Consider the following 132704-nt stretch of genomic DNA (forward strand, 5'->3'; position numbering starts at 1 on the left):
TTCTGTGAGCGGTTTGTTCACAGGAAAAAAAATAAATAAATAAAAGCAGCGAGCTGCCCTTTCTTCAGGCGGAATTGCTGGCTGATTCAGCCACGGTGTCCGCCTTGCAACAGCACCCTCCGGACTAGCCCCATTCATTAAGGCCTACTCCAGAGCGGGAAGCTGCGACTGGCGCATTTTGTTCCTATTCTGACACAGCTTCCCGAGTCAAAAATCAGGCAGTCCATAGCCCCATGTGAACTAGCCCTAAGGGTCCATTCACACAGAGGAATATGGCTCTATTTGGTGCTGAATTCTCAGAGCTGAAAAAAAAAAAGTCTCTCATAGATTTTATTAGGTTCTGCTAGCTTTCTTTTTCAACTAGTGGAAAAAAAATGCATGTATTTTTCACTCAAGAAAAAGGACTCGCTGCTGTTAATGGGGGGGGGGGGGGAACGGGACGAACAAAACAAAAAAAACCACAACTCTATTTGCAGAAAGCGTGTACATTTCATTAGGCACAAACACACAGTAACTGTACTAAGTGACACCACATGAAACTGAGGTTCTAACATTTCATGGCCCTGACAATCGGCTGTGGGATAGCCAATTTTAAAACCATGAATGTCTATGTCTATTTACATGTGGGTTTTTTTTGTTGACTGTTCATCATGGCTGTAAAAAAAAAAAACACTGACATTTGTCCAATTTGATAGACCTAAATGTAGCTATGTGAATAGAGCCATAGAAATCCCTAGGGTTTGTAAAACAATAGTGCGATAGCTGTTCAAAAACAGACATCACACGGATGTTATTCACAGTCATGTGAATAATCTCCTCCAATGGACCAACACGGTAATTTTTCACAGATGTTATGTCTGTGAAAACCTGGACAGTCATGTGTATAAGGCTGAGCTATGAGGTTTCAGCCTGTAGAACTATAACCACTAGAAATATCTGACCAGTGTCACGAGATCTTAGAGTTCAGGAAAGTAAAAGGACGTTCTTCAGCTGAAGGGTCATGAGAGTAAAATCTCCATTATTTTTATTGATGGAAAACATATTAAAAAAACAATAACTTAAAACTATATTCCTGAATACATTTAAGAAGCATATCTATAAAGTATATTTCTATTTCGATATATTTATATAGAGAGTAAATCCTTGTGCTTTTACACATACAAGTAGTAACTGTTTCAAGTACATTCCTTGTTCAAGGAAGGATGGAAAAATCATGCTCTCAAAATTTCCTGCTGATACTCGCAAAAACATGGCTGACTCATCGACTACAAAATCGCCAAACCACAATCCAACCAGCAAAACACATTAAAGAAGCTGAAGCATAGAAAGATATGAACTAAATTCACACAAGGGAAGTTATTTTCCCCTTAATTGTCACAGCTACCACTTATCATATATCCATACAATCTCAAAAGATGCTTTAAAAAAACAAAAAAAACAAAAAAAAACCACATTGTAAAGTCAGAGAATCCTATTATAATATTATAAATGTGAAAGTTTGTGAGTTTGTGGGTTTGTGTGTTTGGATGTTTGCATGTTCGGATGTTTGTTCCTCAATCACGGAAAAACTGCTCCACCGATTTGGCTGAAATTTTCCACAAACATAGTTAATACACCCGATTAAACAATAGGCTACTTTTCGTCACAATAGCGCACATATGTTTGTGCCAGGACCCCCACAAAACCCAAACTCACACCACCATCTCTGCAATCTCACACACTTTGGACCATAGCAAGCCACAAAATTCATGTTGCCCTCTACAGCCTAACCCCTAACCCCACACAATCACATATACATATACTTTACCACTTTGCCCCTCACCTTAACGATACTCCAGGAGGCTCTCTTTAACGCTCCGGAGCAGCCATGTTTGCCGACCCCCACCGCTCTGACAATCCACGACACCGCCCACCCATGTCAATACCCCTAGGCGGTCTAATAAATGCAAAAACTAGAACACATATAAAACACATATAAAAGTAGTTAAAAACTGTGAAACACATACATGTTAGGTATCCCCGCGTCCAAAATCGCCCGCTCTACAAAGCTATACAAAATATGTCTCATGTTCGGTAAACGCCGTAGCGGGAAAAATGGTCAAAAGTGCCAAACCGCCATTTTTTCACTGTTTTGATTCTGATAAAAATTTGAATAAAAAGTGATCAAAGCAATAACATTTTCCGAAAATGGTAGAACTACAAAGTACACCCGGTCCCGCAAAAAAAGACGCCCTATACATCCCTGTACACACACGTATAAAAAAAAAGTTACGGCTGTCGGAATATGGCGACTTTTCAAAAAATAATTTTTTAACACAGTTTTGGATTTTTTTTAAAGGGGTCAAAATGTAAATAAAACCATATAAATTTGGTATCCCCGGAATCGTAACGAAACACAGAATACAGGGGACATGTCATTTTGGTTGCACAGTGAAAGCCGTAAAACCAAAGCCCGTAAGAAAGTCGCAGAAATAAATTTTTTCGTCAAATCCACCCCATTCTGAATTTTTTCCCTGCTTCCCAGTACATTATATAGAATAAATAATGGTGGCATCATGAAGAAAAATTTGTCCCAGGAAAAATTAAGACCTCATATGACTCGGAGAAATAAAAAAGTTATGGGGTTTAGAAGGAGGGGAGTCAAAAACGAAAATCAAAAAATGCCATCGGCGGGAAAGGGTTAACTTCAAATACTTCTGTCCCAAAGTCACTATGTACAGTTTATACCAACACCGTATAGCAGCTCAAATACAAATTACCTTCAACACAAAAGTCTCACGTATTCTCTGAATTACAGCAAAAACAAGATACAAACTTACATTTCATATCCCATACCTTATACACACTACGAAAACCTTACCCACGCCTGTATATACCCACTTCTACAATCACCGCAGACGAAGTCGCGGGTAACAGCTAGTTTATCATAAAATTAAATTTTATAATGACCTTTGTGTGTTTTTATTTTTAATATTCACTGGGAGTGGTACCTCAACTGTGGAAAACATCTTGCATGGTACCAGTCCCAAAGAAACCCAACCCGATGGGCTACAATGACTACCAACCTGTAGCACTGACATCCCACCTGATGAAGGCCCTAGAGAGACTGGTCCTGACACACCTACACCCCCTAGTGTGTTCCGCTCTGGACCCCCTCCAGTTTGCCTATCGGCCGGGCATTGGGGTAGATGACGCCATCATTCACCTTCTTCATAGAGCTCTCACTCACTTAGAGAAACCCGGGAACACAGTGAGAATAATGTTCTTTGACTTCTCCAGTGCTTTCAACACCATTCAGCCAGGGCTACTGAGGGAGAAGCTGAACCTTGGTGGAGTGGACCAGCACCTGTCCAACTGGATACTAGATTACCTGACAAACCGCCCTCAGTATGTGAGATCCCAGGACGGTGTGTCTGACACTGTGATCTGTACTACGAGGGCACCACAAGGTACAGTACTTGCCCCATTTCTCTTCACACTGTACACTGCTGACTTTAGACACAACTCCTCCAGCTGTTACTTACAGAAGTACTCCGATGACTCTGCTATAGTAGGCCTTATCACTGATGGCGACGATAGGGAATACAGAGACTTAAACCAGCTCAGGATTAATGCTGGGAAGACCAAGGAGATGGTGGTGGACTTTAGAAAACGGAGAAGTGCCCCAACCCCGGTGGAGATCCAAGGAACATGTATTGAGATAGTCAGGACCTATAAGTATCTGGGCGTGCTCCTCAACAATAAACTAGACTGGGCTGATCACCTGGAGGCGCTGCACAGAAAGGGCCACAGCAGACTCTACCTGCTCAGGAGGCTGAGGGCCTTCGGAGTCCAGGGGCCACTTCTTAGGGCCTTCTTCAACTCTGTGGTTGCTGCAGCCATCTTTTTTGGTGTGGCCTGCTGGGGGAGCAGTATATCAACCAGGGACAGAAATAGACTTGACAGGCTGATCAGGAGGGCCAGCTCTGCCCTGCGGAGCCCCCTGGACCCAGTACAGGTGGTGACCTCCATGCGGGAGAACAAATCCCACTCCATGTATGGGACCCTGATGGGACTTGGCAGCACTGTAAGTGACCGTCTGCTTCACCCCAAGTGTAAGAAGGAGTGCTATCGCAAGTCCTTCCTTCCAACCGCGACCAGGCTGTATAATCTACATCAGACCAAGCGAAGATCACTCCGCACAGAGAACTAATGATTATGACTATGAAGTCTTCATTCTTTCTCTTCCGTTCCTTAGCTGCTATGGACTCCTAGTATATCTTCTCTTCTCAGCATATGTGTCTACGTCTGTAATATATTACTGTGTATTATCCTGTATCTGTATTACTATGCTGCTGTAACATGCTGAAATTTCCCCACTGTGGGACCATTAAAGGATTATCTTATCTTACCTTACACCAACCGTTAGGGCAGACAGTATAGACTGATGAATTGTCATCTCTGCTGTGTAGACAGACCGAGCAATAAAGCAATGTCACTCATTACATTATGATTGGAGGGTGGGAGAGCAGTGCGTGGAGTCTATTGGGTTTGGGGCTTTCACTAACAAATCTCTTCTGCTATAGACATTACACACAAATTAAATACTCCAAAGCAAAACTTACCCATGGAAAATAATTTGAATTGCAATGTGCCAATATTTCAATTCTTGCGTTACTCTTATTGACATCAATGTGTAAAGGTATACAGTATACCCCTCCAGTGAGGCCTGTAGGCTAAGCAGGGAATTTAGAGTTCAGTATAAGAAAACAGCACTCCAGGATAAAGAGGTATTAAAAAGGTAACCAGCACAGAATTTTGTACAACTCCAACCACAGACCATGAACCTCTTATATGTGTTTGTGGCATCAGAGTGGTTACTTACACTTACAGTGCTCTTCCTCACTAGATAGAGGAATCAGTATGGTAGCCAGGAGCCTTCTGAAGGCTCACAGGCCTGCCGCTGCTAGTTGTATATTAAACCCTACCTCAAGTAGAATTTAATACAAGGCTAGCAACTTTGCTAATATTATGAGAAGGTAACAGGCAAAATGATGGAGTCCAGATATATCAGCCCCAGGTTTCTACCGTATGCGTGGTCCAGGGCAGCTCTGGAGTAGGCATCAGGCCTGGTATAGATCCTGGGCTCATTACTGACCCATAAATGGTTGCAGAGCCTGCAGTTCATGGCAGTTCCATGAGGTGAAAGGTGGTGTATAGTCCTGTCCTATAACCCTGAGTCCGGTGAGACTATATTGCTCCTGTTTTGTTTGTGTGGCTGGAAGTAAGTCACACGTATAGTTATATAATCCGTAAAGTTCAGCTATTGGATCAGAAGAGCAGGTTTTTATTTTGTTTTTGCAGAAGTTAAGGCTGTATTTTTTTTACCCTTTTGCTGCCAGGCACGTACACTGTACGTGCTCCCAAGGTGGCACTTCAGTAGCGGAGGACGTACTTAGTACGTCCTCCCTACTAATGCCGATATCTCTGCACTGCTTAAACATATCTTGATGCTTTAAAATGCATTTTAAAGAAGAGACATCTTTAAAATGATATCAAGAACTCGATGATTGGATGTACAGTCTTGGAGCAATTCACTGTTGAAAACACTATTTGGCATTGAGATCCAACTGCAGATCTCAATTCCCGACAGCGTTTCAACAGTGAATTGCTCCAAAACTGTACATCCAATCATCAAGTTCTTGATATCATTTTCAAGATGAGATTCTCCTCTTTAAAATGCAATTGAAAGCATCAAGATATATTGATGCAGTCCAAAGACATAGAGCTCCAAAGTGTCGTCGTCCCCCCTCCTGTCTAAGCAAGCAATTTGCGCTCTAACAAGAAAGGAAGAGGGACACAGAGCAGTGCAGCAGAGAGAGAGAGAGACAGAGAGAAACCATCTCACTCTCTGCATAACTTGTATGTGACAGCAGGAGGGGGTTGGCAGGGACTCTATTGTCCCTATTAACCCTTCTCCTGCCAATCAGAGCATATACTATACATTTGTCTCTGATTGTCACATACAGTTATAATGTAATTCCCCCCTGAGCTTTTCTAGTGGGGTATTCTTATGTAAAACCCCCTGAACATAACCAGGAAGTTTGTTGGCACTGTGACCCAGACGTTTACCATTGTCCAGGTCAAAAAAAAAAAAAAAAATCGCACCAAACACTTACACAACATATACATAAAGTCGCAAATAAAGTTTACATTTCACCCAATCCCTGTCCTGTCTATACCTGAGCTTTCTACAGTAAAATACGTCTCTAGTGTTATCCGTTACACACTAAAATAATAGTAATAACGATTATCACTAGAGATGAACATATAGTTTGCTAAAATTATTATAGGGGGATGGAAAATAAAATTTTTATGTAAAGTCCTATTTAATTTGCATGCACAAAATGGGATGGCGCATTTCTGCGATTTTGGCGATTCTTTAACACCCGCTCTGTAAATATATACATGTGTGGTATGTATGAACTCCTCACATATTGCAGTTTTATGGACAGTACATTATGTTTGCAGAAAGGGATTTCTTGAGCCGCACTTTAGTGGCAAATTTGAATTTTTGCGCAATTTTTGCTAGCAATCTCTGTTTGCGGCAAAGTTGAATGAAGGTGGTTGTATATATAAACTATTAAATTGTGGTTTTATATACGGTATGCTGTGTACTCTGGAAAAAAAGTTAGATTTTGGTATCACAGTCACAGTTTGGTAGGTGCAGTATAGCTTTTTAACATATTAGTGAACAACAGCAAAATCCTGCTTGTCTTCTGTATTCGTGTTTTTGGGAGTCCGAGCTCTTGTTGTAGTTGATGTTTGCGGTACATATAGTATATATACACATTGTATACACCATAAGCTATTATTTTAAAAGTATTTTGTATATGAATGTGAGATTGAACATGAGTTTTAGGTGCAAATATGTGTTTTAGCGTATTTTTTCAAAAAATTATTTGTGTTGGTCGCGCAAAGTTAGTTGCATGAAGGTGGATGTGGCTATCGATGACCCATTAAGACATTTGTAATCTTCAGGTTGTCTACTTTCAAAAAATATATAGGGTTTAGGGGGTTCACTTACTTTTCATGGTGTGTAATCCCTACATTTTATAGGATGATACTTTTTTTTTTTTTTTTTTTAACATTTCCAGCTTCAAAGCAGATTTTTGTTCCTTCCAGTTCTAGCGATTTTCTGAAGACACGTGCATGCGGGTTCAGGCCATAGTGATATGTATGAACTCTGCACATGTTGAACTCTTATTTTTAGAAGGTTTGGTGCATTTAATTTTTTGTTTGGTTTCCGCTTTTAACAACTAATACACATTTATTTGCATTTTTTCATAAAACATTCACTTTAAATCAAAATTGCATGAAGGTGCCTGTTCGTATACAGTACCAAGTGGCATTCTGACAATGCTGCAGGTGTCTACTTTAAGAAAATATATAGGTATGGGGGGGTTGGATGCTTTTTTAATGTTGCAATTTAGGTTTGATTTGTCCATCTCAAAACTGTGAAAATTGCTCTGGCTACTGGAGGTGCAAAATTTCCAGAGACCCTTGGCAGCGAAAAGGTTAATACGTGCCTGAAATCAAGGTTTGTTTTTTTTCCCTTTTTTCTAAATAAGCCAGTTTGCTACATAGTGTGTTTCCCAGTCTTGACTTTTAGTTCCAAAAAGGTTTTAAACTGGGACTCAACTCTTTTGGACGTACGGTTCCCGAGATACAATATTCCCAAAATGACCTGCATTAGCTAATACAAACGTGCAAGTCTTTCATATTCACATATTCCAGCTGCCAAACACTCCACATGCACCCAGCATTATTCCCGGTGTAGCCAACATGGATATCCAACCGTCAGAGGATTAGATACACAGCTCAGCACAGCACACACTATCAGACATCAGAGCTTTACTCCAGGTTTCCATAGCAATCCATTTTCTTCACTGCTGTAGGTCAGCTTTAAAGGGGCTCTATCACTGGATTTTCACTACTTTAGATAAACATATCAAGTCCTGCTAATCGTTTGTTAAAAGACCCCCCCCCCCCCCTCCATTTTAATGAATTACCTTTTAAATTTATATGTAAATGAGCCATCCGTACACCATGGGCGTTCCCGTGCACCCCTCACACCCTCCTTCATTTGTTCTTCTATGCAAGTCCCTCCTCCTGCTTTCGATGCACCAGCTCCAACTGTCTCTTTCCTGCTTCTGGAAAAGGACTTGTGATGACATCACTACTGCTCTGTGATTGGCTTGTCCCTGTGATGACGTCACTACAAGACTTTTGTTTTTCCTTCTTCTACAGACCAAGGGCATTCTGTAAAGTGTATGGGTCCATGAAAATCAGACAGAACACACAGATAAGTGTTGCCCATTTTTTCACATATCTAAACTATTTTAACAGAAAATGGTTGATTTCTACTAACTGTGGGCAAAACATTTCCATAATGTGTAAAGGACTGTGCACTATCCAAGGATGCAGCGCACACCCGTGAACACCCCCAACACCCATCAAAAAACAAACATGTAAATAAGGCCTAAGTATCACAGGGGCTTTCATAATGATGGCCTACTGTATCCTTATGATGTGGTTATGGAGGTCCAATAGCTGAGACCCCCATTAGTCTAGGTCAGGGCACTCACAAGCAATGCAACCTCTTCCTGTGTACTGATGACATCACATTCGGTACATGGTACAGCAGCGACTCCGTCACATTAAAGTGAATTGGCCTGAGCTTCTGCACTCAAGAACAGCCTCTGCAAAAAGTCTGGTACTCGGCTTAGTATTGAATTACTTACCGAAACACTACAGCCTCTTCAATTTGTAGACCTATAGTAAAGGATGGGTTATCAATACGTAACTACTTTAAAGCAAAAAAAATTTTAAAAAATCCCATTTTATTTGGCATTTCATACCTGCAGTGGATGAAGCATGAGTCTCTTTGGTTACAGCCTATGGTGACTAACATGGATGCTAAGATTTTTTTTTTCTATCAGTATTGTCTAAATATTTATTTTATTGTAATTCTCAGGTGCCTATACACTTTATACTAGAAAAAACATTTGCCATGACAGATACTGTTGTCCAACATTTGGACAAGAGGCATTTTGCATGTGTATGAGCACTCAAAAGAATGTTCCCAGAAAGAGACAAGCTCTTTCCTATAATGTACACGGCAGCCTTATGTATCTGAATCCCTTTACAGCAAAAGGATACAGGAGTCCATGTGGACTTTAGCTAAAGACAGAGTCATCTGATATGTTCATCTCAAACTGTACTCTTACTCCAAGTTCACACCCGTGCTCAGGTTTCCATTCTTCAGGTCCACTTGAGGACCCCCCCCCCCCCCCAAAAAAAAAAAATCCGCTTAAAAAGTGGTTACCCACAGGTTTCCACCCGCCAAAAAAAGTGCAGAAAAGTCCCATTTCACTTTGTAAAAAGATAGAACATGGAACAACTGTCTAAACAATGTGACGAGACACGAGAAGCGCTGAGAAAACAAAACACTCAAGTACAACAGAAAAAGTTAAATTAAACATTTATTCCCTTCCCACCCAATGAGATTCACAAAGTTGTCACAAAAGTATATCAACTCCAAAAGAAATAAAATAATTAAACTGAGTGATATACACAGATGAAATATACAATAAAGCATTTGAGGGGGGGGGGGGAAAAAAAAAAAAAATACAAAAAGTTTATATTTCCATTTTCTTTATAGGCATTATGAAATATACACACTTACATTTTCTCTATGGTTTATATGTAATTTTTTTTTTTTTTTATTTAAATCAGTTTACCCTCAAGGCGATTTTACATCCTACAGGAAAAACAATGGAGATCTTTTCCTGCTGCGTTTATGAAAACCATAAAATGGGGCAAACTGGAGATCCCAAAGGAATCAATATAACCTTCCCGCAAACACCACTGATTAGTAAACTTGCTAGAAAATAACATGGCTGCGTTTTTGTTTTTTTTTATAGTATTTGCTTTTGAGTGTTCTAGAAAAGAAAGCAATACAGTCTGGCTTGGTGCAGTTTCATCCGTATAGAAACCAGGGTCCTGTGAAATACTGACTGCAAAAGAAAATTGATTGTTGGCTATACCAGTACACAAAACCCAATGGCTTTAATAGGAAGCTGAAACATAAGGCTATATTCAGACATGGCAGATTGGCAAATTGTGTGATATCTACTGCAAATCTGCATATAAAGTGAGCCATACACTGACAGTAAAGACTCCCCAGGCAGTAGCTCATCTCCAATGGGACACAAATCTAACATCTGTCCTGGAGGAAGAGGCAAGAGACCGCCATATACTGTAGGTAGTGGTCTGATCCCTCCAAACTCTGTGGTCTCAAACGAGTTATAGGTGTACGGCCAGGGCAGTATTAAACATGGCTGTGCAAATCTGTGATTTCTGAGTAGCCATGTTTTTTCTTATCCTGTCCATCTATCTGAATGTGGCAGAACAGTAACATGTATGTCTTTAGCTCCAGTATATAGTTAGGTAACATTATGGCATATAGTGTGTGCAGGTGAGAGCAACTTCTATCATGAAGCATTCCTATACTGGGTGAAGTGTCAAAAATAAAATCCATGTTTTATATTTGATATGAATTACTTTAGGAATCTATATTTAGGTTCTTAAGACATTTTCTACAGTCCCACTTATAGTCTTAGAATCTGGAGGACATTGTCAAGCTGACCTATATGATCCTGCAATAGAGAACTAAATTAGAGGATTTTTTTATTTTTTATTTTTTTTGGGGGGGGGGGGCCTAAACAGAGCCCCTGCAGCAGACCACACTTACCCATATATTACACATATATTACGCAAACGGCTATGCATTTGAATAGACAGAATTTCAGGCAAGTTCTACTGTGCTGTGGCAGTGTTTGGTCAGACATTGCTAATCCTAGCAAGAACACTGTTAGGGTTTAGATCAGGGGTTGGCAACCTTCGGCACTCCAGCTGTGGTAAAACTACAACTCCCAGCATGCATACTTGCTCTGCTGTTCTTGGAACTCCCATGAAAGTGAATGGAGCATGTTGGGAGTTGCAGTTTCACAGCAGCTGGAGTGCCAAAGGTTACTGACCCCCGATTTTAGATAAACCAGACCTGCAGTGATCATCTGTTTAACCATTTACCTTTCAAAAAGGCCAATAACATCCTAGACATAGTACTTCAAAACAAATGGCCATGATAACACCGTAATGGCTGCGCAGGGGTGTCAGTGCGCTACTCAGACTATGTATAGTGTATAGCAAAATGTATTCTAACTACAGCAAGCTCAAGTTTTTGTTGCAATCTCCCTTCTGGAAATAGCCTAAAAATTTACATAGAAAGTGTACAGAAGTATTTCCTTTCCACTTTCTATTATCTAGCCAATAGTACAAACGGTGAGTGGCTCTCCTAAGGCATTTGGACTGTAGCCACCCTGTTGCAAGATAGCATCGCTGAAGACTTCATGTAAATGGCTGAGCCAATATACAAAGTACACATGTAAGCATAAAGGAGGGAGAAGCCATATGGTGCCATGTGTCTGACATTATATTGCAGATAGGTTCTAAAACACCACCTCCCTCCTCTCAAAATTTTGTATAGAAACACTCATATGACAAGAGGGATACATTTTTTTCCCCATCATATAAAGGAAATCTAAAAGTACCTTTTAGTACTGCCCAAAACATACATGTCTTATGTCCAATATTGTAAACCTGGTCACATTTACTGACTCCAACTAAACAAATGCAAATGCAAGAAATGTACAAATAAAAGTTAACAAATACAATTTTCTACTAGAAGAATATGATGGTGAATAAAACTAAATAAACCCATTAGAAGCCATGATCCAGTATTGTATATGTAGCAAATCTAGCTCTCCAGGTTTCATGCATACAAGTACTGTAAGTGTATAAAAGATACAATAGAAAAATAAAGTAGTAGTATATGGGCACCCACTATACAGACTACACATACTGAAATGTCAGCAGGGTTTTCCCTAGATCAGCACCATTCACCAATTCAATGCAGCCCTCAAACATATCCACAAATACTACCCGTGTGGTAGAAGCCAATACATACCAAGGGCAATATTACATGTCATGTACCAAGTAGGAGGTCCTTTACAGTTGCTTTGCCTGTAACAAGATTCCCAGGTTAACAGTTCTCCACAATGGTTCAGTGTACCCGGCTCCTGAAGTAAGAGACATGGGAATGCCTGAAATGCTTTTAGACTAGAATAACAGTCAGTATCCATAGTTATGGCTCACGAGTCCTACAACTAAGAAGGACATGATGCATATTTTAACAAAGTTACAAGATTTGGAAGAGAACAATGTCTAGGACTATTAAGCCTTTACTAAACCATTTATTCATTGTAGTAAAAAAAATTTCTACACAAAATCTAATTAAAATGACTTAAAGGTAGTCAGAAAATGAAAGGTGTGTGTACATGTGTCTAGAATCACCCCAAATCCCAGTATATACTAGAAAAACCATGGCAGAACATCTGTACATACACTGCTGTGCTTCGGAATTCAAGCCCTAGGGTCCGAAGGGTCATCCAAAGTTATTGGGGGCTTTGCTTTCAGGCTTACCCCTTATTAGCCAGAGTAGTAGTCGGCACAAAGAGGGGCTCAACTGGCCCTTCAATACGAGTTTATTGTCTATAGACCCTTTTATTAAAACGTTTGGTCAATTTAAAGATTAAAATATGGATGTATGTAATGCAAACCGGACCAAAGATCTGTATACACATAAATGGACATTTAATATAGACTAGATAAAAGGAAATTTTGATGCAAAGTTTTGCATTGAGTGGTTTGGCTTTTTTTTTTTTTTTTAATAAGCAATGAAATGTGAACTTTCATCTATTATTGCATTGGCGTTAACTAAACTTATTGAAGATGGATATTCTAGAAACTTGGGTCCAATTCCTAAAGGCTCTCCCCCATCCACATGGAGCAACTTGAATTTTGGCAAGTCTGATTAGTCTGCGTGGGGGTAAACTGGTTCTAAAAAGCAACCAATAAACACTTCCCCTTTTTCTTTATGTAGTAAGATGTGTGTATGTATATATTAAGCCATTGCATAGGTCTCCTCTTTAGGAATTAGTGATCTCCTAATGGTGCTTGTATAGTGAATTATCTTTAGTAATTCTACATTTGCAACACAAAATAACATTGCATTATACAAACAGTTGTAGCAGAGTTGGGCTTCATTCACATTGGAGTCTCTGACCCCATTACGGTCTAAATGGTAACTACTGTTGTAGCATGCAGGCCCTTCATCGTTTGGGTCCCGCAGCGGATAAAAGAGTGGAGAGCACAGCACAAGTTATCCGGAATTTCTGCAATTTGTTAAACTGCTTTAGCGTTATGACAAAATATAAATAAAATATATATAATAGTCATTGAAACATATCACAGCAGAATTTCAGGTTAACTGTATATTGTGCTCAGTGTCAAATTTTTCAAACACTATGTATAGTAAATGGTAAGCAGACTGGATGTGGTGTAAGGGCACGAGCATTTGCAGAACTGCACGACAATGTGTGAACACACCCTGACAAGTACACGACCGGGACAGGCCTTTCCCATTGGATCGTAAGTGATAATTCAGGATTAGCAGAGAGTGTGAAATAGTAATGAATAAAATATACTATGATATTGCATAACATTTAACTATGGACAGTCTAATGCTATATTCAGCATCTGAGATACCTCAGAAATTCTAGGGACTATATTACAGTTAATGGGGTCCCCTGGGCTCTGTCTATCAAAGAAACAGCAAACCAGAAAACAAACACCGAAGCAGGTAGGAACCTAGCATGGGATGTATGAAGCCTTGCTCACACACGCCTCATATTTCTTTATCTTCTCCACACACTGTAGAGACATCTTACATCGCTTCCCTATACACAAGAACTCTCTGGTTGGTCGAGAAGACTGAATGAGAAGGTGGTAAGGAAGCTGACAGCGCCTTTCTCCCCCTCAAGAACAAAAGGATTGGGCCAGCTTTACTTGTGTGTATAGAAGTTAAGAGTTTTCAGGGCTGGCTGCAGGTTACTTTTTCCTTAAATCAATTGTATTTGTCAGTTTTGCATCACTAAATGCCATAGGAAGCATAAAAAAAAAAAGTTATATAAAAGCAAAGATGATCAGGAGGTTTACCATATACAGGAAGACCACCACTAAGGGTCTATTCACACCAATTAAAGAGGACCTTTCACTGATTGGAGCACAAGCAGTTCTATATACTGCTGGAAAGCTGACAGTGCACTGAATTCAGTGCACTGTCAGCTTTTCCGATCTGTGCCCCGGGTAAAGCGCTATCGGTCCCGGTACCGTAGCGCTTTACAGTCAGAAGGGCGTTTCTGACAGTTAGCCAGGGACGCCCTTCTGCCCAGCAGCGCCTATCGTGATGTACAGCTTTCCAGCAGTATATAGAACTGCCTGTGCCCAATCTGATGAAAGATCCTCTTTAAATACGTGAGAAATCTCAATCACCTGCCACAGTCTAGTTATCTGCATGTGGACCCATGGCAGTGTAAACTCCAGTGAAGACATGCAGGAATTTCATTTCCTAACATTTGTGTGGCTTCCTATTGCAAACTTTCTTCACACACAGATTCCAAAGTGGAAACACAAAAAGGGGGGGGAGAGACACCCCCCAAAAAAAACTGCTCATAGCAACCGATCACAGCATAGCTTTCATCTCTGCATTCTAATATTGAAAAAATAAAGCTACATTGCAATTGCTTACTATGGCCAACTAAAACGACTTCATTTGGGTGGAGCTTAGTTGTCGTGCCCTTGAGCCAGAATCTGTGAATGGCCATCTTAAAAAGGAACATGAAAAACCCCGTCATTTCTGTTCTATGCTTAAAAGCATTGAGTCTAGTGGGCGGTCCTTACAGTAACTGACAGCTATTTGTTTGCGTAGTGGTAGAGAGGCTATTCACTCTAAGGACCGCCCACTGAATTCAGATGCAGAGTCCGGTGGGCAGTCCTTACCATGAACAGCCTCTACTCTACAACATGCAAACAGGTATCTGGCAGTATAAAGACCACTCACTACACAGTCCTATTAAGCTTAGAAAGAAGAGAAAAATGATTGTACAAATTTTTTTCCCATACACCAATCTGCTGAGCTCCTGCAGGATTTTCATGGCGACAGGCTCCCTCGCAGTAGTGCTCATGATATGACAGAACCTGCTTAATGTTTTCTTAAACTTTGTTCTAAGCTTAAAACTTTTTGATTTGTTAGAGGTCTTCTAAAGAGGACATTAAAAGGTGGCATTTTATATATCGGTCATTTTGGCCCTCTGATGCATATGAACATTATAATCCACCACATTTATAAAGAAATATTTAAAAATCACATATGTTATACATACCCAGGGTACAGAAATCCTTCTATACGTACAACGCAAACCAAGTATAAAGAACCACATTAATACATGCCAGTCAACGATTCAACTCTACAAACACCCCAAGGCTAGATTCATAGGACAGAGATCCACCCACAGCCTGATGCCGGGAGAGTCACTCCTAGCATTATAGTCATCTCTGAAGGCAGGAGTCTGTCTGCAAGTGATCTCCTGTCCCATACAGGTATTAGACAGTATGTTGCCAGGAGGTAGAGACTCCGGGCTTCAGATAATTATACTGCTAGGAGCGCCTCTCCCGGCTTGATGTTCAGGCCGGTAAATCTGGCACATACTGAGTGCTCAGTGCTGTAAGTCTAGCCCAAAAGCTTAAAGTAGCACGGCCTCTCCTTCTCCAATAGCTTCCTGTTAAGGGAAAGCTGTATATATTAAATAGACAATTACATAAACATTCCCTCAATTTTTTTTTGTGAACACACTGCTTTTACAAGTGGGAGGGTTGCAATAAGTGAAATAGGCAATTTTAGTTCTCTAGAAGCCAGAGCATGAACCGTGTATGCCATAACTACATTGGGGACAAGTTGCTTATTGCTTTGTCTTCAGCTCACAGATTTTTAAAATTCTTTACAAATAGGAGAGAAAGATTCTAATATTGCAAACAAAAAAAACTCCAAAACACAACATTTAAAAAAATTCCACTTTATAATCTAGCCATAGCCCCATACATGACTCTATACTTTATGCAAACATAACCAATATGTATTTGATGCTCAACATGGTGTGTCAACTAAAAATGATAGGTTATGTAATCCCCTACTAGATTTTGGGTTCTGATCGATGGTACCCACAGAATCCTAAATTTAGCTGCATAAAACTTCATTCTGCTGGAAACTGAGTTGCCTAGATTAAACCGAAATGGGGACAAAGGTGGGTAGATCCTTACTTACCTATGTATGGGTGTCGACCACTGAGCAGCTGCACACAGACCTACCAGTAGAGTAGTTCTTTTATTTTACAGCAGTTCCCACCATTGCTGAGTTTTTGGTTCAACCCAAGACAATCCCTTTAAGGCTAATTTCATATTAGTTTAGTCCGTTCTTGTGATGTGTCGTAGACTCAGAAGTAGTAACAAAATGACGGCTGCAGAGAGCGCAGTCAATGTCCATGATCACTGACTAATGTTAAGACCAAGCTTTCTTCCATCTTTATTTTTTTAATGGATTAGACGTCTTGCACAAATGGCTTTCAGCAGTTTGAAAAGTAACCAGACAAGATTGAGGAAAGCTTCTGTCTTGGAACATTAAAATCAAAGATGACGGCTGCGGAGAGAACTGTCTGCACCAGTCATTTTATTACTATTTCAGTCCGTTCTGATCAAATGATGAATCAGAACAATGGACAAATTAGAACCGAATTTAGGCAAATTTTCATTTCCGTTATTTAAAATGAAATAACCTTTTAGTTCCTAGTTATGTATATCTTAATCTGAAATAGTCTGATCTAGTGCTGGCCATAGATAAGATGAAAGTCAGTACAATCCGCTTTTCAGAAGCATCAGCTTATTATTAGGGTTTTGTGTTGACACCCTTGAGAGACCATGACGCTGGTGACAGATCCAGCAATGTTTTGTGGTCTCCATTACAAACAGAAACCAGAACAGAGCCCTGATAGTATTTTTTTTTTGTGGGGGAGGGAGTGGGGTTCATGGGAGTGTTTTTTTTTTAAATTTTTTTTAAATAAAATTTTCTGTGACAGTACCAGAACATACTACCTTAAAATATTTCTTTACTCCATACAGGACCATTGCATACCTGCCAACAGACCTGTTTTTCACAGGAATGCCCAGGGAATCAGACTGCAAAAAGAGAAGGAGCATATGGATCTTTATTTTTGAAGGCTGGTTTGGGTCACTCTTGGAAGGGGCTTAAATGTGCCGCAGTTTAGGATTCAAGTGTTGGTGGGTATGCATCAGCAAAGAGTTGCTACCTGCATAAAAGCCACAGAACAAATGTCAATATACACTTCTCATTTCCCTCTTCCTCAATGGTAACACAAAGGCTGATGCATCAAAGAAAGTAAAATGAATGACAAAAGCATTTATGACTGTCAAAATGACATCTTATTAAAAAAAATGTGCTACATTTTCTCCATGGTCAGGCCATTTGCCTTCTAATAATTTGTCATTATTTAAATATATAATATATAAAAAATAAATAAATGACAATGGGCAACAGTGAGTAGAAATGATCCTTTCCGGGTGACCAAAATCAACTTAATCTCAAAGCAGATGAACAATTTTTTTTTTTTTTTTGTCCCCTAAACTAGTCCAATTTTTTGTAAAGATTTATGTAAAAAGCATTTGCACCAGTACAAAAGTGCAACTTTATAACTTTATATACTGTGGTATGCACAATAAAATGGTAGAATAATCAAAATGATAAAAAAAAAACAAACCATCATGCAGAAATAAAGTTCCCAAATAACAAGGGGTTTCTGCAAATTGCACCCCTCGCCAAAATTTAGGTTTGTATTGTTCTTTTATTTCTATCTTTAAGTCCTATAAACCAGCACACTGGTGCCGATAAAGAAGTGCAAATAATTGTTTAGCTCCTTATGTTTTATCAAATGAGCAGCCATTTTATATATAGATTTTTTTTTTTTTTTTGGTTTTTTTTTTTCCTTTTTTGTTTCAAATGTTCATGATCCATTTCTGTGGTCAGCTGGAAAAAAAAAAAAAAAACACTAAGTAAAAAGAAACTGACTCAATAGTCTGTAAGCTTCCCGTACAGTCATGAAGCCGTTTGATACAGGTGAACTGTGTTGCGGCACAACGTGGAAGGTCACAAAAGTCCAGCTATAATAGCTATCTACACAGGTCTGTTTCCCGCTTGTGCTTGCGTTTTTTGCTATTGTAGTGCTGGTGCTGTGCTTTGCCACTCTGAAGATGTCGACTTGGCACTGATGTGCCTTGGCTTGTGTTGGGTTGGGTTTGGAAACTTTTGCTGGAGGGCACTGAACGGAAAAGTCTGGTTGTGCCATGCTGGGAAAAAAAAAAAAAAAAAAAGTGGCAAAAAATTATTAGTCCAAGTAAGTAGTCACACAGGTTATGCAATAAATATACATTTCAGAGAAAGTTTTCTATTCAGTGAACACGGACTGGACAGGTTTTCCATTAGATTTTACCCTCTTTCTTCTGGTTTTCCTCCTCACAAATATAGTGCTCATAGTGTCATATGTTAGTCAAAGAATTACACAAATAAAAAGCTATACTAAGACAGTGTCACATGAGGCATAAAGGTCTTAAGACTGGTATCAAACCATCTCAGATACCATCATCATGCTCCTATTGTAGTCACCAAGTTACCATTATTATTGATTCATGTATTTACTTTAAGTTTTTTATTATTTTTAGAGGCCACACGGGACAAACATGCTGCAGAACTTCCAACAGAGAAGGCCTGCAGCATATCGGTGCAAAAGCCGCTGTCACAAAAACAACCCGAAACCAGATTATTTTGCTGCAACTCATCTGAAGCACTCAGATGTTATACTGGAAAGGTTAAAGGATGTGCAACAATAAATGAGAATGAATGCAGGTTGGCGACACCCTGTACCTGGGATGTGGCTGTCCTCTGCCATAGCTCACTGTTGTATAAGATAAGATTCACACGACAGTTTCATCTGTGAAAAATGTCTGAGCACGTGCCAGATTTACCGGCCTGAACCACGTTATCTATGCTGCCAAGATTGCCTGCCTCCCAGCAACATAAAACATACCCCCTCCCCAATTAATACTGGTAGCCAGGGACAGGATGTGGCTGCAACAATGCAAGATACGCCCTGTGTCACCACCCATAAGCTCAGTATATAGAGGAAGTTTGTTTAAATCTCATCCTCTGTGCTACTACTATAGATGGAAACAGGCCGGCCACCAGGAAGCTTGCAAGCATTTTTTCCTCATCACCAAAATGATATGTGGAGTGTATGTTTATGAATATGCACCTAAGCAAGTTTTCTATATGGCTGTCATTCTACCTCCCTTCAAACTTTTTTTCCCCCCATAGAACGCAGAATGGATTTACGAAGACCTGCTTTGCACCTATAATTTTGCAAGCCATTTACGGGGGGTAGAAGTGATATATTTTACAATACGGTACTTTGCAACACAGGTTTAAATCATCCCCCTTTCACTAAACCAGATATATAAAAGTAAAACATTGGGTATGCCTGTGTCCAAGAATGCCCAATACACAAACTCCTAAAAATAAATATGCCCAATAATCTTAAGAGGCGGAGGGGACTAGCTTTGTTGTCTGTGTAGTGGGTGCGCAGTTACTGGTCACTTGCATAGGAACTAAGCTGTAGTAACTCAGCACAGCCATTGTGTAGAGAACATCTACCTCTTCTCTGTGTAGCGGCTATTGAGACCAGGGGATTGGTAAGGGTCTTGGGTATCAGACTCCACAGATCTAATACTGATGATCTAACACAGGTGGGCAATTAATTTTCCCATGGGGCCACATGAGAAATTGAAACGGTCCTAGACAGCTATGCACACTGCCGTAAATTTAGCTCCTCCCACTTCTATGTTGACTCCGCCCATTCTTATCCATTTTTCCATGTGCCCTCCACAAAGTATAATGCCACACAGTCACCCTAACATTATATGCCCCCCATTATAATGTTCCCCTAAAAATGTCTCACAGTATTAAGTCCCTCCCCATGTGCCCCAGTTTAAGCTGGCAGAATCTAGAGGGGGACATTAAACTGGAGTAGCTGGAGTGGGACATTAAAGGGGTTGGCCTCTTTCAGACCAATATTGACAAAAATGTACAATAAAAATATATACAATTTTCCAATATACTTTCTGTATCAATTCCTCACAGTTTTCTAGATCTCTGCTTGCTGTCATTCATTCTGTTACTTCTAGAGGATAAAACTGACCATGGTCATGTGATTTACGGTCCATGGTCATGTGATGAGGACACAGGTGCACAGCTGATTACCAGGCAGATGTTTGATTATTGTGCTGTCACTGTAACGAGCAGCACCTGTGTGTACTCATCACATGACCATGGACCGTAAATCACATGACCATGGTCAGTTTTATCCTCTAGAAGTAACAGAATGAATCACAGCAAGCTGAAATCTAGAAAACCGTGAGGAATTGATGCAGAAAGTATATTGGAAAATTGTATATCTTTTTATTGTACATTTGATAATATTGGTCTGAAAGTGGCCAACCCCTTTAAAATGGGGGCAACAGTTTAATGTCACCCTCCATCTGCGCTCTCCTCCAGTTTAGCCCCCCCACACCCCCCCCCCCCCCCATCTTCTACAGCTTAACTGCCCCCAATTGAATCCTCTTGCTTTCACATACTGTCTCCGCTCTCATTTTCCATCAGTCTTCATTCGCGGCAGCTTGTTCTTTGTGTGCAATACCGCACTGTCCTGTACAATCAAAAATAGCTCCACCCACTAAAGAGTGATTAAATCCTAGTGAGCTAAAGGTCCTTTGATGACATCATCAAAGGTCCTTTAGCAGACTTTCCATTTAGCATCTACCTTTATCCTACACGAGCCGGTCAGAGACCGTTAGAAGGCCGTACAATGCCCAGGTCTGAACTAACCTAAAGCTGCAGTCAAACGACAGATACAAAATGACCATGAAAATTTGAAGTTTTTCACAGCTGTGTATTAATGGGCACCTCATATAGTTGACTAATTAGGGATTTGTAAAAACAGGATATTTTTTTGATTGTTCTAAAAAAAAACCTATAAATTACATGAATAGCCCTGGTATAGTGAATTTAATGAGTGTAGTGAATGAGGCTTAAAAATAGATCATCAATATCATTTGGCCACAAAACTCCTGTAGGCCAGGGCTCCACATGGTGTAAACACTGCAGAAAAAAGAAAAAAAAAAGTGGCATTTTACAGTCACAGCAAAGTGAATAGGATTCTAGTTCATCCCATTCTATGGAAAAACACGTGCAGTGGACACACTGCGATTTCAAGACTTCTGATGGTAAGAATTAAACCATTTTACTTGGACACAGATTTACAGATTTCTCTGATGCATCCCATATAATTTCCATATAAAATACACAGCTGTCAACTTCAGTGTTAGCATGTAAACCTATTTCCCCATTATTCAGCATTCTGTCTCTTAGCTCAGAAACTTCCTGCTGGAGTGTAGGTAGGGCAGGAAAGTAGCGCAATATATAAAATACAGATGGTGTAAAACACAACAATCTTCATACCTGAGCCTTATTGTTGCTGTTTGAGGAGCTGACACTCTGGCTAGCTTGCGGTTTGCTGCTGGGTTGTGAAGAGCTGGTGCAGGATTCCTGAGGACCCGTTCGACTATCGCTTGTCTGCCGGCAACTCGGCTGCTTTGACGTCTTGAAAGGAGTTCCGTCTGAGTCCTGAATGCACAGACGTTTAATGACTTTCTTCTACGGGAGACACGTGATGTGTCATGCAATGAGAGTTGACACCACTGGCTAAACAGTGGATCTCAGTACAAAACCCACATACAACAGTTTGCATAATATCAAACTTTAGTGAAGGACTGGGGGAGGGGGGCTGAATACAGGCCCCTTGGACACAGGGCTGAAATAGCCAGAACCTAAGGTCCTAACATGAGAGTTTAATTATTTCATCCCACAAGGATATAACCTTCTGACCAGTCACAACATTAGAAAACATAGGCCGAACAGTCGAGTCAACAAAATTGCACAAAAAAACCCAAAAACCGCAGGTTTAGCCTGCTTAATTTGTAAGTTTATATGTATAGCAGAACATACTCATGGGAGATCCATGGGTTCCTGCCAAGTCTGCCTCACACCTTACATTCCCCCTCAAACCACTGGACCAAACATATAGTACTGTGCAAAGGTTTTAGGCAAGTGTGAAAAAATGCTGCAATAGGAAGAATGCTTTGATAGATAGAAGTGTAACTGCATTTTGTTAACTGACAAAATAAGCTAAAGTGAAAAATCAAAAGCAAAAAATAAAAAGTGCATCAATATTTGGTGCAACTGCTAGAGATGAGCAAGTACTATTCGAAACCCCCGTTTCGAATAGCATGCACCCATAGGAATGGAGGAACACAGCCAGCACGCAGGGGGTTAAGCGGCCAGCCGCTTCCATTCATTCCTATGGGTGCGTGCTATTTGAAATGGCCATTTCGAATAGTACTCGCTCATCTCTAGCAACTGCTTTTGCCTTCAAAAATGGCATCAATTCTTCTAAGTATACCTGCACACAGCTGAAAGTGCTTGCTCACATGCTTCGATCTCTTACTGTGATCCCAGACAGACTGGATGATGCGAGATCAGGCTGTGCGAGGGCCATACAGTCACTTCCAGGATTCCTTGTTCTTTACACCGAACAAAGCTCAGTTAGCCAAAGCAAAGCAAAGGCACTTCTATGATTGAAAGCATTCTTTGTAGCCTTTTTTTTCCCCCCACCATAGCTTCTAAAACTGCACAGTACTGTACAATGTATCTGTAGAATTGTTTGCTTAGATTGATTTTCTTTCATCTTTAGGATTGGAAGTATGGCTTTGGCAGATACCGAAAAATTTGGCCTTGATTGATCTTCTTAAATGACAGCAAAGCCACCAAACGGGTTAAATTTAGATAAAGAATTAGTCTGAACTCACCACATCACTGGAACTGGAGAGGGTGGAAGAGGAGGAAGACAGAGGACCAGAGGAGTTGGACGAGTGTTTGCCAAGAGTTTCAGAGACCTTATTCTTTGCTTGTCCCAAGGCAGCATTTTGTCCAGACACGTTATTATTACACTGATCCAAATGGTGAACATCCACTATCAGGGTCACATCATTCCCTAGAAGGGTAATAAAAACAAGACCATGCAATAAATGCAGTATAGATGTATCAGAAAAAGAATCAATACTTTGTAGATTTATAAAATATATGTGAACTACTCTCACAAACTATACATCATTTTAGAAGTCTGTCATACCGTGAATGCTCAAACTACAGTATAATCTCCCATTAATCTCACCACAACAGTTACATAAAGACTTTCTATATAAATGTGCTTACCATTGTAAAGCGGGTCAGCTCTATTCTGCTGCCCCCACTTCGCAGATATCCATTCTCTGTAGGCAACTACTTCTTCTGTGACTCGAATAATACGTCCCAAAATGCTGAAAAACATGCACAGGCTTGGTTCCAACTTGAATGTGGTCATAAGAATAGCACATCCTACACTGCACTTTGTATGTCTCTGGTGGTTACAGAAATGTATTGGCCACAGTCATTGTCCCAAGACTTTCTACAGAGCGACTAGCTGCTGCAAGTCCATGGTGACCGTCCATCACAGAATACACTCAGGAGAAGCAGGAGACATCCTCAAATTATTTAATTCTAACATGTGTTTCGCATTCATTTTTTATTGAAAGCCAATTGCAAGTTTGCATTTTTTTTTTTTAACATATGAACGAAGACTGGATTATATCATTTACAGAACCTGCAACCCTATGCAAAGCACTAATACAACATGTCACATATTTGCATTTCACATATTGTACTACATCGCTGTGAGACTATATCCACCTCCTACATCACACATACGATGTGAAAGGTCATCCTGCTAGGCCCTAGGACCCTATGGTGTTCCATTGCAGCATCACCATTGGGCATTGCCACTGGTCAGTGAACAGGAGACAGTCAGCAGCACTCTCACATTGCCAGCCATGGGACCCTTTCCCTGTGCTGCTAACCTGGCATGTCAGCATCTGGCCATGCAGCACTCTTACCAGGAGATGGAGACTTACCTCTCACTTTCATTGTTTGGATAGTACTTTGCTATTGGTGACACTGCATGGCTTAAGACGACATATGCATAATCAAAGGCTTGTTTCACCTGCATTGCTCCATATGAACTCCTTCCAACATCGTTGCCTTGGAAAGAAATAGGGGGGAAAAAAAATAAATAAATTACTTTTAGCACAAACGAAACGAAGTATTAAAAATAAGCCATTTCATACTTACCAGGCTGCAAAGGATCTTCAATATACAGCATTGATGGCCTGTATCCATCCAACATGCTTTTTTGTACCTCATCCTTGGCAACATATGAGCCACCATCTTTTATTCTGATTCCAGTTTTTAAATAGTTAAAATGCCTTCCATAAAGTTCAAAGAACTCTATCAGCAATACCCCATAGTTGGCATTTGGACTGCAGGCGTCTTCTCGTGGGTGCAGCTGAATTTATAACGGGGCGAAAAAAAGAAAAGTAAGTGAGCAACATAAAAGGTTATGGACATACCGTAGTTAAAGGGGTTATACAGCATCTTAAAAAGTAGGCCTATAAATAAATGAGTCACTGTAATGTAAAGCAATTACTAAAAGGAGCGCTGTCGCTAAGATGTGCTACTTCCTGATATTTGGTCACATGATCTGCCCTTGCTGTATTTTTCCAAGTCAACAATTTTCATATTCTGTCAAGTGCTCATTTCCCAGTGCCACTCCCTCTACAGCGCCGCTCAAGCAAACGACACGTGCCCGCCCCCCCTCAAAGAATCAAAGGTTTATGGAATGGAGTATATACTGAGAAACAGGCATGGGAAGCTCTTGATTTTAGCGTTCGATCCGCCCACCAAGAAAACAAGTTAACACAGGCACCAACGTAAAACTGGATGATCTGCATTAGCCAATACAAGCCAGCAAGGACACAAACAGCTTTACTCCAGATTTCGATAACAACTGATCACAGGTTTTTCATGGCTATCCAAACAGATACACATGACGCTTATGGACCAATGGAAACTCGCAGGTTCTTCAGTATTCACATACACACAGCTTTACACCAGGATTCCATAGCAACCAACCTACTGTTATGAGGCCACTGCTCAAACAAAAAATTAAATATACACATGCGAAAGCGGGTCCTTCTACTAGCACTGTATATTGTTTAGGTGGAATGTATTCAGTAGTCTACGGTGATTCTGCACCACAAATCTGCATTTTTAAAAAGGGACCCCATCACCAGCTTGGGATTGGGGTGAGGTAGTGGTTCAACAAAATAGTGATTTCTGAATTCATAGGTAAACACCTGCAGACTCACCTGCAGAAAGCTGACTGCCATCAGAAAGAGACTGTACGAGCCTATGCCACCAGTAAACACTTCATTAAGGTCTCTCTGTAACAAGAACTGCTTTAAAACCAGCACTAGATATGGAAGAACTGGGTATTTCTGTAACAGGAAAAAAATAAAAAAATATATTAGAAGTGTAAAAACTGGCACGTCAATTCGCACAAAAGCAATTTATAATAATCTGAATAACTTAACAGAATCTAAGTGCACCGAAATCTAAATATATGTAAAAGTTAGGTTAGGTATACATCTGTGCGGAATTCTATGGTACATATCTGACAAATTGGTAAACGAAAAAGTGCTGCAAGATGACTTTCGTCCGCTGATTCCAGCATGAGAGCTATTAACCCCAATTTATATATTTCTTTGAATGCAAGTCCTTTAAAGAGATTCTACCATTAAAACCTCTTTTTTTTGTGGATAAGACGTCGGAATAGCCTTTAGAGAAGCTGTTCGTCTCTTACCTTTAGATGTGATCGACGCCGCGCCGTTCCTTAGAAATACCGTTCTTACCAGCATGCAAATTAGTTCTCTGGCAGCGATGGGGGCGGGCCCCAGCGCTGAAAATGCGATGGGGGCATCCCCACTGCTGCTCGAGAACACTATCCTGCGACGCCTCCATCTTCCGCTGGATCCTCCCCTTCTCTGTCTTCCTCCTGCGTCACCTCCGACGCCTGCGCAGTTGGCTCTGCCAGTGAGACACCAGCAGAGCCGAGTGCGCATGCCGGCCGGTGCCCATTTTTGGGAGGCTGCTCCTGCATTGAACTTCAAGAGCAAGAGAAGCCTCCCAAAAATGGCCACCGGCCGGCATGCGCACTCGGCTCTGCTGGTGTCTCACTGGCAGAGCCAACTGCGCAGGCGTCGGAGGTGACACAGGAGGAAGACGACAGAGAAGGGGGGGGATCCAGCCGAAGATAGAGGCTTCACAAGATCGTGTTCTCGAGCAGCAGTGGGGACGCCCCCATCGCATTTTTAGCGCTGGGGCCTGTCCTCATCACTACAAGAGAACTAATTTGCATACCGGCAAAAACCGGTATTTCTAAGGAACGGCACGGCAGAGATCACATCTAAAGGTAAGAGACGAACAGCCTTTCTAAAGGCTATTCCGATGTCTTGTCCACAACAAAAAAAAAAAATAAAAGTTTTAGTGGTAGAATCCCTTTAAGCTTCCCCATTTGGGGAATAGTCCTGTGTTCTTCATGGTTTTATGAACATACAGAATATTTCTCAGACAAACGGCAGAGTAGATTTCATTCCTACCCACATTTATAGTTTATTTTACAGATTAGTGGTCCTTTAAAGAAAGGAAGTCACTTTAGTTACTTCCCAGCAGACACCCATAGATACCTACACTGTCAAACACTTTTTGGATGGGTCAAAAAATTCTCTTGGGGCTGCCCAACTTTCCAAGTAAAATGTCTAACAGAAAAAATGGGCAACTGATGCATATCCAACAAGAGGTATAGCCCTATAGAGGTATAGCCCTGGAGTGCTTGTCTGCCCATACTAACTATAGTATAACAAAAATCAAACATATATTTGAATGACTGGCTAAACATTAAATATCCTCATCTGTCTGGCTTCGGATGTTTTTCTGGGAATCTCAGGAGCCACATTCACATTGTGACAACTTCCATGGTAAGCAAACATATGCACATAAAGAGGTTTCCAACCTTGATAAAATCCCTGATGAGTGTGGCTGCTTTCACCCCATTCTGCACATTAAAACTTATGTCAACTTTGACTTCAGTATACGAATCTGTTAGTTTAATGATAGGTACCTACAAAGACAACAAAAACAGATTAATATTCTGAAAAACAGCAAAAACAAAAAGCTTACTAATCATATAAAGAGAAATAATGGGAAGTACGGTCTATGCATATCCAAGACAGGTTATTTGTACCCCAACTAGAGCTTTGCAATTTTAATCTAAACCAAAAACCACAATTAATCTGATATTTTCGTACCTCGATTATGGTTAATGGAGATTTAGGGTTAGTTCACATGTTGGCCGTCCGCGCGGGTTTTGACACAGAGAGAGAAGCGGCGATGGTCGCGGCTTTCCCCTCCTATGTCGGCTCAAATGAATGAGCCGACACAGGAGGGTGCTGCCGCTAGGCGGAAGCCGCGGCCCAGCGCGCCGCGGTTTCCGCCTGAAGCTAGGACATGTCGCTTCTTTTCTCCGCTAGCAGCAGCCCGCCGCTAGCGGAAAAAAGAAGACCGCGGTCTGCATAGACCACCATTGTAAAGGGGAGGATTTTGAAGCGAAATCCGCTGTCAAAATCCGCCCCTTTCCCCACGTGTGAACGAGCCCTCAGGTTATGCCGATTTTAAAGTATAAGCATATGCCTCATGAGGTTCACATGGGCAGTTTCATTCGGACCAAACTGCTATTATACTCTTTAGACCCCAGACTACAAGGGCTGGCCCAGGGAGGTGCTCAAACACACACTCCCCACCTGGGCTCTGGCGTGACTCTCTGGTCAGTGATGTCAGGCCAAAAGCCTGAAGAGAACAGTGAGAATTGTGACACTGCCTCTGCAATTGCATGGCATCAGAACGCACAGACACAAGGCCTCTGCAGTCATTGACATCAGTCAGAAGATCCACAGAGGTAACTGCGCCAGAGCTCCTGATAGGATAGCCACATTTATTTGCTGTTTTGTTTTTTAAACATATAATTTCCCCAGCTTCCCAGGTCCAGCCTTCACGTCAGTTAACAGGGTTGATAAGGGTGTGGTTAATATGGTGTATACAGAGCCTTGCCAGTGTGTACAACAGCAATACACCTGCTTCCAAATAATGAAGTTACTTTGCTGGCTGTTCCCCAATCTACACAACAAAGTTGAACAATAATCTGAAAAAAAAAAAAAAAAAAAAAAAAAAAAAAGCTGATTGTCAGCCTACTGTGCCCCCTCCAGTGGATACTGTGAAGACTGCAACAATTCAGGATTCCCTCTCAATCTCACACTTTTTTTATTTATTTATTTATTTATTTATTTTTTTTTTTTTTTAAAAACCTGACCCACAGAATGCATAATTTTGAAGAAACCTACCCTTCCACACGAAGAAAAAAAGCAAACTAACTCACTGTGGCTTTGTCCAGTACTTTGACGGAGTTTTCATCGGCCACCTTGTGTTTTCGTAATGCCTCCTCAAGAGTCCAAAGTGGTAAGTTTTCCCATTTCCCAAAAACCACAAGATCAATGTCGCTATAAGAAAGACAGATAACGGTTTCATTAAATCAGAACAGACAACACATTTTTAGAATTTTAAACTGTGTCAAGGAAATATTCATATGTTATATTCAATAGGTGCAAAAGGACACATCTGAAGTTAGAGAGCAACACAAAAAAAAAAGTTTCACTTTCTGGTTCTGTGCAATGCGATGGTGGGAAGAAACTAAGTCACATACTAGGATGAACCAAGATTATAGGCAATAATCATGTGACCCTTCTATAACCAACAACCCTAGAGGGCAGAGTACAGGACCTTTCCCTCATGTTATCAGCCACCTTACCAATCAGGAAGGGAAGGAGGGTGTAAGGTGGTGAGTGGTTGCATATGTAGTCACCCCCTGCATTGAATCAGGACACTTGATAACATCTCTGGTTCTGTTTGGGTCAGGCCTTTAGTCATGAAAACATCCCCCCTCCCCATTTGTGTATGGGTATCACCATTATACACATGATAAATTCCATAACCAGCACTGATTCCAACTAAAAAGAAAAAAAAATTATAGGTTTTAAATTGTAGAAAAATTGCATGGGCAGTGAAAAGGTTAACAATACAAGAAACTACTCCAATGACCTGGTTTGTTCAGAACCTTGAATCTGGGTACATTGGCCACACCTATGAAAGTGATAAGCAGAAGGAGATATCTGAGACCAAAGATTTTCTCATTGTCACACGGAAATATATAAAATCGGTCAAGTGTTTTTCCACCTGAACCTGGTTCCGATGTATGCACTTAGCGTCATACAGCTATGCAGTCATTGCACTGTGTCCCGCCCTTAGTGACACTTGCATATGCCAATCTGAGGATTTAACCCCTTTCTGACATCTGCCTTAACAGTACACGGATGCTGGGTCTTTAAATATGACGGCCACTCTGAAGCAGACTACATCATAAGAAACATTAAATGGTACGTCTCGTCTTGCAAAATTTAATGCCACATACAGCTCTGAACAGAAAAATAAAATTCCTTACCTGGTAGGCAAATAAAGTCCCGTCTTGAAACTCCCAAATATCTGAACCTAACAAATAGAGAAAAAAAAATAAAAATATTAAGCTGGATTTCCAGTATGAATGTTCAATACACTCGTCTGTCTGGTTCATTGCTGGCATAGAAGGGAAATTAAGTTAGTTGACTGAAAACTATCACATTAGCAGAAAGACGGCATGCACTTACAACCGGGTGCACATTATTTTACTGGACTCTCTGGATGGGTCAAGGACAGATATGAATGGCCCACGTCACAAATAGGTTTAAAGAGGACAGGAGGGCGTAAGTCCTGGCCTTCTCTTATCCTGACTTGTGTGTGGGAAAATCAACAACTGTGACGGTTATCTGAAGCACATTGACTAATATTGTTGAACTATAAAAAGGTCATCTGTGACCTTGAAGAACCAAAAGCAGGAGCATATAAAGCTCAAAATATCTTAATGAAAACCAGTTATGAATCAGAATCACTATCCCACAGGTCTTACTATGCTGAGGAGGTAATAAAGAGGACCTGTCACAAAGTCCAAAATGCTAGATGCTATACATCACTTCATTCTTGCTATCCAATCATTCAAAAGTTATAGCCCTTGGCAGGTTATATGTGAACGGGAATCTTTTCTAGTTCTCTGAGAAACTCTAAAGGTTCCTGCTTACATGGAGAATCGGCGCTAGTATCTTTTGAATGATTGCACAATTTTTATTTTTTATTTTAAAAAAACAAAAACACACCATATTGTTCAGGGCACAACGAGAACTGAGTGATGTACAGCATCTAGCATTTTGTACTTCGTGACAGGTTCTCTTTAAAAATACCATTTTAGATGTAAATAAAATAAATAAAAGGTGTGTGTGTGTGTGTGTGTGTGTGTATATATATATATATATATATATATATATATATATATATATATATATATATATATATACACACACACACACATACACCGTATTTTTCAGACTATAAGACGCACTGGACTATAAGACGCACCTAGGTTTTAGAGGAGGAAAATAGGGAAAAAAAAATTTTGAAGCAAAAACTGGTAAAATATTTAATATATGGGAGTTGTAGTTTTGCAACAGCTGCAAGGCCACATTGACAGGTGACCCTGCAGCTGTATGGGGATGCATAGAGCTTTTTTTTGCGGGGCCAGCTGTACTTTTTAGTTATACCATTTTGGGGGATATCTATTGCTTAGATCACCTTGTATTGAAAAAAAAACAGGAGGTGATTTCGAACTTTTATTTATTTCATATTTTTAAAGCTTTTTTTTTTTTACTATTTTATTCCCCCCCGGGGGCTTGAACCTGCGGTCACTTGATCGCAAGTCCCATAGACGGCAATACAAGTGTATTGCCGTCTATGGGACATTCTGTATATTAGTATTACGGCGGCTGGTCATAGACCCAGCCGCAATACTAAATATATAGCAGTGACAGACCGGGGAGCCTCATTAGGCTCCCGGCTGTCACCCGAACAGGTCGGCTCCTGCGATATCGCCGCGCAGGAGCCGGCCTGCAACTTTACAGGAACGGGGCCGGTGGGGACCGGCCCCGGGGGAGAAGGGGCCACGGATACTGACCCGGCATCCGCTGTACTAGAGAGGCGGATGCCGGGGAGGGATAGACGCCGGGGCCTGAGACATCGCTACGATCCTCTGCCCTGCATGAAGCCAGCGGCGGGGACACGGAGGAGCGGAATAGCATCACTCCTCCCGCTGCTGGCTTCATGCAGGGCAGAGGAGCGCAGCTATGTCTCAGGCCCCGGCGTCTATCACTTGCCGGCTTCCGCCTCTCTATTACAGCGGATGCCAGGCGCCACATTCAGACTATAAGATGCACCCTTCTTTTCCCCCCAAATTTTGGGGAAAAAAAAAGTGCGTCTTATAGTCCGAAAAATACGGTATATATATATTATACTTTACCGCCACCAGCTGTAATATTACAAGACCCCTAGTGACAAATTTGACATTTTCTAAATTATTTAAAAAAAACAAACCCACAGCTATCTTAGACCTAACAGACTTCATTTTGTCATGAACAGGAGTTATCTGCCACCATCACTGCCATTAACTTTCCCACTCAATGACACTAAATGGCAACACCACATTACAAGTGATTTCTCCAATGATTAATATCAGCTTAATTTACTTCTGTATTGCTGAACAAAACCCTAGGATGATGCAAATTCAGTTTAGTCAAAGCATGATTGTTTATGTGGTTTAGGTGCCTTGGCCTCGACCATTACTCACATCTGCACTAGGCCACAGCTCTTTAATCACATTTTCTATTCGATTAACAACCTCCATTCTCATCTTTTCTTCTTCTGGCCGTGGGGACATATACTTGTAGAAGTCGAGAATCTCTTCATGAAGTCTATAAAAAAACAAAAAAAAACAAATACAACCTGTTAGTTTTTCCTGCTCTCTATCATTCACAACACCACACAGTATTGGAAGTATTATATGCTTTCCCACAGCTATAACCGGATACAAAGACATTAGAAAGTTTCCACATTTCTGGTGTACATTTAACAGTGAAATGCAAAAGTCCACAAAAATGTGTAGACAAACAGAAAAAGATGAAATCTATGTAGGAGAGTAGTACCTCTGTAAGGAGATAAATTCAGATCTAGCCCTTAGGCCTATGCACAGTCGTTTAGCTAAGGTTAAGATTGTTGCATCTCAAACATGGCAACTGTAAATGATTTTTCTTCTTTTATAAATTTGGACATCTAATGAAGCCCCTCCACTTAGAGAAAGGGTTTGTGAAAATATTATGTGTGTGTTCCTTTGGCCTAAAGTACACCTCCAAGTAAGCAACAATGAGCGTCAGCGATGGATAATATAAAAACACTTCATAAACTGAGTAGTGCATCTTAAAGAGGACTTCATCACTTGAGGCACAGGTGGTTTTATATACCACTAGAAAGCAGACAGCTTTCCCGATCTGCACCCCAGGTGAAGAGCTATCGGTGCCGGTATCGTAGCTCTTCACCATTAGACGGGCGTTCCTGGCTGACTGTCAGAGCGGGGAGGAGTGCTGTACTGTGAGAGCGGAGAGGAAAACCCCCACCCCAATACTAGTCAATGGACGAGTACTGTGAGGAGAGGGAGGAGGCGTTCCTCCCCACTCTGACTGTCAGGAACACCCTTCTGACGGTGATGAGCTACAGTACCGGCACCGATAGCTCTTCACCCGGGGCACAGATCATGAAAGCTGACAGTGCACTGAATTCAGCACACTGTCTGCTTTCTAGCGGTTTGTAAAACGGCACAGGTGCATGCGCAGGAGCATGCTGCTTCTACTACAGCTACTGCGCCCACGCTATTTTTTATCAATGTCAGTTGGAGAGTTAGACGGGACCAGAGGACATCGCTGGAAGAGGAGGTGTGGCTGAAGAAGACGGCGGACCCTGAATGCCCACCCACCGTGCATGATGGGCAAGTTGATCATATTCTGTTTTAGGGTTTTATTTTAAAACAGGGGGGTTAGTTTAATAACTTAGCGGTGCCTGAATAGCCTTTTTAAAGGCTATTCACGCATATGTGGGGCTCATTAGCATGATTTTAATGCTAGAGCCCCTTTAATTTCCAGAATCCTTCTCCCCCCTCCATAGAGATCTGTGTGAACTGGATCCGGGCCGGTAAATAAACAGAGGAGGTGAACAGCCTAATAAGTGACAAAAATTTTTTTCTTTAATAAGATCTATCACAATTTCTCATATACATGTGTACTATTCAATTCTGAAAAGTTGTTTTTTTAATTATAATAGGGAGGTATACTTTCGGCATGTGTCCGATCCACAGACCCATTCACTTAATCTAGTGACCCCAGTACACAGTGACAGGATTGGTCCTGAATTTTGCCCCTCACTCACTGCTGCATACACAGACCTGTGATAATAACCAGGTATATAAGGGGGGAAAAAAAAAAAAAGCTAACACACTGACAAAGCAGACATTTGTGTGCAGAGCGCCTTGGGGCTGAATTACACAGCTGGATCCTACAAGAACAAACAGCAATTGGAGGGGGGGGGGGGTTTGCAGAACTGACCTCTGCCTCTTGCACCTGAATTTATACTGGGGACTGTAGAGCAGAGCTGAAATTCTCTGGAACGGCCACTACACAGTGGATGGAGGATCCTGTGTCTGTCCCTTGTACAGCTTCTGGCCAGCGAAGGTGATCAGAGTTAAGTCTCCTTGGCTCTGGCACAGCTCCCTTGTGTTCAGCGCTTCGGAATAACGTCATAGACTGTAACAGGCCCTAGCGGTTATATGGGTTACACAACATTGCGTCTGACTTATGATGCCACTTGTCCAGCTGAGCCCAAGCACAGGAGAGATGAGAAACACTTTGTATTATATACCACCGCCCATGGACCTCCGCTTATCATACTCTATGGTATCACTCAGTATAATAGTTACAACTGGGACGTGTTCGGTAGAACCTTGCAAATATTGCAATAACGGACATCAACACAATCATGCCGTTATCCTGGTTGACGTTCAGTTTTGATAGTGTCCAGCCCTATCAGATTTTTTTTTTTTTTCCCTTTAACACTATTGACAAACCCACAGGCATCCTATAACAAGGTAGGAATGCTGGAAAGAGCCACAGTGAAATATCCTATTGACTTGTAAAGTCTACCACTACCAAAAGGGCTGGCTGGTGACAGTGACCATACCTTCTTTATGTCAAGGTGTCATTTTATTGCTGAGAAATTAAACTTTCACTAGTTTACAAATGAGCTGTTCAGAGTACCTGGGGCACCGTCACACCTGCCAGAACAGGTTTTTGCAGGTGGTTGCCACCCAGTGCCAGCTCCAAAGACTGACAGGTCCCAATGTGCAGCGCCATCAAGCATCCATGGGTGCTCCTGCAGACTACCTGGCTGGATACTACAAGCTGCTCATCTGCATCTGAATAAAGAAGTGTTTACTGTGTCACCAACAGCCCCTACAAAAGCAGAGAAGTGGTTTAAAATAAAGGCTTTAGTGGTGGCAAATCTGGAATTTATGTATTGCCGCAGCCAAGAGAATTTACTACAGACAATGGGGAACATTATACAGTGTGAGTGAAGAATAATGTACAAGAATCACTCCGTACAATTCGCAGCTGCTGGATCTGGCAGGGGTAATGTAGTACTAACAGATTACTACAATCTGTGTGCATGGGCTCCACGTAAGAGTGTAGATAGAACTTGTCAAAACATTAGTAATGTAAACTGGCTGCTCACAGAAATACCAGCAGCCTGACTCACTCATCCAGATATAGGAAGCGCAGCAGTTTCCTTTTTGCAGAAATCGAGAAAGCATTTCCAGACTGAGCTCAGAGCTGTAAGGTGATGTTCTCACATGACTCAAATTTGAGAAGAATTGAATAGCAGGGAAATAGATGTCATTTTACTGCAGAGTCCCCACATGGCAGAAATGCCGCTTTTTTGTTGCAGATCGTGCTGCAGTTTTTTTTGAGCCAAGAGAGGCTGCAAAAGGAATGGAAAAGAATATAAAATATATAAATCCAGTCCTGGTTTTGGCTCGAAAATAAAACACCCCGCATTCACAGCAAAGGCAGCAACAAAAAGTTGCATTTCAGCAACAGTGGACTTTGGCCTAAGGCCACGGCCCCACGTAGTGTAAATACTGCGGCAAAAACTGAAGTACCTGCAAAGTGTATGGAATACTGGCTACATTGCTGAAATGCTGCAAATTTAAAAACACAAGTGCTTTTTTTTTTTTTTGCAAATCTCAACATGTCAATTACACCTACACAAACACCAGTGTTTTAAATACAAGTATAATAAGAACAGAGAGTACATAGAGTGAAAACGCTGCGGACTTTGTGAAAAGCCTGAGGAGAAAAGCGCTTCCTGCCCGAGGCCTTAGCCTAAAGGAGTTTCCCAGGACTTCCATACTGATGACGCATCCCTAGGATAGGCCATTGATATTATTCAGCTAGGTGAAGAGACCACAAGGTGTTTTCCAGGCCCTTGTACATTCACCAGAATGGCGTGCGCCACTATTAATACCTCTGTGAGCACTGAGAAGCATGCTTAGTCCTGAATGAAATCCCACTGGTGGGTTTTTATGGCTGCTAATACTGATATCAAAGCCAAGGCTGTCAGTCATTGTGGAACACCTGAGCTTTCCAGGGTCCCCGTGACATTCCTAACTAGCCCGCTGTACCACCAGGTTGCCATCAGGTTTAACTTTTTATTTTGTAAAATGGCATGACAAACAAAAGCATTCTTGGCATAATCTAGCATCTTCCTGCTTCACAATAGTACGTAATCACAAGTAGCTAATTGGAAGCCACACCATAATAGTATGGTGCTGAAAGCAGAGGGCCCTGCCGTCCCAAAAAGCTCCATAACACTAGCCAATTGCCAGAGTTTTGCCTCTCGCTGTTATTTGTCAGTAGCTATCAGTGACAAGAACTTTTGCAATAAAATGAGTTCGGTTTAGTGGTCAGAAATCCTCACTGTAGGTTTAGTGTAGAGAAGTCTTAAAGAGAATGGGGAAGAAGAAAAAAAAAAAAACAAAAAAACACCCCCTAAGACACTGCTTGGGCACTCAGAAGAGGTGAATGTACAATGTTGTGTGTCAAGTACAAGACATGTCTTTGTACTAACAATACACAACCACCCCAGAACCCATGTACCACTAGCACAGAGACCCCCAAACCAGACTGAATCCTGGACAATAATAGGCACATGGGGGAGGGGTAGACTTGTCAGGTCATGTCTTAAAGCCATACGGAGTCACGCACAAAGACTGTGAGGTATAAGAAACTGGCAGTCCACCTCATACAGACAACACTGTACAATGTGTACATGTTGCCTTTGTGGAGGCCAGACGGTAAATTTCCTGGAGTTTCAAGAGGTGGTTATCAAGAATTTACTTTTTAGAAACCACGAAGTAAGGAGAACCCAGGACTTTGGGAAGAAAGGCCGCACACACTGTTATAGGACAACAGATTCCAGGAGAAGTTCCCCAAACTGGCAAAAGAGGTGCAAAGTCTGATCAAAGAGGGATATAAGGTAAGGCACTATAAATCAATGCAACACGTTATGACAACCCAGGGCTCTGTATGAGAGACTTTTCATATGTGTCAGTCTAATATTCACATTTACCCTTATGAACAGCAACATGAATATTACCATACCCAGAAGAACCTACATTAAAATATATGCCAGTCTCCAGCGGCACATGCTGGGCACTAAAATGGTATATAGGATTAGGAAATTATAATTCTCACTCTGCTCCACGTTCCCTTTAGAAAACACCAGTGGGGTGAAAACGCTCACTATTTAGTCCATTAGACAAAAACCTTAAAGGGGTGTCCCATGAACAAACATTTTTAAATTTGAAGATCATGAAAAGAAACATTTCTGCAAATACAAGTAATTAAACGTTTATTAGATTTCACTGATTTTCCCTAACCATTTGAATGGTGAAAGTTTTTTCTTTAAATCGGTTGCCAATGGAAACCACTATGAATAGAGGAACATTCTACGGTCTGAAATCCAGCCACGATTTCCTTACTGTAGCTAAATTACCGTATTTTTCGGACTATAAGACGCACCTAGGTTTTAGAGGAGGAAAATAGGGAAAAAAAAAAATTTTGAAGCAAAAAATGGTAAAATATTTAATATATGGGAGTTGTAGTTTTGCAACAGCTGCAGGGCCACATTGACAGGTGACCCTGCAGCTGTACGGGGACGAATAGAGTGTTTTTTCTACTGTTATATATATTCTAGGGAAAGGAGTGATTTAGAACTTTTATTTCATATTTTTATTATATATTTTTAAAGCTGTATTGCCGTCTATGGGACATTCTGTCTATTAGTATTACGGCTGGTCATAGACCCAGCCGCAATACTAATATAGCAATGACAGGCCTGGGAGCCTCATTAGGCTCCCGGCTCTCACTCGAACAGGTCGGCTCCTGCGATATCGCCGCGCAGGAGCCGGCCTGCAACTTCACAGGTATGGGGCCGGTGGGGACCGGCCCCGGGGGAGAAGGCGCCGCCAATCCAGACTACAGACCCAGCATCCGCTGTACTAGAGAGGCGGATGCCGGCGAGGGATAGACGCCATCACAGGTGCCGGAGGAGCGGAATAGCATTGCCCCTGCTGGCTTCATGCAGGGCAGAGGAGCGCAGCGATGTCTCAGGCCCCGACACCTGCATCTATCCCTTGCCGGCATCCGCCTCTCTATTACAGCAGGTGCCGCGCCACATTCGGACTATAAGACGCACCCTTCTTTTCCCCCCAAATTTGGGGGGGGGGGGGGGGGGGGAGTGCGTCTTATAGTCCGAAAAATACGGTATCTCTTGTGCATCTAGTGTCTCTCCTTGATAACCTGGCTACAATAAGGGCATCATGGCTGGGTCTGGTAGGTACTAGACCATAGAAAGTTCCTGCATTCGTGGTTGTATTCATTGGCAACCAAGACAACAGATGTCAACAAATTAGAGAATCTTTGAAACTCTGCAAAGTGTTTAATTTATTATACTTACAAAAATACTTAACTTTTCATGGTCTATACATTTACATCTAGTCATGTTCATGGAAATACCCAAATGGTCACTTTTGTGAGTGTCCACCGGTACCTCTGGGGCTCTACCAATGCAGAGTACCCGAAAACTATTCCAGTAAAATTGAAGTTGCAAAAGACAAATATCCTAAACTGCTGCACTCAGGATTGTGTAAAGTTGTGTAAAGAGATTGGGTACTTTATTCTCTGGAAAAAGGGAAGACATTGATCAAAAAGTAAAAACTAGAGGGAAAAATAAAAAATAGTAATTTTCAAATTCACAGCCAAATTCAAAAAAGCTCAGTGAAAAATCATGTGATCAAATCACCCACATAGGAATTATTTAACCCCTCTGACAGGCAGGGGGTTAAGAAACCTAGTTTCTTTAAAAAAAAAAATTTAAAAGTATATTTTTTTTTGCTGGGTTTTACATTGTTTAATCTCAGGGGCTCTGCAAACGCAACAACATGGTGTCTAAGAACTATCCTAATAAAATCACAGTGCCAAAATCCATAACGTGCTCTTTCATTTCTGAGGACTGAGTAGAGTTGTGCAAGAGGGCCACATATGTGATATTTCTACAAACTGCAGATCAGGACAATAAATAGTGTGGTTTGTTTTGCTGTTATTCCAGTCCTTGTTATAGGAAACTGGTTTGAAATGGAAAATGTGGGGGAAGCTGGATTACATTGTTAAAATTTCACCTCCATTTTACATTAAAGGGGTTGTCCCATCTTAAGGATCTATCTATACTGGTAGCTTATGTAAATTGAAGAATTTTCCTAAATATATTGCTTTAGAAATTCTGCTTTGTTTTCCTGCTATGGGAAATTATATCTCCCATTGTTTACACAGCGGTGCTATAACCAAGTGCCAGCAGGACAATCGTTCAGCTAACTGCAGTTTGCTGATAGAAAGAACAGACTCTGCTTTATGTAAACACACAGATAACACTGAGCCCATTTTGTACAAGCATCTGCATATTATCTGATCTGCATGAGTGTTGGGTGTGCTGTTCAGCTACAGGGAGGAGTGGGGAGAAATGCAGGAAGTCAGAAGAACAGACTGCAGGCAAACGGCTGAAACATTAAGATGGGGAAACCCCTCTAATTCCTGAGGAACACAAAGGGTTAAAGTTCTTATACGCAGTTTTGAATAATTTGAGCGGTACAGTTTCTAAAATGGGGTCATTTTTTTATAATATGTACACCCGTCAAAGTCAATTCACAACTAAATAGGGCTCTAGAAAACTCAATTCTCTTTAAAAAATTGCCACTAAATTTATCAGCCTAACACCCTAGAAAAGTAAAAAGACATTGAAAAAAAAAAAAAAAAAAAAAAAATGATGCCACTATAAAGTTGACATGTGGTAAATGTTAGTTATTAACTGTGTGAGCTGGCGTTTTTTACCACAACTCAAACTTTCCAAATAGATAATTTTATGAAGTTTTATAAAGCTTTCCTTTTTTAAACAAAAAGACCCAAGATTTACCGACATAGTACTGTTCGAACATGAACTACAGGTCAGGTTTGAAAAATGAGGTCTGAGCATTAGAGCCGAAACTACTCTGCACCCTTAAGGAGTTAAGTCCAAGTGTCATGGTGACAAGCAGCATGGCCTAAAATGTAATGATGCGAACCCTTTAACAATGCATCCTTGAACATACAACGAATTCTAGACAAAAGCGTCATTGCCAAGTTTGTTATAGGAAAAGTTGGGGTGTCTCAGAGCCAGGACTGCGCTCTCAGGCTATAACACTAACTGACAGATTCTGTAATGTGCCGAGCAAACAGAACAATGCCTGGATAAACTGAGAACAGGGGCCTCAGAGGTGATCTCATAGCAAACATAGGGCTAGTTCACATGGAGCAAAATGGCGCGGATTTTGACGCGGAATCTGCATCAAAAGTGTGTATACCGCTAGCGTTTTTTTTTTTTTCTGCTAGTGGAAAAAAAGCAGCGACTTAACCTTTGAGGCAGATTCCATCTGGAAAAAACAACATGAAGCAATGCGAGGTGGAAAAACCACAGCGCGTTTTTTTTTTTGTTTTTTTTTTACCCAAGGTCCATTCCTCCATGTGCTGGAGGGGGAAAAAAACAAAACTAAATTCGCCTCAAAAACGCTCCCTAATTTCAGAAAGATTTTTTCCTGACCAGATTTCTCGACCACCTAACAATGTGTGAACTAGCCCATACGGTCCAGGATCATAGCGCACAGACAAGTTCACCAGTGTTGAAAGAATCTACCAGGAGTCAGTGTATGGCTATAGTAAAATCTGTTTTCTCCATGTTTCTCTATGAAGAGGGGATGGGGGAATTATGAGTGACCTGAATAAAATAGCAACATGTTTAAGAAAACACTTGCGGTGCCTGAATAGCCTATTCACGCATATGTGGGGCTCATACAGCATCATTTTGCTGATAGAGGCCCTTGAAGGTGTCATCAATATTATATTCAGATATCACTGCCTGCGACTTCTTCTGCGTGGCTGACCGCCGGGTTTCTGTCCCCTGTCTAGTTTCTCCGGGGCTGAAGACGGAAACCCGGTGGAATACAGACACCGGACACCGAGCGCTACTGTGAACGAACCCTCAACTTCCAGGGACTTAATTTGTTTCTTGAGGGACCACCGAATTAGACATTTATTCTCCATCTGCAGCCTATGGATAAGTGTTAGCAGAAAAAAAAAAAAATCTTATCAGAAGATCTGGGATCTTTGTTCTGTCCATTAAGGAAGTGGCTATCAAGTTCAGGCAATGAAGTGGACCCACTTTCCTTCAATAATGTAAGAGAAGCACGTAAGGTTATGTTCGCACCTACATCAGAGGCTCAGCACTCAGTCTAAACGAAACAGACATGCTCAGTATGCGTCTGCTATTTTAGCGCTCTGCTTGAATGTAGATGTAAACATAGCCTGAGCTTTCTTGAGAGAAAAAAAAAAAAAAAAAAGTTTTAGGTTATTATGGTCAGGGGCTGCAGGGTCAATAGGCCAAACCACCGACTGATTCCTCTATTTTTCCACAACCAGACTGCTGCTCTGACTCCTTCATAACTGGCTGACAGCCATGGTCAGGAGCAAGAAACATCCTCTAATTTATTCAACTGAATTCCCATCAAAGTAAATAAGTAATAAACTTAATCGATCATTTTAATTATCATTAGAATTAAATATTTTATTTAGAATCTGGAGTCCTCAGCCTTGATCAAGAAATAGATTTTAATTAAAGGCGCTCTATCCGCAAAATCATGCTGATAGAGCCCCACATATGCGTGAATAACCTTTAAAAAGGCCCAGTTTTAAAATAAAATCCTAAAAAAGAATGTGATCTACTTACGCATCGTGCACGATGGGCGGGCATTCAGGGTGTGCCATCTTCATCCACGCCTCCTCTTCCTCCGATGTCCTCGGGTCCTGTCCTCCTCCGGCGCTCGCGAACTGACATTACTTAAAAAAAATGGCCTGGGCGCATGCGCAGTAGCATGCTGTTTCTACTACGGCTACTGCGCATGCGCCCAAGCCATTTTTTTTTTTTTAAATCAATGTTAGTTTGCGAGCGCTGGAGGAAGACGGGACCCAAGGACATCACAGAAAGAGGAGGCGTGCATGAAGAAGACGGTGGACCCTGAATGCCCGCCCATCGTGCACGATCCGTAAGTAGATCACATTCTTTTTTAGGGTATTATTTTAAAACTGGGGGGTAGTTTAATATAACATTTATGGTGCCTGAATAGCCTTTTTAAAGGCTATTCACGCATATGTGGGGCTCTATCAGCATGATTTTCCTGATAGAGCCCCTTTAAGTAGTTGGGTAAGCAATCAGGGTCAGCTGATCTTATAAAACAGATGCAGGATGGAGTAATAAACAATGAGTTGTTACCCTATGGAGGAAATACCCTAACATATAAAGAACTTGCACCCAATATGGAATACTTACCTGTGACGTTATACCCCGTACATGAGAAAAAGCAATTTTCACAAGTACAAAACTACCATCTCAGATTAATCACAGATGACCAAGACGACACCAGTCAGATCTCCCAAGGAATCCATTTCTATCAAAGTAACCCTGTAAAAGCTGAAACATTAACAGTATCTTTTCACTTACAGTCCTATGAAAAAGTTTGGGCACCCCTATTAATCTTAATCATTTTTAGTTCTAAATATTTTGGTATTTGCAACAGCCATTTCAGTTTGATATATCTAATAACTGATGGACACAGTAATATTTCAGGATTGAAATGAGGTTTATTGTACTAACAGAAAATGCGCAATATGCATTAAACCAAAATTTGACCAGTGCAAAAGTATGGGCACCTCAACAGAAAAGTGACATTAATATTTAGTACATCCTCCTTTTGCAAAGATAACAGCCTCTAGTCGCTTCCTGTAGCTTTTAATCAGTTCCTGGATAAAGGTATTTTGGACAAACAATTCAAGTTCAGTTAAGTTAGATGGTTGCCGAGCATGGACAGCCCGCTTCAAATCATCCCACAGATGTTCAATGATATTCAGGTCTGGGGACTGGGATGGCCATTCCAGAACATTGTAATTGATCCTCTGCATGAATGCCTGAGGATTTGGAGCGGTGTTTTGGATCATTGTCTTGGAAATATCCATCCCCGGCGTAACTTCAACTTCGTCACTGATTCTTGAACATTATTCTCAAGAATCTGCTGATACTGAGTGGAATCCATGCGACTCAACTTTAACAAGATTCCTGATGCCGGCATTGGCCACACAGCCCCAAAGCATGATGGAACCTCCACCAAATTTTACAGTGGGTAGCATGTGTTTTTCTTGGAATGCTGTTTCTTTTTGGACGCCATGCATAACGCCTTTTTTTATAACCAAACAACTCAATTTTTGTTTCCAAAATGAAGCTGCCTTGTCCAAATGTGCTTTTTCATACCTCAGGCAACTCTATTTGTGGCGTACGTGCAGAAACGGCTTCTTTCTCATCACTCTCCCATACAGCTTCTATTTGTGCAAAGTGCGCTGTATAGTTGACCGATGCACAGTGACACCATCTGCAGCAAGATGATGCTGCAGCTCTTTGGAGGTGGTCTGTGGATTGTCCTTGACTGTTTTCACCATTCTTCTTCTCTGCCTTTCTGATAATTTTCTTGGCCTGCCACTTCTGGGCTTAACAAGAACTGTCCCTGTGGTCTTCCATTTCCTTACTATGTTCCTCACAGTGGAAACTGACAGGTTAAATCTCTGAGACAGCTTTTTGTATCCTTCCGCTGAACAACTATGTTGAACAATCTTTGTTTTCAGATCATTTGAGAGTTGTTTTGAGTAGCCCATGATGCCACTCTTCAGAGGAGATTCAAATAGTAGAACAACTTGCAATTGGCCACCTTAAATACCTTTTCTCATGATTGGATACATCTGGCTATGAAGTTCAAAGCTCACTGAGGTTACAAAACCAATTTTGTGCTTCAGTAAGTCAGTAAAAAGTAGTTAGGAGTATTCAAATCAATAAAATGATAAGGGTGCCCATACTTTTGCACCGGTCAAATTTTGGTTTAATGCATATTGCGCATTTTCTGTTAGTACAATAAACCTCATTTCAATTCTGAAATATTACTGTGCCCATCAGTTATTAGATATATCAAACTGAAATGGCTGTTGCAAACACCAAAATATTTAGAACTAAAAATGATTAAGATTAATAGGGGTGCCCAAACTTTTTCATAGGACTGTATATTCTCTGGCTTGGATCACACCAGCAATCAAAGTCCCCAAATCTGCTTGAAAAATGCAGAGAGAATAGTCCAGCAAGCAGGAGTTCTCACTTCATTTCTCGGTCAGAACTTATTATAGTCTATGCCCAAGCAGACCCGAGGAACGGAAAACCGAATGCTAGTGTGAACCTAGCATTACTGAGCTGTCTTAGGCCTGGTTCACACCTGTGTTGGTAATCTGCTCTCACTGCCCACCGCTTGCCAATGTGTTTGAGAGTCAGTCCAGGAGGGTCCCCACGTGGACTCCCCCGAACGGATTACCAACGCAGATATGAACCAGCCCTTAGGCTTGGTAAAGTTTATTACCTAGTGGATTAATGAAAACAACCCCTGCCCTAGGAACCCCCTCCCCCCCTCTACAAGCTAGAGTGGGACTTGCCCTTCTGACATATTGTACAGATGCCCATTCATTTCAATAGCCACCACGTAATATGTCTTTTTTCCCCTACAGCATAAGCTGTGAAGAAAATGCTTTATTGGGAGCCAAATGTACAGTGATCAACCTGAAAGGGTTTGTCTCTGCAGGGGAGAAAAAAAAAAACCCCATTAATGAAGCCATGTATGCAGGGGCAGCACGCACAACCTGCAGGCAACCATACGTTATTACCCCTACAACACAATGACAATTTATACATTGTCCACTCCAGAGGTTCAAAACCTGTCGTTCATTGGATGAGCGCCATAAGGAGGAGGGTACTTATTACTGTGGACTCAATATCACAGCTGATAAAGAGAACCTCATGAATATTTGTTAAAATAAATCTTGTGGGGTTCGTCCATCTCTAATAGCATTTTATACTAGGTAAGAGTTGCTGTGGAGCATTTTATACTGCGTGGGGAGCTCTGGAGAACATTATAAATGCACTGTGTGATGGCCACAGTATCGGAAACTGGAAAATGCATCAGGGAGTTGGAGAAGGGACAAAAATGTTGCTGGTATAAGGCCCCAAATTCCGGATGGCAGAATAAAAAAGGTAGAAATACAGTGGAATAAGAGCCAAAATACAGGTAGGGACATTTGTTTCTCAAACACAGCCAAGTATGGCAAAATTCTTGTCCAAAACTAGGTCTTGCCTTCAGGAAGTTTGGGAACCACTGGTCTACTCTAAGGGAAATGTAGTACATGGTAACACACTAGATCTATGGACTTATGTGTAATAAGCGGGCGGCCTGGGTCCCCATCAGCACACAAGAGTGTGTGATTGATTTGCACAAACAGAATAAGGAGTCATTCAGTGGGCAAGACCACCCGCCGGATGACCAGAGCGAGCAAGAATTTTAATTGACAAATCAAGTTCCATTTCATCTTTTCCCATTGGACAGGATAACCATACTAATATGTGTATATATGTGTACAAATCCCCATTGCAGCTTTTAGTTTAGGTGCTGGAAGTCCCCATGTTCGGCTTCACCTGCTAATGTTCCAATTGCTGCTTATACATAGAGAGTAGTGGAGTCAGTCATGTGACAGAGTTGGAGTGTCAGCAGGTGAGGTACAAAAACAAAACTTGCAGGCTTCTAATAGTTAAAGAGGTTGTCCAGGTTAAGGGGGAGGTAAACTTGTGTTTTCCTGTGGCACAACCTGTCTATATAATGGCGTTATGAATTACAATGTACTAGAAATAAGCCCACATACAACTCTTTAAAAAAAAAAAAAAAAAAAAAAAATGAAAAAAATTAGATATCGCTTTTGGAAGGCAGGAGTAAAATTCAAAGTCACAAAAATGGAAAACAGTGGCAGGAAGGGGTTAATGAACAAGTGAATGGAAAACTTTTAGTTCCACTGGAACATGCTCAGAGGTTCTGTGCGAGTGGTGACAACTTTGGCTTCATTGGCTCATGTTCAGACAGCTACAAAGTCCACAGTCCAGCATAATCTACAAACATGAAGGCCTAAAGCTGGCAGCAGATAAAGTAGTGATGGATACTGCTAAAATAGTGATGGATACTGCTAAAATTGTTCTATCCAATCAGAAAGGACTTTATTGATCACACGCAAAAAGCTGATCAGCAGAGGTGCTGAAAGGTCTGACTCCACCTGTTCTGTTACTGAAGGTCTATCCTAAGGACGGCCCATCAAAACAGGTTTAGGCAACCCTTGGCACTCCAGCTCTTGTAAAACTACAACTCCCAGCATGCATACTTGCTCTGCTGTTCTTGGAACTCCCATGGAAGTGATTGGAGCATGTTGGGAGTTGTAGTTTCACAGCAGCTGTAATGCCGAAGGATGTGACCCCTTCTCTAAAACCTCTAAACAGGACAGGGTGCACATGCGCTACATGGAAGTGTGTCAGAAATACCGGTACGCAATACAAATATTCAGCCCACTGTCTGAGGTGTAGTTGGCCAGAGCGGTCCAAGTTTTTATCTACAGAAATAAAATTGGATTGTAAGTTACACTGGAAAAGGCTGATATGTGAATTATGGCAGTTTCTGCACAGCAGAACAAGTGGGTCCTATAAGCAACAGAGATAGATAGATATTTAAGAGTATCCCTAAGAAACATGAAAAGTTTGTGCGCCCTTAGGGATCATGGCAGGATGAATGAGAGGCCGGCACAGAGAGGAACGTCATGGATTGCAGAGTAGAGCTTTTTAGGTCATGATGCGAGATTTTCTGTGTTTCTATGTGATCCTAACGACCATAGCTTGAAGCATTGCGCGCTCTGTACCTACAGGGATGACGCCTTTACCAACTACTATACAGACATTTTTCTAAACTTTATACAATAGACAAATTCAGAGTTTTGGGTCAGTTTCTTCCAATCTTGATATAATAAAAAAAGAAAAAAAGAAAGGCGAGACTGTAGGTGTAAGTGTATACATAGAGCAGCAGTAGGTTGGGAGGACCTGCGGGCACAGGTACAAAGACAGAGTAAAGATTAGTATTTGGTCTGAAACAGGATTTAAGCAAAAAAAAAAAATCTTAAAATTGCAGCAAAAGGTAGAATAAGAATGAAGATTATAAGTCAGATTTTCAGATATGGAGAACACATGGCCAAGTACAGGCCTGTGCCCGGGGAAGAGCATGGGCTACAACATGGGCCTGTGCCCGGGGAAGAGCATGGGCTACAACATGGGCCTGTGCCCGGGGAAGAGCATGGGCTACAACATGGGCCTGTGCCCGGGGAAGAGCATGGGCTACAACATGGGCCTGTGCCCGGGGAAGAGCATGGGCTACAACATGGGCCTGTGCCCGGGGAAGAGCATGGGCTACAACATGGGCCTGTGCCCGGGGAAGAGCATGGGCTACAACATGGGCCTGTGCCCGGGGAAGAGCATGGGCTACAACATGGGCCTGTGCCCGGGGAAGAGCATGGGCTACAACATGGGCCTGTGCCCGGGGAAGAGCATGGGCTACAACATGGGCCTGTGCCCGGGGAAGAGCATGGGCTACAACATGGGCCTGTGCCCGGGGAAGAGCATGGGCTACAACATGGGCCTGTGTCGGGGGAAGAGCATGGGCTACAACATGGACCTGTGTCCGGGGAAGAGCATGGGCTACAGCATGGGCCTGTGTCCGGGGAAGAGCATGGGCTACAGCATGGACCTGTGTCCGGGGAAGAGCATGGGCTACAACATGGGCCTGTGTCCGGGGAAGAGCATGGGCTACAACATGGGCCTGTGTCCGGGGAAGAGCATGGGCTACAACATGGGCCTGTGTCCGGGGAAGAGCATGGGCTACAACATGGGCCTGTGCCCGGGGAAGAGCATGGGCTACAACATGGGCCTGTGCCCGGGGAAGAGCATGGGCTACAACATGGGCCTGTGTCGGGGGAAGAGCATGGGCTACAACATGGACCTGTGTCCGGGGAAGAGCATGGGCTACAGCATGGGCCTGTGTCCGGGGAAGAGCATGGGCTACAGCATGGACCTGTGTCCGGGGAAGAGCATGGGCTACAACATGGGCCTGTGTCCGGGGAAGAGCATGGGCTACAACATGGGCCTGTGTCCGGGGAAGAGCATGGGCTACAACATGGGCCTGTGTCCGGGGAAGAGCATGGGCTACAACATGGGCCTGTGTCCGGGGAAGAGCATGGGCTACAACATGGACCTGTGACCGGAGGATGTGATACAGGTCTACTAGGCAGAGTACAGTACATGTGTTACAGGGCATAGCATGGGCCTGTGACAGGAGGAGATATGCAGTGAGGCATGGCACAGGTCTGACAGGAGAGAGCATGGAGCTAGGCAGATATGGCCCAGATCTGTGACAGGAGGAGGTATGGAGTGATTTAGAGGTAAATGAAGGAGTATGAGGCATGGCATACGATTGTGACTGCCAGGAGGAGGGCTCGAGGACAGGCCGCACTCACCCTATGACCTCGTCACTGTAGTTCCGGCTCTTCCACGGGGTCCCGGTGAAGGTGTCCCCCGCTCCATGACTCCCCGGTGAGGCGGCGTGCAGCAGGCTGTAGTTGAGTCCGTAGGTGCTGGCCTTGTTGTCCCGCTTCCGCTTGTTCCTGTTGCTGTGGTCGGGCCCCTTCCTCCAGCCCCCGGGGCTCTGGCTGACAAGCTGCTGCTGGTGGTTGTTGTTATTATTGGAGGTCTCCAGAGGTAAGAAGTCTCCTTGCTCCGCCAGTGGCGGGGTGGCAGGAATGGGAGAAGAAGCCTGCGCCGGCCCGCTGTCCCGGTACATGGTGGCCTCACACCCTGAGGAGCTAGTGGTGGAAGAAGAGGATCCGCTGTGTGCGGGGGACGAGGCCGGGCTGTTGTGGTTGAAGTACAGGTTCCTCAGGCCTTGCGTAGTCTCCCAGATCTGCATCCACAGGCTGTTGGAGGGGCCGAGCTGTTCTGGCTGGAACCAGGCGATCCGAGGATCCATCAAACGGAGCCTGGGGCTCCCCGTACTCCCTCCCTCCGGGGCTGCCCTCTGCCACTCCTCACCTGCACACCCCCAGCCCTTCTCCTTCCCACAGTCTAACGGTCCGCACCGAGGCCCCCGAGCCTGAGGAATGGTAACGTCCTGGCCCCTACCTAGTCCGTTATCTAACCGTGCGACTCAGTCACCTCCCCTCCCCTCTTAAGGGCTCCCCCAATTACTGTTTCCCTCCCACACCCCTGCTATCTTTCCTTGCTGGTCTGACTTACTCCCAACCCCCCTCCCCTTGTCAGTCGCTTCCAACTAACACTACAGTAAAAACAAAGCAAGAGCCGAAAAGCTACACAATGATGGCGGCGCAGCCCCCCGGGAGCTATGGCCCGTTAACGTGTGGGGGTTCCATGCGCTCAAGATCTCGGTTCCTGTCACACCGGCCACAGCAATGGCGGCTCCTCCCTCCCCCTAACTCGTTGCTCTTCGACGCATGCGCTCCCCAAGCCAGCTATACTCTCCACCCACCAAACGTCACGGGGAAGATCCACCAACTCTAAGCCTATAGAGATGAAAAGTGGGCGGCGCTCTGACGTCACGGGGATAAGGCATAAACTAGAGGCCGGGACATGGCCGCCTGTGTGTGTGTGATGGTGCCGGCCTGGGGTCACTAGTAACGTGTGGGCATACACCTGCGCTGTAGTACAACATGTCTGCAGTGTGTCACACACTTAGGCTATAGTAACACCATTGTTACTGAGTCTCTGCTGTCTCAGGTTATTTCTTCATACTCCCATGTATAGAAGGTGTGACCAAGATACAAATGTGAATAAGGCCTTACCCTAGGTTCACACGTCCAATTCAAATAGGTGGAGAGAAAAGTCCTGCAAGCAAGATGTCAGTATAACCAGCAGTAACCCAGCAGACTCCATTATAATAATAATAACTTTATATAGCGCCAACATATTCCGTAGCACTTTACAAATCAGAGGACTCATGAACTGACAACATGGGACATATCACGCAGTAGGAGCGAGGGCCCTGCTCCCAAGAGCTTACATTCTATGAGGCGGTAGGGGGACACGGGGTCAGAGGGCTTGTTTGCTACAAACAATATAGTATTATAATATAGTATTATAGTCTTTTTTTTTTCCCAAGCGGACCCAAAGAACATGAACCTAGTGTTAGGATGCAGAGACCCTGTAATTTTGGTGATGTGACATGAAGAGCACAAAGGTTATAAGGGGGGGAGGGGATTGTTTCATCTCCTCCATAACCTGACAGTGATTCTACAGTACAAAGAAATGTAAACCCACTGAATTTTTGTCTCCAACAATACACATCATTGCCATCATGGATTGGAAGGCAAGTTACATTAGACTTGCCTGAGGTCTGCCTGGCACAAGATCCATACAGGCTGCTGTACGCATGTTTTTTGGTCTTGCAGCTTCGATAAATCACACATCCAGTCACCATACCACTCTAGTCTAAAGCTGGCCATATTACATTTTAAGCTGCCGAAGTGGCAGATTTTGGACTTTCTGCTGTTGGTTCGTCGCACGTAAACCAGTGACACTTCATCCAATACAGCCAAACATCAGCTAATGTCGGTCAGAACCAAAATCTGTTGTGTTGGATTTTATCTGCAGTCTGTCAGTTTTGATCTGTTTTGTAAGGGCTAGACAGACCTGTGGGAGATTTTACTATTGTGGGCATGTGTATTACTAACACACCCACAAAGGGTCCGTCGTTCCCTGTTTTCATCGCTTCTTTAGCATTGAGTGATTTTCATCTGTTTATTTTCCAAGCGTCTGGGAAAGTTGAACAGTCATTGAAAGGTTGGTGGTTGTTCATGTGTTTGGGACAGTTGGCCGTACAATCAACCAACCACAATTTATTTCAGCCATTGCAGTCTAAAATCTAATGTGAATGGCCAGCGTTAATGTGCGTGACTGCACAGGAGAAGAGCCGGAACCTGATGCTAAGGTCAGGTCCTAGTCACATGGAAGAAACAAAACTGACAGCCTACAGTCATCTTTGTCCCCCGCAGCGTCTAACATCAGGCCCCCGCACATATCATGTTTTAGCAGCTTCCAGGAAAGCTGCTAGTGGAAGAGTGGCCCATGCAGCAAAGCTCCTATTCAAGTAATAAGAGCGGTGCAAAAGCCCCTTCTACTGCATAAGGGTCCATTCACATTCACCGCTAGCAGAAAATTCGACTAGAGGGAAAAAAAAAAAAAAGCTAGCAGAACCCATAGAAATCAATGGGAGGCTTTTTTTTTTAGCATGGAAAATTCCACACCAAATTCCTCACCATTTTCCTCCATGTGAATGGACCCTAGCAGTGGTTTTGGTGAAATGCAGCGTGCTCCTATTACATGAGTAAGTGCTTCAGGTGTCACCCTCCCACTAGCAGCTTCCAGCACCTGCTACAACTGATGATCTGTGCGTGGTTCGGGCGTTGGACCCTATATGATCACATACTGATAACCTATACTATAAAAAATACCTATAATATAAAACCTATAATATAAAAAATACGCTCTTTGCCTATTGGGAGCTGAAATATGTAAACTGCTTTTGGGTGTACAGGCTTCTGTATAATGCAGGAAAGCTGAAGCTGGAAGACGTGTCACTTCAAGTCGATATATCTTGGGTATTTCAGCAAAGGTGTCTTCTGGTGTCACATGAAAATTCTGCCACACACTTGTACCTGTAAACTTACCAGTGGAATCACCAGTTAAAAAAAAACACATTGCACCTGTTTCCTATCCCGACTGTGTTCTCAGCTAGTGATAGCTTTAGAAAATAGCATAGGACTTGGTGTCATGTGAAAGCGAGAATCACATCTTTTAAGACACAAGAAGCATTGTTCTAGGTCTTATAATGCCCGAAATATAACTGTTTGTTGTGACACCCCGCTAGTCACAGCACCCCTGCGTTATACAAGAATCTGTCCCTCCATATAACTAGTAAAAACAACGTACAGGTTTCAGATCTCCATACAAAAACAAGTAAAAGATTTAAAGGGGCTGCCCAGGAATTGGACAAATCATAGAGGAGACTGTGAAAGGTGAAATATTAACCCCTTCCCGACGTGCGCCGTAATAGTACGACGCATGTCGGGTCTGTAACTATGGCGACCACCCGGGGGCCGGGCGGCCGCCATAGCCGCCGGGTGTCTACTGCTATAAGCAGTAGACAACCGGATCTAATGCCTCCGATCGGTCCCCGGACCGATCGGACGCATTAACCCCTACAGCGCCGCGGTCAAAGCATGCTCCAGGGCCAACGTCACATTGCCATGACAGCCGGGAGCCTTTACAAGGCTCCCAGGCTTGTCTGCAAATTCTCTCTTTTGCAGGCTAGTCTATGCAGCCTGCAAAAGAAAGGATGATTTTTTGTAATGCATTGCATTAGTGATCAGACCCCCTGGGGTTCAACACCCCTAGGGGGTCTAATAAATGCAAAAAAAATAAAAAAAAAAAAATATAAAAAAAAAGTATTAAAAGTTCAAATCACCCCCCTTTCCCTAGAACACATATAAAAGTAGTTAAAAACTGTGAAACATATACATGTTAGGTATCCCCGCGTCCGAAATCGCCCGCTCTACAAATCTATAAAAATATTTTTCCTGTTCGGTAAACGCCATAGCAGGAAAAATAGTCAAAAGTGCCAAACCGCCGTTTTTTCACTGTTTTGATTCTGATAAAAATTTGAATAAAAAGTGATCAAAGCAATAACATTTCCCAAAAATGGTAGAACTAAAAAGTACACCCGGCCCCGCAAAAAAAGACGCCCTATGCATCCCCGTACACTTACGTATAAAAAGTTACGGCCGTCGGAATATGGCGACTTTTAGAAAAAAAAAAGTTAACACAGTTTTGGATTTTTTTTAAGGGGTCAAAATGTAAATAAAACCATATAAATTTGGTATCCCTGGAACCGTACTGAAACACAGAATATAGGGGACATGTCATTTTGGCTGCACAGTGAACGCCGTAAAACCAAAGCCCGTAAGAAAGTCGCAGAAATGTATTTTTTCTTCAAATCCACCACATTCTGAATTTTTTTCCTGCTTCACGGTACATTATATAGAATAATTAATGGCGGCATCATGAAGAAAAATTTGTCCTGCAAAAATTAAGACCTCATATGGCTCTGGGAGCGGAGAAATAAAAAAGTTATGGGGTTTAGAAGGAGGGGAGTTAAAAACGAAAATCAAAAAATGCCATCGGTGGGAAGGGGTTAAAAAAATAAATCCAGCGGCAGAGAGGATTTCATCCTCTGCTAATCTGAGTTTAAAAACAACAGACCCTGTTATATTCAATGGGGTCTGTCATTACTGCTGTGTTAGCGGTCCACCTTTCTGTTATTTGGGTCCCCCAACAGACCTGCAAACCATGCACAGGCAACGCCAGTGTGAACCTAGCCCCATACTGATAAGTAATACTGATGGATTGTCTTCTAGTAAGAAGATAGGCACTGTATGTGGAATCCTTGAATTCACAGCTATCCAATCTCTAGTGTTTACACATTTTTTTTTGTTGGTTTTGTTTTTAAGCCAAAAAAAGGACATTTTTAATAAATTTTTTCAGAAAATCAAGTGGATTCTGGTGTGTATTCTTTTCAGTGTGTCTTTTCCCGGATAGCACATTGACCCATTTATTTCTATGGGACGTGACTGATACGGTTATGTCTGCGGGCCAACAGTCTGGGCCGCAAAATATGAAATACGTCCTATTACTGTCTGATTTTACAGCCCTGCTTCCGCGGCTCCTATTCATTGAATGAAAAGGGCCACAGAAGCATGACTGGTGCACGGGCAACACATGGGGGATATCCAGGTGTCCCCCATTCGCTGCCCGTGCCATTCATTCACTGCAGCCAATGAGCACATGGTCATGTGCATCTGGCTTAAGGCTGAAGCCCCACGTTGCAGAAACACAGCTTTTTCTGTTGCAGATTTTGCAGAATTTTTTTGAGCCAAAGCTAAGAGTGGATTGAGGATATGGCAGACGTATAACTGCTTTATTTATATTTCCCATTTTATTCATAGTCACTCCTGACTTTGGCTCCAAAAATGCAACATGGGGTTTTAGTCTAAAGAGGTTTTTTTTTTAACCAATATGGCTAATGCGTGTGGTGATAATGATTCGGATCATATGAATAATCATTTGGCTTAGCATATACACATAGACTATGAAAAACTAGGATAGGCTGTCAGTGCCAGATTATATCAGTCACACTCCTTTCTCCTATTGACCTGTGCTCTGTTAAAAGTCATCCTGATATGAGGCCTATGATGACCCACAGAAATTAACCATATTAGTTTTAATGGAATTCATAAATTATAATATTTAATCATCCTTTCAGGCTTTACATTAGTAATTAGTGATGAGGTTTATAGTGCTGTCTTTGGCAAGAAAATTCATTCCAATAGGGTTTGCTAGACTCTAGAGAAAACAATAAGACTTTAGTATGGGAATTTTTTTATATGGATTTTCATGCAGAAACTAAAAAAAATCCACATAAACTATGTGAACATACTAAACTTACATTGAGACAACCAAGGTGCAAAATGGTAGTGAGAAATGTAAATTTTTCACGCCTGTCTTGCACCCAAGGGACACCCATTTTCCCGGATCCCCAATATGTTTGAGTGTATGGTGGGATCTTTGAAAATGACCAAAAATAGGACATGATCTATCGAAATAACGGTGAATAGCCCCCATTTACTGACATTGAATTTAAGGCTTCCATGTTAAAAATAAGTCACACGGCTGTGAAGGTAACCCATATATTCCTATTTTTATATATCTCTTATACTGCTTAAGAAATTATATTTTTCTCTATGCAAGTTTATTATACCTTATTCACATTAAGATGGCGCCTGTATCCAGTACCACACCCAGATGCTGACGCACACGATCGTCATGTGGTTTACAAGAAAGACAGTATCATTTCTGGGGGAATCGAAACCTAAGAAGATGTTGAAATTTAAGAGCCAATGACTGATCGCCAGTGTATTCGGATACAAGACGTATACGCTTACAGACTGCCGTTATCTTATCTTTCTTGCATTCCTGTATAAGATTTGTGATTTTCTCAATAAACCTCAGTACTGTGTGAGCAGGCATCGCGCCCTATGCATGGACTGGGATTAACACTGACTTCTGTGTCGGGATTCATTCTAGCCAGCGCGCACATGCATTATTGATTTGGAGCAGGTGACTGACCACTGAAAGTGACCCGTATTCTGGCGGAGGTCATTCCCTCAACACGGCCATTAATCATGTGTAAATGTCGCTAATGACACAATCACAACTAAATATAAAAAATCCAAAATATAATGGTATTCTTGATTGTATGTTTTAGACCCTCTCTCGGCATAATCTTTTAAAGAGGACCTTTCATCAGATTGGGCACAGGCAGTTCTATATACTGCTGGAAAGCTGACAGTGCGCTGAATTCAGAGCACTATCGGCTTTCCCAATCTGTGCCCTGGGTAAAGCACTATCGGTCCCGATACTGTAGCGCTTTACAGTCAGAAGGGCGTTTCTGACAGTCAGTCAGGTACATCCTTTTCCACAGCAGCGCCTATAGTACTGTACAGTGTGAGCGGGGAGGAACGCCCCCCTCACTCTGATTAAAAATAACAAACACTTATACTCACCTTACCTCACCTCTTCTGGGTATCCGACAGTCTGCAGTGTCCTCCTCAATCCTCTTCTGGCTTGCGACTGAGGTCGTGATCCTCAAACATCTCTGCTGGGGTCTGTGAGCCTCAGCAGTCCCCTGGGGAGTGATGACGTCATTACACTGGCTCACTCCACGTGACCACTGGGGCCCAATCACATTCCCCCAGCAGTGAGGTCTGGGGAGCATGATCTCAGTCACTGGCCGGAAGAGCTCCAGAGTGAATGCTGAGCCCAGAACAGGTGAGTATCAAAATTATTTTTGATCATGATGGCACCCCCAATCTCGCCGCGAGGGGTGCCAAGGGGGAAGTATAACAATGGTGGAACTCCTTGGATGCCGTGGTCAAGCATCCAAGGGGTTAAAACCCTCGTTGGGAGCTGTGCAATTCCTTACCACGAAGTGTGAGGAAATCCGTATTCGATGCAAATCAAATATTTCCTGAAATTTGGATTGAATTCCAGTTCGTTGGCTTCGATTCGTTCATCTCTATCAGTGGTAAGCATTGAATGCATCTTACCACTCTCTCCTTAAACGTCACTAAGCATGGGAGCCATTTTATTATATATGGGGGTTGCTATTTTAAATATGGAGGCCATTATATTACGTGTGGACATTGCGGGATCCGTTGTATTACATGTACGACACTGGGCCACTCTACTGAGTGTGAGGACTATTACAATACATGTGGGGGCACTGGTGGGGCCCATTACTTAAAGGGGCTCTATCAGCAAAATCATGCTGCTAGAGCCCCACATATGTGTGAATAGCCTTTAAAAAGGCTATTCAGGCACCGTAAAAGTTATATTAAACTACCCCCCAGTTTTAAAATAAAACCCTAAAAAAGAATATCTACTTACGGATCGTGCACGCTGGGCGGGCATTCAGGGTGTGTCTTCATCTTCATCCCCGCCTCTTCTTCCTCCGATGTCCTCCAGTCCTGTCTTCCTCCGGCGCTCGCGAGCGGACACGGATATAAAAAAAAATGGCCTGGGTGCCTGCGTAGTAGCAGCTGCGTGCTACTGCACATGCGCCCAGGCCATTTTTATATATCAGTGTCCGCTCGCGAGCGCCGGAGGAGGACGGGATCGGAGGAAGAAGAGGTGGGGATGAAGATGAAGACACACCCTGAATGCCTGCCCACAGTGCACGATGGGTAAGTTTATCACATTCTGTTTTAGGGTTTTATTTTAAAACGGGGGGGGGGGGGGGGGTAGTTTAATATAACATTTACGGTGCCTGAATAGCCTTTTTAAAGGCTATTCACGCATATGTGGGGCTCTAGCAGCATGATTTTGCTGATAGAGCCCCTTTAATTGTTAGCAATGGCTCTAAATGAAGCCTTATTTTATTAACATTTATAAGTGATCATTATTTTGGGGGTACTTGGTTGGGACATTTTCTCACTAGGGGGTGCTTTGCTTGAAAAAAACTGAAACCACTAGTCTAGATTCTTAAATAATTTTTGGACTGGATCGATTTTACAGTTGTGACTGATATCTGAATTTATTTAGTGTCCATTTTGGGTACTGCACTCCACCTATGCCATTCATTACTTTTTTGCCTAACTTTCTATTATGCCTATTTTATTTTTAAAATCAATAGTCAAGATTTTTGTTCGCCAAGAGGCGTAGATTGCTTTCGTACTCTGGAACCCTATGCTGAATTAAATTTTGTTCATTCTAAGGGTGCATTCACACGGAGTATACGCTCCGCTCATTCTGAACGTAAAACACATTCAGAATGAGCGCGTAAAAACCAGCTCCCATTGACTTGAATGGGTGCCAGCATACGAGCGCGCCCCATTGAAATCAATGGGAGGCTTTTTTCCCTATTGCTTTCAATGTGATACGTGCGTACAGTGGGAGATCAGGGTGTTGCAGCAGATTATGGCTATGTTCACACAGCCTATTTTACAGGCTGAAAAAATATGAAGTAGGATTTAAAAATAAATAATCAGGTTTTGACGTCCAGGAGCTTTTCTTGTATTTTCAGCTGTATAAACGCATGAAAAATACACTCATTGACAAGAAAAATAATGCACCGAGATAGAAATGTCAGCTTACTGCAAAACTAGAATGCATGTCTCAGTCACATATGTAATTATAGGTCTGGACTGATTAGATACTGGGTCTTGCCACAAGTAGGCATAAAAGTGCTTTCCCCCACTGCGCTATAAAAAAAAACAAAAAAAAAAAAAACTGTGAGGCTTCTTTTGGGTAGTAAACCTCTTGGTGAGTGATCATGGATTTTTAGGCATGCCTCTACTCAAAAGCATTTTGTCTAGTTGACAGACTATAAGAGGGGGCACATGAGAAGCACTATACTCATTTCAATATTGCCTGCCATCTATGCCTATGTGTTAAGAGATTTTGGGAGCAATGGTTACATGAGGGCACGCACACACAGGGAACAGGTCCGGACAGCACAAAGAGCCCACCAGTACAGAGGATGGTTTGCTTGGCCAATAAGCGCAAGCAGCTCCCACCGTTTCCTTGTCCAACGTCCAGACACAGTTGGTACCTTCATTACACACCCCTGTCTCTACCAGGACCATTTCCAAGCATGTAGCAGATAAATTATGTGACACCGCGCCCATTACTATATATGACGTGCCATTAACTGCCAGCCAGCATCACCTTCACTTGCAGCGATGTTGTGAACAAGAAACCTGGACTGTACAGATTGGAACTGTATCATGTTTAGTGACTAATCCAGGTTTTGTTTGGGATCCGATAGGTTAAAGTATGGAGGCCTCACAGTGAGTGCTTCACACAGTGGCAGAACTACTACTACTAGCAGCCACGACCGTAGGGTGCCCCTACTTTTTTTTTATTTTTTTTAAATAGGCCATTACCTACTGTAAGTTACTTCAATATGTAAGGGGTCCCTATTTACTTACAGATCTCAGCTCCTGTTGCTGACAGGAATGTGATATGGAAAATACAGGGCCCCCTGGATGGCTGAAGGGGAAGCAGAGGAAGCTGTGGGCAGTAACAAAGATCAGTAAGTAGGGACGTATCAATATTTATTGGTGTAAGGTTTGCTTGGCGGTTTTATTTGGCCCGAATGTGCCTTAAATCAAACCTGCTATTATCTTGTCAGAGCTCAGGTCACGATTATCCTTTTATATTTTACGTTATGTTGAAATACTAATTTTCCTTGCAAAGAAATTAGCTTTGGAGCTAAGATGGCGCTGACTATCATGTTTTGCTAAATTCCTTAGATTGTAACCAAGACTACAACTTGTTATATGTCACGATCAAGAGCCAATCATGTGAAGAATTTCATGTTATATTATACATTAACCCTTTCTTTTCCTTTCCTGTATAACTATGTGTGACGTGAAATAAACGCAGTTCAGTGCTATGGAGACGATGATATAGCATAGGCTGGGATTGAAAACGGAACTGAGTGTCTGTCATTCTTAGCGCGGTGCACACATGCTCATTGATTTGGACTGGCTGATTGACCCGTGCTGTCGAATTCGACCCTGACAATCTGGGGTCTTCAGACCCTAAAGTATAATTATGGAATTCCCTGGGTAGGTGATCATAGAAAATGGCGTTACTCACCCCTCCTGGGCTCCAGCGCAGGCTTTCAGGCCTCTTCAAAGACAAGGCGAGAGTGAAATCATTGAAGAGCCTCGGAGACTGACATCAGAGCCCAGGAGAGGTAACAGTTGTGTTTACCCCTCCACTCCCAGGCCTTTGCTTATTATACTTGGGGGTCTGAAAAGTCACATATATCATCATTACATTAATGCATATAAAGTTGAATTTGAACAACTTCTCGGTGTGTGATTGTTTTATTTGTGCAAATGAGCGTATATCCAAGCCTAAATGTTTCACTCTATTCATGTAATATACAGCTCTTCAATCCTTTTAAAGGAATTTAGTCATTATGTTAAAGGGAATGTCCAGTTTCAGCAAATGAGAAGTTATGCAACTTTCCAATACATTTTGTATATCCACTCCACATGGTTTTCTAGATCTCTGCTTGCTGTCATTTTGTTCATTATGCCAACAATAACATTTACTTGCAACAACTGGAGGAATCCTGAAATGTGTTTGATTTCAATGTGTTCCGCGCAGAAGACAGAACCCATTGAACTCAAATGGGAGTCTTTTTTCAGCACGCTGATTCTGCCACGAGTTATAGTGGCGGAATCAGCGCCACTTTACTCCATGTGAATGCTCCCTTATACCTAGAAAGCTCAGTGTAAGGAACCACCACCACCACAAAAGATTAGCTCAGGAAGAAAACAATGTTTATTCATTATTGCTACTGTGCCAAGTGTGTGGTAGTGTTGGGTATACTCATTACTTGCATTAACTCTATATGCTTATATAAGAGTGCAGGGAAGGGGTAGGGAACCTTTGGCTCTCCAGCTGTTGTGAAACTACAACTCCCATCATGCTTTATTCACTTCCATGGGAGGAGTTCCAAGAACAGCAGAGCATGTATGCATGCTGGGAGTTGTAGTTTTGCGACAGCTGGAGAGCCATACACTCCCTACCCCTGTTGTAGACCATAAAATCAGCCGTCTTGTCACAGGGCTTTCTGGGGGGGTGGGGGAATTAAATAATTTGCAAAAGGCTGAGCCATGGGGCACTCCATGTCAGACACTGTATATGAATAGCTCCATAATAAATATTATAGGATATGCCACTATTTGTTTTGGGTTTTATATGTAGTCATGTGGAATTATCAGATGCACAGATAGCAGATAAGAGCAAACAGTATATCTGTCATTAGGATGTGACAATCGGACATTGGGTTCCAGGTTTGATCCCCAACAGAGAAACACATTATATAAACCATTAAGTCAATGTAGGCGGTTTTCATGTAATATAAAATATGCAGGATAAGGCTTCTTATAATCCCCCTCATCCACCTTCAGGCTAGTATGTATGATCCCATTTCCATTTTACCTGATATATAGTTATATAATATGGTGCACCATCTCTTATCTTGTGCTTGCTTTGTCTCCACCCCTCTTATTTGTCTTCATTCTCTGGAGGTTATATGATTTGATCCCTATATTTTCACAGGAGGAATATGCAAATCTGTCTTCCAAGATGTAAATAGGGAGACACTGCCTCTGTTATGCTGCCCTCTATGGGAAGCATATAACCCCGCATTATGCAGTAAAGACTTCTGGGAAAGTCGGGCATGATGTTCAGGGTGCTTCCCATGTATGGGCAATGTACATTGAAAGTCTATTACCCACAACCCCAAAAAAACAGTTTGGAATAATAAGGCTTTACTCCAATAAAAATGTATTTATTTTTTTTTTATATAGCTTCCATTTGTATCTCACATTTGTAGCAAACATTTGTATATTGCAATTAATCCCATATCTGAAACCAAAAAAAAAAATAATTAAAAAAAGCAAACTTTTAAATAAGAAAAAGTCCTTCACATTAAGCAGCAAAGCGGTTTCAGAATGATCAAGTCCAGAATAAGATGTATAGACGCAGTATTTGACATATTGATTTTGAAGATTTTAACTTCCAATATTTAAACAAGATACAAGTTTTAAATTTCATCTAATAAAAAAAAAAAAAAAAATACATTTTGGTAAACCATTAAAATGCCTTGTCAGAACTTTTGGTTTCATACAAAATTTTCCATAGATTACTGCAGATTTTACCATTTGCAATGCACACATGTGGAGTCTGGTGCAGATTAGTGTTGGAATCCACGTTAGAAAACATCTACTGCATCTTATCAGGCCCCAAAAGCAGTCTTTAAATATTAGTTCTACGATAGGACTTTAGGATATGAATATTTAGAAACCAGCATAATGTGAACAAAATATCAAAAATGATTGGGAATTGTCCGGCGTCAATTCTTATTCTTGTGGCTAGGCCATAAAAACCTGATCGGTACAGTGCCGACATCTGGCACCTGGGATAATAAACTGTACGGAGACGCTTCCATTGCCCGTCAGATACACAATATGGGTAGAAGGCTCTGTCCACTGTAGAAAGGAGTCTCGCGCCGTGGCTTACTCAGCCGTGGAATCTGTGGGAAGATTGGGCATGTCGCTTCTTTTTCCCACTAGCTAAAAAAAAAAAAAAAAAAAAAACACGCGAGCGACTCTCCTTGAAATGAATAGGAGCCTTTTTTGCAGGCGGATTCTGTGGCAAAATCCGTCTGCAAGAAACTCCGTGTGATTAGACCCCATCTTCACTGCAGCTTCGCTTCACTGATTTCAATGGGGGTTATTTATCATCTGTCCCTTTTTTGGCCATATTTTTCACAGGGGCGCTTTTTTTTTTTTTTTTTTTTTAAAGACTAGACTACTAGTGGTGCCTATTATGATGTAGGTGCACCCGCTTTCTAAACGTTGCACACATGTTAGTTTGGATGCAGCATTATAAGACAAGTGCACTTTGCCCCTTTTTAATGCAGTCTGACCCCTGACTGCTTTTTTTTACGCTGTCCATATACTGGAGAGCATTTGCCCTTTTTTTGCCCTTTTATAAATGTCATGAAAAGGTTCTCCGTTTGGCCACCTCCCTCTTTTCTCGACAAATCGCAGAAGTGGTGAGGGCAGAAAAAACATCTGAAAAAACAGATCTTTAATTCCAGTTGAAGAACAGCTTAATGATTTACGTTTTATTTATCTATAATAAATATTTTTTTTTAATTGTAAAAGTGTAATTGACTCATCACAGGAAAACTCATAATAGGATAATTAGAGGCTAAATGTGATCTTTTCATGACACTACTAAAATCCTCATAGAAGTTGCAGTCATTACTTAAAATGGCCAGAATTACATGAATATGCATCTAGAAAACACACAATGTAAACTTGTCTTAGTTTAGAAAATTATTTCGACTAGCAAAAAAAAATGTGGCTGTCATGTCAGTGATAGAGAGATTGAGTAAATGAAGAAGCAGATCAAGAATACCCTACGTCATACTGTTTAACTGGAAACTTACTTTCCTCTATTATAGTTTACACTGGGTTCACACCAGCGCCCGATCTACGTTTTCAGGATTCCATCTTCTGCCAACAGAAGACGGAAACCTGTCCAGCTGTGAGCGTTTTGTGCTCTCCGCGGCGAAATTTTTTTATTTTTTTTTCTCACCAGACACAAAGTCCTGCATGTTCGACTTTGTGTCTGGTAAAAAAAAATAAATAAAAAAATAAAAACTTTCGCCGGAGAGAGCACAAAACGCTCACCGGCGCTCGAGGCCGGACACTTTCCAAGCCCATTCAAATAAATAGGTTTGAAAAAATCACTGCATGTTTCCGTCTCCTGTCCAGTTTCGGACAGGAAACGGAGACCAGGGCACAGTTGTAAACGAGCCCTTATTTGTAAAATATAGCAATATACAAACCTATCTGGGGACCCCAAGAAAGAGAATACTGAAAGAATAGAGATCCTGGAGACTGAAACATTCCGATAAGAAATAAAAGTGAACCTAACAGCTCCCCTAACACGTCTGTTTTAGTACATACTTTTACTCAGCATGATGAAACATGCAGGAAGTATTTATTAAATGTTTAGAAATGAATTGATAATAGGATATTGCCATTACCCATGACAATAGGGTGTGACTGTACACAGTCTGAAACTGTCAGCAGTGATTGGACAGTGTCAGTAAGTAGGCAATACCCAAATGCCAAGGGGAATGGGAATATCCACTTACCATTTATCCATCCATTTCTAAGAATGGCAAAGGTGCGGCACAAGGCAGAATTCGAAGAAAATATACTCAACGTATAAAGAGGATAATTGTTTACTAAAAAGAGTGACAAACTGGCTAAATTCCTGAGATGCGCCATGATTGGCTGAACAATATAGGTGTTAGGTGGGGGAGGCACTGGGGGAGCAGATGGGAAAATCATTACAACAATAGAAGGTGCGTTTAGGTGGAAAAACCACAAGAATAGCAGCTAAAAAAGAAACCCCAGGGGGGTCAGAAAGCCAGAAGGATTTAGCCGGGACTCAGATGAGGACAAGTCTACTTTAGAGATTGGTGTAGTAAAGGGTAAATTATAAAAAATAATGAAGATGTGAAATATAATGAGAAATCTAGTAATAAGGGATTGGGATGTAGACCAGGTAAGGGCATGAAGCAGGGAAGAGCCTTATGACAATGGCAAACAGCACTTTTCTCACCAAGACCCACAAGGATCAGTTTTACAGGGAGTCAATGTAACCATCAGTATTTTTTTTGGCATGCAGGAGGTAAAGCATGTTGGAATTTTTGAACCTTCAAGGGAAGAGACTGTACTATAAAAACATGTAGGGGGCAGAGTAAGAGGAGAAAGACAGCTTAATGTAGATTGGGTAAAGGGGTTTTTGTTGTTCAGCAGTGTGGTGGAGAACAGGCCTGAACAGTGCTTAAATCTTTTAAAAGGGGTCTACCTACCCCTTACCCCCCATATTCAACCGTCCCATATTACAAAGCATATTACAGTGATTTGTTATGCATGGCATTTTTAGATTTGGAGAAAAATTGACTTGCAAATGAGGCAGTTGGTGCACTGGGGCGGGCCACACAGACCCCTACCATCTCCTGCCTGCACTCCCACATGCAATAGGAGTTGAACGTCCCACCTTTATGAAATCGGCCATCTTATTTGAGCAGTAAGACCAGTATTGACAGGGCTGAATGCCCGCCCCCCCCCCCAGTGCACCAATTTGCATAAGACTTTAATGTTATTTTTCTCCAACTCTAAAAAAGTGTCAGACATAACAAACGTAAGTTGTTTATCAATATGATTCACTCTGTAACATGGCGGTGGCAGTCAAATACACCTAGGGGAGGGACATGGTAGATTCCCTGTACAGTACATGGATCGGACAAGGAATAAGAAATCAGCAAAGATACAAGATACAAGGTTTTGGCAGACGAGAAGGATGTCCATATGGTAAGGACGGACTTTTGATAACCCTCCCATTGAGATTCTAGCAGGGTCCCTGGGCATATACTGGTAAAAGATGCCAGACAGTGATGTGGTTCACTTGTATTATACAGTCGATAAGTAACTTGATATGTGCTACTGAATTATAAATATCTGTATGTGAGCACAATGTCACCTTATCATAAAGTCTGATTAATATGAAATTCTTATGGTTTTCACTACATTGCTGCAATGCATTGTCAATGACGGTGTGGCTATAAAATCTATGTACATCATTATATTATGCAAGACCATTTCCAGGCAGCTACATCAAAATTGCACATTTATTTTACAGTCCAAAAAGGGATGTGTATCATTGACAATATCTTCGAGAAGACAAAATCCCTGGAAACATCTCCTTGGACTGAGGCCTTAGTTAAAACTTTACATTCACCTTTTAAAATACAATAAAACCTCTTGGAGAAGACCACCCAAAATGCAGTATAAAATCGTATTCTCATAAAGAAAAAGGTCAATCTATATGAGAAAGAGAATTGAAAATCAGTCACAAAGCTGGGGTGTGGTGTTCTCAAACACATGGCATTTTGGAAGGTTTTATTGTATTTATAGAGGAACTGATCAACAGCAGGAGATACTGAACACAAAGATCATCAAGCTTTGGGGTATGTTCACACAGCAGTTTTCATACAGAAAAATCAGCAAATCTGAGACCAAGATTTCATTTTTAGTACCACAGAATGACAAGCCAACGCATCCTATAGTGGTGTAAATCTGCCATGTGAAGATGCAGTAATGACAAAAAAAATTGTCCCATTGTCCTGGCCATCTGAGAAACTTTTTTTTTTAATTGAGCCATACAAAGCATACATTCTTCTTTTCAATTCCGTTTCTTATATTTTTTCTCTACAGTTTCAAGGTAAGATATGAACCGCCTGAGGTTGGTTCTTACATTATCCAAGACACATAACTGGTCAGTACTGTATTTCTCTCTGCCTTCTTTCCGAATCTGTAGGAGATAGAAATAAATTTAAGATAAGAAATCAGCTCTGGATTTACTACTGGATATGACCTGAAGTTACGTATAACCAACCAGACATAAAAGCACCAGAGACAGAACTTAAAGGTGTTTTCTCACAAGTATAAATATATGTAAATGTGTAGACAGCTAAAAATTTTTGTAAATATAAAATAAGTTAAAAATCTCGCAGAAACAAATATTTTCTCCATTACTACCTTATTGTAGTTAGGTTATCTTCTGCAGGAAGATTGGAGTAAGGAAAGGACAAGGCATGTCCAAGAAGATAAAAAGAATGATGGCTGGGTTTCTGACAAGTCTTAGACCATAGAAAGTTTCTGTATTCATGGTCGTATCTATTCATCATGACAATAGACTGTCACCACAAAGATAATTAGAGAAAATCTAATAAAACTACCCAAAAAATTTTTATTACTTATAAAATTGTTCAACTTTTAATTTGTCTACAAATTTAAACCTGGTTAGGTATGTGGGAAAACCCTCTTAAAGGGGCTCTATCATTGGGAAAGTCATTTTTAGCTAATCACATCCTTGCATAGCCATTAGAAAGGCTATTCCACACCTACCTTTTGTATGTAAATTGCCTCAGTAGTTTTTGAATAAGTCTGTTTTTATTCATATGTTAATCAGCTTTCTCCGTGCAGCCGGAAGTGTCTGCGAGCACCGTCTGCTATTCTCTAGGTGTGTGCGAGCAGAGAGAAGAGTCATCAGCAACAGCCTCTCTGCTCTCATACACATAGAGAATAGCAGACAGTGCTCGCAGATCCTTCCGGAGTGCACAGAGAAGGCTAATTAGCATATGCATAAAACTGGACTTAGGTAGGTGTGGAATAGCCTTTCTAAAGGCTATGCAAGTATGAGCTTATCTAAAAATGACTTTTCCCAATGACAGAGCCCCTTTAAAGGGGAGGTATATTATTTTTATATATATGTCTTTGTTTTCTGGCTGTTTTATCAGAGCTCAAACTCAGATATGATGTAGTTACACAGGAAAACAGATAGGTATGTGCATAGCCGCACAGGTCACGGCCTTGTTAAGAAAATATAACTTCATGTACACAGCATATACAAAAATGTGAAGATTGTACCTTTGATTTGAAAGCGGGTTGTATTTTCTTAAGAGCTTGGTGTAAATTAATTTCCACTACAGCTTTCTCTGCTTCATCCCCATCAGCAAACACATCAAAGATAGCATCTAGTGCTCCTCCTGTTGCTACCAGAGATAAATCATTTGAAGCTATTCCAAGAAGGAAGTTTCCAAGAATCTAGGAAAATAAATATTTTTTTTTCTTTGTTAATAAAAGTAGACATATCTATATGCATAATATAAGTCATCTATCTGATTTCAACATCTGATGTACTCATCAGCTTGGCGCAGAGAGGACTGATCTGGCAGAGGTGAGAGGCTTAGACAGTGTTGAGGGGATTACATCATGGAAGACAGACTTGCACATTCTCAGTCAGCGCCCTCTATTGGTGTGCACACTTAAGGCACTGGCATCCTAATTACATCATGGAAGTCAGATTTGCATATTCTTCCCATGTTCCTTTGCACAGCGGAGCACTCATGGCTTAATAAGACTCCACACACCTAAATGGTGGTTCTCTCCTTATGGAGTGACGATATCCCCTCAACCCTGTCTAAGCCTCTCAACTCTGCCAGATCAGTCCTCTCAGCTGTCCTTGGCTGAGAAGACTGTATCTGGTATAATCCCAACATCATTACAAACAAAGGCCTCTGAGAAGGTCGGCATGATGTTAAAGGGAGCGCCCTCTATAGGTTTGTTTGACTGAGACTCTGTCTTCCTAATTACATCATGGAAGACAGACTTGCACATTCTCAGTCGGCGACCTCTATTGGTGTGCATACTTGAGGCACTGGCATCCTAATTATTTTGATGTAGTGAAATGTGGTGAAGGAAAATTAAGCAGTATATCTGTTTTCTTGCCACAGTACGATCCATGAAATCTGAAAATCATTCTCTATTTTATTTCCACCTCTTGAAACCTGTCACCATAAAAATGCAGCATATTCTGCAGGCAGCATGTTGGAACGGAGAAGACTGATATATTTGGGGCAAAGAATAACAGCAATAGTGTGATTCTTGGCTGTCATACTTAGCAATGAGAGACGCTCATGGTTTTTGGCTTTTCACCATAAGTAATGTTTTAACTCTTATTTACTTAAGACAACATAAAACGTTCCAAGATATACCATACCTTCAGTGTCTCAGCCGTGTTGTCGCCTTTTGCCAGTACACTGCCTGTGATGCCAATAATGCTGACTGCATTCACCCGTGTACTGGGATTGCTGCTTTGCACACAAAGTTCAGCAAAGCTCATAACCTGTTCTGGAGTCATACACTGCAACAAACATTTCATAAAGAAATTAGAAGTGGACGCTTTAAGAATCTGGGCTTCAATTCAAATCGGAAACACTTATTTTGTCTAGTGAGTCACACTGTATGCCTATCATATATCCATGTTGTAAATCGTAGATAAATACCTGTGGTATTCCCTTAGATGCCATTGTCTGTAGTAATGCTCGCACGGCGCTCGACACTGCCTCTAAAAATTCATCCTGTTTTAGGCCATCTAATGGAAACAAATGTATATAAAAATACTAACTATACCTTACATTAACAAGAGACAGGGTGGCGTCTGGTATTGCTGCTCAGCGCTATTCGCATGAGGTTCAGCTGCAATACCAGACAAAACCTAAAGATAAGAGTGGCATTTTTTTCCAGGGGTAAAAGCAGTTTTTTGGTTGCCAATAATCCCTTTAATTATAATTAAAGAGGACCTTTCATGGTTTGGGGCACAGGCAGTTCTATATACTGCTGGAAAGCCGACAGTGCGCTGAATTCAGTGCACTGTCGGCTTTCCCGATCTGTGCCCTGGGTGAAGAGCAAGCGGTCCCGGTACCATAGCTCTTCACAGTCAGAAGGGCGTTCCTGACAGTCTGTCAGGAATGTAGTCCTTCCCAGCAGCGCCTATAGTGCTGTACAGTGTGAGCGGGGAGGAACGCCCCCTCCCCTCCTGATAATACTCGTCTATGGATGAGCACTGTGAGCAGAGGGAGGGCGGGCGTTCCTCCCCGCTCACACTGTACAGTACGATAGGCGCTGCTGTGGAGAAGGACGTTCCTGACTGTCAGGAACGCCCTTCTGACTGAAGAGCTACGGTACCGAAAGCTCTTTACCCGGGATCGGGAAAGCCAACAGTGCGCTGAATTCAGTGCACTGTCGGCTTTCCAACAGTATATAGAGCTGCCTGTGCCCCAAACCATGAAAGGTCCTTTTTAAATCATATTATTATAATATAATGAAAGATTATTACCGACAAAAAAAAAAAAAAAAAAAAAAATTAAAATTACAAAACTAAAATAATTATTTATAACCTCTATTATGACTTGCACTAACAATTATTAATGCAAGTCATACTAGAGGTTGTACATGATTTTCAAGGTTATATATGCTATTTAACTATTGTATCAAGGCAGCGTTATGAGCAATAAACAGCGCAGCTATGGTGAAGTCAATCCACCTCTTGCCCTGTTATTTGTTAATTTATTTATCAAGTACATATTGTACATACTTCTAATATGCAAACAACAAAAGAAAAGAAACTACTCCACCTAGTAATAGCATGAATGGCTGCATGGACACTTACTCCAGACTGCGTTGGATTTGCTTGTAGTACAAGATATGAAAAAAATGTGTCCAGCATGCCACTAGTTAAAATATAGCGTTTACTTCCTTTATAAAAATAAAAAGACGATCTTACATTGTACATCCAGGATACAAGAACATAATCAAGAGCTTACACGTTTTGGGACTCCTTCTGTCCCTTACTCATAGCTATTTTTATAAATGAAGTAAAAGTTATATTTTAACTAGTGGCATGCTGAGATACATTTTTTCATATTTTATATTTCTAATATACTGTACTTGTATGTAAAATACCATATCACTAGTTTTAAAAGGGATTTTCATGCCCCTATTGAACATTTCATACTGATAACCTATCCATAGAATAGGTCATCAGCATCTGATCTGCAGGGTCCAATATCTGAACTAAGCACTTAGCAGTTCCAGCAGCATTATATGGGCAGCAGGAACTACTATGCTCTTATTCAAGTAACACGAGGAGAGTTACAGCAGTATCCACTGTATAGAAGTTGTGCCAGGGAATTGCAGCTTCTCTTCTATTACTTGAATAGGAGCAGAATACATCTGCCCCCACCCACTGCAGCAGTGGAACAGTTGATCTGTACGGGGTCTAGGTGTCAGATCAGATACTGTGGATAGGTCATCAGTATGGAACATGCATTAGGGGCCAGAAAAACCCTTTTAAAACTAAACATGGAATCCAAATGTGATTAGTTTCCTATAAGGTATGGCCTGGATAGGTCCTGTTTCTGGGTTAATTGAACAATGCAAATACAGTTTGAACGTACTTGTAATGAAAAGGCTTATTACAATATATGTGGCAATAGTGTGAGAACAGGTAACTTTGAACCATCTAGGGATTTTAGTTCTGCTTTACTTACCTGTTTGACTTAAGACCAATTGTGAGAGATGTTGAGCAAGTTCTTGTAGTGCAGATGCTCCTCCTAAACTCTCGATGTCCAGTATAGTCAAGATGTTATGCAGGCAGGTCAGTGCTCTATGCTGGACAGTGGACATCCTAAAACACACAGAAAAGAACCATTATAATTTATAGTTTAAAAGTTGCACCAAACACTTACACAACATATACACAAACTCATGAATAAAGTCTACATTTCACCCAATCCCTGTCCTGTCTATACCTGAGCTTTCTACAGTAAAATACGTCTAGTGATATCCGTTGCACACTAAAATAAAAGTAATAACGATTATCACTAGAGATGAACGTATGGATTGCTAAAATTTTTATAGGGGGATGGAAAATAACATTTTTATGTAAGGTCCTATTTAATTTGCATGCACAAAATGGGATGGCGCATTTCTGTGATTTTGGCGCTTCTTTACCACCCGCCCCTGTAAATATATACATGTGTGGTATGTATGAACTCCTCATATCTTGCAATTTTATGGACAGTACATTATGTTTGCAGAAAGGGATTGCTTGAGCCGCACTTTAGTGGCAAATTTGAATTTTTGTGCAATTTTTGCTAGCAATCTCTGTTTGCTACAACGTTGCATGAAGGTGGTGGGATATATGAACTATTAAATTGTGCTTTTCTATACGGTATGCTGTGTAATGTGAAAAAAGTTAGATTTTGGTATCACAGTCACAGTTTGTTAGGTGCAGTATAGATTTTTAACATACTAGTGAATAACAGCAAAATCCTGCTTGTCTTCTGTATTAGTGTTTCTGGTAGATATAGAGATTATATATATATATATATATATATATAATGTATATACACACGCACACACGTTGTCTACACCTTAAGCTATTATTTCAAATGTATTTTGTATTAAACATGAGTTTTAGGTGCTAATATGTGTTTTAGCGCATTTTTTCAAAAAAAATTATTTGTGTTTGTCGCGCAAAGTTAGTTGCATGAAGGTGGATGTGGCTATCGATGACCCATTAAGACATTTGTAATCTTCAGGTTGTCTACTTTAAAAAAAAATATATAGGATTTAGGGGTTCACTTACTTTTCATGGTGTGTAATGCCTACATTTTATAGGATGATACTTTTTTAACATTTCTAGCTACAAAGCAGATTTTTGTTCCTTCCAGTTCTGGTGATTTTCTGAAGACACGTGCATGCGGGTGCAGGCTATAGTGATATGTATGAACTCTGCAGATGTTGAACTCTTATTTTTAGGAGGTTTGGTGCATTTAATTTTTTTGTTTGGTTTCTGCTTTTAGCAACTAATATACATTTATTTGCATTTTTTCATAAAACATTCACTTTAAATCAAAATTGCATGAAGGTGCCTGTTCATATACAGTACCAAGTGGCATTCTAACAATGCTGCAGGTGTCTACTTTAAGAAAATATATAGGTATGGGGGGGGGGGGGTTTGGATGCTTTTTTAATTTTGCAATTTAGGTTTGATTTGTCCATCTCAAAACTGTGAAAATTACCCTGGCTACTGGAGGTGCAAAATCTCCAGAGACCTTTGGCAGTGAAAGGGTTAACCTATAGTTTGGTTAAAAACAAGAATTATTACCGTATATACTCGAGTATAAGACGAATTTTTCAGCACAGTTTTTGTGCTGAAAAAGCCCCCCCCCCCCCCTGCTTATACTCGAGTCAGCAAAAAATATGTTTTTATTATTTATTTTTTTTAGGAGGGAGGGGTGGTCTATGACCAGCCGCAATATCAATGTATAGAATCTCCCATAAAATAGTGGGAGCGGGGGGGGAAGCAGCTTTAAAAAATAAAAGTTGTAAATCCCTCCTTTCCCTAGAATACAAGCAAAAGTAGAAAATGACTGTGAAACACATACACATTAGGTATCCCTGTGTCTGAAAGTGCCCGGTCTACTGAATATAGGGGATCTGCAGTGCTCCTGTTCTGTCAGGAAGGGGTTAATAGCAGCACTGCAGATACCCTATATTCAGCAGGCTGAATTCCAAGTGGGGGAAGAAAACTCAGCCCTCAAGCTCAGGGAAGGGGCAGACAGACAACCAAAACACCCCCTCCCCTTTCCCAGCACCCAAAAACTCTGACCATTTTAATTTTTGAAATTTTCCAGTAGCTGCTGCATCCCCCCCCCAGGCTTATACCCGAGTCAATAAGTTTTCCCAGTTGTTTGTGGTAAAATTAGGGGCCTCGGCTTATACTCTAGTATGTACGGTAATTGTGTTTTTATAAACAAGGCAGAATCAGCCTTTTAATGATTTTCCCAGATCCCCTAAACCCCCCAAATTACTTTGCAATTAATGGTTTCCATGAAGAGTTGCTTCTACATATTTGTAATGCTGTTTCATCCGGAAAACGAGTCTTTTCAAGCACCTAATGGAGTAAAAGAAAAGTTAGTTTTGCAGAATCTTAAAGTAAAAAAACATTACTGTAGCTCAAAACACACATAAAATGCTCCGTTTGATTCTCGCTGTTCCCCTGGACAATTTTAAAATGTTTCTATTTAATATCATTTACCCATTTAAAAGCTATAACTCCTGGAACATTATATATTGACCAGCTACAATTTTCCATCCCGCCCATTTAGGGAATCTGAGCTGGTTCACAGACAATCTTCCAAGGGTCATATTAAAAACCCAAAAAACATCAAATTGTTCAGGGAGACGTCGAGGGTGTATTTTATTTGGCATTTACTACTTGGTGACAGATCCTCTTAAAGGCTAGGGCCCCACAGGACTTCCTGCAGCCAAAAAGTGCTACGGGAAAAAGAGTGTGGCAGCAACGCATCGCGGTTTTTCCTGAACTGCTTTAAAACAAAGTTCGCAGAGTTTTCTTCTGCAGACTTTCTCTTACAATTATATCTATGGAAAACCACAAGCATTTCCGTAGATATAATTGACATAATGCGATTTTCAAAACCGCAACAGTTTTAGAAATTGCGGAGTGTGTGCACTGTAGTTGTTAATGCAAGGTGGAAAAAAAAAAACAGATGCTATACATATACACATGATGGACTCTCATATACTAGATCAGAGTGCTGAAGACAGCGTGCACACTCTTTATGACAGTACCTTTTTTGGTATGAAGTGGTTCAGAAGAGCAGAATGAACTTCAGCAGATAGGCACAGGGGTGACAATAATTGGCCTCCGTCAGCTACTGACTTTTCTAAGCATAATTCACTCTCATCGCTGCTAGAAAGTTCTTCCCATTCATCATCAGATGGCTCTGAAATAAGTAATGTATAGTGTTATAGCAGGTATACCACCATGAAGAAGCATATATACATTATCTGTAATAGGAACAAACACAATTCTATACAAAATCCATAATAAGAAGCTGCAGAAGCAGGATAGGATGTGCATTCGGTCAGATAGTTGTAGTCTGTATATGATATACATTTATTCCATCCTTGTACTTGCGTTGTATGCATGTGCTTTGCACAACATTATTTGACATTATGGGTGTAGTATCACTGGTGTAGTTTGTAATATCTAGTGATAGACTACATCCTCCACACCTTGTTTTATGTGACTCTTCTCCATTTTACCTCTATCTATAGATTTTAAGATTACTATTTAAATAAAGACCTGCATTTTTGTTATAGATATTGTGTGTCATTTTGTTTTTGGAGCTTTGCTAGTAGTTGGCACACAAATTAACTTAGCTGTTTGTTTGTTTGTTTAAAATTGGTTCTATTAGATGTTATACGGTAAATCAGATTCTCCCATTAGGAGTGTAAGTCAGAGCAGTGATCAGAGGTGGGCATTGTCAGAGCTCCAAATCACATCCCTTCCCTGCTCCTGCCTGATACCACCTGCCTTATAGTAGAGAACTTGAGTGGCAAAAATACTCTCAGAAATAAAACAGAAAAAACAACTAACTCTTATTGCTCAGGAATGGTGAGGACTGAGCAAAAATGCCAACTGTGTCAGAAACAGTGGAGCGGCATCTATTAAAGGATGCAAAGGGAGGAAGGGGTGAAGGGTTCTCTCAAAACTCTTCATTTATGAAGGAATGAATAACCATAACATATAACAGTGATCAAATGCAAAAAAAATAAAATAAAATGGGAGTTTGGGACTTTATGTGCTTTATCCAGTGTAATCGATGTCAGAGTAATGGCCAAGCCAGATGTCCCAGCACAGCTAGTGATGACCAGCTCCACCGAAAGAGACAAACATGCACATGTACTAGTGTGCACTGGAATCACATACTGGGCAGATTGATTTATGCCAGTTTTCCAGCATTTTATTGTAAAAAATGGCTTCAGTGGTACTACAGCTTATAGGTTACTGTAAGCTGAGCTATAGACATGGCAGACGGTCCTTGATGTTTCATTTGGCCTCTCCTACTATTTGCTATTGGACAGGTTCATTTTCATTTGGGAACCTCACTGTTATGGTGGAGTGTCGTTTGTCTAAGATTTTATTGAATATCATGTCCTGGCCATCTATGAAAGAGGAGTGGGCACCACTTCTGCCATCCCTGCTGTTGAGGTCTTCCAGAGTAGATGTTAAAACTTTTTTTGTGGTTCATAGATCCTTGTGCAGAGACCTACCACGCACCATCCTCCCCAGAGAGGAAGAAGTAAATTCAGTCTCACTCAGGAGGCTGAATTCATAGCGTAGTATTTCCTTAACAGGCTTTTGTTACACATAAAGAGGAGTTATTTTAACCTCTAAATGTAGATTTAGCATTACATTCCCAATAAAAGGTCCATATTTACATAGTACCTCGTTTGATATGCCTCACAAACACTGATCGTTATGTTTTAGTCCCTTCACCTCCCACCTTTTGAATCACTAGATTCAGTACTAGACATTTGTAAGAGAAGTACATACCGTCACTACAGCACATGTTCACGATCATCTCCAGCGCAGATTTCTGAGCCACCAGTAAGAAGGAAGCTTGTCTAAGTTCTTCATTTGACACCTGAGATATACAAAGCAGAGCCCATTGTAAGCATCAGTAGGTTTAGAAAAATGGTGCTATTGCGGTTCCTCTGCTATTCCTCCTGGAAATGTATAAATAAATCTGTAACTGTGTGTTACCAGTTGGGGTTGACTTTCCTGCACATGCTGACATTGTCCAATAAGTAGTCACAGTACTAGACTGCGTCGGGATATGCCCCTCTGACGAGCAATGGTGACACACAGTTTTCAATATTTTCACAAGTATTCAAGAAGTAAGGGTAAACCACTGTTTAAAGAGGACCTTTCATGGATTTGGGCACATGCGGTCAACTTTTTGTATCCTTCCCCTGAACAACTATGTTGAACAATCTTTGTTTTCAGATCATTTGAGAGTTGTTTTGAGTAGCCCATGATGCCACTCTTCAGAGGAGATTCAAATAGGAGATCAACTTGCAATTGGCCACCTTAAATACCTTTTCTTATGATTGGATACATCTGGCTATGAAGTTCAAAGCTCACTGAGGTTACAAAACCAATTTTGTGCTTCAGTAAGTCAGTAAAAAGTAGGGGAATTCAAATCAATAAAATGATAAGGGTGCCCATACTTTTGCACCGGTCAAATTTTGGTTTAATGCATATTGCACATTTTCTGTTAGTACAATAAACCTCATTTCAATCCTGAAATATTACTGTGTCCATCAGTTATTAGATATATCAAACTGAAATGGCTGTTGCAAACACCAAAATATTTAGAACTAAAAATGATTAAGATTAATAGGGGTGCCCAAACTTTTTCATAGGACTATATATATATATATATATATATATATATATATATATATATATACACACACACACCCAAAAGACTGCATCACATAATATAGACACAAACACATGCTTAACAGGAACATTTTCTATAACTTACTGGAATTAAGTCTGAGAAATCAGAAGGATTCTGCTCTTTGACATCACCTTCTACCATCCCATCCTCTTCGTTCAGAGAGGCCTCCTCCAGACTTGCGGCAGCCTCTTCTGTTTCAGACTCTAAGGCAGCTGCTCTCAGTCGAACAGATTCTGTTTCTTTCATCTGTACAATAAACTGTCCTGCATTCTCAGAGAGGACATCTGACAGTATCCTTAAGATAGCATTAATGGAGTCAGCCTGGCTGAAAGGTGGTATCCAGTCTTTCAAGTTCCAAACAGTACCTGCAGAACAGAAAGCATAGCACTATTGACCAAACACAGACAAACTGCACTTACAAGTCAAATACCTTCATGTGTTAAAATAATTAATCACAATTTGCCCATGTTTAATTGTCAGACCGCTAAACACAAGTTAAACTCCTTGTTCAGATGCTGTAATAGACAATACGGATGTCATTAAAAAGGGCACTAGGTCACCACCTCCTATTAGCCAGAGCAGTGACCTCCTAAGTATATGACCGCTTACTTAGCCAGTCAGTACCCTGCTCGGCATTGCCTAAGAGCAGAGATCCCAAAACAGTGCTTTCTTATGCTTTTAACTTATAAGATTACTATTTTTCAATGGGCGGTACTAGAAGACTATTCTCCTTTTCCCAGGAAAGAAAACTCATTTGCATAGGCATGCTAAATCATTTCTATGCAACTATATTGGAAAGAAATGTGGTGTAACCAAATCATATCACAGCCTCTTTTTAAGAGAACCTTCCACCACCACTACCAAGCTCTTTACATCATTTAATAGGTGCTTCTCCACGGAGTCTGACATAGCTGGATTTTTTTCTGTAGTCCCCTCCATTCCCATGCAATTAATGCTCTTCTCTTTGGGGCCCAATATGCGATTTCATCTCTGTACTGTCAGGAGGGCAACATCAGGAAGAACAGACAAGAGGTGCGATTCTGAGCTCTGACACTGGCTGCCTCTAACTGGAGATCAGAATCACAGCCCCTGCCCAACTCCACCCTCCTGACATTACAGGGCTTAAATAGCACATCAGACACCAAAACTAACCGCACTTGTTGCTCAGGAATGGTGGCGACTAAAAAGAGAAATTCTCAACTACACTGGAATCAATGGGACAGGCCTATTTACAGGTGCTTGAACTTGAATTGGTAGGGAAGGTGAAATCAATTACCATATATACTCGAGTAGAAGCCGAGACCCCTAATTTTACCACAAAAAACTGGAAAAACTTATTGATTCGAGTATAAGCCTAGGGGGGGAATGCAGCAACTACTGGAAAATTTCAAAATTCAAAATGCCCGGAGTTTTGGGTGCAGTAGATGCTGGGTGCTGGGGAGGGAGTGCTTTGGTTGTCGATCTGTGCCCTCCCTGAGCTTGAGGGCTGGGTTTCCCCCCCCCCCACTTGGAATTCAGCCTGGATGAATATAAGGTAGCTGCAATGCTCCTATTAAACCCTTCCCGATAGAATAGGAGCACTGCAGATACCCTATATTCAGCCTGGCTGTAGTCAGACTGAATTCCAAGTGTGTGTGTGTGTGTGTGGGGGGGGGGGGGGGGTTCCCCTTTAAACTCAGGAAAGGGGCAGACACAACCAAAACATCCACCCCACCCCCCCTTCCCCAGCACCTACTGCACCCCGAACCCTGACCCCCAACATCATCTAGTATTACTATGGATAGGGGATAAATAGTTGAAAGGTCGCTCTTACTATTCATTTCAAGGGGAGGTGGGGGTGGAAGAGGATATTTTTATATACACTCCAGACACTGTATTGTTTACACGGTGTAGGTTGTACGGGGTCCACGGGAAGCACTCACTGTCCGGCTCCTGCGGCAGCTCCAGGCCGGTGATGCTTCAAGTGCAGCTACTCGTTGCTCTCTGCCTTCAGCTCCCGCCGGCCTGGACCCGCGGGGAGCGCCATCTTCCTGTGGACCCCGAAAACATTGTCACTTAACTGCGCAGGGAGCAGTTTTGGCGGCAAGGTTGGGACCCACGGGGAGCGCCATCTTCCTGTGGACTTGATGCAGAGACTGCTGACTCTCTGCGTAGTTAGTGACGGTGCTGGCTGGGTCCACAAGAAGATAGCGCTCCCCGCGGGTCCGGACCGGCGGCAGCTGAAGGCGGAGAGCGAGGAGCAGCTGCACCTGAACCATCACCAGCCTGGAGCTGCTGCAGGAGCCAGACAGTGAGGGCATCCCGCTGCACTCCCCGTGGACCTTCTGGCTGGACAACCTTCTCTCCCTGGAACAACCGCAGCAGAATGTGCAACTGTGCAAATAATACAGTGTTTGGAGTGTATATAACAATATATAACAATATCCCCCTGCGCTTGACTTGAGTATGCTGAAAAACTCGGCTTATACTTGAGTATATACGGTATGTGTCCACCTACAGACATATACTGTAGAGTACTCATACACTTCGATGAGTCAAGCCAGCTACATGATCTCAAAGGTTTAAAGAGGACCTTTCATCAGATTTGGAACAGGCAGTTCTATATACTGCTGGAAAGCTGACAGTGCGCTGAATTCAGCGCACTGTCAGCTTTCCCGATCTGTGCCTCGGGTAAAGCGCTATCAGTCCCGGTACCGCAGCGCTTTACAGTCAGAAGGGCGTTTCTGACAGTCAGCCAGGGACGCCCTTCTGCCCAGCCGCGCTTATCGCGATGTACTGTGGAGCGGGGAGCGCAATAGGCGCTGCTGGGCAGAAGGGCGTCCCTGGCTAACTGTCAGAAACGCCCTTCTGACTGTAAAGCGCTACGGTACCGATAGTGCTTTACCCGGGGCACAGATGGGGAAAGCAGACAGTGCGCTGAAGTCAGCTTTCCAGCAGTATATAGAACTGCCTGTGCCTAATCTGATGAAAGGTCCTCTTTAACCCCTTCCCGACATGCGCCGTAATAGTACGGCGCGTGTCAGGTCTGTAACTATGGCGACCGCCCGGGAGCCGGGCGGCCGTCATAGCCGTCGGGTGTCTACTGCTTTAAGCAGTAGACAATCGGCTCTAATGCCTCCGATCGGTCCCCGGACCGATCGGAGGCATTAACCCCTCCGGCGCTGCTGTCAAAGGCGCCATTTTCCCGGCGGCGCATGGGCACCGCCATTTTGGCAGGGATCGCCGGCTCCTGGAGCATGCTCCAGGGCCGACCCCCCGTTGCCATGACAGCCGGGAGCCTTGTTAAAGGCTCCCAGCCGGTCTGCAAATTCTCTCTTTTGCAGGCTGGTGTATACAGCCTGCAAAATAGATGATGATTTTTTGCAATGCATTAGCATTGTAATGCATTGCATTAGTGATCAGACCCCCTGGGGTTCAACACCCCTAGGGGGTCTAATAAATGCAAAAAAAAAAAAAAAAAAAAAGTTAAAAAAATATTAAAAAATATAAAAAGAATTAAAAGTTCAAATCACCCCCCTTTCCCTAGAACAAATATAAAAGTAGTTAAAAACTGTGAAACATATACATGTTAGGTATCCCCGCGTCCGAAATCGCCCGCTCTACAAATCTATAAAAATATTTTTCCTGTTAGGTAAACGCCGTAGCAGGAAAAATAGTCAAAAGTGCCAAACCGACGTTTTTTCACTGTTTTAATTCTGATAAAAATTTGAATAAAAAGTGATCAAAGCAATAACATTTCCCGAAAATGGTAGAACTAAAAAGTACACCCGGCCCCGCAAAAAAAGACGCCCTATACATCCCCGTACACGCACGTATAAAAAAGTTACGGCCGTCGGAATATGGCGACTTTTAGAAAAAAAATTTTTTAACACCGTTTTGGAATTTTTTTTAGGGGTCAAAATGTAAATAAAACCATATAAATTTGGTATCCCTGGAACCGTACCGAAACACAGAATATAGGGGACATGTCATTTTGGCTGCACAGTGAACGCCGTAAAACCAAAGCCCGTAAGAAAGTCGCAGAAATGCATTTTTTCTTCAAATCCACCCCATTCTGAATTTTTTTCCTGCTTCCCAGTACATTATATAGAATAATTAATGGCGGCATCATGAAGAAAAAATTGTCCCGCAAAAATTAAGACCTCATATGACTCTGGAAGCGGAGAAATAAAAAAGTTATGGGGTTTAGAAGGAGGGGAGTCAAAAACGAAAAACGAAAATCAAAAAAATGCCATCGGCGGGAAGGGGTTAAAGGGGTTGTCCAATAACAAGGATCCTATCTATACTGCTAGTTTATGTGGATTTTAGACTTTTCCTAAATACATTGCTTTATCAAAACTGCTTTTTTGGCCGCTATCTTAATTTATTCACTTCATTGTTGACACTGCATTTCTATGACCACAGGGCTTATCTGCTCAGTCCCCAAGTGACCTAGCTGTCTGCTCATAAGGAGGGAGGAGGGGCTGAGTGCATGGGAGCGAGCCTGTATTTCTTAGCTGTTCCTGTCTCTGAACCACACATGTAGCTCCCTGCTCTCAGAGAAGGGGGGAGATGAGTGCTCGGAGCTGCTTGCATTTCTGAACTCTGATCTTCTGCTCTCCCAGTTATCAGCTCTGCGAATTTTGTGGATTATGACAGAGACAGGCAGTCTGTTACCTCTGTATGCTTTGCATGTGAAACCCCCGGCCACCAATTGACTCCAAAAACCAGGAAGAAAAATGTCTTTACAGCGGTGAAGGGTGGTGAGCAAGAGACATGGGAATACCCCTTTAACGGGTCAAAGGTTTAAACAATTAAAATTAAGCTCAAATCCCCCTCCCCATTCCATTTTTTTCATTGTGTAACACTTTCCCTTTTTTCACCTGCAACTAATGTCTGTAAAAGTCTCATCTCCATGGTTGTTGCAGATGTCATCAGCACATTCTCCAACGTTTTCAAAGCCGAAGCATCAATAGAGGCCATAAGTTCTGGATTATCTTCTGTGACCGTCTGCAGACAGTAAGCTGTGAGTGAGAGTTTTGAGAAAGACACAGATCAATGGGAAAGAAGATCCATAGTGTGAGTGGAGATGGAGATGATGCTGGAGAAACCTACCTGCCGACACTGCCAATTCTAAGTTGCTTGGAAACTTGCTTAAGCACTGGACAATAACCTCTACACAGTTTTCATGGTTAAAGATAGCCAAAGCCTTACTGTTGCTTTCACTATAAAGATATACACAGGAAAGCATATAAAGATCTCATAGTTGTTACATACATAGCAATCATGTAATATACACAACATACACACGTATCTGACTGTCCTCAAAAAGATGGTGCATCATACTTTGCTTAAACCTCATGGATTTCATTTCTGTGTTTCTATCTTTCTTTTTTTTTTTTTCATACGCTAGGATAACCAAAAGAATCATAGAATAGATTTCTGAAACTGCTACAAGTAGTATTGCTATAATGGCACCAAAGGGTAATATAGCAACGTAGGCCAGCAAAATGCATGCCTGTGTCTAGGATGGCAAAGCAGATATGCAAGTACATGTGATGTATCATGTGCTGTGAAAATGGATAACTACATAATTTATCTGGAGAATAAAAGCTGAGTGACTCGGAATCTAAAGGAATGATGTAGTTCTCATGTTTCACCACAAGATGACAAGCTTTTCAAAACAAGCTGATGTTGCCAATATTGTGTCATGAAATGCCTTATCCTACGTGTGGCCATCCAATGGCTGCTTTGTGAATTGCTGCCTGTCTTTGGTTTTCCTAGGATGTCACAACGATTTGGTTTCATTTGAAAAAGAGTTTAAGGTATGAGTAGACCCATCTGTAATACCGGGATCTGAATATATCCCCTTATTGGTTGCAGGTGCTGCTTACCTCCACTTTCTTAGTACTGAATAGAAAGATCCACCTACCATACGTTCCACAGGATATTAACTGTCTGGTTTGCAATATCTTCAAGCTGTTTTTTCGTCAAGTCTTTACTATTTGTTGCTGGCTCCAAGTTTGAGTCTAAACCACTGGAACACTGCAGCAGAACAAGATCAGATAGAGAAACCAGAAATGTTATTACTTTTTCCATTGAGGAAATAAAAATAGTAATTCTGCATAGAAAGTGCGCATCTGTATAACTACCCCTGCTGCATAAGAGTAGCCCCTAAGCTTTTGTTATTTGGCAGCCTACATTCAGATTTGGCAGGTGATGTTGACAAGGCCTATGATCCATGAGGCAGGATGAGTAACTTTCCTAATAAGTGTCCCCTCACAGTGTATAATGCTCCACGTTATATTACTGGTGCCCCCTTACAGTATAATTCTCCTTAGTGGGATATGTTGCGGTCTGTCATTTAACATATTTGTCTATAGTGTTTGTGAATTTTTTTGTTCTCAAGACAGACAGAAAAGAAAAACAGAATGAAAGCAGCAGGTGTGAACCAAGCCTTATTGGTAATGCTTTACACAATATGACAAAATACAGACTGCATCACTAGAAGACATACCTCTTTTAACAGGGCTACTAGGGGGGTCATGATGTCTCTGGTCACCATGTCATCACATACCTCAAAACCTCCACAGGTGCTCAGGTTCCTAATACAAAGAAACAAAAACATAACTATTGAAGAAAGAAGAATATGGCTATGCTTCACTCTTGCAATTTGGACACAATAAAAATTTGGTTCCAATCATAAGAAGCACTATTGTATCAGAAAGTGGAGAAGCACTGGTTATTTATACACCCTTGATCATTGATGGTATACATCTATAGGAGTTTACCCAGGCATCCCACAAGTGCATGGACACATGACAGGACAGATCTTTAGTGATGTGCTACAATAAATGGTCACAGCGCTTACCGTAAAGCACCTGCAGCTGTTTCACGTACAGACATGGACTTATCGAGCAAAAGAGGTCCAAGGCATCGAACAGCATCTCTTTGCAGGAACGCTGGTATGACGAGCTTCTGCTGGACAATCTTTGAGATACTGGCACAAGCAAATTCCCTGACTTCAGGACTGGGGCTCTGCAACTGAAAGAGAATATGGAAGATAGAAGGCTCAGGAAGTGACAAATAGATTACATTTCAGTACTATCACTGAGAAGATACACTTTAATGTGTAACACTACATGGAACACTCTTCACATGTGAGTTGGTTCTTTGTCAGGGTAACATGTTGCACTCTTTTCTTTTCAAAAATGGAATCCTGATGGATCAGTAAGGGGAAAAAAAGATCATGAGAGATTTTCTAAAGAAAAACAAAACAGGAGCCGTGTCACTAATGTGGATAGTGGCTCAGCTACATCTTTTTTTTTTTTTTTGTTCTTGTTCTTCTTCTTGAACTAGCAGGGTCATCTGGTGACACCATAGTTACATTGATAGCAATAGTAAAGGAGCTGTCTCATCAGAGTGAGGTCTTTCAGGAACGCAGCCCACACAATGATCACCAAGAGACCTACAGACTGCAGGGTAATTCCCCTATGGTAGCCACTGCAATGGAAAAGTAATATTATATGCAGCCAATCCGATCAATGGCCAACCATATACTACTCACATTGTGTATTGGGCAGATTTCCCAGACATCTATCATGCTAGGAGTCCTAGCCTCTCCATGGCTCTACTACCCTGTGCAGTATATAGCATGGGGCAGTAAGTGTGCAGGGACTGCTAACAGCACAGATACTTGGATATGGGTCTCTGGGCTGGGGCCACGAAAAGCATTTTATGTTCAGACCACATTTTCCAGTGTACCCTTGTGTGCAACCATCTCCGATATCCACATGGGGTATAAGACATATGGACAACCCCTCTTTTTATGAAACAATACTAGTCATTCCTGCACTTGGCTGAGAGATCGGAGGTATGGCAGTGTCATACACAAGATACCGTTCTCTAGCGGATACATAATATTCTGCAGAGTGAAGAATCAGGGAGACTGTACAGATTCCATAGCTTGGGGATACATTGTTGAGTCTGAGATTGTAATGAATTCCATTGTAACGATGGGGAATTCTCGCTAAGTCTTATGCTTCTTCTTTCTGAAGATCACATTAGACATTATGTAAAGCCAGAGAACAGCATGCCACGCACTGACCACTCCGCCATGTGGGTGACAAGATAAGCACATGTGCACGCATTACTTGTAGGTACTGGGGCCACGTGACAAGTGATACTGTACTACGTCTCCCGGACAGTGCAGGCGATCAGCCATTCCCCTGCACATGGACACATGGGGTGACAAGAAATCACAGCACACTCACTTTGTGGAGAAGGTCTTCGGCATGTAGGGACTCGGCGCTGTCCTCATCTCCGGGCTCGGCCGCGGGTTTCACAGCTGCAGTCGGACTAAACCCTACCGGCTTGAATCTACGAGCCCTGCTCTTCCCCATGATCATTCAACACGGGGAGAATTCAATTAACTTTATGGACAAACACAACGCAAACACAGTCTGTATTTTTTTTCTTCAACAAACTTTATTGACTTCCTTTTACGGACAAACACACCGCAAACTTTTTTTTTTCCTTCAACAAACTTTATTGACTTCCTTTTACGTAACTTTAATGAGCTGTACACGCTTGACGTGCACTTCGTGTTCTGCACGGTGAAAATACTGACTGGGGCATAATACGTCTGAATATATGATCGGCTTTTCTGCGTTTTTCATTTGATTAGTGTTTTGTACAGCAGTAAGCGCTTTATAAAGATGCCCTGCAGCAGCTTACTGTGGTTAGTGGAACACACGCCATTACACATTGTATTACTTACTGTAAAGAACCTGCATGCATTCATAATGCACGGGAGACACTGAACTAATCCTTGTCAGGGCTGACATCAAGAAATTTAGGGCCCATTCAGGCAACATTTACAGACAACCCCCCTCCTTATATATTATATTTTCCTGCCCTGTGGCTCTAACAAAATGTAATGCTCCCCAGTGGCCCCAAATACAGTCTACAGTCATGGCCAAAAGTTTTGAGAATGACACAAATATTATATTTTCACATGATCTGCTGCCCTCTGGTTTTTGTGTGTGTTTGTCAGATGTTTTTATCACATACATAAATATAATTGCAATCATATTATGAGTAACAAAAGCTTATATTGACAGAATGAGTTAATGCAGCAAGTCAATATTTGCAGTGTTGACACTTCTTCTTCAGGACCTCTGCAATTCTCCCTGGCATGCTCTCAATCAACTTCTGGACCAAATCCTGACTGATAGCAGTCCATTCTTGCACAATCAATGCTTGCATTTTGTCAGAATCTGTAGGTTTTTGTTTGTCCACCCGTCTCTTGATGATTGACCACAAGTTCTCAATGGGATTAAGATCTGGGGAGTTTCCAGGCCATGGACCCAAAATCTCTGTTTTGTTCCCTGAGCCATTTAGTTATCACCTTTGCTTTATGGCAAGGTGCTCCATCATGCTGGAAAAGGCATTGTTGATGGCCAAACTGCTCTTGGATGTTTGGAAGAAGTTGATCTTGGAGGACATTCTGGTACCATTCTTTATTCATGGCTGTGTTTTTAGGCAAGACTGTGGGAGAGCCGATTCCCTTGGCTGAGAAGCAATCCCACACATGAATGGTTTCAGGATGCTTTACAGTTGGCATGAGACAAGACTGGTGGTAGCGATCACCTCGTCTTACCCGAATAAGCTGTTTTCCAGATGTCTCAAACAATCGAAAAGGGGATTCATCAGATTAAATGACTTTACCCCAGTCCTCAGCAGTCCACTCCCTGTACCTTTTGCAGAATATCAGTCTGTCCCTGATGTTGTTTCTGGAGAGACGTGGCTTCTTTACTGCCCTCCTTGAGACCAGGCCTTGCTCCAAGAGTCTCCGCCTCACAGTGTGTGCAGATGCACTCACACCTGCCTGCTGCCATTCCTGAGCAAGCTCTGCACTGCTGGTAGCCCGATCCCGCAGCTGAAACACTTTTAAGAGACGGTCCTGGCGCTTGCTGGTCTTTCTTGGGCGCCCTGGAGCCTTTTTGCCAACAATGGAACCTCTCTCCTTGAAGTTCTTGATGATGCGATAGATTGTTGACTGAGGTGCAATCTTTCTAGCTGCAATACTCTTCCCTGTTAGGCCATTTTTGTGCAGTGCAATGATGACTGCACGTGTTTCTTTAGAGATAACCATGGTTAGCAGAAGAGAAACAATGATGCCAAGCACCAGCCTCCTTTTAAAGTGTCCAGTGGTGTCATTCTTACTTAATCATGACAGATTGATCTCCAGCCCTGTCCTCATCAACACCCACACCTGTGTTAATGGAGCAATCACTGAAACAATGTTATCTGGTCCTTTTAAGGCAGGGCTGCAATGATGTTGAAATGTGTTTTGGGGGATAAAGTTCATTTTCTAGGCAAATATTGACTTTGCAAGTAATTGCTGTTAAGCTGATCACTCTTAATAACATTCTGAAGTATAAGCAAATTGCCATTAGAACAACTGAAGCAGTAGACTTTGTAAAATAATAATAATAATATTGTAAAATAACAAATAATATTTGTATCACTCAAAACTTTTGGCCATGACTGTATACAATGCTTCCCACTGCATCCAATGCACAATATAATGCTCCCCAGTGGCCCCCACACAGTATATCTAATGCTACCCAGTGGCCCACACACAATATTTGTAGTGAGCAAGGGGGTGCACGATGGCGGTGGTAGTCACAGGCCGGAGTGATATACAACCCTGTTCCCCTGCCACATACATGGACATTTCCTTTCACTTTAGCTGTTACTTTTCTACAGTGTACAGGCTGGAATGACTTCTGTGACAAAGACTCCAGTAACAACGGTTTTGAAGAACTTTACTCGAAAAACCTCTTGTGCATGCAAAGTACAGATATCACAGTCTCTTTAGTAGAAAATAGCTGTATAGCTTTTGCACTTATCATACAAAGAAAGAATCATTACAAAGAAAATCATTTCACACAAAGGGCCCTCAGTCCCATTGTGTGAAATGATTTTCTTTGTAATGTGTCTGTCTGTATTTGAACCCTACAAATTGTACAGCGCTGCGGAATATGTTGGCGCTATATAAATAAAATTTATTATATTATTATTATCATAAGTAATTGCAGCACTTCAGTCACAGTCCCATATTCTTTGCAATAGCAGGTATACAGATTCTGGGTAGGTAATAGTTAATTGATATACAGTCCAGTACAGCTTTCGCTCTACCTTGGGAGATGTAACACAGCTTGGCTATACTGTGCAATGTAATGCAAGAGAGTACTTACAGAGAAGGTGCTAGAGCAATGCCCTATTGCAGGGTGCTAAAGCCGTGAATCAACAACGTGGAAGCCACTTAGGTTAGATCCAGCTGGGGAACCCATGAGAAGCGTGGATCCAGGCAGAGGACTTCTTTATCCAACAGATTATTCCTCTGACTTAGGCCAATAGAACAGGAATAGACTTTTAGATGATCTCCCAGGTGTGAACTGACAGGAATTCAGTAGTCGGGATGGACTGGTAGCTGGATATAACCCATGTGAGGTTCTGACCAGCCTGGAGCAATGCTGGCAGACATGTAGACTGGCTGGAAGCCAGGCTTAGACTCCATTCTGCAGTCACCCCTTTCTGTGAATGCAGGGGCTGGACTGGGACAAGTCTCAGCTCGCCCTAGAAGCGGCTTGTGCTCCTATAGGCTGAAAGAAAAACATGTGACTGAAGTTGCAGGATGCTAAAACATGTGGGTTTACAAAACATGTGGGTTTGCAAAGCTAAAACAAGGTACATAGCTAGTTAACCTCTACATTGCTGCAGACAATACTAAGTGTATGCTAAGAAATGCAGTAGAATATACAGCACACAAAAAGAATGTCTGACATTAGACATTACCACCTGACAATATAAGAGATAATATGGTGACATAATGACCTTTAAACAGAACATTAACATCTTGTTCTGGGACACTGCATATTTATAATGCTTCCCACATAGTGTAATGCTCCCCAGTGGCCCCAAATACAGTCTATACAATACTTCCCACTGCCTCCAATGCACAGTATAATACTCCCCAGTTGCCACCCATACAGTATATATAATGTGTCCCACACAGTATAATGCATCCCCGTGTCCTCCACAGAGTAAATAATGTTGCCTTCCCACTGCCCCCCAGTCAGTATAAAATAATCCCTAGTGGCCCCTCAGTAGTACTGTATATATAATGCTTCCAAGTACCTCCTCCACCTAGTATAAAAATACATCTCAGTGGCCTTTCAGTAGTATAAATATATTTACAGATAAATAAATAATGCTTCTCAGTGCCCACTCACATAATGTAAAATTGCTTCCAAGTGGCCTCACAATAGTATCTATAATGCTTCCCAGTGCCCCCCACCTAGTGTAAAATGCTCTCCAGTGTCCTCTCAGTAGTAGTATATATATAATGCTTCTCATGGTCTCCCACCTAGTATAAAATGCTCCCCAGTGTCCTCTCAGTAGTATATATATAATGCTTCTCATGGTGTCCCACCTAGTATAAAATGCTCTTCAGTGGCCTCTCAGTAGTATATATATTTAAATATAATGCTTCTCACTAGCCCCCCAACCTAGTATAAAATGCTCCCCAGTGTCCTCTCAGTAGTATATATATGCTTTTCATGGTCTCCCACCTAGTATAAAATGCTCCCCAGTGGCCTTTCAGTAGTATATGTCTAATGGTTTTCAGTGCCTCCCCCACCTAGTATAAAGTACTTCCCTGTGGCCTTTCAGTAGTATATATATATATATATATATATATATATATATATATATATATATTGTTAGAGTTAAGTCCTCCATCTTTGTATTTTGGCAGCCATCTTGTACTCTTTCACATATAAACTGTATAAGTATGTATTTTTCTGTTTAAGTCAAGGAGGCCCCTTGTTAGACTTTAAGGAATGTGATAATGAACGTTAATGCATAGGTTGCTAATCATTATCTCTCAAGGGCCTCATTTTGAGAAGATGCAGCTGACTTTGTATATCTCTTATCTCCTTTACATGATGTATGGACACATAACCAACAAAAGTATTAATCTTATGGTATCTGGGCACTCTGTCATATTTTATGGTATATGAAGGTCACTTAGAGTGTATAGACACAGAGTCTATGGAACGTGTCATCTTATCTCTTTTGCCATGATATATACATATAGACATAGTCTGGGATGTTAGCTCACACATAAGTATTTTGAATCCTTCTTTGTTTCATGGGAAAGTCCATCCCAGTGTGGAAAGCTATAATGAGATGCAGATTATAATGAGCCTCAGCCAATAGCCATGTGCCAGGCTTGTCTTATATCTCTATAACCAATCATGATTGTACTGATTAGAATAGCCAAGCCAGCTCTTTGTCTGTAATGTATTTAAACTACCTTTTCTTACAATAAAAATTAGAACTCTTTTGATACACTACCATCTTGTGTCTTCAATCAGTTCTTCAGGCCTAAAAGAAAGATGGCTGCAGTCCATCTAAGCCTGTTAATTAATTATCTAATTAGGACCTCTACAACATACGGAGGGATCCATATGTCCCTATCAATATATATATATATATATATATATATATATATATATATATAATGCTTCTCAGTGGCCCCCACCTCGTATAAATACTACCCATTCTACTCTCAGTAGTATTTATAATGCTTCTCAGTGCATCCCTCAGCTAGTATACATGCTATCAGAGGCACATCCCTCTCAAGGAGACGATACTATTTACTGACAGACTTTCAGTGAGCTGCCACTGCTCTGGTACTTTAGTGCAAGTCAATCTCTATTGGAAAGGAGCTTGGCTGCATTCACTGTACATACTGTACATTACATAACACCGGGCTCCTTTCCATTAGAATGGTCGGCCCTGACTCTTGTTGCCTGTGCATTGCATGCACTCAATGGAAAATGTGTAAAAATAAAGACCATACCATATGTGTTAAATTAATCTTTCAAATCTTCATGCCATTTGTAGTATCTTGACATCACAAAAAAATTTTCATTAATCCCCTCAGAATCCAGAGGCAGTTATTTTCTTTAGTTTTTCATCCTGCATTCCATAAGTCATATATTTTTTGTTTTTCCATAGATATAGACTTATAAGTGCTTGTTTTTTGCTTGAGAAGTTGTATTTTTTGATGGTACCATTTTGAGTTTCTCATTGATTAAGTTTTGATAGGGTTGAGTGATCAGGATCGGAAAAGATCGGATTCCGATCAGCGATTGAGTAAATTTCACGATCGCGATTGGAATTCCGATCCCGATCTTTTTAGGCGAGATCGAGGTCGGAGGTTATTTCCCACAATGCTTTGCTACTGGCCAAGCATTGTGGGAAAAACTAACAATTCAATCTAATGGGAGACTAGCTAGCATCTCTAGTAGCGTAAGGCTTGGTTCACATATACTGATGTGTTCCGTCCGTAAGAGTCCGCATGAGGACCACTACGGACGGAACACAAGCGCAACTGCAAGCGCAGTGCAGTTCAAGTGCACGGGCCCCATAGACTATAATGGGGTCCGTGTGCTTGAACTGCACAGCGCTTGCATGCGGACTCTTACGGACGGAACACAACAGCATATGTGAACCGGGCATAACACTTACCTGCACAGAAGCGCTGCTGCTGCTCCGGTCCCCCTGTTCTTGCTCTCCTCTTCTCGCCTTGCTGCCCCCACCTCCCAGGTTAATGTTACAGACCTAGGAAGAATGCGGGGCTTGTGGCATAAGAGAGTGTGGGCGGGTACTGGGAGGGGAGCACTCACATCTCTCCGCCCTGTACCCGCCCACACTCTCCTAAGCCACAAGCCCCGCCTTCTTCCTAAGTCTGTAACACTATCCCGGGAGGCGGGGGCAGCTGGGTGAGAACAGGAGTGAGAACAGGGGGACCAGACCAGCGGCAGCAATTCTGTGCCGGTAAGTGGACACCAGGGGGGGACTAAGTAGCCAGAGGATTTTTTTGTAATCACTACACAGCCTAGAGGCTTCAATTTTTAGACTCCACGCTGTGTAGTGAACAGGATCGTTTTTAAAATCCGTTCTTCGATTATTAAAAAAATCCCATTGACTTGCATTGGGATCGGAATTGGGATCGGGTTCGAATGGAAAATGATCGGAAATCAGATTTTAAAATCGATCCTGAAATCTCAAGATCGTCTCAACCCTAGTTATGACATACTTCATAGGGGGAAATGGAAAAAAAAACAGTTCTACCACTGTCATTTAAATCAATGCATTGTGACAACTAATGGGTTAAACAACTGAGATTGGAGCTAACTAGGTATGATCTTGGTCATTACAGTAGGAAGCCAGCTGTATATTACAGTAACGCCCCATTTTTTTATTATTCCCAAATATTTTGTGTAGAGGTCAAGCCACACGCAGAGGCCAAAGAAAACAAAGGGAGTTCTGGTGATGGGAAGAAGGGAAAATTACCTATATTTCCCCCAAGTTCCTCTAATGTAGCATTGAGTTTCCCATTCCATCCTGTGGCTACACTGGTCAGTGCAGAAGTAAACCTGCTCAGGTGACCAATCACAGGCCTCAGCAGTCATATGTTGGGTATCCGTGGGGCAAGACTAGTACCCAGCACGTTAGCCGCTTCATTTCTGGCCCGACCAGAGTGGGTTCTGGACGGATCGGGGGACTGGAGAGGTAAGTAAGTATCCCTTCTTTTTTATTTTACCCCACTGCCGAATATCCCTGGGTATTCCAGTTGTGACTTGCATGAATAAAGTTAGCAACGCAGACATCTTTGGCTCCTCACTTTTCCAGACACCTGACCCAAATTGTCAACACCTACATAAAGTCTCTATCCTGCTGCCATCCGCAATTATATAATATGATATATTATATGATATAACCCCCCAACCCCAGAATGAATAATACTCCTGAGTGCATCTTTAAATTAACAATGTCTCTGTCTACCCCTTTAAATAGCGCCCCTAATTAATAATGCCCCACATGTTTGGGTTTTTTTTACTTAAAGGGGTTTTCCAAGTCATCAATTAAAAATCTGTGGGGTTCCAATACCAGGGACTCTCAACTAAACATTTGTTTGAAGGGATTGTGCAAGTGCAGTGATCCCTTCTCTGTGTACATTATATCATTCATAGGTCGTAGTTTCATTGCTCGGTTACTATTCATAGTATAGTTGAAAAAGACGTATGTCCATCAAGTTCAACCACCGGATGGGATACGTCATGACAGTCTATATGTTTCTTTTTTTTTTTTTTAATGTAGATTGTGGGCCCCACATAGAGCTCACAATGTACATTTTTCCCTATCAGTATGTCTTTTTTTGGAATATGGGATGGAAATCCATGCAAACACGAGGAGAGCATACAAACTCCTTGCAGATGTTTTTTTGCCCTTGGTGGGATTTGAACACCAGGACTCCAGCGCTGCAAGGCTACAGTGCTAACCACTGAGTCACTGTGTGGCCCCTATACGTTTCTATAACCCTCAATGTTATTTTGCTGTAAATAGGCATATAATACTGTTTAATAACTGCTGTGACCAGTTCCTGGGGTAGGCTATTCCACAGATTCACAGTCCTTAGTGAAGAAGCTTTGTCGATTGTTGAGATTAAAGGGGTTTTCCCATGAAAAGCATCCTATCTATACTGCTAGTTTATGTGGATTTAAGACTTTTCCTAAATACATTGCTTTATCAAAACTGCTTTGTTTTGCTGCTATCTTAATTTATTCACTTCATTGTTGACACTGCGTTTCTATGGCCACTGGGCTTATCTATTCATTTCCCAAGTGACTAGCTGCCTGCTCTCAGGGGGGGAGGGAGGAGGCTGACAAGCAATGGGGCTCCTCAGATAGGGGAGGGGGGAGGTGAGAGCTCCGGGATTACTGTGCTGTCTATCTTCAGCTCTTCCACTTATCAGCCGGTTTAAATGAATTTGGCTGATAAGGGCTGAGATAGGGAGTCCTGTACCTCTGTATGTAATGCAAGCTGACTCAAATCCAGCTCTGCTACATCAGCCTCTACATCAGCTTCATACTGTGGTAATGCATTTGCAACCAGTCCCTCATTACTAACTGCAAACATAGCAGATAGCAGAGCAAGTGAAATCCCGCCCACTAATGTGCTGAGAAATCCAGGAAGTGAACAGAGCACAGAGCCTGAAGGTTGGTGAAAAAGGGTTATGGGAATACCGCTTTAAACCTTTTTCTTTCCAGATGGAGAAAGTGCACCCTTGTCCTCTGAGGAGATTTTACATAGAAAACCATTTCCCCATATTTCTTGTAGGACCAATTATGTAAATATACATTTTTATCATAATTCCCCTTAAAGAGGACCTTTCGTGTTCTCTGGGCACATGCGGTGTGATACACCACTGGAAAGCCGACAGTGCACTGAATTCAGCACACTATCGGTTTTCCTGTTCTGTGCCCCCACCGAAGAACTATCGGTGCCGTTACCATAGCTTTTAAGTGTCAGAAGGGTGTTTCTGACAGTCAGTCAGGAACGCCCTTCCTCACAGTAGCGTCTATTATGCAGTACTGTGAGAGGGGGAGCGTTCCTTACCGCCCAGCGATAACGCTGAGCGGTGAGGAACGCTTATCCTACTCCTGATAGTACTTGTCCAAAAACGAGGAATGGGGGGGGGTGTTCCTTACCACTCAGCGTCATCCCTGGGCGGTAGGGAACGCCCCCTCTCACAGTACAGCGCAATTGACTCGTCTATGGACAAGTACTATCAGGAGTAGAGGGAGGCATTCGTCACTGTTCAGCGTCATCGCTGGGCGGTAAGGGATGCTCCCCCTCTCACAGTACTGCGTAATAGACGCTACTGTGAGGAAGGGCGTTCCTGACTGACTGTCAGAAACGCCCTTCTGACACTGAAGAGCTATAGTAGCTTGTCCCCTGACGAAACCTGTCAAGTACAGGTGAAACGCGTGTCGGGTCCCTTTACTGTTGGTATGTATGGAGGCTAATCTTGGATCATCTTATGTGGGCAGTCTCATAGCTATCTGTGGGTTATTACACTGATTATTTGTTGTTTTCATTTACAACACTTTATTATTGGACACTTTCAGTCTTTGCTATGGTTGAGCCCTTTGTACTATGATATTAGTGTTGCCATCCAGTGTACATTCCATGGCTGACAAGTTGGTATTTGTAGCATTGTCTACCCCTATATGATTTTGTTTTATGTTTGTTTATATATTTTGTATGTATATATGTTGCTACACCTTTTTAGGAGCACTTAATAAAAGTTAATTTTTATTCATATATTTTGTGTGGCTGGTTCACTTTGTTGCTATGGTCATTTACCCACACATAATTTGTTATATTTGCCTCTATTGTTTACTACTGAAGAGCTATAGTAACGGCACTGATAGCTCTTCAGCGGGGGCACAAAATGGGAAAGGTGATAGTGTGCTGAATTCAGCGCACTGTCGGCTTTCTAGCAGTGTAACACACCACATGTGCTCAGAGGACTTGAAAGGTTCTACTCCAGATTTAACCCCTTTAGTCTCTCCTCATAACCTAGGTCCTCCATGCCCCTTATCAGTTTTGAGGTCCTCCATTGAACCAACAATACAATTCTAGAATTTCCTTTCTATGTATTGATACCCAGAATTGAACTGCATACTCCAGATGAGGCTGCACCAATGACTTTTAAACTGTATATATATGACAGTGGTCACTAAAAGACAATGTGCGATGGGAGAAGGTTCTGTGATCTCTTATTGATGATCTATCCTGAGGATAGATCTTGGCAGGAGCAAAGACAGCACTGCAAGATCAGGTTCTCATGAACCTGCAGAATAGGTTGTTGAAGAGGATACTTTGAGAGAGATTGTAGACAATACTCTAGAAGCCTTTCTGACAGGTGCTCAGAAAGGCAGTAGCCTGGAATAAGGAGGAACAGGACAACGCCTTGTCAGTAGCTCCTCTAGAGGCACCTTTTGCAAAAGTGGCCTTGCTGATAGAGGGCACTGTAGTGGCATGGCTGAACTTCATCAAGGAGATGCTTAGGGAGCTCAAGACAACCTGCTACCTGAGGGAAAAGTAGTGAGTGAGAAAGGTGCTGAGTACGCCCCATTCCTGGGAAACTGTGGTCCAGTAGGAAGTCTCATGGTACGGACTGAATGTGGTGTTTTTTGCGGACTGCTCTCTGTTGGGCTCTGTGCCTTAACCCCTTAACGACCGGCCCATAGGGAATCTACGTCGGCACTTGCAGGTCCTTCCTGACTGCCCTATAGGAAAACTACGTCGGGCAGTCAGGGAAGGATTCCCTGTAAGTGCCGACATAATTGGATGGGATTTTAGCTGTATCTAACAGCTAAGACCCCATTCCATAACCCCCCATCGGAGGGGTCTCCGATCGGGGGGTTTTAACCCCTTCAGTTCCGTGATCAAACATAATCACGGAACTGAAGCGGTTCCGTGACGGTGCCGGCTGAATCGGCACCCCCCGCGGCGAGATCGAGGGGTGCCGATGTCTCTAACATGGAGCCTGGGGTCTGGCCAGTGACCCCAAGCTCCAAGAGACCCCCAATACCTGGTTGATCCTGCCCGGGGAAGAGGAAGTCAGACGCAGGCAGCCCCTGCGTCTGACTTCCTCCAGACGCTGCAAGACACTGACAGCTGTGTCCTGCAGCGTCTAATAGAGAATTAGTGATGCTTTTATCAAAGCATCACTAATTCAAGTATCCTAAAGGGACACATGAAAAAGAGAAAAAAAGTGAAAAATAAATAAAGTGTCTGATAAAAATGAATAAACTTATAAAGCCCCAAAATTCCCTTTTTTCTATAGAAAATGAATTATATTAAAAAAAACCCTAAAAGTTAATAAAAACAATACATATTTGGTATCGTCGCGTCCGTAACAATCTGAACAATAAAACTGCAACAATATTTAATGTATACGGTGAACGTCGGAAAAAAAAACGGAAAAAACCCGCCGGAAGTAGTGATTTTTCGCCATCTCACCTTACAAAATATGCTATAAAAAGTGATCAAAAAGTCATAATCACCGCACAACAGTACCAATAAAAAGCGCACGTTGTCCCGCAAAAAATAAGCCCTCAACCAACACTGTCAACCAAAAAATAAAAATGTTACGCCTCTCAGAAGATGGCGATACAAAAAACATTGATTTATGTCCCTAAATGTGTTTTTATTCTACAGAATTAGTATCGCATTAAAAAATAACATAAATGAGGTATCGCCGTAACCGTACCGACCCGCAGAATAAAGGACACATGTTACTTATACTGTACGCTGCATGGCGAAAAATTTAAAAGGTAGAATGCAATGCCAGAATTGATTTTTCTTTAGAAAATCCAGCAAGAAAGAGTTAATAAAATGTATTCAATAAGTTGTAGGCACCCAAACATGGTGTCATTACAAAATGCATCTCATCCCGCAAACAACAAGCCCTTATATGGCCACATCACCAGAAAAATAAAGAAAATATAGCATCTAGTAATGTGATGACAAACAACCCCAAAATCGCCAAATCATTAGAACACAACTGGCTGCGGCAGGAAGGGAATATATAAGCTGTGCGAGCGAATATCAGCGGACACCCCAGATTTAGAGCTTATGAGCGAAAAGACACCAGAAGTGACCCCAAAGTGACCCCCAGAGTGACTCCCCCAATCATAGAAGCTACTGGGACATAGTAGGGAATTTGGTGTTCCCAATGTCCTCCGCACAGCTTATATATTCCCTCTTTGCCATCCGCTGTGCAGTCACGTCTGGGATACTAATACTCACTACACCCCCTGAGAAATTCTTTGAGGGGTGCAGTTTTCAAAATGGGGTCACTCCTTTGGGGAATCCACTTTTCTGGTACCTTACAGGCTCTACAAACATGACATGGCGTCCAGATACCAAACATTTGAATCTGTACTCCAAAAGCCGCATTGCGCTCCTTCCCTTCTGCGCCCTGCTGTGTACCCCAACTGCAGATTATGCCCCATGTATGACACATGTATGACACTGGTGTACCCGGGATAACGTACGTAATATCATATGTGGGTATAAACTGATATTAGGGCACAGCCGTACACAGAAGGGAAGAAAGGTTATTGGGTTTTTGGAGCACAGACGGTTTGGTTTTTGGATGCCATGACACTTTTGCAGAGCTGAAGCGCCAGTAAAGTGGAATCCCCTGATATGTGACCTTATTTTGGAAACTACACCCCTGAAGGATTTATCCAGGGGTACAGACAGCATTTTTAACCCCCAAATGTTGCTATAACTTATTATCCATAAATGAATACGCAGATGATTGTGAAAGGTGAAAATGACCATTTTTCCAGGAATCTGTCATTTCAGTGCGTAATATGTTGTGCCCACCTTGTATCAGAGATGAACGCTCTAAAAGCTGTTGTGCCTGGGATACTCGCTTACCACTGTTTGGAGTGTGTATCTCTGCTGACATAAGTCGGGCACAACATATCAGATACTGAAATGGCGAATCTCTGGAAAACTTCATTTTTAACTTCTCATTATCAGCCACAATTTCATTTCTGGAAACCAAATAAATGCAACACTCAAGGGTTAAAAATGCTCGCTACACCACTTGATAAATCCCATCTGTGGGCTAGTGTCCAAAATGCCGTGACATGTCTGCGGATTCCACTTTATTGGCAATTCAGGGGCTTTGCAAAAGTCATGTCCAAAAACCAAACTGTGCTCCAAAAACCAAAATAGCGCTCCTTCCCTTCTGTGCCCGGCTGTACCCAAACAGCCGATTCTACCCACATATGGCATTAAGTCCGTTATCCGGGGTACACCAGTGTCATACATGTGGGCATACACCGCCATTTGGGTACACAGCAGGGCGCAGATGTGAAGGAGCGCTATGTGCTTTTGGAGTGCAGATTTAGATTGTTGGTGTTTGGACACCATGTCATATTTGCCGAGACCCTAAAATTTCCCCTACAAAATGGGGTCACTTTTTGGCGAATTCCAGTTTACTGGCACCTCCAGGGCTCTGCAAAAACAACATGGCGCCCCAAAAGTCCCTCTAACTCTGTACCCCAATAGCTAAAAAGCGCAGTGCTCCTTCCCTTCTGCGCCCTGCTGTGTGCCCAAGCAGTAGTTTACACCCACATATATAATTTTCTGCCCCTCGGGATGGCCCCTAAATAGTTTTAGGAGTGCAGGTCTCTGACAACACAAAGTGGGTGCAACGTATTGGGCACCGAGATGGCAGATTTCTTTAAAAATTTCAATTTTCATTTTGTACATTAATTTTTGGGAAGCATTTTTAGGCTCAAAATGATAATACCCCTTGATACATTCCTTGATGGGTGTAGTTTTTAAAATGGGGTCACATCTGAGGACTTTCCATTGTATTGGTACTTTAGGGGCTCAGCTAATGCGACATGGCACCTGAAAACTATTCCAGCAACATCTGCCCTCCAAAAGCCAAATAGCGCTCTTCCCATTCTAAGCCCCACCATGTCCCCATACAGCAGATTATGGCCACATATGGGGTATTGCCGTGTTCAGGAGAAATTGTGTAACAAACTGTGGGGGGATTTTTCTCTTTTAACCCCTTGTGAAAATGAAAACTTTGGGGATAAAGGGACATTTTAGTAATTTTTAACCTACACATCCCAAGGTTAGTAAAATCTGTGAAATGGCTATAGGGTCAAAATGCTCACTATACCCCTCAATGAATACCTTAAGGGGTCTAGTTTATAAAATGGGGTCATTTATGGGGGTTTTCAATTGTTTTGGTAACTCAAATCTTGTTTGAATATGCAATGGGCCTGAAATATCTGCAAGCAAAATTTGTGTCTTGAAATCCAGTTGGTGCTCCCTTCTTTTTGGGCCCTACCGTGCGTCCGTACATAGGATTAAGGCCACAAAGTATACATTTTTGAACACGGGAGAAATGGGGCCATCTATTTTGGGGTGTTTTTCTTTATTTTCATGCCTTGTGTGCAAAAAAACTGCCTTTAAAATGACTCTTTTGTGTAAAAAAATATGAGAATTTTTTGTTTGACGCACATTCTTTTAAAACCTATGGGGTGAAAATACTCACTATACCCCTCAATGAATACCTCAAGGGGTCTAGTTTATAAAATGGTGTCATTTGTGGGGGTTTTCAATTATTTTGGTAACTCAAATCTTGTTTAAATGAGCAATGGGCCTGAAACATTTAGAAGCAAAAATTAGGATTAAGGCCACAAAGTGTAAGTTTTTGAACACAGGAGAAATGGGGTCATCTATTTTGGGGTGTTTTTCTTCATTTTCATGTGTTATGTGCAAAAAAACTGGCTATAAAATGACACTTGTGTAAAAAGTATGATTTTTTTTTTTGTTTGACGCACATTTTCTCAAAACTTATGGGGTCAAAGTACTCACTATACCCCTCAATGAATACCCTAAGGGGTCTAGTTTATAAAATGGGGTCATTTATGGGGGGTTTTCAATTGCTTTGGTAACTCAAATCTTGTTTGAATGTGCAATGGGCCTAAAATATCTGCAAGCAAAATTTGTGTTTTGAAATCCAATTGGCCCTCCTTACCTCTTAGGCCCTACTATATGTGCGTACATAGGACTAAGGCCACAAAATGGACATATTTTAACACAGGAGAAGTGGGGTGATATATTTTGGGGTGTGTTTCTTCTTTTTGATGTGTTGTGTGCAAAAAAACTGGCTTTAAAATGACATATATTTGAAGAAAATGAAAATGTCATTTTTTCATCATTTGTAATAATTCTTGCAAAACAATATTTATTTGATCAAAATGCTCACTGTACCCCTCAAAGAATACCTGAAGGGGTCTAGTTTTCCAAATTGGGTCATTTAATGGGAGGTTCTGTCATTATTCCACCAATTCCTGTCTGCAAACAGAGCTTGGTACAGGAAAAAATGACAAACTCAAAATTTCCAAAATTTGCTTATAAACTTGATAAACTTGTAAATTGTCTAAGTTACTCAAATATGCTAAAATTATTTCAAATATGCTTGAAACACAAAAGGAACATTTGGAAGTATATAACTACTAACTTTTTTGCCCTGTATTATTGTGTATATGTGAGATATCGCAGCTAAAAATGGAAAACATTGAAAAATTTTCAAAATTTTCAGCATTTGTGAGTTTTTAAATAAATTTACGCAAGTTATATCAGTCTAATTTTACCTTCTCAGTAAAGTACAACATGTCACGGAAAAACAAAATCAGAATCGCTTGGATGCGCTATACTGTTACAGAATTATTCACTGATAAAGTCACACGGCAAATTTCCAAAATTTGGCTTGGTCATTAAGGTCCAAAATAGGCTGGTCACTAAGGGGTTAAAGGCAAGATCTAAAGCAGAACAGATTGCAGAGACTGTTACTACTTTCCAAAACATGAATGCAAAAGACGTAGTAGGAGTGTGTACCATGGTGAGTGCTAAGATTGTCAGAATCCAACTACCAGCACCCAGGTCAATAGCCCACGATGGGACTGTATGAGTTCTTGGAAATGCCCCTCGGGCTGAATAACGATCCGTCCACTTTTCAGGGGCTTATGCTCAGGGGACATGAATCAAGAATCTCTGGTCACTTGGCGTGACGATATGATAATCAATCTTCAATAAACATATTAAGTACTTGGACAGAGTTCTGATTGGTTCTGGTTAGAGAAGCACAGGCTGAAGCAGAAACCCTGGAAGTGGCACCTCCTTCAAGAAATCCTGGAGTATCTACAACATGTGATGTTCAAAATGGAGTCTAGCCTGTATACCTGTGCCACCCCCTTGTAAACACTACTCTTGGGGCACACATTTTTTATTATGTAGATTGTGAGCCCCATATAGGGATCACAATGTACATTTCTTCCTATCAGTATGATTTTATAGAATGGGAGGAAATCCACATAAACATGGGGAGAACATACAAACTCCTTGCAAGATGTAGTTCCTGGCAGGATTTGAACCCAGGATTCCAGCACTGCAAGGCTACAGTGCTAACCACTGAGCCACCGTGTTGCCTTCAGAAGAGAAATCTTGACAGTTACAAGTAATACATCTTACTACACATTTTAGCCAAGTAGCACATTTTTACAATGCCAATAAACAGATGTTTATTATTTAATGAAAACCAGCAAAAAATTCTTGTGTCAAAAACAGCCTTACTACTCAATATATCAAATAAAAAAGAAAAATCGCACTTACATGCCCCGGTTAGTAGAGTTGTAGGAGTGATGAGATGGTGCACGGGATGTCTTCCCCCGTTGGAAGATCAATATCCGAAGGAGCAGCAATATTCTGAGAATTCCCAGCACGAAACACTCCACGATGTCAATTTGTATAAAACTTAACTTTTATTCTGTATCATACTACAGCCAATAAAAGAATTTCTGCCACCATGATATGAAGATGGAAAAGGGTAAGTACCCTAAGCCTACGCGCTGCTCCAGTGGCCTCCCCAAACCACCGCTCCGTGCTAAGCCAGACCAGGACAGCTTGTCCTGGACTGGCTTAGGTTAGCAAAAATGCCGCCCTCCCTGAGGCCCTGGCATAGTGCCGCCTGAAGCGCTCGCTTCAGGTCGCCTCATGGGAGGTGCGGCACTGATGCCACCCCTCCTGAAAGTAATGCCCCAGGCCATTAATCTATGCTGTGCTGTTAACTAGATCAGCGTCTGTAAGGGCTCGTTCACATCTGCGCCCGGTCTCCGTTCTGAAGGTTTCCGTTACCTGCACAAAACACAGGCAGGATACGGAAACCTGCAGGACTCTTTCTCACCCATTCATTTGAATGGGTTTGAAAGCTGTCTGGCCGTGAGCGGCGGTGAGCATTTTATGCTCTCCGCCGCAAAACCGTTTTTTTTTAATCCGGACACAGAGTACTGCATGTCCGACTCTGTGTCCGGATTAAAAAAACGGTTTTGCGGCGGAGAGCATAAAACGCTCACCGCCGCTCACAGCCGGACCTGGTCTGTGGTTTCCGTCTTCTTGCATGCAGAAGACGGAAACCACAGAACGGAGTGCCGAACGCAGGTGTGAACCTAGCGTCAGACACCAATCTAGTTAAAATTAATTATGTGACTGTAGACACCGAGAAGACAGACAGACAACACGTCTGCTTCTCTGACGTCACGCACCTCCTATGCTGAGATGCAGATGTCCTGCACCATTTACTCCGGGTAATGAAGAGGAGATGCCGGCTGCATCAAGGGCTCCCTGGTAGGTGAGTATGAACTGGTGCCTGGAGAAGTGAGGAGTCAAAGATGTCTGTGTTACAAACTTTACAGCTGCCTCAGGCTAGGTTCACCACTTAGTTTAGTGCAATGGTTTTTGTTTTTGCCACAACATTCTGTGTGAATATTTCGATAGTAGGGCTACATTCTACAGACTACAAGAGCAAGAGCGGCCTCCCAAAAATGGCCCATTGCTCTTGTAGTAATACAGGAGCGTACTGCGGCCGGCAGCCATATTTGGGAGGCCGCTCTTGCACTTGTAGTTCAATACAGGAGTGTACTGCGCAGGCGTCGGAAGTTGTACCGAGACAGAAGACAGAAGAGGCGGGGTTGCAGCTGAAGATGGAGCCGTTGCTGGAAAGAGCTCTCGGGCAGCAGTGGAGACGTCCCCATCGCTGTTTGAGCGCTTGGGCCCACCCTCATTGTTGTGGAGAACTCATTTGCATACCGGTTAAAACCGTATTTCTAAGGAACGGCGCCGTGAAGACCACGTCTAAAGGTAAGAGATGAATAGCCTTTCTTAAGGCTATTCCGACGTAGTAATTAGAAAAAATGTTGGTTTAGTGGTAGAATCCCTTTAAAAAAACAGTTGTGTGAATGCATCCATTAAAGTCTATGGGCCCTTGTGCTGGCTGCGAATACAATGGCTAGCACACAGCCAATAAATCCTGTTGTGTGAATGAGCCCTTATCCAAACATTTTGGTTAACCTAATTCATCCCTTCATGGCAGCTGTTTTTTCTATGACAGGAGGACACTATAAGCTGGAAAAAGTGCCATGCCACAAAGATAGTTATGGATTGGTTCTAAAGTACATTACAATGAGTCTTGCATCCTTGGCCTTCATAGCCCCGAGATCTTAATCCTATAGAACATCTTTCCGATGCGGGAGAATGCACAGTTCAGAGCACAATAGTGCTGTCAAGTAAGTTGCAGCAACTGTGAGAAGCTATCCTGGGTACATGGGCCAATATTCCTGCACAACTTCAACACCTAGTGAAGCCAAAGGTGGTCCAATGTGTTACTACATTAGTGTCTCAAAGTGGCCATTGTGTGGTAAAACCACCAAGTGGAATATGTCCTTTACCTTTTCATGATAGATGCTGAAAATTAATCTTTCTGTCTTTCTTTCTACAGCTGGTCTTCTGGAAGTACTTTTCTTGTAATATCTTGAGCTAAGAGTAAAGGTAAGGCTGAACACATCTGTATAGAGTTACAAGTTATTATAATTCTGCCTTCTATCAGAGGTGTGTGTTGGGAGGAATTCCCAATGAATACCTCTGACAAAAGCCTCATGGTATACCACTATATAGGTAAGCAGTGACATACCTCACCCATAGGCTCGCATCATTAAAAAAAAATCTACCGTATATACTCAAGTATAAGCCGACCCGAATATAAGCCGAGGCCCTCTAATTTTACCACAAAAAACTGGGAAAACTTATTGACTCGATTATAAGACGGGGGGGGGGGGGGGGGGGGAATGCAGCAGCTACTGGAAAATTTCAAAAATTAAAATGGTCGAAGTTTTTGGATGCAGTAGATGCTGGGGAAGGGGAGGGGGTGTTTTGGTTGTCTGTCTGCCCCTTCCCTGAGCTTGAGGACTGGGTTTTTTACCCCCCACTTGGAATTCAGCCTGGCTGAATATAGGGTATCTGCAGTGCTCCTATTAACCCCTTCCTGACGGAACAGAAGCACTGCAGATACCCTATATTCAGTAGACTTTTATATGTATTCTAGGGAAAGGAGGGATTTAGAACTTTTATTTATTTTATTTTTTAGTATATTTTTTAAAGCTTCTTTTTTTTCACTATACATTACCCCCCCCCCCCCCCCAATTTTTTTTTTTTTTTTGCTTGACACGAGTATAAGTTGAGGGGGGCTTTATCAGCACAAAAACTTTGCTGAAAAACTGGACTTATACTCGAGTATATACGGTACGTTTTTGTTGCAGAATATGCTGTGTTTATGGGGTTTTTTTTTGTTTGTTTACCCAAAGCCAGGATTGGATTTAGCTTCCTTAATAGTTCTCATTCCTTTTGTAGCCATTTCTAGATTTGGCTAAAAAAAATAAAGTAGCAAAATCTGCTAAAATCAATGTAACTTTTATGTAATTTTGTTGACTCAGTTTTATATTTGTTTTTCATTTATTTCTCATATCTCAACATGCATGACACTCTTCATAATATGTAAAATTGCCCTCTTTACCTGTCTATGTAAATTTTTTTCAAACATTTATCAATCAAGATCTCTTTTTCTTAAAAGAATATTTGGGACATTGAAAAATATTGAAGTTTTATATGAGAATGTAAATATAAACGCACTGCTCAAAAAAATAAAGGGAACACTCAAATAACACCTCCTAGATCTGAATGAATGAAATATTCTCATTGAATACTTTGTTCTGTACAATGTTGAATGTGATGATAACAAAATTACACAAAAATCATCAAAGGAAATCAAATTTATTAACCAATGGAGGCCTGGATTTGGAGTGTCCCCCCCCCCCCCCCAAATTAAAGTGGAAAACCACACAACAGGCTGATCCAGCTTTGATGTAATGTCCTTAAAACATGTTAAAGTGAGGCTCAGTAGTGTGTGTTGCCTCCACGTGCTGTATGACCTCCCTACAATGCCTGGGCCTGATCCTGATGAGGTTGCGGATGGTCTCCTGAGGGATCTCCTCCCAGACCTGGATTAGAGCATCTGCCAACTCCTGGACAGTCTGTGGTGGATGGAGCGAGACATGATCTCCCAGATGTGCTCAATCGGATTCAGGTCTGGGGAACGGGTGGGCCAGTCCATAGCTTCAATGCCTTCATCTTGCAGGAACTGCTGACGCACTCCAGCCACGTGAGGTCTGGCATTGTCCTTCATTAGGAGGAACCCAGGGCCAACCGCACCAGCATATGGTCTCACAAGGGGTCTGAGGATCTCAACTCGGTACCTAATGGAAGTCAGGCTACCTCTGGCCAGCACATGGAGGACTGTGCGGCCCTCTAAAGAAATGCCACCCCACACCATTACTGACCCACTGCCAAATCGGTCATGCTGATGGATGTTGCAGGCAGCAGATCGCTCTCCACGGCGTCTCCAGACGTAACAGAGTGTGTGATTTTGTTGTCATCACATCCAACTTTGTACAGAACAAAGTATTCAATGTGAATATTTCATTCCTTCAGATCTAGGATATGTTATTTGAACGTTCCCTTTATTTTCTTGAGCAGTGTATATTTTCATATTTATTTATTTTTTATTTTCTGTGAAAAGATATTAAGCTGCGGCAGTATAACCAATTGCAGAAGTTTGGGTTAACTCTGACATATCTGTAAATATCATAAGTAATCAGATTATTTTTTTTCACTTTTATGTTCAATAGAGATGTATGAAGGGGTGGCTGTACTTCTTTGCATAGTAGGTAATATGGGCAATGGTTGTTCTGATGATACTCCTTAACCTTACTTTTTTTTTTTTTACATGTTCTCTGTTGTAGCATACATACAAAACTGGCCACTTGCAGTATAATCAATCTATTTATAAGCATTGCAAACGCTACAATAATAGGAAAAGAGAATAAAATACAGATGGGCAGCAATGCCTCTAGATAGGAAGTACCGTGAGCTACAGCGAAGCAATTAAAATGAAAATTCACAACCCAGCACGTCCAGATCAAAACACCTCAGCGGGATCACCTCTTTTCCCTCTGTCCCAAGGTGCCCCTTGCTTGACCAACGCCACATGGAGGAATGGAAATCTATTTTCACATTCTGTGCTGAAGAACATAACTGTATTACTAGGAATATGGACGTGCTCATTTATATTCTTTATAGTGCCCGGAGAATTAATCTCCACAATTCTCTGGAGTTAACCATTGCATATGGGACTAGCACCTCAGTTGTCAATGCATTCACCACTGTTTCATGTGGTTCACACCTCAATCGCAGTGCGCTGAAACCCTAGGCCACAAAGATCCCACAATATAACAAACAGTCACCGAGGAGGAAAACCTGAATTATCCTGGGAAGGTAATGGTGTTGGTTTATTGCCCAGCGGAGCTTTGAGAACTCACAAAAGTGATGGGCCGTGAGAACTGCAGGCAGTCTGTATTTGTAGAAATTGAAAAATTCTAATGGGATAAAAATCCGTATATGATATATAACGCAAATAAAATTAGACTTTAATTCATTTTTATTTGTGTCTTGATTAAATTAGATTATAATATTATACTACCTATATGCATTTCCCAAAATGGTATAACTAAAAAGTACATCTGGCCACGCAAAAAATTGATATTTTATTTTATTTATTTTATGGCACATGCTTCTTGCCCTGAAAATAATGGATAACTGGAGATCGTACAGTTGGGCACAATGGATGTAACGCTCCTGTTGGGGACATTAAATTGTCCTCGTAAAAGTATGTTGCAGAGTTCCAAATTAATAATTAATTAACAGGCCTAGATGGGCTATCTCCCATTGGGCCTGGAGAAGCCACACGCACACACACACGCAACTGATAGTGTATCAAGTGAGTTCTGATTTATTGTTACAGAAGAGGCAATATTTATACAGACACAAGCAGGTTGGACTTATAACATTTTAGTACTTGGATGTGGAGTGCTGACTAATTACACTTCAACAGGAAACTACCCCCCTACAGTCACTGTATACAGTATGTGTATATCAAGGCTCAGAAGATAATTACACATCAAAGACCTTTTGTCACTTCTTGGATCTAACTTCCAGTGTTTCTATAGAACATCCTGAGTTGCACACTCTTGACACAAAGGTGCAACTCTGAAGTCAATCAGCTAGATAGGGATTCATTAGCATTCCATTTCCTGGTAGCCCATAGCATCTCCATGTTAATTAGTCTAACCAATTGCTTTTGAGACAAGACTACATATCTTTGCTAGAGAAAGAGTTATGACAAAATACAAGATAGAAGATATGATTCTAACAATTCCCCCATTTTGAGATAATTGGATACAGGAATTCATATTTAGGTACTTCAGTGACTTAACGTCTACTGCTGGACCTTCCCAGATTCCCCTTATATAGATTCCTGTATTTCAAATTAATCTCAACCATAGTTCTGGCCTGTTATCTTCAGTCTGATTATACATTCACTTGCTTATACTATGTATCATTACTTCCTGTTGTGTTATGAAAACAGCTATATAACATGACTGAGGCTAATATGGGCTATGAGTACATATCCTACAGTCTGACACATTCAGATCAAGATCATATGATGTTTAAAGAAAAAACTTATTGTCCCACTCATTGTCAAATGTTCTATGCAGGCTTATCGCCAGAATAATCTATAACAGTAACATCAGGAGAATCTTCTTCGCTGTGTGTAGAGACTTCCTTGCAATGTGAAGCATGGATACAGTTACTCTGTCCTTCAAGTTTCATAGAAGTATTAGTAGTTAGCAGCACTTGGAGGGAATCATCAAATCTTGGTTCAAGAAGATTTCTCACGTGTCATCAATCTCTTGGCTCAAATGAATAGGTCCCGTCCACTAACTTAAAATCTGAGAGGGAGGAGAAAACTCAAAACTATACATTAGTCAGATGTTTTTGCCAAGACATCACATAGTCAGTCAGTACACCATAATACAACTCTAACCTAGGGGCTGACCCAAAGAAAGTTCGATATGGGCTAAAACCAATTCTCCTGTCAGGAGGGTACCTTACAGAAAATACAAATACAAGTGACACTCTACATCTTTCAATCGCCGTCTACCTGCAGCCCACTTGTGATGGCTTTCTTCACCAGATATGCCCCGGGCCATCCTGAAGAGATATCACTATACACACAAGCACGTACTTATACCGTCTCACCTTTAGTAGTTACTAAAGTTATAGTTATAGCATATAGTTATCCTGCAATCTCTGGAACAGGTACAAGGGCTCTGGGCATGGCTCAAGGAAACTTTTCATTTACCACATGCCATGCAGGCTCACATATATCTGTCAGTAGTGATACTAAATCCTGCAGCCGCCCATCCTCCGCTCACCAGGTCACACATGGCTACTTCTACTCAAAGAAACTTTTCACTTTGCATGAACTCTGCTCAATCCGAAATACATACATTATTTTATTCATTATTTCACCTGTGAAGTGTGTCCCTCTATCAGACTCTATCATCTCAGGTATCCCCAATCTACACACAAGCTCAGATATCAATTTCTTGGCAGTTACCTGCGTCGTTACTCGGCTGATCCAACCTGAGAACAAATACACAGACCAACACATTTGTACGTTCAGATTCAGGCAATTGTATGTAATGGATACAGGGGTTTTGGTGTGCATGCGGTGTGTCTTAACTACCTGCCCTGGATTGTGTAGAGCACCTATGTGACATGCTTTTACGTGATTCCCTGCAGCCCTTCCAAAAGCTGAGGCAAACTATAGTTTACCCACTAATGACTCCATGGCATTTCAAGAGGCATGCACCTTACCGTGGGCCAAACCAGCCATTTGGGGGTACACTGATTTATCCCCCATTTTCACATTCCTTCACATTCTCTGGCACCAGCCTTTGTCCATTTCTCAATTTCCTCACCAGTCACCTTAGAGTACAGCCCCTTGGGGTCTGCTATTTTTCTCACCTGGTTGAGACCCTTCCATGGTAGTAGCACCGCTGCTCAATCAGCCTTCTAATTTCCAATACTCTCAGGGTCTCTTCCCTTTGTGTGAGCTCTGACTTTCACAATTGCCAACTGCTTACGAAGCAATGTGGCCTCCATCAACTGACTAACTAAGTTTCCTTTCTTAATTGGTTTGCCCTGTGCCATCAGGAAGTTCCTGGACCTCCATATTGGACCATAACCATGTGCAATGCCAAACGCATACCTGGAGTCAGTGTAAATGTTTGCTGTGCTATCAGGCTTCTATAAGGTCAGCCTCTTATACTGACATGTGTGGTGGAAGGGCTTCTTATACTATGGTGTCATGTATAGTGACTACAGCATACCCTGTATTCAAATTTGCCTTTTTCTGTTAGGTACCTGGAACCGTCCACAAACATCTCATAGTCAGGATTCTCCAATGGGGCATCAGTGACATGACCGAAGCCGCCTCTTCTGAGAGGAGTTTAAAAATATCTCATCTACTAAATATCTCATTATCTACTCCCCCCTTTGAATCATGAACTCCTACTGGTATAAGAGTTGCAGGATTCAAAAGTCAAATAACGCTGAAATGAGATGTTTGAGGAGGATGTAGAGCAAATTCCATGTTGCTCTATCTTGCCAAAGAAATATGACATCTGTCTATCTGTGTGAGGATTGCCTTACCACCGTTCTGATAGAGGAAAAACACATCAGGTTCATGTCTGTCTATCTGTAGCACAAAAAAAAAATTAAAATTATCAACATATCACAATAATATTCACTTCATTTCCTATAAAACATTTGTCTAATCTTTTTTTCATACACTGGTGGTTTTTGCTATCACTTCTTTTAGTTAAGGTGATACCAGACACTTCTAATTAGATTTCCAGTGTCTCACTTTTAAGCTATACAAGGCAATACAATACTCTATTTGCCCTCAGCAGATATATATAGAACTTTTGAGACCTAATTAAGACACTAATTAAGACACTGTAGCCTAAGGGTCCAGCCATTGTAAGTGGTTGGCTGGCTAAAACTTGCCAAACCTGTATTCAGACTTATTTATACAATCCTAAGTAAATTCAATTCTCTACAACTTCTAATTATTCCAGAATTACAACTAATTCATTAAATGCTCAAAATATATCAGCAGAGAAGGCAAAAACTTTTAAGGGATCAATCTATCTTCCCCTCCCCCATCATAACAAGAATTTATACACAAAAACACATTACAGAGCAGATATCCGAGTGCCTTCTGATCTACTTAGTCAGATGTCTATCACCTTGTAGCAAACAATGCCGCAGAAATACCACTTTTGTTTTGTAAAACTACGATTTATCTTTACCTGCGTGTACATATTAAGATAGCTCACATGCATTGCCTACCCCTTTATGGTGCCTAATCCCATATCAGAAGGATCAATCTGAATAGAAATGACCAATAACATTTTACAAGTATTAGATACAACTTTTTCACAAAATAATTCCCGATTGTTAACATTCATGGGTTTATAGTATAAACTCATAACCAATAAACACTGAGTACCTAGTACATGTACATGGTATATCAAGTACATCTCATATTCACCAGAAGACATATATATATATTCAACGATGGAAAAGAACTCATATCTACTTGTCACCACCCTCTGTGGGACTATCAGCATTCAATTTCTTCATCTGCTCCCTGTGGAGTCTAAAAATGTAACAATATAAACATGAACAAACAGAGCATGTGCATATAGCAATACATGTAACACATATGGGCCCATTTACTTCCATACATACTTCACACTGGAGCTCCAGACACACACACATCCATTGAATCATAAAGAACTTGTCAAATTTTCTTATTTTCCTACAAATAATCACAGAGTTAGGGTGAATTCACACTGAGTAAACGCTAGCTTATTCTGAACGTAAAACACGTTCAGAATAAGCGGCGTCTAAAGCAGCTCCATTCATCTCTATGGGAGCGGGGATACGAGCGCTCCCCATAGAAATGAATGGGCTGCTTCTTTCACTCCGTGCAGTCCCATTGAAGTGAATGGGGAGTGCCGGCGTGTACGCTCCGGCATGAGCAGAGCTTGCCGTATACGCCGGCACTCCCCATTCACTTCAATGGGACTGCACGGAGTGAAAGAAGCAGCCCATTCATTTCTATGGGGAGCGCTCGTATCCCCGCTCCCATAGAAATGAATGGAGCTGCTTTAGATGCCGCTTATTCTGAACATGTTTTACGTTCAGAATAAGCTAGCGTTTACTCAGTGTGAATGCACCCTAAGTTATAATTCCTGCACAGCTGAATATTGAGGGAAAATAAACAAACAAATCATTAGATGGCTTCGTTTTCTTATCAATGTGTGTATCACTGAAAAAAAAATAAACATAATAATGATTATCTAAAATTTATGCCATTAATCCAATTCTAAAGACATTAAATATGATTTAAACAGCCAATACTGATACCAACATTACATATTAATATCTTTGTGCAGTTTTTGAATATGTCTATGGCAAACCCCTCTCTTCTAATTACCACAGATGTTCAGAACCTTTTAAACTATATTTGAGGTTTCGCCTTAAGGGCCAACTGCCAGAATTTTAACATTTTTCTTTATGAGATTCCAATCAAAGTTTTTACCACTGTTACACAAGGTTTAAAAATCAAATACTGGCATTTCTGAAAGCAGCTTACACTATAAAGTTATAAATTATTAAACCATATATTCCTAATTGTCCATACATTATACCAGTGGTTTTACAATGTTACAATTTCACTTATAGCTGACAATTTAGCCACCTGCTGTTTCCCCTTCCCCCTTCTTGCTGACACCTACCAAACCTGTATAACATGATACCTCTGCTGTGGATATACAGAGGACAATAGGAGGTGGGGGAGGGGCCTGACACTCATTGTGAATTTATCTGGTACCTGGGAAAGCTGGGTGGATTCCTCCTTAGTTAGTACAGAAACAGGAAATGACTCAGACAATGAGGCAGCCAGCATACAAAATTCATCAATGGTAATAGCTGATGTTTCCACTTGTACCTCCCCACTAGGATCAAATTTTATATTTGCACCAAGCACCGTTAACACCTCAGTACCAATAAGAGATGTTGGCACATCGTCACTAACAAGCAATTTGGTGACATTTTGCCCTCTAAGTTTCAGATTGAGTGGCACTGTTTATTTTGAAATGATTCTTTTTCCTCCTAATCCAACACAAGATTGAGATTTATCAGTCCTCAGCTCATAAGGTATGTGGTATCCTTTAACAACAGAAATGGCAGCCCCTGTATCCACTAAGAAGGGGATTTCTTCCCCCAATACCTCCCCTTTGTTTTATGTATTATTGCTACACCTTCCTCTGATGTTTTTGCAGGGAGGACTGGTACAGGGTTGCCAACTCCTCATTGAGGGGTGTTGGCACATTGGTCAGTGCCCTGAGCTGGGGGGTTTCTAGCTTTTAGAGACCTACAGTCCTTCCTAAAATGGCCTGGCTTCCTACAGTGATAACACTTGTAATTGTGTTTTTGTTTGCCTCCTTGTCTGTTGCGAGTTCTCTGGCCAGAATTTTTATTATTTAAGGCAAGCAATACCTTTTTCTCCTTCTCAGACCTGTGATCTAACTCAAGGCCCTTGGCAGCTTGTAATAAGGCAGGGGCTTCACTATGCCGCCATTTTGATTTACAGGCTCTTTCCTGACCACATATCCATCCATCAGGATTACCTGGAGCAGATGGTGCAGAGTTTTGCTCATAGGGAGATGGGTTTTTCTCAGGGGGGGCATAATACATGACTCCCTCATGTTCCTTATTTCTATACCCCTCCCTTTCTATTTCCCTGCTTACCTGCGTCCAACTTTTCAACATTTTTACTTAATTTTTGATCCTGAACCCAGCCTCTATGGATGGAGTCGATTCCTTGCCAATGACTACTATTCAGAAGTCCAGTACAACAACAATTTGCTACAGCTGTTCACCACGGCTCTACTCTCTCTCTCTTCTACTATCTCTTGGGTTGATTTCCATACTGGCTGACTCTGCACTTCTCCCATTTTGTTCTGCGTGCTTTATTTCTGCCTTTTTCACTATCCTCTCTTTCACAAGATACAACACAATGTATATATATATTGTATCTGACTCGAAAGTGATTTTTCAAGGTCAGTTAGATTTCTGCCTTTTTTTCACTGCCCTTTCTTTCACAAGATACAACTGCATCTGACTCGAAAGTGACTACTCAAGGTCAGATGAGGGATCACTATGTCCCTTTTGTCACGTGACTACTTACTTTCTACAGAACACAAATGAGGAATACAACAACTGCACAACCACAACAGATCAGCTAACAATTTCAGCCCAAGTTTCTATCTAGCAACACCCATACAATATACTGCTCTTAGGTTCTTTGCAAAAAGCTTGAGATTTCTATATAAGGAACATATGTGTTTACCTCACACTCGGACAGGAGTACAAAAAGTCCTTAGAAACACAGATCGGATTGGTAAGAAAAAAAAGTTCTTACCTGCAGCGCTGACTTTTGTTGGATCTGTGGTCCCAGGAACTTCTGTAATCACTGGTCGTCCGGGGGATCAGTAAACCGTCTCCTTATTTCTCAAGCCCCACGTTGGGCGCCAATTTGTTGGGGACATTAAATTGTCCTCGTAAAAGTATGTTGCAGAGTTCCAAATTAATAATTAATTAACAGGCCTAGATGGGCTATCTCCCATTGGGCCTGGAGAAGCCACACGCACACACACACGCAACTGATAGTGTATCAAGTGAGTTCTGATTTATTGTTACAGAAGAGGCAATATTTATACAGACACAAGCAGGTTGGACTTATAACATTTTAGTACTTGGATGTGGAGTGCTGACTAATTACACTTCAACAGGAAACTACCCCCCTACAGTCACTGTATACAGTATGTGTATATCAAGGCTCAGAAGATAATTACACATCAAAGACCTTTTGTCACTTCTTGGATCTAACTTCCAGTGTTTCTATAGAACATCCTGAGTTACACACTCTTGACACAAAGGTGCAACTCTGAAGTCAATCAGCTAGATAGGGATTCATTAGCATTCCATTTCCTGGTAGCCCATAGCATCTCCATGTTAATTAGTCTAACCAATTGCTTTTGAGACAAGACTACATATCTTTGCTAGAGAAAGAGTTATGACAAAATACAAGATAGAAGATATGATTCTAACACTCCAAACCAATGTGCATGAGCACTAACATCAGAGGCATAACTATAAGCACCAGAGGTCAGCCAGGCATACATACCATGTGCCTGCTCAGGTGATACCAGGTGATGTCTGGTCACCCAACAATTATCCTGTATCCTGACCGAGCCTCTGAAATATGCATGCTTAGCTCAGCTAGGCATACATGTGTTTTAATGAAGATTGTATATAAGCTGCTGCCAGACTCCTCTCTGTTAGGTTTGTCTAAACCCAACATGCCCAGCCCTTTGCTCCCTATCATCTACCACCAATGGAGATTCACAAGACCTCCATACACATTAGATGGTCAGCTGGAATCGGCTGCTATAAATGTAGTGTTACAGCCACATTTAGTTCCCTCGACTTACATTTGTCTTAGGCCAAATCTTAAAACTTAAAAGGCTGGTTTCTAGCACTGCATAGACAGCTAATCTGACCATTGTTCTTAAATCTGATGAACATGAAGCCATTCAATAAAGTAGATTAATTTGCCTTGACAGCATCTTATGTATGATGACAGCGAGGGATCAGTCCCTGTTTGACAATAAACCTTATTTTCAACCTGAGATTTGTTGTGATCCCATCATCATCATTAACATAATGAGAAGAATCAACAGGAGAAAAATTAGGAAAATTGCCCGTGCCCATAGATGTCTCTAGTGCTGATTTGTAGTTATATGCAACAGTTTGTTTTCTCCAGGTTTTTTACATCTAGTAATATTTAACCCCTTACCGAGAATGTGAGCCGTGTTTTGTTTTGTGAAATATGGCCTGTATTCTAATGTTTTTCATTTGTGATTGTAGATTATTTTATTCCAATTTCTTTACATGATTATAGGGTGGCCATCTAACCTGAGTTTCTCCTCTGCTCTGTCAACAGTATTAAGCGATATTTTTTTAACAGCATAAAGGCCATAGACATCAACAAATTGGAGCCGACTCATGAGGTCTAAGGGACAGTTTTCTAGACATGCTCTGTGCAAGGAGGGGGGGGAGTAGATGCTTATATGGCTGCAATGATAGTTCAGAGGTGTTATCTTCCATTGTAATCTTGTCTGTGATGTAATTAAGTGACTGGTGTAAAGAAAACCCCTATATAATTGGCCATCTATAATTAGGCTTAGCGTCCAAAGCAGTAAAATGTCAGAATATAGCACTATTAAAAAAAGAAAGAAAACAAAAAAAAAACGTGTGTGTGTGTGTAAAATGAAAAAACTTTGACTTCAGGCACAAAATGAACAAAGAAAATACAGCCTTAACTTCAGGCAAAACAATAAGAAACAAAATCCTGCTCGTTTGAGCAACTAACTAAACAGTAATAGCAACAGGACAGACCCAGACGCCTCCTCTCACTCCCTGGATCTGCCCTGAAGTGCAGGCTCTTCAGCTTTTGTGAACCAATAATAAGCCAATGACCCACACCTGAGCTGAAGCCTACTCCAGACGCACACTGGACCACACATAGGTCAGAAACCTGGGGCTGATATAGCGGGACTCCAGCACTCTGTCACCTTCTCACCTTCCCCCCCCCCTTATTTTGTACCTTTATGTGTGGACACATACAATAGGTCCTGGATATGGTATCAACATTCCCCTGCAGCTTGCCTGCCCTGTGTTCCACAGTAAATTTTAAATTTTGCAGAGTCAGGAACCACCTGGGGACTCTGGTGTTTCTCTCCTTGGCATGGCACGTCCATGTCAGAGGGGATCAGTGACCAGCTTAAAGTGTTGGCCCAGTAGGTAATACCATAGGGATTCAAGGGCCCATTTAATAACTAAGCACTTCCTCTCCCTGTCATTTCTCTCAGGTGGTCTAAGCTTTCTACTGAGGTAGGTGACTGGATGGTCTTCACCACCCACCATTTGGGACAGCAGGGTGCCTAACCTTACATCATAGGCATCAGTCTGTACCACAAATTCTTTCTTGAAGTCAGGTGTGATCAAAATAGGCTGGTTAGAGAGGATTGACTTGAACACCAGGAATGCCCCCTCAGCCTCTTTATTCCACTTGACCATTATGGCATTCATTCCCTTAGTCAAGTCTGTTAGTGGAGCTGCAATGGTTGCAAAGTTTGGGATAAATCTACAATAATAGTCCAGCATCCCAGAGTGAGCTGCTATATGTTTTATGTTTGTCACTTGTACCTCAAGGTTGTCCTTTCTTTTGTGTTCTATGTGAAATGTGAAAGATGTGCTATTTCTTGAATATCTACACTTTCTACTGTTTGAATAACGCATACTACCTCATGGCCAATCACAGACTACTGGGCGGGGTTTGAAGAGAGGGTTTATAGTTCCCTGTTGGAAGTTACAGATTAGTCCAGTTCAGAGTAGTGCTGTAGTCTATCTATCTATGTGCCCTGCTGTGCGGAGCAGAGGGAGAACTCAGATAGGAATCCAGCAGACACCAGTCCAGCAACGAGGAGGGATTCTTCCTGTTCCAGGTTCTCTCCAGAGACTGTCCCTGAGATAGGGAGTAATTTGGCGTGTCTCTGAGTATCCCAGTTTTCATCCGGAGACAGCCCCTGAGATAGGGAGAAAGTCTGATTAATCTCTGAGAGGCATCTGCTTCCGTGCCAGTAGGAGCAACAGAGGTGCCTGACAGAAGTATTTCAGCCAAGCCTAGTTTTCAGGTACAGGTCTCTGTCAGGACGTTTTGCCCCGTTTTCCCCTACCTGCTGAGGTAGGGAGTGGTACGAGTGGAGGAGAAGGCGAAGTGTATTTACTGCAGAGTCTGTGTCAACCCTGGTCAACACCTCCTAAGGTTAAGGCTTTGGGGAATGCAAACTGTATCTGTACCCATCTGCAAACTGCTGGTGAATCTGTTCAGTAAAAGAGTTCTTTGGTTTACTCTGCAACACTGGACTCCAGAGTCGTGCCTGCATCTAACATCAAAGGCCCTTCTGAACACCATTATACCGGCTCAGCTAGGAGAGGTCCCCTCTCCCAACTAGAAGTGTCCCGGGGGAAACAAGACCAATATCATCTACACCAGGTAGAGCTGCAGGACCCTGCCCTTCCCTGTGTCCAGCCCTGAAGAGAGATTGGAATGTGAGAGGAGTGTCTGCGGCCTAGCAGGTGGCACAGCCTGTGTCATCTTTACTCTCACTCTCCAGTCTCCTCTTTGGGGTTGTATGCTGCAATAGCCAACGATTCCCAGGAAAGCTCATACTTGCTTTTTATTTAAGGGTCGGGGCCAATTTTGAATGACCTCCACTTTGTTAACCTGTGGTTTTATCACCCCTCTTCATACTATATACCCGAGATATCGGGTCTCTTCAAGACCCAAAGCACACTTCTTAGGGTTGGCTGTTAAATCAGCTGCTCGGAGGGAATCTACTACGGCTTGAACTTTTGGCAAGTGATTTTCCCAGTCTGTACTATAGATGACATTGTCATCTAGATAGGCTGAAACGAACATCAATAGGGCTTAAGGACTCAGTCCATCAATGTCTGGAAGGTTGCTGGATCCCTGTGTAAACCAAATGGCATAGTCACATACTGAAACAAACCATCTGGGGTGACAAATGCAGTTTTTTCTCTGGTCTCTTTAGTGAGCAGCACCCTTTGGCTAAGTCGAGGGTGGAGAAATAAGTGACATGTCCCAACCTCTCGATTAACTCATCGACTCTAGGCATTGGGTAGAAATCAAACTTTGATATTTCATTCAGCTTATGGAAATCATTGCAAAACCTCATAGTACCATCTGGCTTAGGAATCAAAACAATGGGATTCTACCAGTAGATTCCTCAATTATACCATGTGCCAACATATTTTTGACCTTCTCTGATATGTCATGTCTACGAGCTTCAGGTACACGGTACGGTTTTTAGATTAACCTGTGGCTTGGTGACAATTTCATGTTCTATCACATGGGTGCATCCAGGCAACTCAGAAAAAACATCATTATTTTTCTGTGCCAACTCTTTTGTCTCCTTTTTCTGTGCCATAGACAGGGACTCTGCTATTTGCACCTCGGGTGAAGCCTCCACTCCTTCAGAAGTAACCCTGCTAGGGGTACCCACTGATGTCAATATTTCCCTGTACTTCCAGGTATTTAGTAAATTTATATGGTATATTTGTGCAGGCTTTCTCTTGCCCAGATAGTTCACTTCACTTCAATAATTTCATATGGCCCTTGCCCAGTGGCATAACTAGGAATGGCGGGGCCCCATGGCGAACTTTTGACATGCCCCCCCCCCCGACCGACCCCCTCCTACGCATTTCTACGCGTTCTATTATCCCCCATAGTGGCCCCTGCACACAGTATTATCCCCCATAGTGGCCCCTCCACACAGTATTATCCCCCATAGTGGCCCCTGCACACAGTACTATGTCCCACTGTGGACACCCATAAACAATTATTATACTCTGGGGTCTTTTCAGCCCAGTGGTGCACTCTCCCTGCACATTACAGGCATGTTCACACCAAGACGTGCCATAATCTCACCTATCAGTTTAGGGTAGTCCTTAGGCTCCTGTTCACAAAGGTCGTAGTAGGCCTTTTGAGGTTCCACAGTGAGATCAGGTGTCACTACATTGGCCCAGTGATCCCTTGGCAATTTCTCCCACTCAACCACTCGCTTAAAAACTCGAAAATATGCCTCCAAGTCATCAGTGGAGATCATCTTCTGCAGGGAACTCTACACAGCAGTGCAAGTCTGTACCCTCTGGGTCTCTTGCACCAGCACACTCTCCTGCTGTCCTCTGGTCAACCAGAGCCTTGCTAGGCTTAATCAGTGTCTCCATAAGCTTCAAGTTTATCTCCTGACTGCTGAGCCTGCTGTTGTCGCATCTCAGCTTCCATTATGGCTTTTTGCTGCTTTGCCTGAGCTTGCGGATGCTTTACGATGACCTGCCCAAATTGTTTCAAAGTCCTCCATGCTGGCAGGCTCCTTTTTAATCTCTCCTGTAGCTTACACCCAAATACAACTCAGGTCCATAATCAATGGCTGACAAAACAAAGTAATTTTCTTTTCTCAAACATTTTAATAGCTTCATTCTTGGATGAACAGTCAGAAAATTATGACATATAAGGATATTTCAGTATGAAACAAAAGGTATATTTTTTTATTGCATGAACATAAACGTTTTAGAGAAGGTTTTTGGAAACCCATGAAATATACAATGATGGCTCCGGTGTGTGTTCAGTCCCAACATTTCAGAATCCATGAAGGTGGTACAAATACTTGGATACATTTAAAAAGGAGTACGCGAGATAGAATACAAAAAGGGAGGAGTTATTAAAATTTTCATTTGAGCATCTACGCTCCAACTGTTGAGTCACAAATCATACAAATTACCAATTAAAATTTTACATATGGCGGTAACAATAGATAACTGCACCCTGGAATACTGGGGCGCACATACCATCCTGTCTTATACACATACCTAAGAAAGGATGCAAATCTGTAACACTCCGGATGGCTTTCTTCTAACCACAGTCTCAAAGCTTAAAACTGTACAATCGTATCTCCTCTTGGAACAGTTTTCAAAAGTTCAAGTATTTTGAAGTCTGGTGCTTTAGCGACCTCTCCATATAAATCTCCAAGACAAGAGGATATATTGCCAGAAGAGTTTTAAGTCAAGCTTTGTTAGGTCACAGAAGAAGATGAGGTCACTGGACATGGGGTCTCGGCTTTAGAATTAACTTGCCCGTCTGCAAAAGAAACAAAATGTTTGTAGTAAAAGTAGATAAGAAATTATATGACTGATATACTTTCTTCTGACACTTCATAGGTGGTATCTTCAGCCAAATACAGGGGCTGAAGTGAAGTCTGACAGACCTTTTGTCAAAAATCGGTGGAGATAAGTCCTGTACAGAGGACTTCTCTCTCTCTACTGGTTAATTTTTGAAACAGCAGACACCTGACAGACCCCATTATAATCAATGGGATTTGTCGATGTCAGACTGTAGCCGCTGTTTGAGGGGTCCGGCAGCAACTGAAAGCTAACCACTGCTCCTGAGTCCTAAATAGAGATGAGCGAACACTGTTCGGATCAGCCGATCCGAACAGCACGCACCCATAGAAATGGATGGAAGCACCTGTGATGCTGACTTTGCCGGCGGCCGGTCGGCGTCACAGGTGTTTCCATTCATTTCTATGGGTGCGTGCTGTTCGGATCGGCTGATCCGAACAGTGTTCGCTCATCTCTAGTCCTAATATTGTGTGTATTGATGGCAGATGGGCCAAGGTTATGAGGCTTCGGCCTCTTAACAGTTGCAGCACACCACAAGTGGTCTCATAGATCATAGCCTTAATCTACTCCAATTCCTAAATGAGGTAGTAAGGTTAAGGCCCTACATTGCAGAAACACAGTTTCTTTTGTTGCAGATTTTGCTGTGTTTTTTTTAGTCAAACCTAGGAGTAACTACAAAAGGAATGGAAGATATATAGAAAGTACTTAAACTTCTACCTTCTGCTCAATCCACTTCTGACTTTGGCTTGCAAAACCGAAACAAAATCTGCAACAAAAAAAGCTGCGCTTCTGCAACGTGGGGCTTTAGGGTCTAACTCAAGACAGTCTTCTTACATGAAGTAGATTATTCAGCAGTTTTCAAATCACATTTTTTTTTCCTGGTTCCAAACAGGCCATCAACCTATTTCTACCCAAATTTCACAGATTCAAGTCTATGAGGGATCCATTTGGGGAAAAGCGGAGAGGGGTACAAGCTTAGTGTAGAGTAAAGATTTGTGTTGAGCTGTCTTTGTGTTATTCCCCATCCTACTCCCACCTACTTCTCTAAAGTGACAAGCAGGTTGGAAAAAAAAACAAAAAAAAAAAAACGGACAGTGGTGTGTTTATTGGGCAAACAATTCTACACCACAGAGTCACCACTTCTTCCCTAGAAAACTAGCAACGTTAGTAAATTCCCGTTGTGTCCCCTTTAACATGCCATCAAATAAATGTCCTATAAAAATGGGTTACATATGCTGGCTCAGTTCATACTTTATTTTGCATCTATTAAGCTTTAGTTTAATTAAAAATAAGTTCACACATTGTATACCAAATTCTGGAAATACCCCGACAGCTCACAGATGATAGGAAAGATGTAGCAAGCATATGTGCTTACTAAATACATATGTGGTCTGCTGTCATTTACCAGTTTGTTTTAAAGTTATTTACAGTTCTGCCCTACTAAGATCCCTGGAACCTATAGAGACACATAGGTAAGTGAACACCTACTAGAACTCTTCTAAACGCAGTTTCTGCTTCTACTGGCAGCACGATGGCTTACCCTTCGTTCACATCTGCTTTCGGTATTCCGTTCGGGGAGTCCGCATGGGGACCCCCCCTAATGGAATACCGAACGCAACTGCAATCGGTGTGTGCAGTGAAATCACACAGTCCCCATAGACTATAATGGGGTCCGTGTGATTGTGGCACACTGCCTGCATGAATCATGCGGACAGAAAAGTAGATTGTGATCTACTTTCCTCTCCGCAGGGATCATGCGGACATCTGGTGGAAAGCACACAGACCCCATTACAGTCTATGGGGTCCGTGTGCTTTCACTGGCACATAGTTTGCAGCTGCGTTCGATATTCTGTTCAGTGGTGGTGGGGGGGTCCTCATGCAGGCTCCCCCAGACAGAATACCAACACAGATGTGAACAAGGCCTTAGTGCTTAGCACTGTTGTAGCGCTGGGAACCTTCACTAAAATCTGAGGTCAATATCTACATGAAGTTTGCATGTTCCTCCCTTCTCTCCCACATACAAAAAATATTTTGATACTAAAAAAAAAATAAAAAAATATTGGTTTCCAGTAATACAACTGACTCTTGTGGATGCTAGGAATGAGCGCCTATACTGCAGCCACCTACATACAATGTTCCCTACGCTTTGAGTCGCTTGGTGAGAAAAGCGCATCACAAGTGATTGTCATATGGTATAACCAGTAGAATACAGTCATTGACAGAACATGGTTTTGTTTCCCTTGGTTGGATAAATTGTGAACAATACTTCACACAGTCAATGTATTATATACGTACATCATCACATGACATGTTGTATTCTGCTAGAACGGTTCGACATCTCGCTGCTATTCTGAAGAATTGGTAAAGAAAAATAATTTGTAAGCAAAATTAGACCAAATTCTAAAGTACAATGAAGGGGTAAAGATGGAAGGAAATCCATACAGGATATGCTCAATACATTTGTGTCAAAAACAGGACGGGATCCCAGGACAACGACTTTTGGCATGTCCTTACAGGACAGACAGTTGTAGTCATGGAGATCCTGTACAGAGCCAAATAACCATCCTCATTCACTTGAATAATGGTAAAATTGTATTCAATTGTGAACACTGAGGTAGATGATGGTTTTCATGACTGCATCATGAAACCAGAGCAATGGGGACAAGTATTTCTTGGACAACCCCTTTAAGCCAACCTTTGTATGCAAGTAACAAAAGTCAAACAACCCCCCCCCCAAAAAAAAACAAACAAAAAAACCAAAACAAACAAACCATCAAATAACAAAAGGATACATTGACGGCGCCACCACCCTCTTGTGTATACCAGCAAAGAATAGCCCTATTAGTGTTATACAGCTTATTGTAAAGAAGGGATGATTCCATAATGATGTGAAGAATGAAACCTGCAAAGTAAGAATAAGAAAGTATTAGTCCAATTTAAAATGGCCTAAATTTGTCTTTTTCATTTAAAGATGTTTTTCCACAAAATACATTTATCAAATATCTCCTTTTTTACCCTCTGGGATAGGTAGATACCTTTTGGGTCTCTGGATCTATTAGCCAGTTCCAGGCACCAGTGGCCGTACAAACAGAAACTACAATGAGAATCACTGGTAGAAGAAGAAGAAGAGAGAAGAGCCAGATTATAGTAGAATGTTACTAGTTATAACATATCTATTTAGATACAATATCTAGATGCAGCACAATGGTGAATATACATATTTAGTTATTTATTAATAAGCTTTATTTGTGATGTGCCAGAAGTCCAATGGACAGCCAGCAACAGACCTTACTTTGCTGCTGACTTGCTGGCTGGTCAATCATTTAGCATGGATTCTTTCACACCTCACTGACCAGCTGTACAGTTATGCTACTAAAGATAAGTGCAGGAGTGCGGCATCAAGAACTACAAGGGGGTTGCACTGACGCTTCATGCAACTACCTCAAATACATTTTATTTATGTTCAAATTTATATGGCATCGTCTTCAAGAAGATCTAGGCTGCAGGGTCTTTGCCAGGATAAAACAGAGAGCAGCACTGTGGTAAAGTTTTTTTTTTAGAACAAAATAAAAAAAAAAATAAATATTTGACTTGCCACGATTTCTAGATGTGCACTCCTGCAGAAAACACCAGCTCGACAGGCAGATACGCTGCAGAACTTCCCAGAAATTCTGCTGCATGGTCACACTATATGCCCCCAATCTAAGGCCCCCTCACACGGAGTATACGCTGGCTGATTCTGAATGTCTAAACGATCCAAATCAGCGGTGTTTAAAACAAATCCCATTGCTTTCTATGGGAGCCGGCATACGTGTGCTCCCCATAGAAATAAATGGAAAAAAAAGCAGCCCATTCATTTCTATGGGGAGCGCATATATACCGGCTCCCATAGAAAGCAATGGGATCTGTTTTAAACGCCGCTGATTCTGAACATTTAAACGTTCTGAATCAGCCAGCGTATACTCCGTGTGAAGGGGCCCTTATAAAGTAAAAAAAAAATGGAAACATAACATTTGGAACTTACTTCTCCAACGTCCAGTTGCAGGTTGTAAACACGAAACATATTCTGTGAGCCTTCGCTCAAAAGCCTTTAGATCTAGACAGAGACCAGGTACAACATCATTGCCTAACGAAAAAGGAAAATGTTTGTTCTCGTACCATGTTAGCCAGTGGGTAGGAAATATAAAAAAACAAAACAAAAAAAACTTGATAGTCTTCAGTAATTGATACCTTTTTAATGGCTAACTAATAATGATGACAGATTACAACGTTTCGGAACTCTAGGGTCCTTTCTCAAGTAAATTCCGAAATGTAGTAATCTGTCATCATTATTAGTTAGCCATTAAAAAGGTATCAACTACTGAAAACTTATCAAGTTTTTTTTTTTTTTTTTTTTTTTTTATAGGACGAAAAAGGAGCAAGGATTATCAAGACTGCCAAGGAAAACACAAGTCTTGATAAACCAGCCCCCATGTGTTTAGGGGCGATTGCACCATTCTAGTGCTGCACTAGAATAGAATTTTTTTTAAGAAAAAGACAAAATCAAAACACACCACATAATGCACTTCTAAACGCCCCTATGTTTGCTTTAGAAATACCAAGGGCACCCAATGGACTTCAATGACAATAACAGAGTTTATAAGATATCCATCATTGGTATGGTGTTATACTGGATCAACTAGCAAAGCATGCTGCTCTATTTCGGCTGTCATACGTGACAGAGTCCGTGACCCAGGGCTATAACACCACTGATCTTTTTAACAAGTTTTGATTTTCTAGTATCACTTATTTCATTAATAAATTTTGCAATGTACATATGCAGGCTCTTTTATAATGCCTAAAAGTTGAGGCGGAACAAGGGGTCATTTATATGCATCGGCTCCCAATCCCCACTGGTGGTATCTCTGGAAATAACGTAGGTAGAACTGTTACCCTCCACTTTTATGTCACCTAAAGCATTGTTCTATTTAAGAAGGTCCAAGAGCCTCAGCTCTCCCGCAATGTAGCCAGAGCCTGACCCTACATACCCCCACTGACACTTGTGTACAGATGTCAGTTCAAGGGTAAAAATTAAAAAAGTGGTGCAGGATTTTGCAGAAAGGGACACAATTCATAAATCAAGTAGATTACAACATTTATTAACACCATAAATGCTGCAAAAAAAAAAAAGAAAGAAACTAGATCATAAGTTTCAGTAATATATAATAAATCCTAAAATATTATAATAATCAGAAATACAAGTAAAAGAATATGAAAGCAGCATTAACCCTTCTTGAGCCCAAACTAATGAACACGTGTAGCCACCCACGTCTATACATCTCCATGGTAGCACTCACACCTATAGCGCCCCCCCCGGGCCACAGAATAACACATGACATATACACGGTCACCCCCATGTTTCCCGGACCCCCCACTATGCCGCACCTTCTGCCTGTTCCAGAGAGTTCATGTCTGGCTTAGTTCCTGTTTTCTGGGGCCCCCCCTTATGTAATGCTCTTGTAACAGCCTCAGTGATTGGTCCACTCTCACCAGCCCATTCATCTGATTGGCTTCACATGCCCCGCCCCGATAGTACCTCCCGTCTATAGTGTACGGTTGTATCGCTAATACGTCATAAGTCGGTGCCAAGTCAAAGCTGTGTGGCGTCAGTGGCGCATCTGATTGGAGGGCACGGCTGTCAGTCTGCGGGATGAAGCACGTGATTGGTTGGGATGTATCGGGGGTGGGCTATCTCACAGGAAAGGAGGACAGCGTTGCTGATGGTCAGTATGGTTATGTGCTAATATAGGCCGTAACGGGGGAATATTGGGATTGCATAGAGTTGCCGTGCCTGTGACTGCTGTGGTGTGTGCGTGTGACTGGGCTGCGTGTACTCATGTGTTTGCAGCATGTGGGTCTGGGATTCTGCATGCTACCTGCTGATTCTCTGTGTAACTTCCCAGTGTGGTCTATCACAATGTGGAGAACTCCTATAGACTGCACCTTCCTTCACTATATTATTCTTTATAGTACAAGTCTCTGTGCTCATGTTTTAGGCAGGTTATAATGTGCGTTTAGGACCTGTTCACACAGCTGATTTTTATGTGGATTTCAGTGCCTATTCTGCATGCATTGTACCTTCTGTTGTATACTATAAGAACTATACTATAGCTCACAGTGTGCAGATGAAGTCTACGCTGCAGAAAGTATATCATTAACATGGAAGGATACCTTCACATTCATGTTGCAATGTCTGCCTGAAATTGTTAGAAGAAATAGTTCTGCACACTCAGTTTTATTTGCTACTTTTAGTTTAAAAGCAACGAAGACCCCATTATAGTCAGAGGAGTACATCTCATTTCATATGTAACCAGAACAAGGAACAGTCGATGCTTATATGAACCTACCCTAAATTCTCAAGGTGGTTTCCCTCCCAGACGGGCACTTGTTACCTTTTTAGTATGAAAGGTTGGCTGCCTGAGCATGCCTTTAAAGGGAGTCTATCACTGCCCCCAGCTTCTTTAAACCATTCCCATAGTGCTGTAGATGCTGTTAGCAGAATAAAAACCATACCTTTCTCATGTTTCAGAGCCCCAGGGATGTGGAGAAAAAGCACTTTTAGGCTAAGGCTCAAAAGCGCTGCAGGAAAAACCGCAGCGGCATCACATTGCGGTTCTTCCTGCAGTGCTTTAGACAGAAAGTTTGCAGAAGTTTGCTGTGGACTTTCTGTTTCAATTATACCTGTGGGGAAAACGTCAGTGTTTCCATAGGAATAATTGACATGCTGCAATTTCCAAAACTGCACTGTTTTTGGAAATCGCAGCGTGTCTGTTCTGAGATTTTTACTGCAAAGTGGGCATGGGATTCGCTAGAATCCGATCCACTTTGCCCTAACTGTAAAATGCCACGATTTTTCCTGCGGCGTTTCCATCATGGGCAAATCGTGGTGTTTACGTCCCGTAGGGCCTCAGCCTTATTCTCTATTCAAATAGGGATCATGGGACAGGGAGAGTTTTCTTCAGGCACTCAGCACTGCTGCATCACTACTGAACACGCCCATTCTGCATTCAGCTCCTCCCCTGGACAGTGGGATGAACCCAGGGGAACGAGCTGAATGCAGGTTGGGCTTTTTAGACATAGAGAAGAGAGGATCTTGTAACCAGTGCTGTTATTGGCTTAGTGGCCATAAAACATGGGCCACTGTATTCACGTAATCCCTTTATACATAATAGGGGATATGTGTCTGATCACTCAGACTGTCAGCTACCTATAAATGCTGCATATGAGTGCAGTAGTCATGCACATGCGTGGCCACTATTTCATGAACTTCTATGTAGTTGCTGGGGTACACTTTCCCAGCAACCCCATATATTATAATGGAGTGATGGCTATGCGTGTACTACCAAACCAGTCACATGTTCCCATGATTGTAGGGGTCTTAGTGGTCAGATCCTCAATGATCAGACACTTTTGTCTTCATATGGTTGGACAACTGTTTTAAAGAAGTTTTCCCAGCTAAAATATTGCTGACCTGTTCTAAGGATTGTCATGGCTAAACCAAGAGAGTGCAGCTTACGCTAGGTTCACACCTGCGTTCAGGGTCTCTGTTCTGTGCTTTCCGTCTTCTGCATGCCAGAAGACGGAAACCACAGACCGGGTCTGGCCGTGAGTGGCGGTGAGCGTTTTATGCTCTCCGCCGCAAAACCGTTTTTTTTTAATCCGGACACAGAGTACTGCATGTCCGACTCTGTGTCCGGATTATAAAACCCGGTTTCGCGGCGGAGAGCATAAAACGCTCACTGCCGCTCACGGCCGGACAGCTTTCTCACCCATTCAAATGAATGGGTGAGAAAGACTCCTGCAGGTTTCCGTCTCCTGCTCTGTTTTATGCAGGAAACGGAAACCTGCAGTACGGAGAGGAGAACGCAGATGTGAACGAGCCTTTAGTTACCATTGCTGATCTGATCTGCAGTAAGCTATTCTGACCACTGCAGACATAATGGAGCATTCTGTTTCCTTCTCCATTCTCCCTGTATCAGTTGCTCAGAACAACTGGTTGGTGGGGGTGCCATTGATCTGATATTGATGAAAACCCCTTTAATATTTTGTAACAGACTAAACCTACTATGCATACAGGTTCCTGGGTTGTGATCAAGTTACTGGCCACTGTAAGATAATTCAGAGCTTGTCCAGTCTTATGACAGCACATTTTCCTATTAGATATGTATAATATATAACTATATCTTCTTTCTTTGTCTTCACACCTTGCCTGGCTCCAGCTATGATGATTCACGGTTTCAGAAGTAGCAATCAAGACTTTAGTTTTGGACCATGGAAAGTCACGGCCACCAAAACGCATATCATGAAGTCAGCGGATGTGGAGAAACTGGCAGAAGAAATGCACATGCCTTGTCTTCCTGAGATGATGTTTGGGGACAATGTCTTAAGAATTCAACACTCCTCTGGTTTTGGTATTGAGTTCAATGCCAAGGATGCACTAAAAAGAGTGAATAAGAACCAGGGAGCTGTCAAAGTAGCTTGTGCAGAGGAATGGCAGGAAAGTAGGTCAGAAAGTGAACATAGCAAGGAAATTGTGAAGCCTTATGACTGGACATATACAACCGATTACAAGGGAACCTTGCTGGGTAATGACCTGACGTTTGATGTTGTTCCTACGACAGAGCGTATCAATACGGAAAAACTGAAGACGAGAGAAGAGATCAAGTTTTTTGAGGAAGTTTTACTGTTTGAAGATGAACTCCATGATCATGGAGTGTCTAGCTTGAGTGTGAAGATCCGAGTCATGCCTTCCAGCTTTTATCTTCTCCTCAGGTTCTTCCTCAGGGTGGATGGCGTTCTTATCAGAATGAATGACACTCGTCTTTACCATGAGTCCGACAAGACATTCATGTTGAGAGAATACACATCCAGAGAGAGTAAAATCAGCAACCTAAGTCATGTGCCCCCTCCTCTATACACTGAGCCTAATGAAATCTCTCAGTACTTGCCCATTTCAGAAACCATTTATGAAAAGTTAGAATTTCCTGCATTACCACAGACAGACATCGTTGCCTCTCCTGGTCCAGTAAGCCACACCGCACCCTAAAAGCGTAGCTAGTTGAGAGTCACAATGGCTGTACAATCCTTCACTGTGAATACTCACTCCCTATACATTACCAAATGTTACATTGATGCTGACATAAATACATTGGTTTTTTACATGTTTCACCTCTACAAGATGCCTTAGTTTGTGTATTTTCATGAGTAATAAACCGATCATGGAAATATGAGTGGATTAGGTAGAGCTCAGTAAACTGTGTGCTGTCGGCCGAGCAGTGTATTCATATGTTTGCTCATAGATCACATCTTTTTCCAAACTTATTAATTTTTGCTGACTTGCAACCTCCTCAACAGATCACTCTGGTACATTAGAAAGTATTAAGGTCTTGCTTGGTTTGATAAGACCTTCTACTCCCCCCTGGCCTTCCATAAAGATAATTTAATAAAAAAATGGAGAAAAATCATTCTGTGTTTTCTTTGACTATGCGCATGCCGGTTTTCTAATGAAAGACGTTACCCAGTTGGTTCAGTGTATCTGAAATGGAAATTTCTTAAACCTAAGGTACAATAATTATGAAAACTGCTCCAAAGTTTGGTTTTTAGTTCTGGTCCAAGAAGCTTAAATGGATATTCCCACCAACATATCCATTTCTAAGTTTGTATATAGTTAACCGGTTTCAGGACTGAGCTAATTTTCGTTTTTGCATTTCTGTTTTTCCTTCCCCACGTTTCAAGAGCCATGTGTTTATCAATCAGTTTTTTTTTTTTTTATTTCCTATACTCTGGGTCCAAAACAGACAGCACACAGTTGGCTGTTTGATATTTTCACAGACCCATAGACTACAATGGGGCTTCATGGTCTACAAAATGGAAAAGGCATGGATGTTTGTGTGCCTTTAAATTAAAGGGGCATGTGAGTAATGTGGATATTACATGTACACAAACTGCTATCTTACATTGAAAGGGTGAAATTTGTAGAAAAACTTCAACTAATTCCACATTCAACACAAATTTTTCTGCTGAGTTGGACTGGGATTAAATGAGTAACATAATGCCTCCTGGTCCTCTTTGGACCTCCACCACTATTACAATCTAGACCTTGGAATTGGTGCCATATTAATGTTCTTGACAGGGGCGTAATAGAGGGGGGTGCAGAGGGTGCAGTCGTATCGGGGGCCCAGGAGCCTTAGAGGGACCATAAGCACTGGCATCCGTATTGAGATTGCAGCTTTCATCTAAGCCCATAAACCAAGGAGACCCACAGATTACTATAACCACACTAAGGGTGATTAAACTCCTTAATCCAAGAAGCTCCGTGTGAACTTACCCTCAGGCGTGGCTACACTGCACCTTTTTGACTGGCTTTTCACAGGATGTTTTGTTTGTGTTTTTAGAGCGTTTTGTAAAATGCATTTGAAAACCAAAATTCAAAAACGTTTTTAAATGTAAAAAAAAAGATGTATAGTTTAAAAATAAACAAACATCAACGCCACACAATTACAAAATTAATATTTTTTCATTTTTCCCAGACTGAACTTGGTCATGTAAGTGCATCATTGTAGGTTTACTTTACTGAGTGGACACAAAGCCGTGAGTTCAATTCCATAGTGATTGGGCTGTTTGTAAGCTTACTGAATTATAACTCAGTATGCAGCAAGTTCCATTCACACGGTCAGTCCAGGAAATGCTGCCAGCACTCAGATCATATTTCATGGACAGAACACAGTAGTGTAAATGATCCCTTATCATTCCACATTTGTTACTACTTGCAGCTGCTGCTTTGTTAATTTCTGGGGTTTATTTTCTTTAAATAAATACATGTGGTTTTTTTTTACCTAGTTTTACAGAAAGCCCGAAACAACCTAGCCTTTGTAGTGCCACTGATTGTAGTCATCAAGGGACAGCTACAATTCAGTGGCCCATATGTAGATTGTGAGCCCCACATAGGGCTCACAATGTACATTTTTCCCTATCAGTATGTCTTTGGAGTATGGGATGGAAATCCATGCAAACATGGGGAGAGCATATAAACTCCTTGCAGATCTTTTTTGCCCTTGGCAGGATTCGAACCAAGAACTCAGCGCTGCAAGGCTGCAGTGCTAACCACTGAGCCACCATGTGGCCCTACCAGCAGTATGTGATCTGTCAGGATCTGACACATGGACCCTACACAGATAATCTGTTTTAGCAGCTTCTGGTGCCGGAAGCCACTAGTGGATGGCCAGTGTCTGCAGTGCAGCTCCTATTTAAGTAATAGGATTGGTGCAGAAGCCCTAGCCACTGCATAGTGGAGGTTTCAGTAAACTGCAGGGCCTGATATACCATTTATACCAGGGATAGGGAATCTTCGGCTCTCCAGCTGCTGTGAAACTACAACTCCCAACATGCTCCATTCACATCGATGGGAGTTCCAAGAACAGAAGAGCAAGTATGCATGCTGGGAGTTGCAGTTTTGCAACAAATGGAGAGCCGTACGTTCCCTACCCCTCATTTAGACCTCATTAGGGCGGTGTCAGACAGAAGAAGGTAAGGGATGTGATTCTGAGCTCTGACACTAGCTGTCTCTGATTGGAGCTCTCAATCACACACACCCGCCCCTCTGACATTACTGAGCTTAAATAGCACATCAAACACCAAAACTACCTGCACTTGTTGCTCGGGCTAGAGAAAAAATTCCAACTACGCTGGAAGTGAAGTGGCATTTATTAACAGATGCTAAGTACCGAAGTTGGTAGAGGTGGTGAAAGGTCCTCTTTAATATTGTGGTTACAAAAAGACACTGGTATAAACGTGGTGCATCTACTATGAGGACAAGTTTTTCAACTTGCTATACAGGTGAGAGTGGATTTTCAGAAAAAGGGGACATGGCTTAAATGACCCCTATGTGCTAAAATTGTGTTGTGGCTCAAAGTAAATCAGCTAAAAGGTGATATAAACTGACCCTTGGTTCACATCTGCGTTTGGTAATCTGTTCAAGGAGTCCGCATGGGGACCCCTTGAACGGACTACCGAATACATTTGCAAGTGGCGTGCAGTGACTATAATGGGGTCCTTGTGCTTGCGCCAAGATCTCCACACGAGTCATACGGACAGAAAAGTAGATTGTGAAGCACTTTCCTCTCTGCATGTTCCCTGTGGAGATCTCGCGGCAAGCACACGGACCCCATTATAGTCTATGGGGATCCATGTGCTTTCACTGCACACCGCTTGCAATTGCGTTTTGTTAGTCCGTTCGGGGGGTCCCCATGCGGACTCCCCTGAAAAGATTACTGACGCAGATGTGAACGAGGCCTTAGTCAAGGGCCCTTGCACATGAGTCCCATCCATGGAAAACGGTCATGCGGTGGCCATAAACTGAACTGAACTCACCTGTGGCAAGCCAGATCATGCAGCATCAGTCACTGTGATAAATCTAGCAAATTTTCAAGCAGCCTTAGTTTACACTATCTAACTATTCATAAATCTGGGCCAGTTTATTCACTTAGAGAGCAGTTGCAGCTCGATAGTTAAAATGAATCAGTAGGGCTCAAAATGTTATATTGTAAACTTAGGCTAAATGCACACAAGGTGAGAAACATCCATTTTTCACGGCCATCTTGCACCTGGATCCCCCATTTTCATTGTATGAAGGGATCTGTGAAAACAGCCAAAAATAGGACAGGACCTATTTTTTGACAATCTGTGACAATGGACAGTCAAAATAAGGTTCATGTGAATAGCCCCCATTTGTTGAATTAATGTGACCACCATATTAACGCTGCAGTGTGACGTCTGTTAAAAATGTAGCTTTATACAATTTGCTTTTATACTTGTAGTAATATATATGACTTCTGAGTACTATCATTCCTATCTTATATCTTACAGTCATGAAAGAGAAAATATAGAAAAGAGTGTAGTTTCTAACCTTAAAGGGGTTGGCCACTTTCAGACCAATATTGACAAACAAATGTACAATAAAAAGATATACAATTTTCCAATATACTTTCTGTATCAATTCCTCACGGTTTTCTAGATCTCTACTTGCTGTCAATCATTCTGTCACTTCTAGTGGATAAAAGTCTGACCATGGTCATGTGATATACAGTCCATGGTCATGTGATGAGGGGACAGGTGCCGCTCGTTACAGTCACAGCACAGTAATCAGACATC

General features: G+C 41.8%; 4 protein-coding genes across 6 annotated transcripts; 1 reads left to right on the top strand and 3 right to left on the bottom strand.

The window, feature by feature from the left end:
• Positions 1-17243: 17243 nt before the first annotated feature.
• On the bottom strand, positions 17244-49030 carry TENT4B (terminal nucleotidyltransferase 4B). Of its 2 annotated transcripts, none has more exons than XM_075281836.1 (12): positions 48340-49030; positions 31986-32109; positions 29721-29767; positions 28602-28722; positions 27183-27290; positions 25480-25608; positions 24404-24617; positions 24187-24313; positions 23453-23556; positions 23047-23231; positions 21641-21805; positions 17244-18417 (listed from the first exon to the last, which is right to left on the bottom strand). In XM_075281836.1, exons 1-12 carry the CDS (start codon positions 48846-48848, stop codon positions 18241-18243), a joined length of 2010 nt encoding a protein of 669 aa, XP_075137937.1. In that variant the 5' UTR covers positions 48849-49030; the 3' UTR covers positions 17244-18240. The 2 variants fall into 2 exon arrangements, with proteins under 2 accessions (XP_075137937.1, XP_075137936.1); XM_075281835.1 differs by having other exon boundaries at positions 21641-21835.
• A 15211-nt stretch (positions 49031-64241) lies between these two features.
• HEATR3 (HEAT repeat containing 3) lies at positions 64242-84193 on the bottom strand. Its single transcript, XM_075280573.1, has 15 exons — positions 84059-84193; positions 82657-82829; positions 82303-82390; positions 81718-81830; positions 80901-81010; positions 80669-80809; positions 75891-76171; positions 74894-74984; positions 73123-73277; positions 72342-72424; positions 70014-70150; positions 67968-68056; positions 67682-67825; positions 66550-66726; positions 64242-65431 (listed from the first exon to the last, which is right to left on the bottom strand). The coding sequence occupies exons 1-15, from the start codon at positions 84191-84193 to the stop codon at positions 65303-65305; spliced, it is 2046 nt and encodes a 681-aa protein (XP_075136674.1). The 3' UTR covers positions 64242-65302.
• Positions 84194-118833: 34640 nt separating this feature from the next.
• On the bottom strand, positions 118834-125053 carry CNEP1R1 (CTD nuclear envelope phosphatase 1 regulatory subunit 1). 2 transcript variants are annotated; one of them, XM_075280575.1, is made up of 6 exons: positions 124941-125053; positions 123541-123612; positions 122552-122625; positions 122309-122418; positions 121812-121866; positions 118834-119475 (listed from the first exon to the last, which is right to left on the bottom strand). In XM_075280575.1, the coding sequence occupies exons 1-6, from the start codon at positions 124963-124965 to the stop codon at positions 119434-119436; spliced, it is 378 nt and encodes a 125-aa protein (XP_075136676.1). In that variant the 5' UTR covers positions 124966-125053; the 3' UTR covers positions 118834-119433. The 2 variants fall into 2 exon arrangements, with proteins under 2 accessions (XP_075136676.1, XP_075136675.1); XM_075280574.1 differs by having other exon boundaries at positions 123541-123642; positions 124941-124984.
• A 120-nt stretch (positions 125054-125173) lies between these two features.
• TIPRL (TOR signaling pathway regulator) lies at positions 125174-129002 on the top strand. The gene is made up of 2 exons (XM_075281837.1): positions 125174-125278; positions 127775-129002. Exons 1-2 carry the CDS (start codon positions 125206-125208, stop codon positions 128599-128601), a joined length of 900 nt encoding a protein of 299 aa, XP_075137938.1. The 5' UTR covers positions 125174-125205; the 3' UTR covers positions 128602-129002.
• The last annotated feature ends 3702 nt before the right edge of the window (positions 129003-132704 follow it).

The sequence above is a fragment of the Leptodactylus fuscus genome, chromosome 7, assembly GCF_031893055.1.
Source record: "Leptodactylus fuscus isolate aLepFus1 chromosome 7, aLepFus1.hap2, whole genome shotgun sequence".
NCBI classification, from domain to species: domain Eukaryota; kingdom Metazoa; phylum Chordata; class Amphibia; order Anura; family Leptodactylidae; genus Leptodactylus; species Leptodactylus fuscus.

Excerpts from the sequence above, each read along its gene's own strand:
- CNEP1R1 (XM_075280574.1), bottom strand. The coding sequence starts at position 124,965 with ATGAACTCTCTGGAACAGGCAGAAG. Across the intron at positions 123,643-124,940 it reads CTCTCTGGAACAGGCAGAAG|GCAATGATGTTGTACCTGGT; the intron begins GTGCGGCATAGT and ends CTTTTTCGTTAG. Across the intron at positions 122,419-122,551 it reads TAGATCCAGAGACCCAAAAG|GTTTCATTCTTCACATCATT; the intron begins GTATCTACCTAT and ends CTTACTTTGCAG.
- TENT4B (XM_075281835.1), bottom strand. The coding sequence starts at position 48,848 with ATGGATCCTCGGATCGCCTGGTTCCAGCCAGAACAGCTCGGCCCCTCC. Across the intron at positions 25,609-27,182 it reads TCATCAGGGATTTTATCAAG|AAATACCCAGTTCTTCCATA; the intron begins GTTGGAAACCTC and ends TTCCTGTTACAG. Across the intron at positions 18,418-21,640 it reads ACAGCAACAATAAGGCTCAG|CATGGCACAACCAGACTTTT; the intron begins GTATGAAGATTG and ends TTTTTTTCCCAG.
- TIPRL (XM_075281837.1), top strand. The coding sequence starts at position 125,206 with ATGAAGCACGTGATTGGTTGGGATGTATCGGGGGTGGGCTATCTCACA. Across the intron at positions 125,279-127,774 it reads GGAGGACAGCGTTGCTGATG|CTATGATGATTCACGGTTTC; the intron begins GTCAGTATGGTT and ends GCCTGGCTCCAG.
- HEATR3 (XM_075280573.1), bottom strand. The coding sequence starts at position 84,193 with ATGATCATGGGGAAGAGCAGGGCTCGTAGATTCAAGCCGGTAGGGTTT. Across the intron at positions 80,810-80,900 it reads AGAATTGGCAGTGTCGGCAG|CTTACTGTCTGCAGACGGTC; the intron begins GTAGGTTTCTCC and ends TCTCACTCACAG. Across the intron at positions 70,151-72,341 it reads TGGAAACCATTAATTGCAAA|GATGTCCACTGTCCAGCATA; the intron begins GTAATTTGGGGG and ends TGTGTGTTTTAG.